The sequence below is a fragment of the Mirounga angustirostris genome, unplaced genomic scaffold (assembly GCF_029215605.1).
Source record: "Mirounga angustirostris isolate CCGP_5_RB_7025 unplaced genomic scaffold, mMirAng1.0.hap1 SCAF_10, whole genome shotgun sequence".
In the NCBI taxonomy this organism is placed as follows: Eukaryota; Metazoa; Chordata; class Mammalia; order Carnivora; family Phocidae; genus Mirounga; species Mirounga angustirostris.
Window position 1 is genome coordinate 15,348,321 of NW_026991718.1, and position 105,753 is coordinate 15,454,073.

Below are 105,753 nucleotides of genomic sequence, written 5' to 3' on the forward strand. Positions count from 1 at the left end.
GATCTGGAGTTCTCTGACTGGCTAAGCCTGAAGCATGTATCTACTTCTCAAGCAGCCCAGCCCCAACCAAACCACCTGGAATAGGTTTCTTAAGGGGAAGAAAGAGGGGTCCTGTTATCAAAAGTGAGGAATGGCTACTAGACAGATAAACCAACGGAAGTCAAATACCCCTCCTTAAATTTCAGTCCCTCCCTCCGTTATAGCATTTTACACTTTTAAACTCTTCCACATAATTTATCCAGTGTGTTTATCAGGAGATAATCTTGAGCCAGGCACGATTATCACCCACATTTTACTCTAGATCAAGAGCACTTCCGGACTTGATTGAACTTGATTTTTCTTTTCTACTATAATAGAGTCAACTTGAAGTCCCTTGAGCCATCTCCTCTATAAGGGCAAGTGAGCTCGGAGCTCCCGGTTAAAGCTTCCCTCAGAAGCAGGAGGTGGGGGATTAGTTCTTGACACTGAGTTTGACGTGCCTTTAGGACATCGGGTAGAACAACCCAGGAAGCAGTTGGGTATATGAGCCTGGAACTTCCCCCACGATGGCCGGACACTCACTCCCAAACTCGAGGCTTCTTTCAGCCTGTACGTTAAAGGGGCCAGTCAAGGGGCACCCATTCAGAGGACAGTGGGGTCAAGGCCCTGAGCACAGGCAGGATGGGTGGCTAGAGCAGGGAGGGGGTTGTATAAAGGAGATCTGTCTGGTCTCGGCTCTTCCATGCCAGAGAGCTGAGATCAGCATGGGGTGGGGGGGAGAGGATCCGTCACAGACATCACAGACCACCCCTCACGTGAGTCCCTCCTTGGTGCCTCAGCTATCACCTCCATGGCTCTGCAGGGCTGTGTAAGCTGGTTTCCAACAAGGGTCCCCAATGACACACACTCAGGCCATGAGGTAGGCCCCCTTCCACGCTGAATCCAGGTTGGCCTGAGACACACACTATTCAACGGAATGTGGCCGAGGTGATTCAGTGCCGGTTCCAGCCTTAGCCTTTAGGAGAAATAGCAACTTCTGCCTGGAGTCACCATGGAAGACATCTGGCTACCCTGTTGAAGGGACCATGTGGAGAGCCCGCATGGAGAGGAAGAGAGGTCCAGCTGTTGAGGCTGCGGATGACTTCGGCCCCAGCCTTGATCTGAATGCACCTGCATGAGACACCCTGAAGCAAGACCAGCAGAAGAACCAGCTGGCTGAACCCAGTCAATCCACAGAACCACGAGAGAGAATTAAATAGTGGTTGTTCTAAAGCCACTGAGTTTTGGAGTGGTCTGTTATGCAGTGACAGATTAACAAGAACATTCTCCCTTTGGGGAGATTGACTGGTATTCCTGAGTCTTGTGCTCCCTTCCTCACTGCTCCCCAACACCTAACAGGTTTAAGTCAGGTCTTGGTTAATGACCAGGTGAATTATCATATTGATAACCATTCCAAGCAAGTCAGCCAATTTTTAGGACAAGTCTAGAAACGGATCCATACATGCTGTCAGACTCTAGGACTGAACTTCCAAAAATCACAAAACACCCAGTTCCCACACAGCTGGAGACCAAGACGGGGGACTGGCTGGCCACCCAGCTCCATTTCTGAGTGCTAGCCCAGAGAAGCAGATGGTGAAGCTCAGGTACCATTCAGATGCCCTTGCATGGCTCTGAGATGGAAGGCCGTAGTGGAGGGATAGGATGGTTGAGCCCCTCCCAGCCTGGCTAACAGAGAGGTGGGCCAACTGAGCAGAGCCCCGCTGGCTTGCTCAGGACTAGGTCCCTCCGATATTGTCCCACCACCTCAGAACCAGTGCTTCTGCTGCAGCCTCCATGTTTCATTGGCCCTGGACCAGCTCTTTGCTGACTCCTGTCTTTGCAGGCCTGAACACCGTCCCTACAACTACAGTCACTTCTCTGCGCTCGGGACTCTTTCCTTCTCTTTCCTCCAGATCTTCAGGCTCACAGGGTCATTGCCATATGCGGCTTGTATTAACTGAAATGTGTCATGTGTGACTCTTCTCCCACCACTGGACCCTGAGCTTCTAGAGGGCAGGGCCTATGGCTTCGTTTTCCCCTCTAATACATTCATTCACTCAACAATCTATCTGCCAGTGTCTCTGTTTGGTACAGAAGGTGAAAAAGTATTGTGCTTGACCTGGAGGCGTGTTTGGTCCAGCTGGATGGACAAGCATGGATATGCGCAGTTATTACACACTAATATAAGGCTAGGATGAAGGTGTATACACAATGCAGTGGGGACACTGAGAAGTACCCGGGTCAGCCTTGGGGGAGGCGGACTAACATATGAAATTCCCTAGGGATTATTGCATGCCAGCCTCTGTTCTAAGCACTTCACTTATTTTTATTTACGTTTTCATTATTTTGAACTGCTTAGAAGAGTCAACTATTATTATTTTAGAATAGGTAAATACAAACAAACTGTACAAAGTTCAAACGATGCTAATGCTACCCGAAGAGGCTCCCCAGAGGAGCACATCCTTGCCCATAGTTAGTGCCTTCCAGACATGCTATATTTTATAAATCTAAGTCTGCATGCACAAGTGTCCACATGCACACACATCGCATCACACGCAGTCTTTGTATAAATGGTTGCACAATATCCTGCATTAGGGTTTTTTTTTTTAATTTATTTAACATATCTTAGAGATTTCATACCAGTGTAGAGATACCTCATTCTCGGCTAATGACAGCACATTATCATAGTATCCCATTGTATGGCTATACTCTAATTTGTTTAACCAATCACCTATTAATGGCAATTAATGCTTTTTTTGAACTGTTCACTACTTCAAATAATGCGACACTGAATAACCCTCTGATTATGTTGTTTCGAACAAGTGTCATATATTTACAGGAGACATTCATAGAAGTGGAATTGTTGGGTCAAGGGTAAGTGCATTTAGAATTCTAATGGTCTTCCATCTGACATTTCGTTCTTAAAGACACACTACTAAGCTTTACGAAGCTTTTCTTCTAATCTCCTACTGCAACTCCCTTCTGCCATGGCCCAGAGACCCAGGCCAGCAGAGGAGGAAGAGAAAGAAAGGGAACAGCATTTCCTTTAAAATTCTCTTTTTTCCTTATCTTATAAATATAAAGTTCACATACAAATGTTCTATGTACATTTCATATTTGTCTATGAAATTCATATTTAGAGTATAAATAAAATTTAATAATATTTAATGATGCAAATATTATATATACATAATATAAACGTAAATATAAAATTTGACAGGGGAGGGTGTGCCCCAGAACAGCTTGCAGCTGCCTTGGGACCACAGGCCTGGGCCGCCTGAGAAGGGGGCCAACATGCAGCATTTTTGCTCACATCAGTTTGGGTTGAGCTTGTTTGTCACTGCCTCCAGGAGAGACTGTGCGAGGCTGCCGGTGGTGGTGGGAGAGCTGGATGGTGGAGGGGCCCCCTGGGGGCGTGGATGTTCATGGGGTGCCACCCGGGCACTCAGGAGGGGTGAAGCAGGCAGATCAGGAGTGGGGAAAGTGCCCAGACAGAGAGCCAGATGTCTGCCGAGGTGAGGAAGTGGGAGGCACTCCGAGCCCCTCTAGCATCCCAGGTGGGGCTTTGTGATTAATCCGATTCATCCTGATCCTTCAGATGAAGCGACCAGACTTTCACCCAAGCAGTGATCACAGGTGTCAACAAAAAATCGGTTTCAGTTTCCCGCACCCCCTGAGCATCCCCGCCCAGGGTTCAGATCTGTGAGACCTGGTTGCCCCAAAGGACAGTCACCTTGGGACACCTGGCATCAGATAGTCCCCGCAGGGCCGCACCTAGGGCACCTGTGACTGCTGAGGGTGAGCCGCCTCACCTCGGCTCTGTGAGGAAGAAGGTAAATGAGGAGACGGGCCATGGGCAGACTAGAACCCCTCCCGGTGTCCGTGTGTGCGTGCGTATGGGTGTGCACATGCTGGGCATACACAGGGGGCCAATAACCGTTTCCCAACTAGACCCTCAGGAACATTCTCCAGCATTTGCTATTCCTTATCTCAAGTGGCCCTTTGGAGCTTTGGCCCCACGGGTGGGCGAGGCAAGGAACGAGAGGATGAGGCAGGAGAGGACTCTGCCCTCTGTGCTGTCTTTCTCTTCTAGGACTGAGGAGGCCCTTGGTAATCCCGGAATACCTCTCCTGTCTCCCTTCTCAGCCAGGCTGGGCTCCAGACACGGTGCTCTCTGAAAGCACCATGGCTCAAACCTGAGCTCCTACGACACAAACCCCCGCAGACATGGTGGCTCAAAACAGCACAGACGGATTATCTTCCAGTTCCAGAAGTTGCAAGTCCAAAAACAGGTTTTAAGGGGCTAAAATCAAGAAGCTCCTTCTGGAGGCTCTAGGAAGGAATCGATTTCCTGATCTTTTCCAGCTTCAAAATGTCACCTCCTCCCTTGGCTCAGAGCCCCTTCCTCCATTTTCAAAGCCAGCTGGGTAACCTCTTCCAGTCTCTCTCTTCCTGACCTCGTTTCTGGGTCACACCTTCTCTCTTTGAGGCTGACACTCCTGTTTCCCTCTTATAAGAACCCTTCTGATTGCCTTTAGGGCTGGCCCAGATAATCGAGGATCATCTCCCCATCTCGAGATCCTTAATTTAATTACATCTGCATAGTCCCCTTGACCATGGGAAGCAGCTCATTCACAGGCTCCGGGGATCAGGACATGGACATCTTCGGGAGTCATTCTGTCAGTCAGAGATCGCTCTGCACAGTGACATGCAGAATAATGGCTGACTGCGAGCTCACTCTGGGGCTCAGATCCAGACCATGCTGTGTGCGCAGGCATGGGGCTGCATCTGCCCCGAGGGGGCACTTTTATCTAATTCACACAAGGTACCATATGGGCCAGCAGAGGCCCTGCCTGGAACACCCACCCCCTTCCATCCCTTCCTCCACCTGACCAAAAACTACGCATTCTTCAAGACTCAGCTCAGCCCAGGACATTTCCCTAACTTTCCCTGGTGGTCACCCCACACTCCCAGCTGGGCCAGTCACACCTTCTCTGGGCTTCCATTCTACCCTAGACTTTTCATATCCTGGCACTGACCACAGGGCATTGGGAGTGTCTGTAAGTCTGCCGGGGCAAGATCTGAGCCGGGGCCCGGCCCAGAAGCTTCCCCCTGGTGCCCTGCTGTTCCCCAGGCCCTGTCATCCTTATTTCCAGGGGGCAGATGCCCCTTCTAGGGTCTTTCAGCTCCTGCCTTCTTCATCTTCCCTGGTACAGGCCTCAGATGGGGCTATCGAGTCCCCATGAAGAAAGTGGAAAGAAAGCAGAGGCCATCCTTATCTCAGCAGTGCTCCCAGACCCAGGGGGAGCCCACCTCCTAAACACAGAACCCCAGAGTGCACTGTGAGCAGCTGAGGTCCTGCTGCCAGAGGAGCCCCGGCTGTAGCTGAAGGGACATTAGCCCTCTCACCAGAGAGGTGAGAAAAATCAGGGAGGCTGCATGGAAGAGGCAATCTCCAGGAAGGGGAGAGGAAGGAGCAGAGAAGGACGGACAGGGATGCAGACTAAATGAAAGAGGAGCTTTCCCAGCCTCCTCTTTTTTTTTTTTTTTAAGATTTTATTTATTTATTTGACAGAGAGAGACACAGCGAGAGAGGGAACACAAGCAGGGACAGTGGGAGAGGGAGAAGCAGGCTTCCCGCAGAGCAGGGAGCCCGATGCGGGGCTCGATCCCAGGACCCTGGGATCGACCTGAGCCGAAGGCAGACGCTTAACGACTGAGCCACCCAGGTGCCCTGAGCCTCCTCTTTCCACAGAGGCACAGAGAGGGGAAGGTCTTGCCCAAGGCCCCCCAATAAGCCTCCAGCAGAGCAGTACTAGAGCCCTGGTGTCCTAGCTCCCAGCCCCATGCTGTGCCAGAGACCACCCTTGTTCCTTCCTCCTCTGACCCTCCTCAGCCCCCGCCAGCATAGCCTGACTCCCCCTACTTACACACAGAGGACAGGTACCTCACTCTTTTCCCAAGGGCTCCACTTGAGCCCCTCTCCTGGGCTCCAAACCGCCCCCATTCCTCTTCCCTCCCCTTATCCCACTTCCCATGTCCCCCTGTCTCTCCATTTTCGTCTTTCCCTTGTCAGTCTGTCTCTCTTCTTGACTGTCCATCATGGACCATCCATCTTCCCTAGGGGCAAAGTTCCAGATGAATCTGAGTAGACTCACTGGACAGGTCTCAAAACTCATGAGCCCCTCCTGGAGCTTGGATCTGTGCCAGAGTGGGGGACAGCAGTCTCTGACAGAGAAGGGGTGGGGAGGGAGCAGACACCCCAGGATTGGAAATAAAAACAACTGCTTCCTCCATGGCCATGCCCCACCCCCCTGCACCCCACACCCCAAGAGCTGTTAGTACTCCAAGCCAACCCCATTCCATGGCTGGACCGTGGGAAGTGTTTGGGGGCAGAAAGACCTTTGCATTATAAAAATCCAGGGTGGTTTTCTACTGTGACAAACCTCCCCAAATCTGGAGGGTTTCACAGAGCCACTTGACCCAGTTGGGGCGGAGAAGCTGAAGGGGACCAGTCAGGAGGATGTGGCTGTCATTCTCAAGAGAAATGAGGAGGATGGCCCAGCCACAGTGGGTAGGGCTGGCCGGAGGGCGCTGGCCAAACTTAGCCCCTGGAGGAACCCCTGGTGAAGGCAAAGGATGGGGGGGCGGGGGGCTCAGGATGTGGATTTGGGAGCTAGGGGAAGGTTCCTAGGAAGAACAGTAACATAAAGGGCTACCTGCCATATCCCCATTCACAGCTCTCTTAGTTTGGGATAGCCCATTAGCAGAGCCTAGGACAAGACTTGGGCTCAACTAGTTTACTGGGACTGTGACTCCAGGAAGAAGCAGGGGTTGCCTGGGAGGGCTAGCTCCTCACATGGGCACCTGGGGCTCCAGGGGGGTTGTGTGGAGGAGGAGAGTCTGGGCATCTCTCCATAAACTCCTCACCAGCCCCCCCGCCCCTGTGTTGAGGGTGGCCCCTGGGTGCATCAGCCACCCTTCACTTGCAGGGGATGCCTAGTTTTTGTAGCGTCAGAGGAAACCTTCAAGGAAAAAAATGCAGAGAGCCGCTGAGGCCAAGGCTGAGGTGGGACCCGAACACAGGCCTGGCAGCGTCCACCACGGCTGTGCCGGACTCAGGCCCACCGAGATGCTGTGGCCCCGCACCCCAGAAGCGTCAGCCCAAGCCCACACCCACGGCTCCTCTGAAGAGGCCACCTGGCCAGGGGCGCCCCGCTGCCTTACACCACGCACCTGCCTGGTGTGTGGGAGGGCTCCGTGGTCTGGGACGGCAGAGCCCACGGATGGCCGCTTTAAGCGGACAACAGGGATCCGGCCTGGATGAAGAGGGGAGGAGAGCGGGAGGGCCAGACGGCTTGGAGTAGGACATTGAAAAGAATCTGGGGTGTGGCCTGGACCTCGTGGTGGGATAAGGGCCTTGGAGGGGGGCTCAGAGGTGTGGGTGGAGAGGGGGACATCCAAACAGCACTGGGGGAGCTGAGGAGGAGGAGGAGAGGGCCAAGGAGTTCCTGCTCTCAAGACGTGCCCAGGGGGCTCCTGTAAGATGAATACTTGAGGGTTTCAGGTTAAAGTTTCAGCTTAAACATACACATCTAGTGTCACTTTTCCCCCAGATCTCACTGAAACAGCAAGAGGGGAAGCATGAGGAAAACCAAAGAGGAAAGAACCACAGGCCAACGTGGGAAACCAGCAGATGAGCAGTAACTGGCCTAACCAAGAGAGAAAGGCTCTTCCAAAGCCAGTGGGGGTGGGCAGAGGGGCGCAAGTCGGATGCTCAAAAGGCTCAGAAACTGGGGTAGTGGGACTCTCTGCAGGTGGAAGGGGGGAAGAGGGAGTTACAAGGGAGGATGGGTTGGAGACTGTTTAAGGAACAGTCAGATGCCTGGACCCTTATCCCCTTCCCCATCCTGCTGGGGATTAGGCACAATTTGGGGGGTGCTGAAGAGAAAGCAGGGAAATTGGGGAATTCTGTGCATATTGTGACCCTATCCCCAGCACTCCCTCAGCTCCAAGCACCCTGAAATGCTAGCAGATACAGCTTTCCCCTCTGGGCAGGAGGTTAGAAGAGTCTTCTCTGGAAAGCCTGGCCTGCTCAAGAGGAAAACCTTAGTACTGATGTTTGGGGCTGTTCCAACAAATGGCACACCCAGATCTCTCCCCAGCAAAGACAATGTTTGGCCAGCCCCACCCTAGAGTGACTTAAGAAAATTAAAGCTCTGAGAACAAAAACAAAACACTGTTGGAAATTAAAAACATGATAGCAGCAGTAGGAGGTTTGGAAGATAAAACTGGAAGAAAAATTGAGGAATTCTCCTAGAAATCAGAAGGAAAAAAAGATGACACAGAAATGGAAAGTAGGAGAGAAAAGCTTTCAGCTATTGGAGGATTGGCCCAGGACATCCGATATTGGCGGGAAATCACAGAGAGAAGAGCCTGGAGGAAAGGTGAAAACAGACCCACCCCAGGCACAGCTGTGCAACATTGCACGCACCCAGGGCCATGACACACTTCTCTGAGCATTAGGGAGTGACGGAAAACAGGTCACATGCCAAGGAATCCGAATGCCTTTGATTGTCTCCTCAGTAGTACTGGGGACACAAGAAGACAACGAAGGAATATCTGAGATGGTAGAGGAAATCTCTCTAATCTAGAACCCTCCATCAGGCCAAATGACCAATAATGTATGAGGATAAAGACAGTTTGAGATGTGTGACATCACAATCCCTCCTGGGCAATATGTTTTCAGGAAACTGCTGGACAATATGTCCCCCAAACTTAAGAGTAAACTGAGGGAAAAAGAAAAGACACAGCAGAGCCCACCCAGATAGGAGGCAGAGAGTCACCCCCAGGGAGTCTGTCCCACCACCAGCAAGCCCACTGGCACTGGGCTGTCTTGCCATCCTGAGGACAGAGGCCTGGGTGAGCCTGGCCCAGATCTGCTCTGCCCTGGACTTGACTTGACCATGTGCTGGTGAAGCTCATGGCTTCCTGTCCTGGTCTGTGGCCACCGGATAGGGCTTTCTGGTTTACCCTGCTCCCGAGAACAGGACGTAGGCTGTAGGGAGCTTATAATGAATGGAAAAGTGTAAAGCAGCTCACTCTTCTGCCAGGTGTCCTGTATGTGGCCCACAGCCCAGCCCTACCAGATGCCCTTGGCTCACTCGTGGCCTTCTCCAGCAATGTCTCCAGAAAGGGCTTTTGTAAACTCTTGGCGATTCAGAAGCCATACAGTGCCCTCAAGGACTCTTTCAGCTTATCTTCTCTATCTTCAACCAACACCAGCAGGCTTTCCCTTAGATGCCAGCTTTGTGTTTGCCACTCTGGTTCTCAATTCTGGCTCTATCTGCCCCCCTCTCCCTCACCTAATCCAGATCCATTCTTTTTTTTTTTTTTTAAAGATTTTATTTATTTATTCATGAGAGACAGAGAGAGAGAAAGAGGCAGAGGGAGAAGCAGACTCCCTGCCGAGCAGGGAGCCTGATGCGGAACTCGATCCCAGGACCCTGGGATCATGACCTGAGCCGAAGGCAGACGCTTAACCATCTGAGCCATCCAGGCGCCCCCCAGATCCATTCTTCACCCTTCTCCACCCCACTCCAAACCCAGGAGCTGACCTTTACAGTCACCTGGTTGGGCTCCTTTGTGAGCTGAGCTCACTGGTGTCCAGTTGGGTCTGGCCAATGGAAGTAGCGGCAGGACGTGGAAGAAGGAGAGGGAGGCCAAGCAGATTGGCCCTGGCCCCTTCTGGTCCCATCACAGAAGGTGGCTCCACCATCTAGTCAAGGCCCCAGCATGGGTTCTCTCCCTCCAGGTTCTGGGAACTGCTTCTTCCTCTTGACTCCTCAGGTCTAAGAGTAGTAATGTTACCAGCCCTGGCTTCCCTTCACTCTGCTCACACCTTGTAGACAGTTTCTTCATTAATCTTTCCCCCGGTTGCCCTGCTTGTGTGCTATTTCCTGCCAGAGTGCTGATGGATACAACCACTAAACACTCCACTATCTGGGAGGACGTATACACACAGAAAATCGAACGAAAGGATTGGGGGTGGGGGGGTGATACGATCGGGGAGTGGCACACAAAAGTATTCTAAGGTACTAGTAACACGACATGTAACACACCCACAAGTGCTCATCTCATGCTTGTTCTTCAGATTGCATCTATCCGTTCAACACGCTCTTCTGAATGTACAATATATTTTACAATACATAGAATACAAGGGACACATGGGAGGCTTCTGGAGGCAATGTCTTATGTCTTGACTTGGGTGATGGTTATACAGGTGTTCACTTTAAAATAACTTGTTGAGGGGCGCCTGGATGGCTCAGTCGTTAAACGTCTGCCTTCGGCTCAGGTCGTGATCCCAGGGTCCTGGGATCGAGCCCCGCATCAGGCTCCCTGCTCATTGGGAAGCCTGCTTCTCCCTCTCCCGCTCCCCCTGCTTGTGTTCCCTCTCTCGCTGTGTCTCTCTCTCTGTCAAATAAATAAATAAATTCTTTAAAAAAGATAAATAAAATAACCTGTTAAAACATATATCGATGTTTTACGTGCTTTTCTATGTGTGTCTACCATGCTGTTATGTGATGTCATCTCCCTTTTCTTATTCCTAAATCTCATTAAATTCTGCTCCACAGCCTGTATTGGTGGTCTCAGCCTTGTTGTGGTGGTCCTTTGGGGAGCAGAGGGAGCCCAGAGGGAGAGGGGAGTCTGGGCAGAGGTGATGCCATGCAGAAAAGGAGGAGAGGAGGACAGTAAGGACTTCAAGCAGAAGCAGAACACTGGAGGCAGACCGGAATAAACCTCATTGTTTCCAAGACTTCCCCAAGACACTGGGCGGGGGGGTGGGGGAGCATCTTGAGGTCTTAACCTTATCTGTGATAGGGACTCAAGCCAATGTATTTAAATATTACAGGAAAGGGTAATCCCATAATCTCTGAGAATTTGGAGGTGCGCTAACCACTCAGAGATGGGTCACACAGGAGCAAGTAAGATGGTGGACGTGGACATGCTTTATGAGCGCCAGCTAATTTAAAGGGTTAATAACTGTTAGTATTGGCTGGGATTCCTTCTCTGTCCCCTTCTGGGGTGAGTTTTCTAAGAGTCCTAGTGGGGAGAAAAGGTAAACCAATCAGGGATCTGAGTTGCAAACAACACAATCTACTCTAGCTAGATTATGCAGAAAAGTAAGTTATTAAAAGATATAATGAGGCTCACGGAACCCTCAGGAGATCAAAGAGTCAGACTTGGATGCCATGAAGCCAAGAACAATACCGCCAAGCCACAGAGCAGGAACTGCCTAGGGAAGACAAAATGGCGCCAGCACACCACACGTAACCCTGCTCTAGGCATGGCCCCAGAAATTGTCACTGCTGCCCAGAAGGGCCAGATGCCCCCACCACCGTGCTTTCCCACAGAGGACCCCTCCCATGTAGGGACGTGTAAGCAGCAGAGCCTGGTCATAGTAACTGCCCCTCGGCAGGCAGAGGAGCAAGTTCTGACTTCTACCGTAACTGGGCGGACTCATAACATGGAAAATTCTCCAGACGTAGGAAGTATATGCAAAAGATACGGGAAGGCCACAGACATGACAAAGGCTACTGGACAGGTAGAGCGGAGCTGCTGGGTGGAGGTGGTTACTTTTGAGCCCAAGGCAAAGCCAGGAAAGCAGAAGTGAAGGGAGCTGGGCCGCCCAGGCTCTGGGCTCCCCATCCTCGGTCCTGCCTGACTTCAAGCTCCTATCCTGGGACCACGCCCCCAAGACCATCCTCGCTGCTCCGTGTGCCTGCTGCCCTGCCTGCCCTTCATTCCGCTGGCCACCCCTTACCCCTGGGAACCAGGACCATGGCCTTGGTCCTACCATCTTCCAACTCACCCTCCTCCGCACACCGCACTACCTATGTCCTCGGGCCCAGAAACCCTCTCCCAGCACCTGACCAAGGGACCAGAGGCTGAGGGCAGTCATGGAGCTGCTGACGGAGGCCGTGGGGCAGGTCAGGAGAAAGGTTTTCTGTAGGCCGCAGAGCATTTCGGGTCTGAGGGCAAGTCTCTGAGACATCCGGCAGAGCTGGTCCCCGAGAGGGCAGCCAGAGCTCCGGGAACATCTGTGGCCTGTTCGGGCAGGGGATGGCCCTAAGTGACAACTGAAAGGCCTTGCTGGACCAAGATGTGCACAAACCTTTCAGGAAGTGGGCACTTCTTCCCCGAAGTCCGTCTGTTCTGTGGCATCACCATCCTTCAGGCTGGGGTCTTTGGTGTAACAACAGGGAGTCAGGGCCCAGAGCAGGAGAGGGAGGTTTGGTGGGGGGGGGGGGGGGAAGGGAAGGCCACCTTCCAGGGTGCACAAGTATTCAAGGACTCCCAGAGGAACATCCCAGAAGCAGGAGAGGTAGGAACCATCCGTGCCGTCTCTAACTCCAGCCCCATCTGTGAAAGAAGTGCCTTGCATGGCCCGAGGTCTGAGACAGGGGCCGGGGGACGTGGCAGAGGGGCCAGCCCTGTCCTGCGCGGCTCTATGTCTGCCGGCCTCTGCAGCCCACTCTAGAACCCTCAAACAGGATGGGAGGCTGGCAGCTTCTCCACATCCGCCGTGCCCCCTGGGCTGAGGGCTGAGGCGGGGCCGGCCTCCTTCCACCTTCCTAGGATGGGGTGCCCGGGGCCAGGCTGCGGGACCCGAGGGGCCGGCGGGGGCCACGCAGAGCCAGCCCTTCAGAGGGGCGGAGGCAGCAGGAATGAACTCATTTTTTCCCCGGCTTAGGCACCCTGATCACAAAACCAGGACGCCGAGCAAATGGCCCGAGGTGTGTGTTCTCCCGGTTTCGCTGGGATAATAGGAGCTGCAAGAGGCTGACCTGGTTTCGAGGGAACGGCTCTTGCTCTGGCACACTGTGGCTCTGCTTCTGCTTCTCTCTGCCCCCCATCTTTCCCCGCTCCACCTGCTTTCTGTGGAGGGGGGGCAGGTCTTCACTGCAGCCCCAGGGAGCCCTGGCAAGAGAGCAAAGGGGGTGTTCTCAGAGGGGCCCTGGAAAAGCTGCTTCCTTAGAGAGGCTCCACCAGGAGATGCCCAGAGTGTCCAGAGAGGGAGGGACAGCACCTTGCACCTCCCTCGAGGGGACTCTCGCTTTCAGTCTCTTTGACTCACTGACGACTCCACAAAGATCTAGAATCAGATGCAGCAGGACCGTTGTCCTCTGTCTCTAAAACTGCTTCCTTTTACAGTTGGGGAAACTGAGGCCCAGAAAGGGGAAGGGAGCAGTCACGGTCAGGTAGTGGCAGAGCCGGAACAGCTCAGCTTTCTGAACTTCCAGCCCCATTCCGGTCCCTCCGGCCCCCACGGAGCAGCATGAAAAGCCAAGCAGAGACCTTCAGGAGGGGCTCCCAGGCCGCTGAGAGTGAACGGAAGCCACTCTGCCCAAGGGAAGCCTCCGGTGAGGCTCTCAGACCCACGTGAAATGTCCTTGCTCCTAAGACTCCCTGGGAACGGCGGGAACCTGGCGGTAGAGCGGGAAGGTCCACACCTGCCCGGGTCTGGGGCAACAGGGACCTTCCCTCCCCGGTCTGTGGTGCTCAGTTCCTCCAAAGCTGCCCCCCACCCCACTTCAGAGCTCACCCGAACACCCCAGGGTGGCAGGGAGAACACTCCCCTGGCCCTCAGGAGACAGGAGAGCTTCCCACCCTCCTCTGCAGGCCCTGGAGGCAGACAGCCTACCTACCACCAGTTACATGGGATTCTGAGAAGGGTCCTTACCAACCTCAGAAGACCTCTACCTGCCTTCCCGACCCTGCTGGTCTCATGGCCTTTTACCTCCCAAACTCCCAGGATAATCCCACCTCCTTCAGGAAGACAACGTGAGGAAGCAGAGGCTTTGGAGGCCCACAGACTAAGGAGGCCTGAATCCTAACTGGCCGCCAATAGCTCGTGATTCCAAGGTGCCTGGCCTTTATGAGTAAGCTTGCTCAAGCTGTCAAGTGGGGCCACAGCCCCCCAGCCCCGCATGGTTTCAATGAGGACTGGAGAGGCTCACAGACAGTGGGCTTTTAGATCCCACTTAGTGGTTGTTATTATTAGGAAGTCCCTTCAACACCCCGACCCTCAGGTTCCTGGGCCCTCCCTTTCCCAGGGTCCCATGGTGCCACGGGGTCAGGCTCTGGCCTCCCTCCCACCCACTCCACTTGGGCAGGGTGAGAGAGAGTGAAGAGGGCCCCTTAGTGTGACAGCCAGACACCCAGCCTTCGGGCCGCCTCAGCCATCATATCCAAAAACAGAAAAAGTAAACATTCATCAGCTGGGGAAGTGACAGTGACTCTCAGTAATAAAAGGAACAAAGCAGTAACGTAGCCCAACCACACAGGTGCATGGCAACAGCTTTAGCCAAAAGTTTCACAGCTAAATGGAGGGAGACTAACACCAAAGGCTACATGTATGGTTCTGCGTACGTGAACTCTAGACAAGGCAACTGGAGCTCCCAAAATGATCTTTGGGTAAAGATCCTCAATATCTTGTTCCGTGGTAGGTATATGGCGATTTCCATCTGGTGGAACGTATCCAACCATATGCTTAAAATGGGTGAATTTTACTATATGTAAGCTATACTTCAGTGAAGCTGGTGGGGAGGAGCTCTTTCAATGTGGAAAATGGGGTCTAGGCCATATACATGAGGAACGGTTTCTCTACCCAGAGAACCCTGAGGAAGTGTCTAGTACTTCCCAGAAATAAGAGATTGGGTGACCAGTAAAGATGAAGGAGGGCTTGAAGAAACACAATAGCAGGGCATCCTAGAACAATTGACCTTACAGAGGCCCTACAGATAAATGGACTCTGGCCTCAGTGCAAGTATGCCCCGCTTTTCTGCCTAAACCCCACCCTTGATCCCTTTTCTGATACCCTCATTCCTCCTTGCTCTGCCTGAGAGAACCTCATCCATCCTTCATGAGTGATAAAGAGCTAGCCTTTCATGAGTGAGATACTATTGTGTCTCCCCAAAGCCAGCATGGTGACATGGGTCACCAGCCTGGGACACAATGGCATCTCTCTCCTCAGCCTGCTCCCGAGGCATCTCCAGGCCAGCAGGGCAACGTGGGCCCTGGTCTCTTCTCTCTGCCTTTCTGGCCCAGAATGACAGCATCTTCTGGCAACTTTCACTTTGGAGTGTTGGCTCCTCGAAACCAAGGTCAACTCTTGAGTGCAGGACCTCCGTCCTAGCTACTGCCCATCCCACGAAGGCCCAGCGTGGGACAGGAGTGGGACACCCTACCGATGCTTGAGAAAAAATGTCCATGATCATCAACACTGTCATTCCTTTGTTTGTTCGCTACTCACCTTGTTCAGGAGAGAAGCCCAGCTCCATCTAACTTAAGCCCAAAGAGTATTTAGTGGGGCACAGAGATGTGAAAAGTCGGCCTTTTAAGCTAGGTTTTGGAATAGCTGAATTCCCTCCCCACTCTTCTTCCTCCCCCTCCTCTCCCTAAAGTCTCTCTGTCTCCAAGTACCCCGTATATATACCTCCCTCCTCCTCCTTCAGCCAGAAAACAAAAGAACAACACATAAGAAAACCCTCATGCAAATTGACACCCTGGACTGAGGGAGTCTAGGACTTCAAAGCACGGCCTATTATTTTGTCTGTTAGTTCCAGCTGGGTGTGTATCTTGCCTGTCTGCTAAACTGGCCTTGTAGGCTCATGGTGCCCAGCTCCAGGCTAGGCACAGGACGACCGCTCGAGGAAGGACGTGACACTGGATCTGGGTGAGGTCAGAGGGGGGAGTGAAAGAGGTCAGGATCAGGGATGGGTCAAGGCCGGGGGGTGCTGCAGAAAGATGATCCTCAGGAGCTGTTAATTCTCACTCTTGGTCTTTCTGCACTTGAGGTCCCAGAGCAGGACCAAACCCCTGTCCTCCTCCCAGACCCCTGCATGGCCAATCAGCATCCGCCATAGCGGCTGGGGCTGAAATGGAGTCTTGGTCAGCATCAGCCGGACTGATGCCAATTAAAACCCAGGCATTCCCTGCCCCTAGCCCTGGGCTCAGATCAAAAGACCTTGGCCCTCAGATGAGGGGCTCCAGACCATAAATCTGAAGGAGCTGGGCCTCCAGCTAACAAGCTGCCCTGGCTCAGACCGGAGCAGGATCCCGGATCCTGTTTCATTCTAGGAGAAGCCAGCCTAGAGTGGGGGTGGGGGGACACAGAGGGCCCCCTCCCCAACCCACCCAGCCCAGAGCGCCCCATCCCCCCACAGCATCAGCTTGCTCAGTCAAACCTGGGGTGAGTGTCCTCGAGGGCACTTGAGAATCACATTCATCCCCTGGGCAGCTCTGCCCCACGGGGCCTCAAGAGCCGTTCTCAGCGCCCATTGTCTGCCCCCACAAGAATTTTAACTGCAAACAGCTAGGTGCAGGAGACTCCGGAAGAGCAAATGTCTTTACCTCCTTTGATTCCCTTCATACAGAGGGCTTTTTAAATTTTAATTTGAGGTGCCCTTTGACCTGAGTTCCCATTCCCATAGATTCCAGATATTTCCTGTGCCCTCAGATAACCTCCCAAGCCAGTCTCCACCTGCCCAGAAGCCCCTGCTAAGGGGGCACTGCCTCCCCCCGCCATGACCCACTTGGAGACACACCCCACCTCGGGTTCCCTCCCAGTACCTCCTTTTCTCTCAAGGGCCCAAGATGCCTGCACACCCCCAAACATCTCCCCGGGGCTCTGGGCCCAGCTCGGCCCAGCCCCAGGAATCCAGAGACGCAAGCCCTCTCCTGCCTGCCGTGGCGATTTGCACTAAACAACAGGACGACTGGCGTAACACACACCCTGCGTCAGGGAACCCGGTCCCTCAAGAGTACCTGCTCCGAACTCACAGAGGAGGAAACCGATGCCAGAAAAGAAAGGGGACCTCAGGAGCACGCGTGTGTGGCAGAGCTGGAGCCGCGAAGAAGGTCGGGCAGCCGTGAGCCAGGTGCCCTCTGGGCAGGAAGCACGAGCCGCAGGCCCCCGGGCTGCCTGGCCTTGGAGCTGCGGGAGCATGGGTGCGTCTCCACCTGGTCTGTGAGCCTGGGAGGCTAAGGCGCTCTCACCTGGGTGCGCCCGCCCCTCTCCACATGGTGGCCAGCACAGCAAAGCACCGGGGGTCTCTGCAAAAGCCACAACGGGCAGAGAAGGGTCAAGGGCAAGAAGGATGGGAGGGAGCAGGGCCCGTCGGACCCTCAGCCTCCAACCCAGTTGCCTTTGGACTGAATCGGACTGTCAGTCCCCACAGTGTGTCCTGCGTTGGGCTGAGCTAAGCCGTGCAGGACAATGCAAAATGGGGGACTCCTGGTCCCTGCCTTTGAGGCACTAAGAGACCAGCAGAGGAACAGGAACCTTTGTGAAGTGACCCCAGGACTGGAGCGTCGAGCAAAGAGGGTCAGGCAGCCCCCTTGCCGGTGAGAATTGCCAGGAGGGCCTGGCCACACAAAGGCCTCCCATAAGTCGCCCACACAGTCCCGGGTCAGGGCTCTGGCACGGCCTTAAAGATCCAGCCCCCTGGGCCAGGGGCTAACCGGCCCCGACACCCAGCCCCACTGCCAGCCCCAGCCTTCAGCCTTCTCACCAGTGGCGTGACCACATGACTCCTCATTAAAGCCTTCCCTGGCTCCCCAGCCCCTCCTTGTCATGACCAGTGACTCACACTGCCTTCCCAGGCCCAGCTCACCACAGCTGACATCACCTTTACCCCACCCCTTGCCAGCAAACCCTCTCTTTTCTCTGATCCATCTTCTCCTGGGAGTCAAGAAATGCTAGAACGGGGATGGGTCTCTGGGAGTACCTGGGGCAGCTTCCCTTTAGCGCCAGGGGCCCTGGGGCCCTGGCAGGGGCAGGAGCTCCTTCCAGCATCACAGGCTGTGATGCGCTTCGAACCTGGCTCTCCCACTGAACGGGTCTGATTTAGGGCTGTAGCGGAATGTCAGGGGAAAGAATCACTGCTCAGCCAGTAACCAAGCTCTTAGTCCTTACACCTGCCAGGAGGGCCCAGAACCGGGGTCCACACTCCCTGGGGTCTGTGGCTGCCCCTTGGGCACAGAGGCGCCAGGAGCAGCAGGAGATCAAAGGACCACCCCAGCTCCGACCACTGCCCAAAGCGGGGAGTGGCCAATCCTTCCTCAGAAAGATCAGCTGTTTCAGAGAAACTCGAGAGTAGAAGGAGGGAACAGGTGTAAAATCCTACCAGGCGGAGGAGATTGAGTGCACCTCACAAAGGCCTGGAGGGGTAGTGTAAGGGGACCCTCCAGGGACCGAGAGCTGACAAGGAGAAGCAGACAGGAACCAGGTGTCTGCCACCTCCCAGGGAATGCCTTGTGCATCAGGAGGTAAGAACAGCTCACGGAGCAGGGCTTTTCAGAGTGTGGTCGCTGGTCGCTGGTCCAACAACGTCAGCAGCATGTGGGAACTTGTTAGAAATACAAAATGCAAATCCTCCAGCTCCACCCCAGACCTAGGGGTGGGCCCAGCAAGTCTTTCAGATGATTCGGACACATGCTCAAGTTTGGCTCTTCTTCCTGCCGTAAAGAATAGCAAAGGCCATCAGTGGGTCTGGTACCTGGTCCGTACCTGCCAGTCCTGGTCCCCAGTGGGGCTCACGGATGCTCCCGCAAGCCCACTCTGCTGGCCCTTGCTGGGATCCCTTCCCTCTAAAGCAGGCAGAACTTCTGCAGGCGGGACATTCCAGAGGGGTCTCATGGCCAGAGATATGTCCTGAAGGCATGGGTAGGCAAACCCTCCAGGCGCACCCTCCAGCCATTTGCCTGTCCTTGCCACTGTCCATACAAATAGGATGCTGCCTCAGTTTCCCTCACTCGAACTCCAGCTCACTGCCGGGCTTAGAACTGGGCTCTGTACCATGCCATACATGGGACTGCTCTCCTCACTTGGGTACCACCTCCTGCTCCTGTATCCCCAGGGCTGGCTGAGGTCATTCGTGGACAGCCATCCGGTACTGTCCTGGGACTGCCCGGGGCCTCCGGATACACATGCACAGGCCGTATACCGAACAAGGGCAGCTGTCTGAAGGAGCCAACGGAGGGATAAAATCCAGCCCACATTACACTTAGCCATGTCCCCTCCTGCAAGGAGGCATCCACCCATTTGGGGCACCTTCTCCGAATTTGCACAAATGCATGATATGGGCCAGTGTTTGAGCTTCACACCTCCCTTCCTCCAGGTCCCTTCGTTCTGAGCTGGACTCCGCTTGCCTCTTCCCTACCTACACCAACTGGACCTGCACTGTCCCCACATGCCCGCACCAGCGAGAGCCCAGCCCCCCAAGCTGCGCACGACTGTTGGTGGCACGCATGCCCTGATTGTCTTCTCTCTTTGGGGCTGGACTAGCTGTCCTACCTCTTCTTTCCTCACTGCCCATCCTCACTGACTCTCCTGTCATGTTTGAGATGATGTAATCAGGTCCGGACAAAACATCTTTGTCAGTTGAAGTTTGAAGTCATTTCATGACAGCATTTCCTAAGACATCCCGTTCACAGATGTGCTGGAAAGGCTTCCGTATACGGCCTGCCTGACACGTCATCCCTTGTAAGTCCTGCGCAGTAGGGACCCTGGCTCCCTCTGCTCCATAGCCGTCCTCAGAGACTTGGAAATCATGCTCCACACCTGGCCCCACCCACATTTTCTGTCTTCCTCCCCTTTAACTAGCCCCCCGTGGCTCGGTCTCCCTCATCGCTGTGGGTCAAGCTCTGCTCTGCTGATTCTGCTAATTGATTTTCTCCAGATAATTGAACACATACGAGTAGGCACCTCACTTCTCTATTTTAACCATTTGTGGTTAAGAAAAATATTTCCATCTCTTCTAATATACCATCTCTTCTTTATCCATTCATCTGTTGTTGGACATCTGGGCTCTTTCTATAGTTTGGCTATTGTGGACATTGCTGCTATAAACATTGGGGTGCATGTGCCCCTTTGGATCACTACATTTGTATCTTTGGGGTGAATATGATCTCACTCATATGTGGAATTTGAGCAACAAAACAGAGGAGCATAGGGGAAGGGAGGGAAAAATAAAACAAGATGAAATCAGAGAGGGAGACAAACCATAAGAGACTCTTAATCTAGGAAACAAACTGAGGGCTGCTGGAGGGGAAGAGGGTGGGGGGATGGGGTCACTGGGTGAAGGACATTAAGGAGGGCACTTGATGGAATGGGCCCTGGGTGTTATATAAGACTGATGAATCACTGCACTCTACCTCTGAAACTAATAATATTAATAAATAATTAATAATAATAATAATTAATATTAAATAAATTTAAATAAATTTTTAAAAAGAAAGAAAAATTTTTCCAGGGGCACTTGGGTGGCTCAGTCGGTTAAGCATCTGCCTTTGGCTCAGGTCATGATCTCAGGGTCTTATCTTCCTCTGCCTCTCCCTGCTGCCCCCCACCTCATGTGCATTCTCTCTCTCAAATAAATAAATAAAATCTTAAAAAAAAGAAAAGAAAAATCTTTCCAAAACACGATGTATTCTTCTCCACCTCCTGGAACAGATAGATGAGAGCAGACATAATGTAGCCTTTCCTTGGGACCTCTAGATAATAATTATTTTTTTGAGCCACTATAAAAGTGTTTTTTAGGAGGCACCTGGGTGACTCAGTCATTAAGCGTCTGCCTTCGGCTCAGGTCATGATCTCAAGGTCCTGGGATTGAGCCCCACATCGGGTTCCCTGCTCTGCAGGAAGCCTGCTTCTCCCTCTCCCCCTGCTTGTGTTCCCTCTCTCGCTGCGTCTCTCTGTCAAATGAATAAATAAAATCTTTAAAAAAATAAATAAATAAATAAAAATTAAAAAAATAAAATAAAAGTTTTTTTAATAACTCAAGTAATTACATGAGTTTGTACTATAGGAAAAAAATGGAAAACACAGATAAATTAAAAGAAAAAAGAATAGTATCACCTGATATCTGACCAGCTAGAGGCAATGACTAATGACTTTTTGTTGTATAACTTTCTGGACTTTTTCCTAAGCAAACACACTGCATTAGTTTGGGGCTTAAATTCAGTCACTTCTATTTATTCAATAATCACTTGAGCTCCATCTACCTGTATTAACAGGAAACCTCATCCCACACCCACTACCCACACCCACTCCCCAAGGAACTTGGGGGCATACTCAGTCCTAGGAGTAATTCTGACTGCAAATGGCAATCGGAGACACACTGGAAAATCAAGAGGTCCTGATTCCCGTTGCTTCTGGAACAGCACTATGGTGTCTCTATGGAGAATTGTCTTGCACTCTGCTGTGATCTGCCCTTCACTGGGCCCTCAGAGGTGCCCAGCGTCAGGCCGAGAGCTCACTCTCTGAACGTAGCCGTGTTCCCACACACAGCGTGACCATGGCAGAGACAGCTGAGCCCAAGGCGGATTCTGCTCTCAGCCACACTTCGGGCCCAGGCACATAGACGCCCTGAAATTAAGCCAGGCCACGAGTTCTGACCCCCCCCCTTTCTTCCTGGTGCCCTCCCCTGCAGGGGCACATGCTCAGAGGAATTCCAGCCTCAACATGGAAGGGGGCTTTGTCTCCATCCCTTTCTTCCCAGATGTTCCTTGGCCCTGAAAGAGTGAACTCCCCGCTCCTTCACACAGGCACATAGAGGGGCCTTGCCTTTGTAGGCAACCCCCCCCGGAACCGGCTCCATCCTTTCCCCAGAGACATCAGGACCCACTAGCCTAACCTGTGGGCAACCACGAGGGGCCACTAGTGGGACAGTTCCCTGAACAAAGAAGTGGCTCTTACACAGTTGTAGAGACAAAGAAGGAGCTGATAGCAACTTGCATTAGAAAGAAGGGAACGTTCTGGCCTGGTAAACTACCTGGAACCAGCAAATTTGCAGTGTGCCCATTCTCCAGATAAGGACATGGAGACCATCCACTTACTTCTTGAGAGACTGAAGTCCCAGCCTCCAGCACTGAAGATTCTATCACAGAGCTGCACACGGACGCATCTGGAATTCCTCTCCTCCTCTCCTGCTGGGAGGAACCGAGCTGCCCTCTGGCCCCAGCCTCCAGGCCACGGAACCCAGGGCTGGCCTATCCGCTGCGCTCCTGGGCTCCAGGTGCAGCTGTGGTCACCCCTTGGGTCCAAGGGCAGGGAGAATGTGGTTTCCAGGCCAGAGGCAGCCACACTTTGTCCCCTGTTGTCTTGCAGGGAGGCATCTTGTTGTCAACTCCCGGACACGCTAGAAGCCGGGCTGGGACTGTCCCTGCTGCCAGTGCCCTCCCTGGCCACCACAAGGGTGAGTGCAAGGCAGGAGCAGTTTGGTATGCATTTATGTGTTGATGTTCTGAGATTATTTGAGATAATTCAACATATTTTCCCCAGGCTGGAAAGGAGGGAAATGAAGAGGTAGAGTGCTTGGAAGCTGGTCATTCTGCTCTCCACTTCCTCTCCCCTTCCCAACCTCCCACCCTGCACTGTGGACCACGCATTCGGCATGAGGGCACCCTTCTGTGCCCCACTGGATTCCGCTAGGGAGCACAGCCTGGTGGTGGGGAGGTAGGGGGTTCTGCGTCTTCCTTCTCCCACTCCAGCTCCTGGGCCACCACTTTCTGCTTTGGGGATTAGGGGACATGGAGGGCAAAGGCCTGACTCAGTGCCACCTGCTGGGGTGCCAGCCTCTGAGAAGGGGAGGCTGTGAACTCTCATGTTCACAGCCAAACACACCCAGTTCTGGGGCCTCGGGCTGTGTGGGGCAGGGGTATATCTCACCTAAAGCTCTACGATGAGGCAGGAGACAAAGGGAGAGAGAAGGATTGATCCGGAAGCTGGAGAAAAGGACTGGGGTCTTCCTAAGGGGCAGAAACTCTCAAGGGAATGGCCTGGACATAGCAGGGCTGGGGCAGGGCGCCAAGGCCGACTTCCTGGAGTTCTCACAGTTCACAAATGAGCAGAGGCAACTGTGCAAAGAGTCCTCAGAGGACCTCCCTACGAGACGCTGCCTCAGGCGCTGGGGGAGCCTGACTGCCCACCCCCCACTTTTTACCTTCGTGTAGAAGAAAGAGACAATGACTCAGCGAATGGACTTGTCTTGAAGCAAGGACTGCCCAGCAAGTGCACCTTTTATTTAAACGGCAGGTGTACTTGGAGTGGTCTTGGGGGTGCACCTCTCATTCCAGCACTCCATCTGCCTTCTCGCTGTCCCAGGTCAATCCTGCCCAGATTCCTCTGCCTTCCTGCCCCTAGCCTCTCTCCTCCAATCTGCCTAAGCCTGCTGTTTCCTTAATCTTCTTAAAGCACAGTTTTATTAGGTGTCAGTATTCTGCTCCAGAACCTCCAACGGCTCCCACTTGTGTTGAGGTGAAGCACAAATCCCACAGCCCACGTTCAGGGTCTTTTGCGGTTAAGGTGACCATGCAGTCCAGTTTGTCTGGGATGGTCTGGTTTATGCCTGCTGCCCTGGCATGATTTTTTTTTTTTTTAAGATTTTATTTATTTATTTGATAGAGAGAGAGCGCAAGCAGGGGGAGCGGCAGGCCAAGGGAGAGGGAGAAGCAGGCTCCCAGCCGAGCAGGGCCTGACATGGGGCTCGATCCCAGGACCCTGGGATCATGACCTGAGCCGAAGGCAGACGCTTAACCGACTGAGCCTGCCCTGGCATGATAATTAACAACACCTCCTCTCATGCAAAAGAAGTGTCCCAGTTTGGACAATAGGTGATGTGACCAACCTGTCTCCAGTCCACTCAACCTAATGCTCCAAGCTAATGTCCAACAGTCTCTCCTCGGATCCAAGTCAGTGGTTCCCGACTCTAGCTGCTCATTAGAATCCCTTGGGGAGGTTTTAATAAAGATGACTGCCTGGGGTCACCCTCAAGCAATTTCATTAAGACAGAATCTTGAGTGGCAGGGCTCTTGGGAGTTTTTTTTAAACGCCCAGGCAACTCTGATGTGCAGCCAGGGTTCACGACCACAGACCTAAGTAAGACAGGTGTCCTGGAACTCTGTCCCTGAGCTCCTGTCAGACATTTCTATGACCTTTCGGTAACTTGCTCTCACTGTCAATCACCCATTTAAGTCCTACCCAAGCTGCCAAGCTCACTTCTAAGGCTACCTCTCCCTTCATTTTTTCCAGTCCCTGAGCTGAAAGGGGCCTCCCCCCTCACCCCCTCTGCCCCACCCTCCATGGATACCCTGTATTATACTAATTTGGGTACATGTTTTGCCTCCTTCATAGTCTGTGAGCTCTGTGGGGTGGATCACATCTGATTCATCTCTGGGACTTCGGGGCCTAGACCCAACCTCCAGTAAAGGCTGAGTGATCCGTCATTGTGGGCCCTGAACGTGGGCAGCATCACCCACCACCTGGCTGGGCACCATGCTGCCTCTCCAAGTAACTTTCTTTTCTGGTGTGTGTGGCCTCTGGTTCATCCGTTCATTCATTCATTCATTCATTCATTCTTGATTCCCTGCACTCTTGGAGAGAACCCATTTCCATCCTCTGGGCAGCCCAACAGACCATCTTGCACATAAATGGTACTTGGCAAATATTGATTAATAATCAATTGATGAATGGATAAAGAAAATGTGATGCATCCACGTAAGGGAATATTACTCAGCAACAGAAAGGAATGAATTCTAACATGCTACAATATAGATAAATCTTGAAAATACTATGCTCAGTGAAAGAAGCTGAACCCCAAAACCATAAGTTATATCGTTTATATGAAATATCCAGGATTTAAAAAAAAAGAAAAGAAAATAAATATCCAGGATAGGCAAATCCATAGAAACAGAAAAGAGATTAGTGGTTGCCAGAGGCTGGGGGAGGGGGAAATTGGGACTAGCTGCTAATACGTACAAGGTTTCTTCAGGGGAGGGGGACCGTTAGAAATGCTCTGAAATCGGAGAGTGATGGTTGCACAACCTTGTGAATACACTAAAAACCGCTGAATTGTACACTTTAAATTGGTGAATTTTATGGCATTTGGATTATATCACAATTAGAAATATTGCTAAAAAAAAAAGAAAAATACTGCTGATGGGTTTTTCTTCCTTTACTCGGTTCTCAAACATTAATGTGTACAAGAATCACCTGCAATGTTTGTAAAAGTGCAGTTTCCTGGGCCTCCCCTTGGAGCTTCGGCTTCAGTGGATGGACACAGAGCCCAAGAATCTGCATTTGATGGTGCTATTGTAAGTGCCATCACCCTGTTCCCAAAGGACTTGGGTCAGAGCATTTCTGAGCCAAGCTCAGAACCTCAGAAGACAAATAGAATTCTTTAACCTATTATTTCAGAAAAAGAGCTGAAGATTTCAAACACAACCAAAACTTTGTTTTTAGTCTGCTTCTTATTAAAAACAGACTGGGACCCAAAGAAACCCCATCAGGGGTAGGTAATGAAGTAATCATGATCATAATAAAAGAACAGAATGGAAAAACTGCCTGGCCTCCAGCAAACCACAAAAAAATTGTCTTCTGCCTCCAGTGCTCAACTGAGCCATTCAGATGAAAATATCCCACTAGCCACATGGAGAGCTTAATTTGGGGAAGGAGAACTAAACATTAGTAAATCTCCACTCACTGCCCCTACACAAATACATCCTTACAGACACCCACTCCTACACAGCCAAAAGTCTCATTTTTGGTATGCGCCCCATGATTAGGGCTTTCTTTGGGGTTACAAGGAAGCAGAGTTGTAAATCGGTATTAGAATGTGATCAAAAGGAATGTCTGTATGCAATTATTTTGTTTTGAGACCAGCGTTCAGAGGCACTAGCTTTAGAGCCCTGACGTGGTCACATGGCTCACTCTCACATACATGCCCGCACATGACTTTGGTCCCCGCGAAAGGGGGAAGACAAAGGCCTGGGTTTGATCCTCGCTGCTTCTTTGTTATGGGATGAAGTCTCACCCTTAGAGCTCGAAGGTGCCCCCTCCACCATCTCTGCCGGCCGGTCCTGCACCACTGCAAGAGGAAGCCTTGCTAAGAACCTCTTGCCCCGGAAAATAGCAGTTAACTGTAATTTGAGAACAGACAGCACTTGCTTCACAGAAATTCACTTAACAAAACTCCAAACTGCATACGGGTAAATGAGAGGCGATAGCTTTAGGGATGCCCGTCTCCCGAGACCTGAGTCCCGGGTACTGTGCCGGGCAGTTCCACACGCATGTCCGCTTTCCCACGTGTCATCCGACACCACAGTGGAGGTATTACTATCTTCCGTAGGACAGCAGAGAATCTGAGGCCCGGGGGATTGTGTAACTCGCTCATGGTCGCAGGTTGGTAAGCAGCATTGTAAAAGCAAGTAAAAGATGTCCTCAAAGGAACCACACACACACACACACACACACACACACACACTCTAGGGAGTGCAGGTGTCCCGCGAGTCCATCTTGTGGTGGCCGGGTGCTGGGGCTGCTGCCATCTGCCTCACACGCACGTGGGAAAGCAAAACCCAGCTGGTCGGATGACGTCTGAAGCAATCAGCCCATTGCCAAGTCCAGCAAGCCACCATCATCAATGGGTATAAAGCCGGTGGGTGGCGCTTGGGAATGGGACCATTAAGGCCGATGTGTTCTGATGGTTGCATTACTGGCATCTGAAGTCCCAAGGCTCTGGTCTGGGCCCCTGTCTACCAGTCCAGCTTCTTTTGTGACTGTCTCCCCCTTTCTGGGCCCCAGCCAAACAGCACACAGCTGTCCCTTGAGAGTGCCATGTTCCTTTCTGCCCCAGGCCCTTGGTTCCTGCTCTCCCTCTGACTGCCCTTCTCATGACCCCAACGTCATTCATGAACTGTGACTAGAGGGAAGCTCCATGAGGACAGGGACTTTGGCTGGCTGGCTCATCACTGCATCCGCATAGCCTAGAATGGTGCCTGGACCACAGTCAGCATTCAATAAATACCTGTAAAGAAAATTACTTAATTATCTATCAGACCTCAGTTCACACCTTACTTCCTCAGTTCAGTTTTCTCTGGGTTATAACCCTCTTATTAAGTGCTCTGATTCCTGACCTTTTTCTTTATTATATGTGTATTTATGTCTGTGTATATATATATAATTATTTGTCTAATGTCTGACTGTCCCACAAGACTATAAGCTCCATAAAGGCAAGGATACCATGATATTCTTAATGACATTTGTGTGGTAGGTATTTAATAAATCTGTGATGGATGTGTAAATAGCCAAGCAATTCTTAGAGAGGTCAAGTCTTTCTGAGCTGCTATTTTCATAATAAAGTTCTCAGAGGAACTGACAGAAAATGCATCAGAAATCAACAGATTAAAAAGGCAATAATCTGATTTAAAAGTGGGCAAAGGACCCGAATAAATATTGTTCCAAAGAAGACATACAAATGGCCAACAGGTATATGAAAAGGTGCTCAACATCACTAACCATCAGGGAAATGCAAATCAAAACAACAAGGAGAATTCATTTCACACCAGTTAGGATGGCTATTGTTAAAAAAAAAAAAAAAAAGAATGTTGGCAAGGATGTGGGAAAAAGGAACCTTGGGAATGTAAATTGGTATAGCTCTTACGGAAAACGGTATGGAAGTTCCTCAAAAAATTAAAAATAGAACTACCATATGATCCAGCAATTCCACTTATGGTCTATATCCAAAGGAAATGAAATCACTGTCTCAAAGAGATATCTGTACTCCCGGCATTATATGTGCATTGCAACAAATATATTTTTATTTTTATTATATGCATAATGGAATATTATTCAGCTACTAAAAAGAGGAACTGTTCACTGAAGCAATATTCACAAGAGCGAAGCTATGGAAACAACCTCAGTGCCTGTTGACAGAGGTGTAGATAAAGAAAATGTGATTGTGTATCATGAAATATCATGCAACCATTAAAAATAGGAAACCCTGTCATTTGCAACAACATGGATAAACGCGGAGTACATTTTGCTAAGTGAAATAAGTGAGACACAGAAAGACAAATACTGTCCCCTTTATATGGGGACTCTAAAGAAAAAACAAACAAACCATAGAACTCACAGACTCAGAAAGTAGAGTAGTGGTGGTCAGGGCTGGGGCTGTGGAGGGAAATGGCGACATTTCGGTCAAAAGCTACAAACTTTCAGTTATAAGATGAGTAAGTTCTGGGGACCTAATGTACAGCTTGGGGACTATAGATAATAATACTGTGGTATATACTTAAAATTTGTTAAGAATAGATCTTAACACACAAACACACACACACAAGTAACCATGAGATGATGAATGTGTTAATTAACTTGATCATGGAAATCATTTCACAATGTATATTTATATCAAATCATCACCTTGTACACTTTAAATATATACAACTTTATGTGTTAATTATACCTCAATAAAGCTGAGAAAAATCATGCCTAAACGACCAATCATTTTTCTCCAGAAGAGCATATTCCTGATTTCAGAATGACAATCAGTGGGAAAATGAGGTTCACTTAAAAGCCCATCGCCTTGTAGCCACTTTGATGGAGTACATGTGTTCCATTAAGCGAGGGGACCTTCCTGAGATTAATCTGATTTATGGCTCATGCATTTCCTAAAGCACATGGTGGCAGGCAGAAGATGTGGGCTGTGGGAGTCTGGAAGGATGTATAAAGTCTGAGGAGCCAAAGGCCATTTCGTTTGCAAGGTTTCGTTTGCAGGGTCTGCTTGGCAGATCCCGATGCAAACCTCAGCTGCACGGAGCAGGCTTAAAACCTGGACATGTGGAGGCCAGAGACTGGGCTGGAATAAGCCATCAGTTTACAAACAAGTTCCCCTCAGATCCTCCTATTTTTTTTTTTTTTTTTTGCCGCTTCCTATTTGCTGGCAGAAGTTCTGTCGGTGGTATCCACACAGGGACTATCTTGGTTGGGGGTGTGTCGACAGGCACGGGAGGCTGGGTCGTCTGTGGACGACCTCGCAGACCTCCTGGAAATGGGCAGGACTCGTTAGAGCACCGAGCGTGCAGGATCAGCATGCGGGTACTAGCTGCTGGTGCTCACGGAGCACGCAGACGTCCATCATCCAACACGGCTACCCATTGCCACCTCTTTGCTAGTGCTGACGGCAGGAGAGGGTATCTCTGGAAACAAGATAGACTTTTTTTAACCTGCCCTAGTAGTCTGGTGGGTCCTGCTGCCAGGAAGAAAGATGAGTAATAAATCCCCTCACTCTTTTTGTAGGTATGAGGGGATAAAATATATACAAAATGTAGCATTTACCGTTTTAACCGTTTTTAGTTTTACAGTTCAGTGGGATTAAGTACATTGTATGATGTGGTGCATCCATCACCATCATCCATTTCCAGCACTTTTGAATCATTCCAAACAGAAACTCGGTCCCCATTAAACAGGAACTTCCCATTCTTCCCTCTCCCCAGCCCCCGGTAAGCTCTGTTCTACTTTCTATGGATTTGCTTATGCTAAGTACCTCATGTAAGTGAAATCATACACTCTTTGTCCTTTTGTGTCTGGCTTATTACACTTGGCAGAATGTTTTCAAAGTTCATTCATCCACATTGTAGCGTGTGTCAGAATTTCCTTCCTTTTTAAGGCCGAATAATATTTCATGAGATGTATATACCACCTTTCTTTTAAACATTCATGTGTTGATATTTAGGTTGTTTCCACCTTTTGGCTGCTGTGAATAATGCTGCTATGAACATGCGCAGGCAAATAACCCTTCAAGATCCTACCGTCAGTTTTTTTGGACATTTACCAAGAAGTGGGATTTCTGAATCATATGGTAATTCTATTTTTAATTTTAATTTTTTTTGGTGGAAGTGTTAAGCAAGGTCACCAGCTGGATGTAAAGTGGGTAGGGGATGTGGGACAGGTGAAGAGGGAGAAGATACAAAATAATAATTTTAGAAAGAGAAAATAAACTTACTAGGGAAACATTTTAGGATTACCAGGCTGTGTGGCATGATCATTTGAGGTTTGTGGTCATCCACTTAAAATGAAAATTACCTCCAGGAACTATGTGTGTGTTTACATGAATGATATCTCCCATTCTCTACGTATTATTCAGCAACTTGCTTTTACTACTTCCAATACACTGTATGGACACTAGTCCATAGTGACTTCTGTCACCAACCCCCCAGTGATGGACCCTGAGGCCATTTCCAGTTTTCACCATGAGAAGGGAAGCTACAAGAGAGCCCTTTACCTGCTGCCTTGGGTACACAGGACAATTGCCCTAAGAATGTACCAGGAAACAGATTTACTGGATCATAAGGTAAGTGCATTTTAAAGTTAAATAGATTCTTTCAATTGCCCTCCAAAGTGATTCTACTAATTTATATTCCCACCAACAAAATATGAGACTAGTCCACATCTTTATCAGCCCTACTTTCTAGTTTGCTTGCCTGTTAGAATAAAAAATGGCTTCTCATTCTTTTCATTTACATTTCCTTTATTATTGAGATATTACACCCTTTCCTGTGTTTCTTGACCATTTGGATTTCTCCTTCTGTGAATTGTCCTTTCATATCCTTTACACTGTTTCCTTGTGTATTGTTTACTTTTTCATATTGATTTATAATATACTTACATTTTTGTATATCAACTGTGTGCATATTATAACTGTTGCAAGTATTTCCCTCAGTCGGTTGCTGGCTTTCAGTTTTCGTGATGGTGTGTTTTGATGCAGTTGAATTTACTGATATCCGTTCCTCAATGGCTTCTGTGTGGAGTATCTTGTCTCACAAGCTTTCCCCGTCACAAATCCATAAAAATAATATGTTTTTCTCTAATTCTTTTGTAGCCATTGTTGTTTTTAAAGATTTTTATTTTTTTCTTAAGTAATCTCTACATCCAACGTGGGGCTCGAACCCACAACCCCGAGATCAAGAATCGCACCCTCCACCAACTGAGCCAGCCAGGGCCCCTCTTTTGTATTTGTTTTAATTCACCCTTTTATCCTGAGATATTGTAGATTCACATGTGGTTGAAAGAAATAATACAGAGGAGCTCAAGCCTCCCTTACCCGCTCTCCCCCAGTGGTAACAGCTTGCAAAACCTAGACATTGACACTGGGGCAGATACAGAACAAGTCCCTCCGCACAAAGAGCCCCCATGTTCCCCCTTTAGAGCCACATGGACTTCTCGCTCTCCTACACCCCACCCCACTGCCGCCCTATCCTTAACTCTGGCAACCACTAATCTGTTCTCCATTTCTACAATCTTGTCATTTCAAGAATGTTCTATGAACGGAATCACACAGTATTCTAATTCCCCTTTGGGAATTGGCTTTCTTCACTCTGCGTAATTCCCCGGAGAATCATTCGAGTTGTTTTGGGTGTCAATAGTTTGCTCCTTCTTATTGCTGGGACATATTTACTCCTTGGTGTGGATGCACCCACTTTACTTACCCTTCATCTGTTGAAGAACATCTGGGCAGGTCATTTCCAGTTTGGGGCTATTCCATATAAAGTTGTTAGGAACATTTGTGTGCAGACTGTTCAAAAATACAAGTGTTAGGTCGAATCAAAGTTACATGTTTAGTTTCTTAAGAAACTACCAAACTGTTTCCCGGTGGCTAGACCATGTTACGTCCCCACCTGCAAAGTACAGGTGATCCAAGTTCTTCTCATCCCAGTCAGAAGTTGAGGTTGTCACTATATTTCCTTTAGCTATTTTGATAGGTGGGTGATGCTTTCTTCTGTGGTTTTTAATTAGCATTTCCCTATGGCTCAGAATGTTGAAGATTTTTTCATATGTTCATTTACCATAAGAATATTCTCTTCAGTAAAATACCAGTTCATGTCTTTTGCCCATTTTCTAATTTAATGGGTTGGTTTTTTTAGTGTTCAGTTTTGAAAGGTCTTTATGTATTCTAGATGATAGTCCTTTGTGAGATACGTGTTTTGCAAATATTTTCCCCTCAGTCTGCAGCTTATCTTTTTTTTTTTAAGATTTTATTTATTTGAGAGAGGCAGTGAGAGAGCATGAGCGGGGGCGGGGAGGGGCGGAGGGAGAAGGAGATGCAGACTCCCTGCTGAACAGGGAGCTAGACGCAGGGCTCAATTCCAGGACCTTGAGATCGTGACCTGAGCTGAAGGCAGCCGCTTAACCGACTGAGCGCCCCCCCTCGGGGGGCGGGGGCTCCTGCAGCTTATCTTTTTATCCTCTTTCCTGGGCCTTTTTCACAAAGCAAAAGTTTTAAATTTTGATTAAGTTCAATTTATCACTATTTCCTTTTATGGAGAGTGCTTTTGGTGTCAAGGCTAAGAACTCTGCTTAGCCCCAAATTCCAAAGATTCTTCTCCTATGTTCGTTTGTTTTTCTAAAAGTTTTATAGTTTTATGTTTCACATTTAAGTTTATGATCCATTTTGAGTTAATTTTTATACAGGCTATGGGGTCTAGATCGAGGTTCACTTTTTTTGCGTTTGGATTGTCCGATTGTTCCACACCCTTCGTTTCAAAGGTTGCCCTTCCTCTATTGTGTTGCTTTTGCTCCTTTATCAAAACTGAGTTGGGCATATTTGTGTGGTCCTTTTTCCACGTTCTCTGCTCTGTCCCACCATCTGTGTCCTTCACACCAACAACACACAGCTGTCATTATAACACCTGGGAAATTGGGTAGACTAACACTCACTTCATTTTTCTTCTGTAAAATTGTTTTAGCTATTCTACTTCCTTTACATTTCCATATAAATTTTAGAATAATTTGTCTCTATCTACAAAAAAAATCAGTCATTTCACAAGCTTTCCTGACCATAGAACCATAAAAATAATCTCTTATACTTTTTCTGTTCTTTTGTAATTTTTAAAAAATGTTTTGTTCTTAAGTACCCTAGAGGGTTTTTTTTGATGAATGGCGTGGAGTAGGGTGCAAACTTGATTTTCATTTTTTTGTACTCATTTCTCTCAACATTTTTAATTGAATAGTTTTTCACTCATTTGCTATACCACTTTATCATATACTAAGTTCCTATATGTTCACGGGTCTGTTTCTGTGCTCACTGTTCTATTCCATCAGTCTAATTATTTATTGTTATGTTGTTTTTAATTCTATAACTTCACAATATGTTTTGATATCTGGCAGGATATCCCCTTCCCTGTTCTTCTTTTTCAAAATAGTCTTTTCTGCATCTTTTCTTCCATGTGAATAATAATAAAACTGTCCGTTTTAACTAGAAATCCCAGGGAGATGGCTATTGGGATTGACTGAATTTATAGATAATTTCTACAGTGGATATTTTCATAATATGGAGATTTCCAGATATAGTATATACCACCTTTTATTTGAGTCTTCTTTTATGTCCGTTATTAAGTTTTATGGATTTCTCCACATAAGTCTCTCACTTTTTCTTAGGACTAGTCCTAAATATGTTGTGAGTTTTCATTATGTTGTAAAGAGGATCTTTTCTCACATATATTTTCAAATTGGGCACTGTCGTGTAGGAACAAAGTCTTTCCATGTAAATGTTCCCATAAGATACACATAGGAACTTTTTTGTGGGAGGCACTGGAGTTCAGAGAGGGAAGCCCAGGGCCAAATGTAGGTCATCTGCCCCTTAAGTGTCTGGAACTGCCTGGAAGACTCCGGAATGGAGGGTGAGGAGGATAGCAGAGCTAAGGGGTCTCTCTTTCACTTGCTGAGTGGGGACCCAGCTCATGGCTTTACTTAACTTGGCCTCTCTCTCAGTGTGGCTCCTAGAAGACTTAACTACAGCACCCAACACCCTGCCTCCCCTCCCCCACCTTTCCCTCCCCGCTGTGTTCCATTTGCTTTACAGCTTGTCTCTCCCAGGCCAGTCCTGTGCTTCTACCTATCTCTGTGACCAAAGCCTACTGTGTGTAGGTCCTAGAGTCCAACCTGGTAAGTGGATCCCATGATCATTAAAAGGTTAAAGGATCATTACACCATGGCATTGATAATGGGGACCAAGCCACTGGCTGACCATTCCTTGAAGACAAGGTGAAAGGCAAGAGGTGAGTATGGAGAAGACTGATTAGAACCGAATCCTTAGGTTGCAAAGGGGCAGCAAAGGGGTCCAGGGATGAAGGAGACCAGCCCTCAAGCACTAGGGTATAGGGTGACACCCTCAATGGGAAGGCAGGCCTACAGCTGGAATTGGGGGGCCTGGTCAATGGCTTCTAAAGTACCCACCATATGAGGCGGAGTGTGGGGAGGGATGGCCTGAGAACCTGGAAAGCAAGAATGCTGTGAGTCTACATCTCTGAATCAGAAGTGCGCTGGAGGAGCTTAATAGTGTGTGTGACACTCGGCTTCTTTGTGTCCATGTTTGTCTCATTCAGGATTCATCATGGTGTTGGGAAGAGCTGCAGCCCATCTTGGCTGAGTCAGGAGTCTGAGGGAAGGAGCATCCAAGGGAGTACAGAATGACTATCCTGGGGGCTGGTGTGGAGGTGTTAGAGGGAAGCAGACAGAGAGTCCCTCAGAGGGAACGAAGAAGACTCAGGGCTAGAATCCGCCCTGCTCTTCCTCTCCTGAAATACTAGTTTCAACTGCACCATGCAAATTCAAGGTTTCTTTAGTAAATGAAGGTTATTCACCTCCTTAGCTTTGTGACCATTGCTATTTTCTCATCCAAAAAATAAAGATAGTAATTCAACAAAGTGCCCCAAGTTGTAGAATGCTTATTTTACGGGAGATATTGGGTGGTTTAATAGGTTATTTTACATAGTATGTGGATATACCCTTAAATAATGATGAATTACATGGTGATAAATGGATTCCTTTTTCATTTTTTTTTTCCTCCAGTTCTTCGGATTACATAAGGAGAAAGTCTCTGGTACTTGTTTAAGTTGGGATTCTTTTGCTGCAATAATCAAACACTCAAATTAAAAGTAAATAAAACAATGAGGAAAATGCATGACCTCATGTAACCTTACAGGGGAAGGCAATTCCAGAGAAGTTCAACAGCCCAATGAAGTCATCAAAGGCCCACGTTCTCCTCATATTTCCTCATCTCCTCATTGGCTTGGTCCTCCGGCATGTTCCTTTGCAGCTACAAAAAGCACCAGGATTAGTATATATCTGTAGAGACATGTACTTTATGTCCTTATACTTTAAGACATACACTTCAATGTTATTTAAAGACATTAAGAGTAGCTCAAGTTGTGATTTGTTTGTTTTTAAAGATTTATTTATTTATTTGAGAGAGAGAAAGAGAGCACGAGCAGGGGGAGGGGCAGAAGGAGAGGAAGAGAGAGAATCTCAAGCAGACTCCGTGCTGATCATGGAGCCTGATGCAGAGCTCTGTCCCACGACTCTGAGATCATGACCTGAGCCAAAACCAAGAGTCAGACGCTAAACCAACTGCACCACCCAGGCGCCCCTTGTTTGTTTATTTTAAGGCACACACACACACAATGTTTTATTGAAGTGAAATTCACATAAAATAACCATTTCAAAACAAACTGTTCAGTGGGCCACAAGATTGTTCAACCACCACCACCATCTAATTCCAAATTTTTTTTTTATCGTGGTAAAAAGATCTATAACAAAATTTATCATCTTAACCATTCTTAGGTGTATAGTACAATAGTGAATGCACATTGTTGTACAACAACTTTCTAGAGCTTTCTTATCTTGCAGAACTGAAACACAATACCGAATTAACGACTCCCAGCCCCTGTTCTACTTTCTGTTTCTAAGAATTTGACTACTTGAGATATTTCATAAAAATATAACTGGAATTGCACAGTATTTGTCTTTTTGTACCTAGCTTATCTCACTTAGCATAATGCCTTTAAGATTCACCCATGTTGTAGCCAATGACAGGATTCCCTTCCTTTTTTAAGACTGCGTAATATTCCATTGTATGCATAGACCACATTTCTTTATCCATTCATTCTTTCATGGGCATTAAAGTTGTTTCTGGGGTGGTTTTTTTTTTATTTTTTTTTTAAAGATTGTATTTATTTTTAAGAGAGAGAGCGAGCACACAAGCAGGAACCAGGGAGGGGCAGAGGGAGAAGAAGACTCCCCACTGAGTAGGGAGCCCAATTTGAGACTCGATCCCAGGACTCTGGGATCATGACCTGAGCCGAAGGCAGACGCTTAACTGACTGAATCACCCAGGCGCCCTGTTTATTTTTTAAACAGAGAAGTAAATCCCTCCCAGAAGCTCCCAGTAGATTTCACTCAGCTTTCAGGGGCCAGAGCTGGGCCATAATCCCATGCTGACTGAAGGGAGGCTGGGAAAAGTATAGCATGTCTAACCCCCCTCGGAGGAGGAGGGCTCTTCCAGCGAGAAAGACGGTGTGAGAAGGGTGTAGATCACCAGTTTCAGTCACAGTGAGCCTGGAACCTCTCAAACAGTAGCGAAAATACCTTGGAATGCCTCTGCCTCCAATCTCTCCGTAGGCAATAGTATCCAGCAGAAAATATAATGATAACATTGCATTTACTTGTGCAGCTATTTATAACAAGTGCTACTGGATATAATTTGCTTTAAAAATAAGTGGATTTAAATTTTTTTTTTTTAAAGGTAATTGAGGGCACCTGGGTGGCTCAGTCAGTTAAGCATCTGCCTTCAGCTCAGGTCATGATCCCAGGGTCCTGGGATCGAGTCCCACATCGGGCTCCCCGCTCAGTGGGGAGCCTGCCTCTCCTTCTCCCACTCCCCCTGCTTGTGCTCTCTCTCTTTCTCCCTATGTGTGTGTCAAATAAATAAGTAAAATCTTTAAAAATAAATAAACATATAAACAAATGAATAAATAAAAATTTAAAAAGGAAACTGATCTAAAGAGAAGAACTAAGTAAAGAATAATACAAGGACTATATGCTGGTTAACTGAACATAATAAAAGAAAAGAAAAGAAAAGAATAACACAAGTGGTATGCAAAAGATATGGCAAGCATCTTAAAGGTGGGAAGTAAATCATTCAAATTTGGGTTGCAGGGAAATGGTGAGGTTTAAATGAAATAATGTATGCAAAGTCTCAGCCCGTTGCCTGGAACACAGAAGGAGCGCTCTCAACAACTTGTGACAAAAACCATGGTTCCCTTCAAGTTCAAATTGCCCCTAGGTTCCACAAATAAAATCAGAGGACAAGGAGTTAAATTTGAATTCCAGATAAACAACGAATAACTTTTTTAAGCAAATCACACGCAGTGTTTGGGACATACTTGTAGTAAAAAAACAGTTACTCATTGTTTAACTGAAATTCAGATTTAACTGAGCAACCTTTGCTTTGTCTGGCAACCCCATTTCACCCATTTTCCCTGGAATGAGGAAGAGCTGGATGTCACCAGGCTCCCTCCACCGGGTAGTTGGGCAGAAGATGAGGGAATGCGGAGCCTCCTTGCGAGGCTGGAGAACCTACACCCAGGAGCAGCCTCTAGCCTGAGCACTGCAGCCCTGGCCCCCATGTCCCCCCAACCCTGGGACAGACTCTCCAGCCCCCTGCGTCCCCACCTCCCAGTGGCTGTGACGAGGGAGGGGACCAGGTGGCCTGGGAGGGAGGTGTTGCTGGGGCAGCATGTTATAGACAGCCGGGATCTGATGAACACACAGGAGTCTCCCTATACGACTTTAAAGGCTTACCGCAGGGACCTGGGCCCATAAACACTCAGACAAAGAGGTTTTATGAGTGTTGGGCTGGACCCATCCTCCCCTCACCTCCTCCCCTTCCCTGTCTGCACTGAGCCAAGCCAGGGAAACTCTTGCGTCCATAGAAGGGCATGGGCTTGGCCCACGTGCTCCCAAAGCACAGGGAACTCTGGATGTGTCACTTGTCCTTTCACCACCCTCCCTGGCCATGCTGAGCAAGATCCGATTCCCCCCACCACACACACACACACACACACACACACACACACACACACACGGAGCACCAACTACAGCAAAACATGCCTCATCACTTCCATTTGCTGCCTCAGCTCTTTGAGGGTGTGGGGGACACTTTAAACCAAGAGTTCCCGGCCATCAGTCTGCAGGACGACAGGCCAGCTCATTGGTCATTCCCACAGCTAAACCCAGCAGCTGGGCGGGAGGACGGTGTGGTAACTACGGTTCCCCCCTCTCCTGCCGCGCTTCGGGTCTCTACCGCAGACCCCGCTTCAACTCTCCCGGTCTCTTGGGGACTGATGCTGCCTGCCACTTACACTGTAGGAAAGATGGATTTCAACTCGATTCACCCCAGACAGCAGGAGAATCTCACGATCTTTAGGGAGAAAGACCTCAAAATTCCATGGATCCTCATGTCTGGAAAATGGTGGCTGTGATTCACACCAGGCCAAGAAGAAAGAGATTCCTGAGCCCAGAGCGCCTTCTGTTTGTCCCATGGAATTGCTTAGCCCCATTACTCACACCACAGACCAGGGTGACACAGCTACCTCTTCGGGCTTACTCATGCACTGCTTATCCCCTGGGTGCCTGGCGTAGGCGTGGGGGTGGGGGGCGGGGGGGTGTCCTTCCCAGACAGATTGAAGCTCCCCAGGGCAGAGAGATCTTCTTCTTCCTTGGTGGCTCCGCGGGGGTACAGTAAGTACACAGTGATGACTGCCGGCCCTGCTCAGGGCTCTGTCTGCAGCACGCCTCATCCCAACAGGGGGTGTGTGTGTGTGTGTGTGTGCACGCACGCACGCACACAGACGTGTATGCCAAGCCCCCAGGTCTAGCCCCGGCATCAGCTGTTAACAGTCTTATTATCGTGTCCATTGGGCGCATCCAGAGAGCCCGGAAGCAAACACAGGCACTCATGTCTGGATGATGTCTACCAGCCCCGGACGAGGCCTGGCTGGAAAGGGAGTCTGCTAGAGCCCTCTGCTCCATTCCACTCACCCCTTCCTTCTCACAACACCCTCCTCTTGCAGATCGCAGGAGAGCAGGCCCCCACCTGCTCGGGCTCCTCTCTTCTGTCCCCTGGCGTGGCCACTCAGGCTCTTTGCTCCTCTCCCTTCTGGCAGGACCCTGACCCCTTGTCCCCGACCACTGGCTTGTGTGGTCAGCTCTTGCAGTCCATCTGGTCTCACTCAAAAGATGCTCTGAGGGCGGAAGTCTGGCTTCAGATCCCACCACTACAGTTCTCCCGGATCAACAGGCCACGCACATTGCCACGCCGGGCCACCTACTGTCATGTAGCTGGTGTGAAATTACGCTCAGGGCCTCCATCTGTCTTCACCGTGAGTCCAATGGCCCATTTACTACCCCAGCCTTGGTGTGCGCCAGGGATAAGGTGTTTGCTGAGTCCCAGCAAGGAGGATGTGGGCAGCGTGGGAAGAAAGAGAAAGCCTACAACTTGGGGACACGGGAGTATAGTGGGCCCCACTGGCCTGCCCAGCTCATGTTGCCTGGCCTCCTGCGTCTGAGCGAGAGTTACCTTTCCAACTGAGGGCAGTAGGCTCTGGGAGCATCTGAGAGCAAGCGGGCAGGCAGGGACCCTGGGACTTGTGACCTGCAAAACCTCCCCAGCTTATAAGGTCCCCCCCAACTCTGCCCCTCCCCCTTCCTGAAAGCTGTGTGGTAGTTCCAGGCAGGAGGTGGGCCAGGAGTGGAAGACCCAGAGGACCCAGGAGAGCCCCCCAGCAGCTGTTCTCCTGAGGTGAGCCCCTCCCCACCGCACTGTCAAGTCCGTGCTCCAGAGAGAGCCAGGGCCCTGGTCCTCACAATCTCTGGGCACACCAGGGTCGGCCCCGCGGCCAGGGGAATGTCATCCTCCTTGCCCCTTGCTTCCTGCTGATTTCAGACCATCAGCTTGCACTTCTGCTGCTCCAGCCTCGGCCCACACTCCACTCCCACAAAGATGCCACCCCTGCCTCAGGAGCACTTCTGGCCTGAGAGCAATCGCTGAGACACGGCCGTGTCACACAGCACAAGGCTGGCCTGCTCTTCCATCAGGGTAGCTCCACGATCTCAGGCCAAGACATCTTGCGGTGGGGGTGGGGGGGATGGAGAGAGATGTGCACGCGGGAGAGTCACAGCCTCCGCATGGAGACCGACCCAGCTGCTCAGTGCTCCTCGGACAGCCCGGTCCTGGGTCGGACGGGCTGCTTTTATGTTGATAGTTAATGTTTATAGCTATTTCTCCGGCAGCAAGTTAAATCGCATCTGCTCGGGCAGACATCCAGGCACAGGGCAGGCAGACAGACGGAGCAGCCAGGGCCCGGGGGTCCAGAAACCTGGCGGACAGTCCTTCCTGCTGTAAAGCTCTGGGTCTACTAGGAAGGGCAGGCTGGCGGAGGGGAGGGGGGCAGCCACTTCAGTGGTTCAGTGCCCCAGACGATTCCGCCTGTTCTGCGGTAGCTCTTCAGGTGGATTCTGAGTTCTGGGTCTGGGCAAACCCCTTTCTGGGAAAACAGCAGTCAGAACTGATATCAGACTGTGGCTTGTGGGATGAGACAGGCAGGGAGACAGCTGTGACCAAGCAGGGGATCCAGAAGACCGGCCCAGCAGGCAACACAGGTCCCAGCAGTGAGTGGGGAGCTGGTGGGGAGCTCGGGCATGGGATCCCCATTCTACAGGACTGGCAGTGCTGGGAAGGTTACTGCCAAGGGATCTGATCGTGGAATGCAGGGCTCAGAGCAGGCAGGAACCTCAAAACTAGGCCTGAGGTCAGAGTGCTGTCCTTCAGGGTCTCCTCTCCCCACTGGGAAAGCAGGGGGTGGGGGGGCTAGAGGGCTCCCACTCTGGTCCTTGTGCCACAAGCCCAGTGAGCTTTGGGGAGCCGTTTCATCTCATAGCCAGCTCGTGCCTTGGTCCCCGGCTACGTGGTAAGATGCCCAGAGCCCTTCAACACACATTTAGTGGACATCACACTCTTGCCAGCTTGTGTACTAAGTTCTTGGGTTATAACATAAATAAAATACAGTGACTTCCTGGTTGTGGTGATTAGGAGCAGCAGATAGATCTGCAGGGGAGCAAGGGTAACGGAATGCAGAGCTGGTCTAGGAGGCACAGAGGGGAGGCCCCAGCCTCAGGGTGAGGGTATAGACCCCAAAGGGCCGAAGGGCAGACTGTGGATCCTGCGGGGACCACCATCCCCCCAGCCCAGCCTCAGCCCACCGCTCCCAGACCTTCCTCACTCTCCCCATCCTTTCCTGGGAAGCCTGCTGTGAGTAACGCCAACAGGACAAAGAACACCCTCCCTCTCCACACTTACCCCACAGGGCCTTTTTCTGGCCTGGGGACACATGCCCCCCTTCAAGGAACCAGCTGATTGGCTGGACTGGAGTGATGGACACTATGCACCTCCGGAAAACCCAGAGTGACTTAGCTAAACAGAACTCCCAGCAGGAGTGACCAGGTTATCCTGTCACGTGACCAACAGTTGCTCACACCCACCCCAGTTTCCAGATCACATGTATTGAGCTTCATTGAGTGCCTACCATGTGGAAGGTATTGTGCTAAGTGGTGCTTACAACGTTCCTCAAAGATAGGCAGGGTGTTGGGTTATCATCTAATGCTGCCTAACTAACCACCCAAACACATTGACTTCCTTGTGAATAGGGCTCAGTGCGGCCAGCTTGTCTGTGCTCCACTTGGCATCAGCTGGAAGGCTGCGTGCACTCATCATCTGAGGCCACTCACATGCTGGGTCTGGCCTGGGAAGAGCCAACAGCTGGGGGCAGGAACAGCTGGGACTCCTCACACCCACCTCTCTCGGGGGCAGCTGCTGGGTAGCCAGGCTTTTTCCATGCACTCGGGGCTCCTGGGTAAGAGAAAGCTGGGCAGACACCATATCCCCTTTTCTAACTTAGAATCTGGGGCCGCACAGTATCATTTCTGCCTCTCATCAAAGCCGCCCGATATTGAAGGGAGGACAATTAGATTCAGCCTTTGGATGGGAAGCATGTCAAAAAATGTGTGGACATGACTGTGAACATGTTTTTAACTCACCACACAAGACAAGGGCTATTGTCCTGTTTTAGAGAGAAGCTTAGCATAAAGTGGCTTGTCCAGTTCACACAGTAATTTGGAATCAGGTGAGAACTCTAAGCCATGGCTCCCAAAGCAAACCTTCCTTCTATCCACCACCTGGCTCAGTGACAAAGGACTCAGAGTTATTGGAGCGTCTGATGAAACCTATAGATAATTTTCTCAGGGGGAAAATGTCCATATATAAAAATGCGTGTCTATAAACTTGTGAGGGCACTTCCTCTTTCCTGCATGTACAAAGCTACAAGTCGCTACTCCTAACAACAAGTAAAAAAACGGACAAACTGAAAACTCAACACCTCTTCTTAGATCCTTCAGAGAGGTGGGCCACCGAGCAAACCACTGCCCCCAGAACCAGGAGAGTGATGGGGCAATGCGCTGCAGGTGGCAGGGACAGAAACTTCCATGGGAGCCTGCTGGTCAGGGAAACGGAACGGTGATGGACAGATGGCTGGAGGCTCAGTGAGGACAAGGCTGAGAGAGAAGAACTGCAGGGGACCCAGTCCTGGGGAGAGGGGTACTTTTGTGAGTTTTATCTCCAAGGGCTCCCAGGTTACCACAGTGAAAAGCAGAGAAAAATCCCCTTGCTTCCGGCAGGGAGAGGGGAAAACAACCATTTTGAAAGTTCTTCTTGACAAGCCCTACCCTGGGGGAAACTAGCTCAGCAGAGCCTAACCTGCTGGGGTTTTGTCAGAGCCTTATTGACCTAAGGGAAGGGAAATACCCAACTCAACCCAGTCTAGTCATCTTGTCCCACCTAAGCAGGGAGGAAAGATGGAGAAACACTTGTGAAGTTCACAGCGCAGAGGCATAGGCTCACTGAAAGACCAAGACTTAATCACAGGACCATAGAACGTTCCCTTCACTCCATACCTCACAACCACATCACTAGATAAAAGCAATTGCTTTTATCCAATACATCATGTACAGCCAGCAAGAAAAAGTTACAAGGCGTACTAAAAGGCAAACAAAACAAAACAGTTTGAAGAGACAGAGCAAGCATCAGAACAGACATGGCTAGAATGTTGGAATTAGCAGACCAGCAATTTAAAACAACTATAATTAAGATGCTAATGACGCTAATAAATAAAGTAGACACGATGCAAGAACAGATGGGCAATGTACAGAGATATGGGAATTCTAAGAACCAAAAGAAATGCTAAAGATCAAAACCACAAGCAGAAATGAGGAATGCCTTTGATGGGCTTCTTGGGAGACTGGACACAGCCCGGAGTCTCTGTAAGCACAGGGAACGTAGCCAATGGTATTACAGCAGCGCTGGATGGTGATGGATGCGGGCTACACTAATTGTGAGCACAGCTTCACGCACAGAGGTGTCAGATCACTGTGTTGTACGCCTGAAACTAATGGCATGTCGTGCATCAACTGTACTTCAATTTAAAACATTAAAAAAAAAAAGGGAATCTCTGAGCTTGAGAATATCTCAGTAAATTCTGGGGTGCAGAACAGTCTGACCCCAAATCAAGCTAATCGATTCTGAACTCCACATGCCTCCAGCACAGAGCCAGAGCCAGGAGCAGATTCCTGTCCCCGCACCCGCCCAGCAGCCTGGAGGCCTCTGCTGGGACCCACCCTGGGGGCCCGGGGAAGGCCTCGCTTGTGGTCACCCTCGCTCTGGGGTTGGCTCTGCGGGTGCGCTATGGTTCTGTGTCAACCAGGACGTCCCGTGGAGGAAGAGGAGGAATCCCCTTCCTGCTCCTCATGTGGATGGCCTCTGGGGGCCCGAGAGGAGAGAACCAGAACCCAGACACCCCTCAAAGCAGCCACCAGTCTCCTCATACCTGGGAACAGCCTGGCCAGGGTCCCAGGGCAGCCACACCATTGAACAAGGGTCCTCTTGGCCTTGATACAGCGAGGGGTGGTATGGTGGGTCCCGGAACTCCTTTCTTGCCGATCACGCCTGAAGGAGGAATGTGTACATCCCATCCTGCAGGGGTAGGGGGTGTCGAAAAGTCCTTTGGGGGATTGTAATAAATAACCCCCACTCATCCTTGCCGTCAAGAATCATGTGAGTAGTAGAAGACATAGAGGCTTGATACATGGAAAACTGTGGTACTGCCCCTGGCACTGACCACATGACCTTCAACAGGTCCCACTCTGGCCATGTTCCGGGATCTGTACTTAGGGTTGAAGTGAAGTGGGACCCCACATATGCAGGATGAATGGGAAGGGCCCCCCTAAACAGACCCTCTGGACGAGACTGACAGTTTCTTTGGCAGTCCTATGGGTATCCTTTTCAGCGAGTAGGTTTGCCCAAAGGTTTTCTTTTCCCCTTTCATTTATTTGGGGAGGCGATGGTGCCGAAGAAGGGAAGTCACCGGGGCAAGAGGTATTTGGCTAAGGGGTGGGGAGAACACAGCGCCATGGAGGGATGTGACCTCATCTGGTCCCCTGGGCTAGTTTTTGAGGCTGTGTGGACATAAGGATTAGAGACAAAAACTGAAAAGAGATTTGTTTCATTTTCTTTTTCTTTTTTTTAAGATTTTATTTATTTATTTGACAGAGACAGCGAGAGCAGGAACACAAGCAGGGGGAGTGGGAGAGGGAGAAGCAGGCTTCCTGCCGAGCAGGGAGCCCGACGTGGGACTCGATCCCAGGACCCTGGGATCATGACCTGAGCCGAAGGCAGTCGCTTAACCAACTGAGCCACCCAGGCGCCCTCATTTTATTTTTCTGAATAAAGAACTTAATGACAGCCCGACATCAGCAGCTAACTACCTTAAGGCCCAGGTGACAAAACGTGATGCAGACTGGAAAGAGAGAGGACCTGCCTGGGTGGCCCAGCCCCGAGGTGGTGCTTCGAGGGTTCTGCCAATTTGGGATGCATGGGCCGCAGAAGTGGAAGGAGCAGGTGACAAAGGTGCGAGCAGGCGGGACAGACGCCCCCTGGGCCTGCGGGGAGAGAACACAGCACTGCCCAGCAGATGCTGCTTATTCCTGAGCACGGCTCACCCAGTGGGGGCAGGGAGGCTCTGTGCTGCCCGGAAGTCCTGCCGTGCTGTGGAGTGGTGGAAGACCTCATTTGTGCCCCTAGGGTGGCAGGAGCGGAGAACTTTCATCCCACAGGGGACACCGACAGAAGTTTTAAGAAAGGGATATGCAGCAGGCAAGTGAAGTTGGAAAGAGCAAGAGAGTAAAACCTCACATTTGTTTGGGAAAGCGACACTGAACTTGGCCTTGAATGACCACCAGAAGGGCTGAGACACACAGATGCACAGAAGTCAGCTCATTCCAGGTGGTGTATCCAGGGATTCATGAAAATGCTCCATTCCGAGTATGGCCCTTGCAGAGTTCCTAGAGAAATATTACAGGTCTCTGACAGGGTGTTTTGCAGGGCTTCTGTGGGGTCCCTGTGGCACCACAATGGGGTGGAGATGCTGGATACCTGCTGGCTTTCTGCTGAGGGTAGGAAATGTCTCCAAAGCCTGGCGTGGACATGCTCCGAAATGTGACTTTATTCCTGGTATCAGAGGTGGGGAAGTTGGTCCTCAGACCCAACAGTAGCCCAGAGAGGCTCAGGAGGGCAGAACGGGAGTCAGCCTTGGCCTGGTTGAGGGGCTATCATAGGCCCGTGGAAGACACTGTGAGAAGGAGAACGGCAATGGACCCAACAAGGCCCTGCCCACCAGCTGCACTGTCCATGTGGGGGGCGCCTGGGTGGCTCAGTCCACTGGGTGTGGGACTCTTGGTTTTGGCTCAAGTCATGATCTCATGGGTCGTGGGATGGAGCCCTACTTTGGGCTCTGTGATTGGCAGGGAGTCAGCTTGAGGACTCTCTCCGTCTGCCCCTTCCCCCACTGGTGCATGCATGCATGCTCTCTCTCAAATAAATAAATCTTTAAAAAGCTGGGGGGCACCTGGGTGGCTCAGTCGTTAGGCGTCTGCCTTCGGCTCAGGACATGGTCCCAGGGTCCTGGGATCGAGCCCCGCTTGGGGCTCCCTGCTCTGCGGGAAGCCTGCTTCTCCCTCTCCCACTCCCCCTGCTTGTGTTCCCTCTCTCGCTGTGTCTCTCTCTCTGTCTAAATAAATAAATAAATAAAATCTTTTAAAAAAAGGGGGGGAGGACTGCACTCTCCATTCAGTTGCCCACTAGCCACACTTGACAATTTGTATTTACACTAATTAAAATCAAGCAAAACATAAAATTCCATTCCTTAGGCACAAAAGCCACATTGCAAGCGCTCAACGGCCACCTTTGGTCAGGGGTTATGTGCTGGATGGTGCAGACTCAGAACATTTCCATCATCCCAGAAAACTCTGCTCCAGCACTGGCCCTGGAAAGAAGTCAGATGAAATGAAAAGCAGTGCTCAAACCCGCTGGAATTGAGCCACATGCGGAGGAGTGGGTCTTGGAGGAGGCCATGAAGGACCAGCGACCCAGAGCAGGGCCCACCCCCAGGCCCAGGTCCTCCCTCCTTCTCCTCCTGCCCCTCACGCCCCAGCCCCAGCCCCAGCCCCAGGCCTGACCTGGCCCTAGGCCCATCTGTAGCAGTCCCCATCACCCAGGGGCACAGAATGGGGCTTGTAGGGACGTGTCAGCATGCGGCAGCTGGTGACCATGGCCCAGCTGGGGTGGTGCCGGCAGAAGCACCCCCGCCTGCCCTCATCCCACAGAGCTTCGAGGGACACAAACCTAACGCTGGGGACGGGAGCTGGCTGGGGGCTGCAGGCACTTGGATTCTGTCTGCCATCCAGAAGACGCTGGCCACCAGTCCCCCACCCCCTCACCTCCCCCCCACACCCCCATCCCCGACCGGCCCCCCCGGGGGGAGGGCACTGTGTGCTTGTTTCAAAACATCTTCAATGGTCTCGGAGCCTTTGATGTCAGAGGATGTCCTTGGCTGAGCTCCCCATGTGCTGTTTGCTCTGGGGTTTTCCTTTTATTCGTTTTGAAATTCATCTCGTTAAATTGGTTGTGTAAAGAGCAAAAGAGGGAACCCAGCGGAGAAGAAAAATGCTACAGTTTATAGGGGAAGGGGAGGTGAAAGCCCATTGGTGGCGAGTGGGGCAGCTGAGAGCAAAGGCCTGCTCATCCACCTTGTCCTTCAAGGCGTCAGCACTTTGACACATTAAAATCTCTTAGAGTCTTTATAGAAGCCACATAGACTTCTCCTGGATGAACATAAAACCCTTAGGAGATCCTAATGGAACCCATGTAGAAGCTTCATAGAACCCTTTCAGAAGCCATATAAAATCCTCATAGAATTCACCAGACTGCTCCTGGAAGCCTAAATCCCCCCTGCCACACACGCACGCACGCACACACATGCACACACACACAAGCATGCGCACGCACTCCCGTCCCCACCATAGAAAGAGCAAGTCACCTTGGACGGGCCTCCTTTCCTCAGACAAAAGCCACAGGGCAGATCTCTCTCTTGTGTCATCATAGGGGCTGCAGACAGCCTCTGCCCAGGGTAAGGGGTTAACACAACCTACTGTGGCCCGACCAGGGCAGGCATCTGTCTTCAAGCCCTTTGTTCTGTAAACCTGGTCCCTTGGGAAGAGGGGAATCGTGTTCATGAGAATCCCAGGGCTTCTGAGAAGAGAAAAAGTCCCAACACCTGTATGAAAACTCGTCTTGGTGGCCTGGGTGCAGTGCTCTCCTGAATGTGAGCCCACGAGCCAGGGAGGTTGGTCTATATTGCTTACCCATGTCCCAGCACCTGCTCCTGGGCCCGGCACAGAGTGGGTCCTCAATAAATCTTTGTTTAGGGAATAAATGAACAAAGGTGTGTTTGCAGGAAAGGACTCCAAGGGCTCAGAAGGGCGCCCACCAGGAGGACAAGGCAAACGTGACCTGGGCCACGGGTCAACACAAGGCCTGGGCCAGGCACTGGCTGGGGATCGGGACAGAGAGGTAGACAGAGAGAGACTTTCTAGTCAGGGTGAAGCCAAGAAACGGGATTCTGGAAGCACCAGGGCCAGGTCTATCTTGAAGGCATCTTGGTGATGTGTGGCCAGGACCCACAGGGCTGGTCTCCGGCCTGTCCTGGGCATGTGGGGTGAGCCAGAGCTGAGGATCAAGTCCTTGAAGGATGTGGAAGACTTTTCTGGTTATGTTTTCATTTCCTCTCAAGCAGTAAGGCTTGCTGTCATTCTTCGGAGTTGCATTCTGCCAGAAGCCCCCAAACTCCACCTTCAGGAGATTTGTAGAGGCACGTGGAGATGGGGTCACACTCCACCAGTCTGGCTCAGGAGCTCGCTTTGCCAGAGAGGAAAGAGATTCTGCCAGAGAGGACAAGACTCCGTCACTGGGAGCCCCTCCCAGGAAGCAGCAGGGCTGACTCTGGTCAAACAAAGCGAACTCTGCATGTCTGTCTGTCCATCTGCATTGCAGGGACGGCACCACCTGTCTCAGCAGCTCTCTGCACGCCCGGCAGGGCCACAGCCCCTTCACTGGGCCTGGCTGGGCACGGACAGGAGCCCTGGCATCCAGGAGGGAGTCCTTTTAGCCCCACGAGAGCAAAGCAGCCCCTGGATATGTATGTTTTTAAAAAGAAAGGAAAAAAAGAGACAAAAAAAGCAATTCAGGCACCTCTAGCCCAGCACTTTTTTACAGAAAACATCAAACGTCCTACTTCTGCCCACATTCAAATTCAGACGCCTGGAAGGGACAGCTAGAACTTAAGTGCGCAAAGAAACCACACCCCAGTCAGTCCTGGTGGCTGCCTGCATGCACAGCCCCCTGTCCCGTGTGCCAGCAAGGCCTTTGGGCAGTGGGGAGCAGGGCTTGGCCTTCGCAGGAGGTTCGGTCAGCAGCTAGAACCTCGGCAGCCGCCGCAGACAAGCTATGGGAGGGTAAGGCAGAGCACGTGGGACCATATCACGGGGGTCTTGGACTTTGTGCTTCAGCACTGGGGAGCCTTTGGAGGGTTTTGAATAAGAGAGTGACTTTTTTTTTTTAAGATTTTATTTATTTATTTGACACACACATAGGGAGAAAGAGAGCACAAGCAGGGGGAGCGGGAGAGGGAGAAGCAGGCTTCCCGCAGAGCAGGGAGTCCGATGTGGGGCTCGATCCCAGGACCCTGGGATCATGACCTGAGCTGAAGGCAGATGATTAACGACTGAGCCACCCAAGCACCCCGGAGAGTGACTTTTTAGACATGTGCATTGGAAGTGTTCTATTTAGGGAAACCGAATGTTCCAGTGTGCCTGGCTCCGTCCTGATTTTCCGGGACAGTCCCAATTTATGCCTGTTATCCCCATTAACTCCCTGTTAAACTCTCAAAAGTACCCTGGTTTTGTTTACTGGATATTTTATGATATTATGGAATTATTTTTAATTTTTTAAGATAGGAGCTTTGCGGTTATGTTAAAAAAGAGATAGAGAGCTCTTATCTTTTAAAGATATGCACTTCAATATTTATAGATGATTGTCTGAGATTTGCTTCCACATAATCTGAGGGGTGGGATGGCAGCAGGGAGTAGGCAGGAGTAGAGATGACACGAGATTGGCTGAGTTAATAATTGTCCACATCAAAGGTCTGGTGTGGATACACGGGGGTTCATCAAGCCACTCTCTCTATTTCAGTATTTGTTTGAGATTGTCTGTTATAAAAAGTTTAAAAAGAGGGACGCCTGGGTGGCTCAGTCGGTTAAGCATCTGCCTTCAGCTCAGGTCCTGATCCCAGGGTCCTGGGTTTGAGCCCCAACTCAACTCCTTGAGTCTTTGGGCTTCCTGCTCAGCGGGGAGTCTGCTTCTCCCTCTCCCTCTGCCCCTACTCCCATACACCCCCCCATGCTCTTTCTCTCTCTATCTCTCTCTCAAACAAATAAAATTCTTAAAAAAAAAAAAAAAGTTTAAAAAGAAAGCATCCCACTGGACAATAAATACGGTCACTCTAGTTCAATTGCCAGGAGGGATTTTGCCCTCAAGGAACAGCTGGCAACATCTAGAGGCATCTTGAGTTGTCACGACGTGGGGTGGGGGTGCATGCTGCTGCATCTCGTGGGTACCAGCCAAGGAAGCTGCTGAGTGTTACCATGCACAGCACGGCCCCCACAACAAAGCATTATTCAGCCCGAAGTGTCAGTGGTTCTGAGGCTGGAGGACCTGGGCTAGTGCTGTCGTCTGTAATTTACTTTAAAGCACCAATCCATGAACAGGAGGGATGGTATGTTTGTGGAGGAGTTCACTGTAATTTACGCTCTAGGGATGATCAGTTAACACTTAAAGGAATTCATACTATGGGAGTGGCTAGCAAGAGCTTCAAACACAATTACCTAAATCCGCTCCCCAAAAGTCATTAGTTAGCATGAAAGGTATTCTAGATAATTTCTCATTGGTGAAGTAAGTGATATTCAAAAACTGTGTTTGGCTAGAAAATGGTACAGACACCCATGCCTTCATTGAGCAAGCCCCATGGACCAGTGCTCTGGGTCTGCTCCCGTTTGGTTCTGGGTCTCTCTCTGAGCCCCAACCGCCCCCCAACTCCAATAGAAGTTTCTGTCTCCTGATCCAACTGGAAGGTGGGCTGGTCCCGCTGCCAGCACATAGGCTTATCTTTGGGGCACTGAACTTTTCGTGCGCGTGCTTGCCGGCCTGCCTAAGGACAAAGAAGGGGGGAGGCCCCCAGGCTTAGTGGAGAGGGTCAATGATGGTTTTGTACCTCCTAGCTATTAAAAATAGGTCACTGTGGCAGAATCTGGTCTGAAATTTGCTTTCATTGTAACATCCCATCACCTGAAGACTCAGAACCCCCACCTAGTCCTCGGGGACACCAACGTTTACCTAAGAGCCTGAGAATCAGGGAATGGCCACGGTGACTGAGATCAGTAGGATAATGCTGGTGGTGTGTGAAGGGGTTAGATGGCAGAGGAGACTGGACCTTTTCCTTCCTTCTGCATCTTTCTAATAGCTTTCTAATATCCCTTACCTCCCTGGTGCTAGTACTATGTCTCACACTTCTTCCCGTCCACCGGGGTCTCACCCATGTCTCCCAACACCCACATCTGTGGCCTCAACCACGGCCAGGAATGGTCTTTTTGTGCCCAGGGCTTCCAAGGCAAGGCAGTAAACACCCAGGACCCCTCTGGGGCCTGAGTCTGGCCTCTGTGGCTAGAATTCGTCATGGTGGCCAAGATTGGCTTTCGGCTTCCTTTCATCAATTTCCAGTCCTTTCTTCTAGGACACGGAGGCACGAACAGGCTGCCTCCGTGTCCTAGAAAGCCAGGGGGCCTGGCTGCTCAGCACCACACTTTCTGCCCCCGGCTGAGCTGCCTGGTCGTAAGTGGTGGCCATGCATCTAGGGGGCAGGGGGACCATCAGTGAGAGCGGCTGGGAGGGCCACTCAGGAAACCTTTTTTTCAGCCCTCAACAGCTCAGGGAAAGTGCGCTTATCAGAGCATATTCTGAAAGCCTATTTGTCTGGAGAGAAGTGGAGAAGGCGCAGAGCACTGAGTGTTCGAGTGGGAAAAGGGGTGGGCACCGCAGGGGAAGAATGCCAGTGTTAAGGGAGGTGGGAGGATGTAGAGAGAACCTTCTAGAGCTGTCACGAGATGAACTCTGCTAACGTCACCATTCTGAGGAGAAGCACTGCTGCCCTAGCCAGCCCCCAACACACGTGTGCACACACACACACACACACACACGCACGCACACACACACGCACCCCAAGAGGTCCCCGAGCTGCATTAGTTGGCCTCATGGCCCTTTCTTCCCCAAGGTCTCAGATTACATGTCTGACACGGAGTTTTCCTAGCTGCTAATCCCACGGGTTGCCGGCTCCCACGGGGCCTCCCAAATGCTCCCACTGGCCCAAAGACAAGCTCCCTCGAGGGGCACCTCTGAAACAGACAGAAGAGTCTCTGCAGGAGGCCGAGACACCCCTGGAGGCGTGTGTTCTTCTATTTATCAGCGATCTCTGGCACAAGGCCATCATGGCCAAGAGTTGCGCCACGGGGAAGCTTCCGGTGGGAGGAGAAGGCGTTCTAGGCCTCCCATCATCCCCATAGTCCCCTTCCCCAAACCATGACAAATAAACATATACTGTAACAAAACAAAACAAAACAAACCCCAAACGAGCGTGCTGCTTCCGGCCCTTTTCCCACCAGCCGAGTGGAAAAGGTCCGAGTTCCGCCAGATCCCAGCCCACGGTAGCGCTGGGACTCTACAGGGCAGGTGCACTGGGACTCTACAGGGCAGGTGCATGGTGCTTGCTCTGGCCTCGTGCGTCTGGGGTTCTCTGAGCACGGGGACAGGGCCGGGGCTGGTTGTTGTTGACCTCTGTCTTTCCCACAGCAGAGCTCAGTCCCGAACCCCCTCGCCCCGTCCCCACCCCCGCCCCCACGCGCAGAGGACGTCAATGAGTGTGGGCAGAAGTTAATCGCCTGGCAAGTTTGGATTCGCATCTTTGATCTGCAAACCTGGCAGTGCGGGTAGAGGAGAGAACTCAGGATCTGGGGGCAGACAGACCGGGGCTTGCATCCCGGCTCTGTCACTTATACCGAGTGACCTTGGGCAGTCGCTTCACTCCCCTAAGCGTGGCTGTCCTCGTCTGGGAAGTGGGGACAGTTGTACGTAACTCACAAGGGCCCGCGTGAGGGGCGATTACACAACGTGCACAAATAGCCCAGCCCAGCGCCTGGTGGCCTCTTGGCCTCCTCTTGGGCATTAGCCGTGCCCAGTGATGAGTGTTTTAGTCTCGGTTTGGGCGCTGGGCTTTCTGCGTTACTGGCGTAGTAAGCGCTTTATGTAGATCCTAATCCTCACAACTGTCCTTTGAGGAAAGCATCATCATCAACAACAACACCATCTTTTCAGAGCCCAGGAAACAGGCCCAAAGACCTGATGATGCTTGGCCTAGTCACAGAGCTGGTAACTGGCATTGCTGTGGTTCGAACCAAGGCATTCGGTGTTGGCACCTGCCCTCCTAGCTCAGCGACCAAACTGCTCCAAGGCCACTCGGACTCAAAAAGGAGATCGACAAAGGGACGTCCTTTGCTGCGATCAGACATGATTGCTGAGTTCCTACTGGAGAACTAGGGGAGGTGGTCTCAGGCCCACCTTTGGATGCTCACTGTGGGGTCCTGGGGAACGGCTCCAGCCCAGGCCTGCGGGAGGAGCTTTGCTGAGACCTGGCGGGGGTGGCCCTGCCCATCACGTCTTCCTCTGCAGCCTGTTTGCCTGCCAGGGCCTTTGAACAATGATTAACTGCAATGGGCAGGCCAGCGCAGGCCGGGACGGGCTCCGTGGGTGAGCTCACCCCTTGCACAACGGCCGCCGCACCCGCCTGCCGGGCTCAGGGGCGACCCAGGGGGCAGGGCCAGGCAGGATCCAAGAAGCTGGGGAGACGGCCCCAGGAAGGACAAGGGACAGCCTGGCTGCCGGTGATCACCACCATATTCTGCGCCCCTGGTCCCCAGCTTGTGGGGCCGCTTCTGGGGGCTCCCGTGTGTTCCAGGAGCAGACTCCGGCCCCAGGGCTTGGTGGGATCAGCCTTGCTGGAGATGTTTTTCAAACCCTATCACCTGAGCCTGTCCCCTGTCTTCCAGCCACAGATCAGCATACCCAGATGGGACTGGAGGAGGTAGGAGCTCACCCTGAGGGTCCCCCCACGCCCACTCAGAGCCTTTGGCTAATGGAGCCACACATAGCCCCTCAGCACCTCCTGCCCTGTCCTGGCTACACCAGGAAGCATAGGCACACGCAGGTTCCAGGTCTGGTGTACCCGCCCACGCGTCACCCCCAGGGCCCCTTCCCTAGGAGCACCCCGGTTCCTGGAGCGGTGGTGGTAGTGAAGTCCGTTTAGACTGGGCCAAAGCCATCTCCAGACGTGCTGCTGGGCCCACACCCCCGTGCCCAGCCTCACCGGAGGCTCTGCGCCGCTTCGTTAGCTGAATGGACTAGGCATGTCCTCGGTCCTGCATAAAGGCTGCGCCCATTTCAGGTCTGGCTCCACCGTTTCAGAAGTCCAGGGAGGGTTGAGCTGTGTGGGTGGGAGATGGGGTGAGGGAGGGAAAGATAATTTCTCTGAAGCTCAGAGGGGGTGCCACAGACAGGACTGATCCTCTCCCCTTCCTCAATATTCCAGGAAGGCCAGGTCTGCTGGGCCAATGAGGTGTCTTAGCTGACCTGTGGGTGCCCCCCACCTCCCTACAGTCCCCAGTGGTGGGGGCACTAAGGAAGGCTTGGGCCTGGCTGGGCTGCCTGGCCTCTCCTCACAATCTGGGGACACCGTGACCTGAGGCTTTCCAAAAACTTTTCAGCAATAAACAAAGGGTGGGCTCCTCCTGAATACTTTTGTCCCAGAGTCACCTGCCCAGCCTCAGGGAGCTCAAGTTTTGAGCCATCCTGTTTATTCTCTCATAATGCCATCCCACACCCGAACCTGGATCTCATCCTCTCAGGGCCACGTGAGACCCCTGCCTGCACCCCTCCCGTCGACCTTCTTACAGTAAATCCTTTCCTTTACTCGACACCCACTCCTGACGTGAAGAGAACAGAATGTGCTCACTGCGCCTCAGGAGCACGTGACCTTGTGGGGGAGACAGGTCAGAATTTCCATGAAGGAGGCCTGTCCCAGCTGCTCTGCCTTCTACACAGCACCTTCTGGATACCGGGCCCTGTTCTAGGCGGGTCCCCTGTAGTTCCTGGTTTTTATCCCACGAGCTTCACAGCAGGGTATGCCCCCCACTGTAGCTCATGAGGGAAAAGCAAAGAAATTGAGCAACTTGCCCAAGCAGGTAAGTCGCAGGGCCAGGATTCGAACCTGGGCAGCTGTGCTCTTAGCCGCCACGGTAGGCCGCCTCGGAAGCAGCAGAGGAGAGAAAGGGGTGGCCGGGTGGTGCCTGAACCGGACGGCGGCAGAGCTGGGCCTGAGGTGTGAATGGGAGTCTGTCAGAGAAGCGGCATGGGGCGATCGGGATGGAAGAAATAGTACCAGCAACCCCAGGGAGGAGACGGGGACAGGGGCCCATGGACCCCCATCCCCCTGTCTGCTCGGGGTCTCCCAGAATGAGCACATATTTTCGTGTTACAGGTAAAACCGAAACACACACAGACACGATAAAGACTGAGTAGCATGTCAAAAAGCAACACCCCAGAGCAAGAGTTGGCAACCGTCTCTTGTAAAGGCCAGATGGTAAATATTTGAGGCTTTGTAGGCCATACTTTTTCTGTCACAACGACTCCGTTCTGCCATGAGAGCTCCAAAGCAGCCACAGACGGGATGTGAACAAATGGGCATGGCTGTGTGCCAATAAAACTTTATTTATGGACATGGAAATGTCACACGGTTTTCACATGTCGCAAAATAGGATTCTTTTAAGTGTTTCGCTCCTTTAAAAGGTAAAAAGTGATTTTAGCTCACAGGCTGTACAAAAACAGGCAGGTGGGGAGCCATGGGCCACAGTTTGCCAACCTCTGCCCCAAAGGCTCACAGAGCTGAGAGCAAATGGAAGCTTCAGAGAACTAGTTACGCAGATTGGCTAGAGCCCTGGAGCCTCAGGAGTGAGGAATGGACCAAGACTGGGGGGATCCGGAACCACCCCTGGGGTGCCTTGAGCCCTGAGAGGAGGTGTTGTCACAGCAGGGTCAGCCCCAGGCTCCGGTTCCGATGTCACCAGGCCCTGACTGTGAGAACCCGGTGTTTGCTTCTCTGAGATTCAGTCGCTTCAGCTGTAAGATGGAACATGCCGTTGACCTTGAAAGTCCTATGAATGGGACCAGCTGGGGTGGGGTGTGGGTGAGTGGCCCTTATTAATTCATACCATTGTTTTGGTTATTCTCAAGATTTTAGGCGGGAACTTAATTCAGATACAGCTTTCGGAAACATCTCCCCGGTGGCCATGTGAAGAATGGGTCAGCCTAGGTGTGAATACCTTCCATTTCGCCCTCCAGATCCCCCCTCCACCTGCTGCCCTGGGCTGGGGAAGCCCAACCTTTGTGGACAGCGTCAGCTGACTCCTCCATCCCCCCTCACCCCCCACCAGACTCAGCCAACAGGGAGCCCCAGCAGGGAGTGGGGGGGTGAGAAAGAGACTAAGGTTCTCAGCATTAACTCCCTGCAAGGTGTCTGCAAGCTGGCTGAGCCCATGAGGGAAAGCCAAAGTACTAGGCCTGGCGGACCTCACTAGTTCTCAATGTTTTCCTACCCCTTGCTCACGTGTTCGCAAATTCTTCTGTTTATCTGAATGTGAGTGCAACCTGGTTGATTGACTCAAAGAGAGTGAGACAGGAGAGAGATAGCAGTTAGGAGACCATCGTCATTTTGATGAAGGAAGGTGAAGCAATGGGACTGTGAGGGCCAGGAAGAGCTGGAACTGGGAAGATGGAGATGCTCAGGACCCCCAGGAGGTACCCAGGGGCAGAGGCAGGCATTCGGAATGGAAACGATGAGTTTGCAGTAGTACCCACAGGACACCCAGGTGGCTGGATGCACAGGTGTACCCCAACCCTCCTGCAGTCCTGATTTTCTGCCCAACCGTTAACCACCACCCACTCCATTGTCCCAGGCAAGCCACCCTGTTGGGAAGAGCCTGGGAGCCTTGGAGAGGGGTCAATGCATAAATGGTTGCCGGCCCTTTAGATGCAGGGAGAAGGCTCTCAGATCCATGAACTTAGCAGGGAGGAGTGACAGGGCATGCTGGGGCCCTCAGGAGAGGCCCAGGGGGCCTGCATCCCCCAGGGGCCATGGGTGAATTAAAGCTGGAGCCACCAGCCAGTGATATTGACAGGGGATCCTTCTGCCCATCAGCCAAGGATGTTGAACACGATGAGGCACCTCAATTTGAGATATATTTGGTTTTAAATCTTCCTTTTAACCACCCATCCTTGTGGCTTGTAGGAGGCAGGAAGTTAGATCCAGGCTTCCCTCCAGAGGGGGTCCTGGTATTGGCACATGTGGGGGGCAAGGGGAGGGGTACCGCCTTCAGACCTCTCCAGGGCTCCATCTCCTTCGTAACTGCACTGCCTTCTGATTACATTGTCCTTCCCCAAACAAACACTTGATTGAATATTTTTCAGCTGAGTCACTGCTCAGTTTTCCTTCTCTCAGGAAATCAAACATACTCTGGCTTTGCCTCTTCATCATTCTGACCACAGTCATGCCTGACCTTCTGCTGGGATGGGCATTTAGGCTTCTCTGCTCTCTCTCACCCACAGAGCACTGGGCAGTTAAGAGTCTTACCTCAGATTCACTGCCTTTGAGAGCTCAGCAGTTTGCCCAACACCTCTCTCCATGTGCCCACGACGAATTACCACATCTCCTTCTCCTGAGAGGCTGGCCTGCCTTCAAGCCCCCCACCCCCACCACCTAAGCCCCAGGTCTGGTATTCATTAGTGTCTAGTCGAGGCCTGATTCAGACACATTGCTCCACAGGCAGCCCAGCGGGCACACAGCTAATGCCTTAGGCAACCCAGGTCTGACCAACTGGTTGGTCAAGTCGGATGGTCATGGAGCTAACAGGAACAGCTATGTGGACCTCAGCCTTAGGAGGCTGAGACAGGACCCATGGAACAGCCCCTTGCTCTGACTCACCAGGTGATACTGAAACCTTGAAACATGCAGGAAGGCCTTTTTCCCAGAGAGCCTTCCTGGCTCTGCCATCAGGCCTGGGACCTCTCCTTAGGGCAGACACCCAGCAATCACTCCTGCCTGGTCCGTGCAGACCATAGGGTGTTCGTTGGCTGAGCACTGCTTTCTGGATCATTCTTCTGTGACATGCTAGAGACTGCGGAGGACTTGAGCTTTCCAGAAGATCCATTAGGTGCTCAGCTACCGAACCTACAACTTAGTGGGCATGAAGTAATTACCCTGCAGTTCAGTTGCGGGGGTCAGGGTGGAGGATGGAATGAAAAGACGTTATACAAGTTCGTTCATCTTTGTTTCGGCCAAAGCATTTTTGGCTCAGACTTCATGCAAGAAGCAGGTTTCCCACCACAAAATTCCCCAGGAACACCGAGGTGTGCCCCACAGACTGCAGCCCCTGGGCTCAGATTACAACTAGGGGCTCCACATCCCATCGCAGAATAGGCCGACTATCGCAGAGTTGGCGGGATGCAAGTCTCCATAGAAATCAGTTGCTAGAGACTTTTTCTTAACAAAAGCATGGACATCCCAGCTCACACAAGATGGTGTTGAACAAGGACGTTTCTGATGAGAATCAGCCACCCTGATTAAGGCTTCTCAAAGACTCCTTGGTGTGAAGAGGGTAAACATCCCTCATGGTCCAGTTCACGTAAGGAAGGGTGACATAGGGGTCCCTACAGAGTGTGGGCTTGATCAGGCATTCTCGGGAAACCCACTGGAAATCAGGAAATCTGACGAGCCCTGTGGAGCAGCCCAGGGCATCTTCACACTTGGGAGCCTTGAGGGCCTGGGGGTTTGGTACCGGCTCCCAAGGCTCTGTTTGGGATCCATTTTCCTAAGTGCCCCGAGGAAGGGGGGAGGGGTGTGGGAAACACCTTCCTGATGGGAAGATCTGCTTCCTGTTGAGATTCCCCTGTTGATCTCCTGAGCCTCAAGGTCACCAAGCAGCCTCTGTGGCAAAAAGTCAGATGAGCCTGGATTCTGGTGCCCAGGGTCCGCGCGGCCTGCAGACAGCTCTTAGGAAACTGTGACCCCCGGGGGCTCATTCCAACTGCACGCACGGGACACTTCCAGAGGTCAGGAGCCCCGGGGGTCATTTGAACAGGAAGTTCTCAGGTTACATCAAATGTTCCATGTCACAAATCCCCCACTGAACCCCTTTTCAGGAAGTCATCAGTCTCGGTGGCCTGGTGGGGGAGGGGCAGGGTATCGTAACGGTCACGAGTAGGTAGCGTCTAGCTGTCCCCCCGGTCTGCCCTGGCTACCTGGCTACAGCACCAGCTCTCCGCACACCGCCCACGACAGCACAGCGCAGGGACACGGCCCGAACTGACATCACCAGGAGCTCCAGCAAGAAGCTGAAAAGAGGGCATCTGGCAAAGGCACCCCGAGACACTGGTGTGAGCGCCAGGGATGCTCCTGCGTTCGGGATGGTGGAGGCGGCGAGGAGAGATGGCCTCACCCTCTTCTCTCTCTGTGCCCATTCCTGTCTCTCCCTCCCTCTGGCTTCTAAGTCCTCCTGCTGTGTCCCCAGGCAGCTGCCCCGGACCTGCAGATCCCACGAGGCAGACACAATTCTTTGTCCCACAGACTGCGAACTCCTCAAACCCGCACCCCGTTCCCACTGTGCTTGAGGAGAATCTGTGGGTCAGTGTAAGGGTGGGTGATGAAGAGCAGAGCTGCTTCCACTCCGCCTCAGCCCTGCCCTGGAAGGCTCCCAGAAACTGCTGGAAGTTTCTAGCGTTACACAAGGGTCCTCCTAGCACTCCAGGATCCGGCCGAGTGACACCTCCTCCTGGAAGCCCGCCCGTGAGTGCGGGCAGTTTTAGAATCAGTGAGCAGCTGCTGAGAAAGTAATGAGGGGAAGCAGAGGACAGGAGAGTATGTGGGATGAGGAGAAGCCACAGGGTCCATCGTGGGCTCTTGTTCCCTAGGAGGCTGGCTCCACTGGTGTGTGGCCCCAGCTCCCACGGGTCCTTCTTCCAGGTGGCCGCCCATGGTACAGGTGGCACTGTGGGGACAGGCAGCAGGTAAGAGGGACGGCTTTCCTGGACAGGACAAAGGGAGCATCCAGAAGGCCACAGGGAAGCTGCCCCCGCACAGGAGGTGGTGCTGGGGGGGGGGGCGGGGAGGACACCCTCACTAACTGTGGAGTCTGAGCTCCCCGCCTGGGGGCACCCACAGAGCTGACCACTTCTTCCTGAACCTTCTTCCTGAACCCTCACAGGACGTCTTCCCCGAACAAGGAGGGAGTGCTGGGAATCAGGGGCCACTCCTGGCCCCTGACGCACTAGAGCTCATGACATCACAGTCCCCTGCACCAGCATGCCCATGGGATGGCCTGCTTTGGTCACTGCGGCACCTGCTACAGGGAAACTGCTCTTGGGGAACCAGCACCCACTTCGGCGATGCCCAGAAAGCCTGGAGCCCCCCACCAACTCACTTCCCCTGCCAGACTAGGTTTCTTAGTTCCTTGTCTTTTCTTATCTCTAGACCTCTCCCAATCAGAAATCCTACCCATCCTTCTAGACCAGCCTTGAGAGCCTCCCCTGCCCCCTACCCCCCGACACCCACAGCCCTCAGCAGGCGTCTCCCTCCTTCCCTTGCTCCTACAGGGCCTGGAGTCAACTCATGGCGCCAAGTGCTTGAGTCTGATGGGTGTCTCCCCAGCAGGACCGTGGGGTCCCTAATGGTCTATTCCACTGGGGAGCCGAGGGCCGGGCATCCTGTAGGTGCTCAGGGGGAACTTGGTGATGGACCGAATCCTCAGCTGCAGCCCCTCTGCCCCCTCCCCCTCCGCAGTCCCCACGCCTGCTGGCCTCAGGAATTGCTGCCTGTGGGTGCAGCCCTGCCCCAGGCTTTGCAGGCTGGAGCCCAGCTGCACGAACTTGGGGCCTGGTCTTAGCAGATGATCTGCCCAGGGAACTCTCAACCACTTCCCACCGGTCCCTGGCCACGGCTCCTTTCTCTTCGAGGAACTAACTGCTATTCTGTGAGTCAGTAACTGGGGATGAAGGGAAAGGGTGGCCTCATGTGACAGCTACAGTCATGGGGGAAGGCGCATCTGCTTCCGCTTCTCCAGAGAGACCGTCCCCTCCGTCCCCTCCGGCGGGAAGGAGGCCCCAGTCACGACACAGGTGCCACGTGCATGCAGTCTAACCAGACGGGGTCCTAGACAACCACCCGAATAGTGGAAAGAAACTGTGCTGGGAGCAAGGGGACCCAGGAACTCTTGGTTCCCCCTCTGAGTAGTCAGTTCCCTTCTCTGAACCTCCGTTGCAAGGGTATGGCCTTGAGAGCCCTAAGAATCCTCCGTGTTGTGATTTCCAGAAATTCACATATGTGGAGAAGCGCTGAGGGGCAGCCACGTCCTAAAGGATCCACGAGGGCCGTGTCCCAGGTAGCACTGCCTGCCCCTCTGCCTTCAAGGAAGCCTGCAGCCGTGGCCGTGGGTTCCACCCTAGCGCCACCTGTCACTTGTCCACGACCCAGCTCTCTGAGCCTGTTTCACAGATGAGGAGACCTGAATCCCAGGAGGGCAGGAATGTCCCCAAGATCTAGAGCGTGTCCCTGAGCCTGCTGGTCTGCAGCTCTGGGCTCCTCGCCCCTCTTCCCCAGAGGATGCACCCTGAAGGGTCAGTGTCCTAAAGAGGGCCAGGATGTGGAGGGGCTTCTGGCTTTCAAGGGCTGGGATGAAGGCACCGCCTCTCACAGCCCAGCTGGTAAGGCCAGTTCCTCTGCCCAGGAGCGTTTATGGCTACGCTGGTGACTCCATGTGTCTGGGGTGGGGTGGGGGCTGGATGGGACCACATGGCACCAGAGGGAAACCCTGGAGGGGCGGCTGGGGCCGCAGCCGGCCCTATGCCTTTCATCTCCAGATGCCGGGGCCTCCCTCCCCACATGGTGCCCAGAAGGAGCGCAGGCCTTCCCTCCTGGAAGGCGGCCTGAGGCAGAACCGTCAGTGGGGGGTGGATGGTTAGAATGGGGTTTCCAGTGGGCTACACCTCCCACAGCCCTTGAAGTGTGTGAGGATTTCTGCATTCAAGGCCCTCCCCTCCGCCCTGCAGCCCCCTCCCAGCCTTTCCAGGGTCATTTCTTAGGGAGGCCGGGGGTGGCCGGAGGATGGCGGAAGGGCAGAGAGGGCGGAGTTGCGTGTGTGCAAGGGAAGCCCTCTCCTCTGGGTTGGAGGGTCGCCCCGAGGCTGACAGTGCATCTGTGCCCACTGGTCACACCTTGAAGGAAGTGTCTTCCTTTCTAACGACAAAACCAAGGCATGTCCCCTCACCACGCCCTCTGCCCGCAGAGCTGGATCTGTCCAGAGGGGGCGCTGTTTCTAATGCGTGTGGAGATGTTCTGTATGCCCCTGATGCCCTGAGGCTGGGCTGGGGCTCACCCATCCCTGGGTGGGAATTTGGGTAAGGAGGAAGGTTTGGAAGGCACACAACAGGTGGGAACTCAGTTCACAAAGTGGTATCCTCTCGGAGCCAGAACATCTTTTTCCCAATTTCTGACACACCTGGTTGTTGACCCCCAGCACTCCCAGCCAGGAGACCAAGGGTTCAGCCAGTCAGCACAGGGCCTGCGAGCCCCATGGCTGCCGCCCGGCCAGTGCTCACCTATCTTGGGAAGCCAAAGAGAAATGCATGGTTCGATGTGCCTTCCCACCCAAGGCAAGTCCTGCCCTGTGAGCACCTCCCTCAAGGGAAGGAGGGTGGACGGCCTGGAGCCCAGCCCCCTTCCCACAACCACATCTCCAGGCACTGAAGCCCTCGGGTCAGTTCTGATCTGAAGGCCAGGCCAGGCAAGACCAAGCCCCAGTGGTCTCTGGGATCAGCCAAGTCTCCCATTTTGGGTCTCAGGTATTCCCTCCCCCAGGCATCCCAGGGCTGGGGTTGGGGGGCACAGATAGGGAGGGCCTCAGCCTTCTCCTCCCTGCACTCTCTCCAGTCAAGTCCACCCCCACCCACCCCCAAGCCTCTGTGGGGAAGCCAGGGGAGAGCCAGGACCTAGGCTGCTTGTGACTCTGACACATGGGACCTTCCCTAGAAGCCTAGAATAAGCACCCACACAACAGCGCTTTGGCTCAGGTGATCCCTAGGGGCCCATGCCCCGTGACCCCTCCCACGCCTCCTTCCCCACCTCACTATGCTCACCAGCCCAGGCCCAGGGAGTCCAGCTGAACACTTGCAAGAGCTGGAGCACAAGCAAAAGAAGGGATGGGGAGCCAGGTCCTCCATGTTCACCCTCCATCCCTCACCCTCCCGTCCCCGGCTCTCAGCCCGCCAGCAGAGCCCAGGTGTTTCCCATTAAGGCTTTTATTGTGGAGTCTCGGGCTCTGGCTGAAGAAGGCCCAAGGAGCTACCCTATCCTCCACGCCCCCCACCCCAGGCTGCGCCGACACGGCGGGGCCTGTCCTCTCCCACCACCTAGCCCTTTGTGGGCAGCCTCTCGCCCTCGCTGGGAGGTCACCCAGGGCCTGGCTCCAGGCTCCAAGCCCATTCCTTCCACCCGTCCTTCACACTGCAATAGCCAGAGCATCCTTCTGTGGAACAAAGCTAATTATCCCATGCCCTTACGATTAAATCCACCAAAGGCTGCCCTTTGTGTTTGTGTGTGTTTGCGTGGGTGTTTTTGTTTTTTAACTGCTGGCTCTGTTTTGTAGCACTGACCAGGTGCCATGATGTAAATATTCCCACCCCAGCTGATTTCAGAGTAACAGCGTGAGGTCACTGAACTCGTGCCCCATCAGCACTCACAGGCCAGGAGTTGTTAACCTCAGCACACAGCCATCTCTACCCCTTTCCCCTTGACCTAGGATGCAAAGTCCTCCTCTACTGGCCCCCGTTGTCCCTCCAGCCCCATCTCTCACTGCCTTCCCACCCCCGACGCAGATACCGCACGCGGGGGGGCACCTGCAGGTCCCTGAGTGCACCCAGCACTTGCCAGAAACACCACCTCCTGTGTGGCCTGGCCAGCTCCTTTGGTAATACCCAATTCACATGTTTCCTCCTCTAGGCTGTCTTCACTAACTCCTCAATCCCGATTAGTGCCCGTCCCCTGTGACCCTAGAACACTGCCCTTGGACATCTATATTATTTAGTAATGCATGTCTGTCCTTGCCGCAAAACTGACAGCTCTGCAGAGGCCAGTGCTATGTTCTGGGGTCTCTGGGTCTCAGCCCCTGATCCAGAAGAGGCCTCAAGATTGAGCTGAGGGAGTGAGATGCATGAAGTAGCAAGCTTGGGGCCCAGGGTTTCATGCGAGGAGCTACCTGGGGACTCAAGGCACTCCCTTGGATCTTTCCCAGCAGAGCCCAGTGCCACCTTCTTGGCCAGCTTTCTAGGAGAGCTGCAGGACAGGGACAGGGGACCTGGCCCATACTGCGGGAAGGGGCATCCTCCCCGCTCCTGGGTCTGAGATTCACCAGGTGCCAGCCCCAGCCTGCCCCCTGGCACAGAGGGGCACAGAGCTGGCGGGTGCTGGGGCCGAAGTGACCTGCCGCCCCTCCCAGTTGTTTGTATCCTGGTGACCATGGTTTCCTGTAGGGCGGGCTATCATTATTGACTTTGGCACCAGCACCCAGGCATTTTGGGGAGGCCACCCTTTCCCATGCCTGGGAAAAGCCTCAGGGGTGGCTGGGGCAGCCCCGGCCTAGAAGAGCCCCCCACCCCCAGGTCCTGCCCAGGTGGTCCTTCGTGACCAGAATGGGAGAGACAGGAAGCAGTGGTGGTACAGAGAGGGCCCTGGGCTTCCGAGGGAAAAAGACTGGGTTTGCACGTCAGCTTGGCCACTCAGCAGCTGTACAAAGTAACGGCGTGGGGCCTTGATTTCCTCATCTGTGAAATGGAGGTAGTTATGCCTGCCTTTCAGGGCTTTTGTGAATGTAAGAGTAACATCCACTGTTCATGGAGTGCTTTGTCCACAGCAAAACGTACTTTACTCACATTATCTATGTAATGCCCCCCGGAGCCCTATGAGATCAGACCTATTAGCCCCATTTCACAGATGAGAAAACAGCAAGTGAGGTATAACTCCAAAGCTCCTTCTCCTACCACTATGCTACCCAGTGTCCCTAAAATTAGAGGGCAGGTGTGTGGGGGGCCTGGCACATTCTAGGCACAGCATAGATGATAGCTCTTAATAACTATCCAAAATCCTGCTGTCCGGCATATATCAGGAGATGGAATTTTTTAAAAATCTCTTTCAAAGTTTTATCTGAACCAGAAGGTAGGCAGTTGTGCTCCTGATTCTCAGATGAGGAAAACGGAGGCCCGAGGTGGTGAGGGCTTCTCCACAGCCCCGCAGCTAGTTCCCACAGACCCTGGCTGAGCACCAGGCCCGGGCTCTGGGCCTGCCCTCTGCAGTGGGAGGGCCGGCGTCTGGCTCCTGGGAGAAACCTAGTGTGTCTGCGGGTGCAGGCCAGGAAGAAGGCTGGAAAGACAGGGCCGAGAAGGGCTGATCGTGGGGCCTGGACCGAGAGGGGGCAGAGAGGCCAGCTCCCCACGTCCTCCCCCACCACCCTCTCTTCTGCCCCTACCTTGGGCCACATAACTGAGTTGGGATGGGGGGCAGGGGAGCACGGGGCATGTGAAGTTCCAGCCCCGGGGCCTTGCGCATGTCTCTCTTCTCTCCAGACCTGCGTCCTCACCTGGAGAATGGGAATGCTAATAACACCAGCACCAGCCCCAGTCCCAGGACATCATGAGAATGTGAGGGGCTCGTGGCTGTGACTCCCCCAGCTCCGCAGGTGGGAGCGCAGCTGGGGAGGGCCCCGCCAGGCTGCACTGAGCCACAGCTGGAGGGCACATCTCGGGGACAGCCCGGCCCACCTTGCACACAGCGAAGCCCTGCTCTGCGTCTGCACTCCGAGGCCCGACAGCTTCTTGTCTGTCACACCAGGAGATGAGACTTCTCTCATAGGTTCCAGTGGTAGCACATCTCATACGCGTGGCAAAACATCCTAATTTAAAAAGAGAAAAATATATAAACATTTCATATAGCTTTGATAACCCGTCGTACAGGGAAAAGCGTTTGATAAAATTCTTCCTCCTTCTGTGGACTATGGACAGCCAGCCACTAGCGGATCTGGAACAAACCCACGTCCTCAGGTTCTGTTGTGGCTTAGGAGTAGCCAGGCTGGACCCACCCGGGAGGCTCAGCTACTTCTGCACTGGGGGCCCCTGGGGCCTGGTGTAGACCTTCTTCCCCTGACCCTCAGGCTGCAGGGACCCCGTCCCAGGAGGGTGAGCACCAGGGTCTGCATCATCAAAGCCCCTGGGCCTGGTTAGCAGCAGGTCTGGTCACCCTGCCCTGGCAGGATTCTGGAAGGTGTGAGGGGTGATCTCACCTCTGGCTACATCCTAGGAGATGGGGAGACTGGGTTTGGAGGGAGAGAACACTAGCTGGTGATGTGCACGCTGGGGTCCCCGACGCCTTGCTAGCCTGTGGTGCTGTCCCTGGTTTAACCACAGTGTCTGTTACCGCAAGGCAGCAACAGACCAAATGCTGTCCACCTAGTACCTTACTGAGTCCTCAGGACGCCCTGTGAGGGAGATCACACGACTGGTAGATGGAACCACCAGGATTCTGAGCCCAAGCATCTGGTTCCAGTCTTTGTCGCAACCACCATGCTATTCTGCCTTCTCCATGAGCTGTGAAGGGGTGACCACATCTGCTCCTCCCCACACCACCTTCACTTTGGGGGTTAACAGGAGCACTAACAGCTCCCATCCTGAGAAGCCCTTACACCTGGGGCTGCGGGGGCAGGTGTGCCAGCCAGTGTGGGTCCTGGCCGCTCAGGGCGTCTGGCCCAGGAAGGGCTCTATAGATCCAGGATTGAAGATGCTCCCCTGCCAAGGTCTCTGGGGTCCAGATCGCCCGGTGGACAGCAGGGCGGGGGGGCGGTTCTGAGGCAGCCCAGGGATGCCACGCAGGCTTCCTCTGAGGCTCACACAGGGCCTCATGCTTGCTTGCCTCCCAGGTCTGCAGAGTTAGCATTTTGCAGCTTGTGAGCGTGAGAGGCCCCAATCTGGCCTGCCCCTGTGGTTGCGCAAGCGTTGCCTGGGTCAAGGAGCCAGCAGGGGCCAATATCCTGTTTTCCAAGTTCGAGGTTCACGGCCTGGAGGAAAAGGTCCTTGTTCTTACTGGACAAAGGTATAATCCGCTAACTGAGCCAAATGGGGAGTCTTTTTTAATTCACCAGAGGTGTTGCATGGGCTGCCTCAAAGGAGGAGGGACAGTCAGCCCAAGAGCCCCTGGAGCAGGGGTCCCGTCCTAGCCTCTGGCCCGGGTCTCTCTCCTCCCTGGGGGCCTGCGAATCTCGGCAGGTTCTCACGGGTAACCTCTCCCTCAGGCTACAGGGATCATGCCTTCTGGATCTGAAATCAGGATCTGAAGTTGGACCAAGGCAGTATTGATGTGTGAATCTAGAAATAAGGAAATCCTCACAGCTGAAGAGCACTTGGGTTGTTCTAGTTTGGGGGATTATGAGTAAAGTCACCACATCGCTACCGTGGAATACGATTCAGCAATAAAAAGCAACAAAACTCCTGATACACCAACAGCTTGGACGGAGCTCAAAGGCAGTCTCCTCCTAAATGAAAGGAACCAGACTCAAAAGGCTTCATGCTATATGATTCCATTTATAGGACATCTGGAAAAGGCAAAATTCCCAGGACAGAAAACAGATCAGTGGTCGCTAGGGGGTTGGGCGGGGAGGGTCTTGACGACAGAGGGGCGCCGGGGAGTTTTCAGGGTGCTGAAACTGTTCTATGCTGTACTTGTGAGGGCAGTTACATGGCTGTTTGCATTTGCAGAAGAATTAATTGTAGGACAAGAAGATTGGGTTTTCCTGTATGTAAAACAGATCTCAATTTTTAAAAAAACAGAAAATTACATTTCCTTTTCTGTCCCTTTTTCCACTCATTTTGACCTCAACATAAACTTGAATATCAACAAATCTGACTTAATGGATATTTCCAGCATGTCTCCCATATGCCAGGCCCTCTGTTCTGCCCGGAGAGGGGAGTGGCACCCAGAGGCCTGCGCTCACTCGGGGACACCCCCCACCCCTGCCCCTCCTCAGCTTGTGTCATCAGCTCCTACCTCCTCCCACACCTCCCAACGTGCGTGCCGAGGCCCAGTGCACCCCTATTTCCCTCTTAGGGGCCTCTGGATTGCTTCGGCCTCATGCTGACTGATGAAGGTCAGTCGGTAACTCTGTGCTGAAATACTGGAATTTCTGAGACGTTTCCGTGGTTTATGGGACCATAATATTTGAAGTGGGAACCTGCGAACCATCTTTGACCCCTCCCTCCTCCTTGTCACCCCACCCCTCCCACGCCCCACACAGTCAGGGAAGGGGGGAGGCACAAACTAGCAGGCAGTTGTCCTGGGGGGGCTCAGGCCTACGTGGTGGTTTATCGATATGAATCCTATGTCACAACTTTTGAGGAAGGCAATTGGCAATGTTGTGTTGTTTGTTTGTTTGTTTGTTTTTCACTGACCCCAAAGTGCCCCGACTGTTGCGCAAAAAAAAAAAAAATCAATCCACTGGCGCGTCCTGTTGGTCTTCCTTTCTGAATGTCTTCACACCTTTTCCCAAGACCACCGCTCGTTCCAGGCCATGTACCTCTCACAGGGACCCCTGCACCGGCCTCCCAGCTGGCCAGCCCCCCATTCCCCTCACCCTGCAGCCAGAGGGATATTTTGTTCCTTCAAAATCACGGGCACACCAGGAGCCCGCGCCAATCCATTAGGAAAACGCAAAAGGCCCGTTCGACAAACAGACCAAAACATATGAAGAAGCAATTGCCCTATGAAAAAAGAAATACAAATAGCAAAAACCCATACAAAGATCCCTAAGTTCATTTACAGTTAAATAAATGAAAACCAAAACAACTGTGTGATACCGTCTGCATCCCCCACCCCCGTGGAAGAGGAAAATGGAACTCGCGGCCAGTATGCGTGGTGACCTGTGAGGGGGTGTCTGTGCGTCTGTCACACGCAGCCTGGACGGGCGACAGCTGTGGCAAAGTGGTGAAACCCTTGGAGGGTCATCGGGAGGGACACCCCCTTCCACCCAGAACCCAGTGCTAGGAAGGGGCCCGTGGTGCGTACTCGGAACAGCGCCCTACATCTGCATCCCGAGCTGCCTGCAGAGGCGGCTTCCAGCAGTGGATGCAAGAGCGAAAGCCTGCAGACAAGATGCCCCCCAGGAGGGGAGAGGCGAGCCAGTAATGCTCTGCCCGGACCAAATGCTCCGCAGACATTAAGAAGAACGGAGTAGGGCCGAGATGACCCGGCTCAGGGAAAGGAGCTGCAGATCTCCCCCCGTGAGAGCCATTCCCTCGCTTGCAACTCTTGAAAGCACAGGCTTATCCTCACAAGTGTATGCATGGAAACATTTCTGGAAGCACGCACCAAAAACCTGTTAAATGAAATCGCCTTTGGCGAGGGAGACGGGTGGGGAGGAGGCTTTCTCTTTTCATGGTGGACTTTGCTGTTCTGCTTGGATTTCTAATCACGGACACAGAGGATTTTAAGTTTTAAAATGTCATCGGGAAATATCTGGGTGGTGGGATGTGAGGCCAATTTGGTTTTCTTCTTTGTACTTTTCTGTATCAAAAAGAATCAAAATCAATGTGTTTAAATGTTGCAAAACAAACAAAAACTTTCGCTGCCCTGGGGATAAAGTCCACGCTCCTGAGCTCGCCCTGGGAGGTCCTTTGGCGCCGGCGGCAGCTTCCCCTCCAGTCTCCTGACTCCTGGGTCCCCGCCACAGCCAACCCCACCCGCCTTCCCCACGCCAGAGCCCCTTGCTCACTCTCTTACCTCCGGGCCTTTGGCAGTGCTGTTCCATCTACCTGGAATACTCGGCCCCTCCTCCGCCTGCCTCTTCCTTCCGCCTTCCTGCTCCTCCAGCCTGGCGCCAGGAGCCTGCCCACCCTCCCCCCCGCCGGCAGTCCCGCCCCGCCTGGCTGGCTCCCCAGCACCCCGGCCTCACCTCGGCCCAGCCGGTGCTCCTGTTATGCGCGGAGGGCCTCTCTGCCGGCCAGCATCCCCCCCCCACCCCCGCACTACCTCACAAGGGCCTGGAAGGTAGGGCCAGGGCGCGCGTGCCCGGCATCCAGGGCCCAGCACTGTGCCTGGCACACAGGACGCTCCAGGAACGGCTGCCGGCCCAACTGGCGGATGAGCCCCCGAGGGGAACGAACACACAACACAGCTGGCGCGCGGGCGCATCCCCGCGGCGGGCCTGGTTGCGGGCTGGGGTCCCGGGGCCTCGGGCCGCTGCCGCAGGCGGGGGGGGGCGGTCGGAGCAACCCGCAGCCGCGCCGCCCGCTCGCTCCACGCTGGCTTCTATTTCCTCGGCGGCGGGCGCCAAGGCCCTGAGCAAATATTTTCCTGGAGTGGAGGAGCGGCTTAGCTCCCAGCCCTAAGTGCTGGAAACACCGCCGGGTCGGGCAGGTTCCAGGAACCAGAGGAGGAGCGGGGTCCGGCTGCAGCCAGGGGAGGGGGGCCCTCGGGGCGGCCCTCGGGGCACGGTGCCCACCCTCCGGGCCGCTGCGGTCCGGCCACCCCACCAGCCCGTCACCCTCCGCAGGAAGCAGCCCACTTGCTCTGTGCAGCTCACGGCTGGGAAAGGCTTTTGCCCTGGGCCTCTCTGCCCATAAATTAGAATCCTCTGGGATCCTGAAGAAAACGTAGGCCATGTGGGCCTCCCTCGTTTTTTGCTGAAAAAGCTACAGTGGGGTTTAAAGGAACTAATTAGAATCTCAGAAGCCCTTTTAAAAGCTCCCCCCCAACCCCCACCACCCGCTTTAACTTTCTTCTTGCAGAATAACATACACGGAGTACACTCATCTGAAGCGTATAGCTTGATGATTTCTTTACATACACAGACACCCTTGTAATCACCAGCTACATCAAGCCAGAGAAACTTCCAGAGAAGGTTCCTTTCATGTCCCTGCCTTGCAGACCCCACACCCCCAGCAGAGGCACCACTGGCTTCTATTAACATCGATTAGCTTTGCCTGTTCCGGAGCTTTGTGTAAGTGGAATCATGCAGTAGGGGCTCTTTGGCGTCTGGTTTCTTGAGCTTTATACGTTGCCTGTGATGTGTGTGAAGCCGGTTTGTCCTTTTTGACGGCTGAGTAGCATTCCACGGTATGAATGCTATCAGTTTATTCATCCGTTGTCCTGTTTGGGGGTTGTTTCCACGCTTGGGCTATGGTGAATGAAGCTTCCAGCACACACACACGTGCTGGATTATATGCAAGGCATATGTTTCTCTTCAATAGACCCTGCTCCAAAGGGCTCAGACCCATCGGCTCACTCTCCAACCACATGGCTCCCCATGCCCCCCCCCCCACTATCGTCCATCTCTAATGTCAGCCTTTGTGGTGGGTGTGGTGGTGTCTTGCACTGTGAATAAGCTCCTAAAGACGACTTGACTTTCAGAGCAAGACAGCAGCACCAGGTGGCTACAATGAGCGCCCCAAAGGCAAAGACTCCCTCTTTGCAGTGAGCGCATGCATCATGCTGGATCATAAGAAAGCGCCTGCCCTCAGGAGGCACCCAGGGGAGCGGGACGCCACGGGGGAACCAAATCCCTCGGTGACATGGTGAGCGGTGCCCGAAGCTAAGGGGCACGGAGGACACAGGACTCTCCCTAGAGCTGTAGCCCAGGCTGGACGTGAAGCACGGCCGAGGACCCACTTGGGGGTGCGTTTGCCCTCACACCCACATTCGGAGTGGGTGTAGAGCTGGCAAGGCTCAAGGATGGCCCTGGGTGACAGGGTGCAATGGTGTTGGGGAGTGGGAGGAGGCCAGGAGGCCAAGTAAGGGTGGTGCCCACGGCCAGGCAGGGCTGGCAGGATCCCAAGCCCCTCGAGGGTCCCTTGGCTCAGGACCCTCTCCTCCAGCTCCTGCCCCCGTAACTCCAGGAACCAGCGCCCCACTCTTCCAAGGCGGCCCGCCCTCCTTGCTCCTCTGCCTTGCTCTCCAGGCTGGAGAGGGGCAGGACGGGGTAGGGTTGATGGGGAGAGAGGAGGACACGGTGCCTTGGAGGTGGGAGCACGGCCCCGCACTCCTCTCTGCACGGGGGCCCCCTGCGGACCCATTTCCCCAGATGCTGCTTGGGGTCCACCTACCAACAATGCCTAGCCTGTCCCTTCTGCCGCCCGTTACCCTGCCCCCACCCTGTGACGGGCCGGCCCAGAGGACCACCTCAGACTCCACTGGAGAAGCACACCTGGGGGAGGGCAAGGTGACGCCCAGCGAAGTGGGGACAGGCCTCTACAGGTTCTGCCAGTTCTCCCTCCGAACCAGCTCTCAAAGCCAGCCCGTCCTCCCCATCTCTCTACTGTCCCCGGCCTTGGCCCCAAATCCCTCTGCAATTCCCAGAGCTGCTCCTCAGAGACCCTCAGAGAAGTTGCACGTGACTTTCACCACATCCCATCGTCACCTCTCCCCACACCTGATTTCATCCAACGGCAGCACCAAGTCTCCCGAGGTCTCCCGAGTCCCTACTTTTAGCCAAAGCCGTGCCTTCCACCTGGAATGCCTCCCCCTGACCCTCCCCGGCCCCGTTTGAGAGGCCTCTGTCCTTCAAGACCCAGTTCCAGTGCCACCTCCAGGCACCTCCCCTGACCCTGGCGCCACGCTGGGTTGGGTGCCCACCTCTCCCCAGCAGCCCACACCGAGCCCCTGGACCGCGACACCCCTGAGAGCAACACTGCGCATCTTTGTTCTGGAAGTGCAAGCACAGGGTGAGACTGTGAGCCGGAGAAAAACCTGAGACCAAACAAGGCAGAAAGTGCCATTTATCTTTTTTTTTTTAAGATTTTATTTATTTATTTGACAGAGAGAGACACAGCGAGAGAGGGAACACAAGGAGGGGGAGTGGGAGAGGGAGAAGCAGGCTTCCCACGGAACAGGGAGCCCGACGCGGGGCTCGATCCCAAGACCCTGGTATCATGACCTGAGCCAAAGGCAGACGCTTAACGACTGAGCCACCCAGACGCCCCTAGAAAGTGTCATTTAAAGCAGAAACCGGCTTAAAGGAAGAAGGCAACACCATCAATGTAAGAGAAGATGGCTCATTAGTTTAGAAAATAGCTCGAAAGCACTCTTGGTAGAAAATTCCCCGAGTGCCCCATCCCCACACAATGCAAGGACACATGGCCAAGCGACACATGGCCAGGCGCATAGGAGCGCGATGGGAAGGTGAGGAGAAAAGGAAATAGCGCTCAATTGCTCCATCCCCAGGAGTGGGGAGGGAGAGTCTTGGGAAAGCAGAAAAGAGGGGAGAAGCAGGTCAAGGTCATGGGGAGTAGGGCAGCAAGCTGAGGCCTGAGAAGGAAGAGGTAGAGAAATTCCTTGAGGCTGGGGTGCCCGAGGAACTTGGAGACGCTGTGTAACCCCTTCACATTGCAGCTTTCTCCCTCTTAGGCTCCCTGTAAAGCCGGCTTTATGGCACCACCCTGTACCATCCCGTACTGGTGGTGCCCTCAGGTCGGGGTGACCCCGGCAGGGGCTCAGAGCGGGGAGAGCAAGAGAAGCTCTGGGCAGTGGCACAGCTTTGCCCTTTGGAGAGGACAGGAGCGGGCGGCCCGGGACAGTGGGTCCTGGAACTTTGCAGGTCCACGTGGAAGGGCCATCAGCCCTCCTGGGTCCTAGTGTCACCTCAGTGGGTGCACAGCCGGCTGCGGGCTCAGGGGCCAGGCTGCCTGCTTCCGGAGCCCAGCTCCCCTGCTCACGGGCATGCAATTGTGAGAAGCTGCTTCCTTCCTGGGCCAGTTTTTGTCTGCGAAGTGGGCATGACAACAGTAGCGTGGTCTCAGAGACGGGTTAGGAGACGTGGGTAGCGGAGGAGATAATCCAGGGGTGGTGTCCAGCAGCATCTGGCCCATAGTGAGCTCAGTCAGAGTAGGAAGTTGCCTATTCTACAACCGAACCTTCACTGTCCAGACCAGGGCTGGCAGAAAACAGGCATTAGGGGTTTTTGATGTTGAACAAATGAGCAAGCTAAGGACTTTTGTCTCAGCCTCCAAACCCAGGGCCGGAGGGGCGGCTGCCAAGGGCCCCAGGCAGGGAGACCTGCCACGGAGGGGCGGCTGAGGGGCCGGGTGGGCGTCAGCAGCCTGGACGGGACTCTGAGTAAGGGGAGGGCAGCCAGACGCCCTTAGAACACTAGGCCTCCTACAGTGCATTACACGTTTTCAACCTCCAAAATTTTCAATGTCGTTTTTCCTTAATATGTAGACATTTTTAGGCTTTTAGCACTTGAGACCGGCTGCTGGTGGACTTTCAGGAGTTGCAGGATGATGAGCGCACAGAGTAGCTAGCAAACTTTGAGTTGGTAGGGAGCCCTCACACGGTAGGGAATGATCTAGAAGGAGAGCAAGAAGGATGGGCTGGGCAGGAGACAGACCGAGAGCCCTGGGAGGAGGTGAGATGACAAAGGCCAGACCCAGGGCAGAGGGGGACACAGCCCACCCTTACAGCACAGGGCCCAGCCCTAATCCTGCTGCTCTTCACCAACCAATAGCACAGCCCAGAGCCAGGCTCCCTCCAAGAAGAGGACAGGGGAGGGCACGGCCAGGCCAAGAAGAGACCCAAGCACCACCACAGCCCAAAATGACAAGTGCCGTTTATTACAATTACACAAATGGGCCCAGCCACAGGCTCGGCGCCATCCCAGGGATGAGCAGAGATGAGCAGTCACGGACCCCTTCCCCACCCTTCTCCCCACACCCTCCCCCCGCAGTCACATCCAGTCACACGCTCCGGGCAGAAAGTCCCAGTATGGAACACAGAGCACAGCTTCCCTTCGCTTGGCGGTGCATCGCTCTGCGTCACGACGGCCCCCCTCCTGGAACAGCCAACAGAGCGGCTGGAAAGGTCAAATTAAATAGGCAAGCACAGGGGCTCCCAGGAGGGCTGGGCTGGGGGCCTCGGGTCCTTGCAAAGGTGTGAGGGGAGGTCCGTCCAAGGTGTCTGAGAGGCAGGCCTTGGCTCTGGGCCGCTGGGGGGCCAGTGGGGTCCGCCGAGGCTGGGCTGCAGCCGCCACAGCCTCTCCAGCCAATGAGGAGACAGTGCTTCGAGCTTGGCAACACAGCAATTTCTATCAGGCCTTCTATAACCTTGGCTGAACCTGCTGACCTTCGGAAGAATTTTAGCAAAGACAAAAAAAAACGAAAAGCAAACCAACCAGAGGGACTCTGACCCCAGAATCCCTCCTCTTGGGAAAGATAAAGGCACAGAGTTTTTGGCCAAGTTTCCCAACTTCATCTGTGTTTAGAGAAAGGGCTGGTCACGTCCACACGACCAGCACAGACAGAAGAAGCAAAGGGCAGGAGAGTTTGCGTGACTACTTTATATTAAAGTTTATTACATTTGGAAAATCTACTGTACAGGGAAAAACCCATTGGATTAAGTAGAGTTTTGCCAAAAGCAAAAGACTATCCCTCTTTGGAACATTCCTGATTCCAGCCCAGGGCAGGGCCACCGGAGCGAATCGAAGGTGAACCTGGTCCTGCGTGGAACAGCTCCACGCCGGGTGTGTGCCAAAGCCCCTCACGTCACCTTCTGGAAGAAAATGACCCCCAGAGGCATTTTCTGGGGCACCCAAGGCAGGGCTCAGTCTACGGGAGACTCTCTCTGGGCCCACTGTCCATCTCCCGCCCCACAGTCCTCTCTCCTTGGTCCCTGGCCAGAGGTGCCAGGATTCCATTCTCCCATAGCTCCTCTGCTTTACAGCAGCCTGGCCACGGCGGCGGCCCACGGCCACAGCCACGGCCACGGGCACCGCTGCTCCAGCGGCGACTGCCCATGGGCAGCCCAGCCCCCGGGCCACCCGGCAGACATTCCATACCCTGTTGCACATGTGAGTGACAAACACAGAGACAACACACATACTAGGCCTGTATGTTGGCTTCCAGATTTGGTTCTCCTAGTTTAAAAACGAAAAAAAAACAAAAACAAAAAAACAAGTCTGAACCCTGATGCTGTCTCCTCGCTGTAGATTAGGGGAAGCAAGACGGGGGTAACCGAATCAACTTACTTACCTCAGGAGTAACAAAGTCTACTGGGCTACGAACAGAGAAAGTAGAGGAAACATGTGCAAAAACAAGTTGTATCTAAAGGAGACCCCCCCCCACCCCACCCCCGCAAAACAATGTGAATCCGATGGAGCTCTCAACTCCTCTCCCCGCCCCTCGGGGATGGAAACGCCCCCAGATCGGGGGTCTCCGCCAGCAAGTGCGACAGACGTGCCAGCCCCCAGCCAGCGGGCCCATCCAGGGCCAAAGCGGCAGGGTCCCCTTCCCCTCCAGAGTTGGGCCTGGGGCGGGGCTGCTCCAGGTTGGGGAAACGGGAGTCAGGAGATGCCAGGCGCTGGCTGTGGTGGAAGGGTCACACGCGAGAAAGCCCCTGCGCCCAAGTGTCCAGGCAGAAGTCAGAGAAGCAGCGTCGAGAGCCCCCAGCGCACCCCGGGGGTCCGCGGGCAGGGCGCTGGGGGGCTGCCATGGCGGCAGGGCCTGCAGTTCTTCATGGAAGAGACAAGCGGGGGCCTAGCGAGTGGCAGGGGGAGGAGGGGCGCGGTCCCCGTCAAGCGTAGAACTCCTCCTGCTTGCTGGGCTTCTGGTAGGCTCCACCATTGGCTTGTTTTGGCTCCTCCAAGGAGTAGCTGCCCTCGTCCTTCTTCTTCATCCGGTACAGCATGAAACCCACCAGGCACACGGCGAAGATGAGCCCCATGAGGCCTCCAGCGATGACCCCTGTGGGGGGCAGGGAGGCCGGGGTTAAGCAGCAGTCTCCCCCCACACCAGGCGGGGCCCCCAAGGCGGCCGTGGTCAGCCCCGCTCCAGGGACAAATACAGCCCCCCTCCTGCCCACTCGAGAGAAACTCACCTCCCAGCACTTCCTTCCTGTCCAGGAGGCCCTGTGAGGCCTCGTGGTCCACTGGGGGCTGATTCCGCTGGTCAGGCTCCACCGCCGTCCCGGCCATGTTCTCCCCAGACAGGTCGAAGGTGAAGTCCTACGGGGGGGCAGGGACGGTCTCAGGCTGGGGTGGGCAGCAGCATCCAGTTTTATTTCCAAACCCAGAAGCAGCTCGGGCCTCCCTGGTCACCACCGCCACCAGCTCAGACACACCTAACGCAGACCTCCTGGACCCCCAAAGCCAGGCACCTCTCATCCTGTCACACCAGACCCTGGACTGTGGCAGAGATATCACATCAAGTGATACAAGACACATGTATTTATATAAAGACAGATAGGGGGACACCTGGGTGGCTCAGTCGTTAAGCGTCTGCCTTCGGCTCAGGTCATGATCTCAGGGTCCTGGGATGGAGCCCCGCATGGGGCTCCCTGCTCCGCGGGGAGTCTGCTTCTCCCTCTCTCTGCCCCTGCTCCCCCACTTGTATGTGCATACGCAAACTCTCTTTCTGACAAATAAATAAAAACCTTTAAAAGAAAAGAAATACATTCATTTTAATGTAAAGTGTAAAATTACCATGACTATAAGATAGAAAGTTAGACCGGGTAGAACTTTTATACTTGCTTGCTTAAGTTTGGGAAGCCCTCTTGCAGGCGATCTTGAAGGACTTTTTTTTTTTTTTCCAAGATTTTATTTATTCGACAGAGGGAGAGCACAAGCAGGGGGAGCGGCAGGCAGAGGGAGAAGCAGACTCCCCGCTGAGCAAGGAGCCCGATGAGGGACTCAATCCCAGGACCCTGGGATCGTGACCTGAGCAGAAGATGAGCAGAACGCAGACACTCAACCGACTGAGCCACCCAGGCACCTTGAAGGACTCTTTTGCTCTGGTCTCCTACTTAGTCTGCCCTGCTCTGGGCTCGGCCCTGGAGGCAGGGGGAAGGTGGGACCTCGTGGCCCTGTGTTCACGGTGGGGGATGCGGCATGCTTACAGGACACGGGCTTGGGTGTGCCCGATGACCGAGCCAGTGCCGCTCAGCGCCACGCACTGTGCTTTCCCAGGCAGCGGCGGCCACCCCGAGTGGAAAGAAACACAGACGACGGCAGCGGGGGGCCCTCACCTGCTCCCCAGAGCCCTCCCCTACTGGGAGCTGAGTGGAGACTCCATCCTCCGTGGCCCTCTCGGTGGCAGAAGGACCTCTGTCCTCCACACTGGGAGTGTGAGGGTCCAGCTGGCTGGGTCCCGCCGAAGCCGAGGGCTCCTGGTGCTCAGGCTGCATGTCCCTGTGGGGATGGGAGGTGGCCGGGCCCTGGGCCGTGGTGGCTCTTGCTGTCGATGGCTGGTGAGTGGCTGGGTGCGGCGTGATCTCACTGGGTGGGCGGGTGGCCTCCTTCTCCTGGTCGGTGAAGCCAGGCTCCACCTCGGCCACGAGCACCGCCTCTCCCTCCCCAGGCGCCTCTCCCGTGGGCAGGTCGGAGGTGGAGGTGGTGGTGTGGCCTCTGCCGGTGGGCTCTGGAGCTGTGGGCACGGCCGTCAGAAGCGCCACCTCCTTCCAGGTGGATGGGGTCTGCTGTGACAAGGTGATATCTTGCAGAGCACCTGGAGGCCCAGAAGCAGAGCTTGTTGGAGCGGGGAAGGCCTAGAACATCTAGACCGGCCAAGCTCATGCGGTGAGGAAGGCCTGGACGAGGACCTGCACTCTGCTCCCAGGCCAGCACCGCAAACCCTTTTGTGCAAAGCTGTTTCCCCAGGGGACAACTAGAGGAGGCGAAACTCCGCTTTGGAAGACCGACGAGGAAAGCTGCCCTTCGCTGCTGCACGTGACTGGGGAGAGTGCGGTCTCGGGAGCCATGACACAGCAAGGCCGTCTGGGAAGGAACATCCCCAGTAGCTGCTGAAGCCCGCTCCCTGGGTGGGGGCAGTCTCAGGAGCCCGAATGCCTCGTCCCTGGTACACACACCTCTCCGGTCCCCTCCCTGTTCACCTGCCCTCCCCCCAGAAAGGCCCAGCGCCCCCAAGGACAGAGGCCTGTGTCCTACCTTCCAGCTCCCAGGCCCCTATCTCGGCCACTTTCCCCACAGATGGTCTTGACCCTCTTCCAAAATCCTGCTCAAGAGCACCTCCTCTGGGAGGCTTCCCTGATCACCTCCCACTCAAGGACTTCACTCCCCCAGGGAAGGGGGAAACAGGAGAAGATAAGGGAATATTTATGGAAGAGCTACACCCCACCAGGCTCTGTGTTACCTTACAGCTCCCAACAATCTTATGACGTCAAGATATATTCCCATTTTACAGATGAAGAAATAGAGGCCCGGAGAAGTCCACCTTTCCAAAGTTTGCCCAGGGAGTTAGGAGAATACGAGCCCAAGTCTTTCTGCAGCGGACAGCCCCTGGGTCCTCCTGGAACCCCAACATTCACTCCCTCAACCCATACAGGTCTTCTTGCAGCATGGACCCATTCTCTTTCCTAGCATCACCCTCCAGACCCAGCCCTGGGGGCTGCCTGACCGCCATCTTGGGGGAGGCCCTCATGTCAGCTCACCTGCACCGGAGCCAGAGAAGTTGTCAGAGTCATCCCCAGAGGCATCCTGATCTTCAGGGGGCACATTGGTGGCCACAATTTGCTGGAAAAGGATCAGAAAAGGGTATGAGTGGAGGCTTGGTCAAGGCCCTGCTACTCTGGGGTCCCTGTCCTAGACGGCTGAGTGAGCTCCCCACCACACATACACAGCACAGGGAATAAAACTTTGTGGCTGGCTCCGGGACCCTCAGCTCAGGGCAGCCCTCTGGTCCCCCACACGCCCCCGAATGCTAGGACGACACAGCCCTACACCAGGTGGTGGGGGTGCAAAAACACACCAGAGAGGGCAGGGCTCTTGCCCCAAGAAACGCAGTCTGGTAAGGGAGCCCCAGACCTCTTAGAAGAGCAGCAGAAGACGCCATTACTGGGAAGAGAGAGACTGTGGCCCCAATGGGACCCTGTCAGCTCACCCTACACTGAAAATCAGGTCCTGGGGCCATTGGCCAGGGAGCTTCAGCATCCAAGACTGGGGTTTTCTAGAGCCCCAGGAACAATCCCCCAGTGACCTGACTCCCAAGAGGTGCTCTCCAGGCATGCTGGGCACCAGGGTACGGACATCGAGGGCCTCACAGAGGGAGAGGTCAGGGATGGGTGCGGGACATGCCCACACAGGACAGCCCAGGCCTGACCACCGTGTTCCTTCCCATACCTGGCCTGTTTTCTCATCCACAGGAAGGACTGGGTCCAGGCCCCCTTGGGGAAGGAAGGACAGAGTGCCCATTAGGCCGGGGACAAATGAGACTGATCTCAAAGAGGCCCTGCACTCGGGAGGCACCGACAAACGGGCTAGGGGCCTGGTGGGGACCTGTGTGCAAACGGCTGTCCCAGAACCCTGCCTGCGCGGCCCAGCTCGAGAGGCCGCTGGGGCCAGAGGCAGGAGCTGCACCTGCCGAACTAGTGAGCGGGCCCGGGAGGAGGCAAGTGACGGCACACACAGCCGAGCAGCCTGCACAGAAGCCTGCAGCAGGGCGATGTGGGGGTGTGGAGGGCTCCCCAACGCTAGTTCCAGAACGTCAGTTGGAGGAGGGAAGACCCAAGAGCCAAGTGGCAGAAAGGGTAGCGATGAGTGTTCTGTTCAGCAGCAAGTGAGTTCGTGACACGCCCACCTCTAGAGGGCCCCGATGTCAGAGGCCCGAACAAAACGTGAACAAAGAGGTTCAGAGCACACGGGGTTAGAGACCCCCTGACCTGGGCCACTTACTAGCTGAGTGGCCCTGGGGACATCACTTAACCTCTTAGGGCCTCAGTCTCTCCATCTGTAAAATGGGGACAGTAGTTAATATCTACGTGCCAGGCCCGTTGCAAAAACTCCCTGGGCACTCCCGCAGCAGCCACTGCGGTAACTCGGGGAGTGAGAGCTGCTCAGCATGGGTAAGAGGGTTCTGGTGCCTGCTGGGAAGAGGTGGGATGGAGGTGCTGGAGTTTCAAGGAGAGGCAGGACGGAGCCAGGTCAAAGGAGACCCAAGGCTGGGCTCCAGGGTGTGAGGCCTCCTCAACCCAAGAGGCCTCGCTGGGTCCTGGCCACAGGCCACGGAGTTTCACTCTTGAGTGGAGCAGAGCAGGGAGGGGACAGACAAGACCTCTGGGCTCCTGAGGATGCCTGTGGCAGAGCTGGACCAGGTGGAGGCTCCGCATCCAGGGGTTCAGGTCAGAGGGAAGCTTCTGACACATATAGAAACCACCAGGCTAGAAATACCACTGAGCTTCCTCTGAAAGTACAAAACCCAAACTCTACCTCTCCCCCTACCCCCAAGAAAAAGGTTCTGGCCCCAGAAGGGCCCGTCTGGGCTCTCGTGGCCCATGTACATGAACTGGCTTAGTCCCTGCCCTCCACCTGCGCCTCAGGCCACATCCTGCCTACACTGTCCCCAGGTGGTGCTTCCAACACCTGTCCTGTCTCCACAGAGCTTCGAAGCTGCCCCTCACCTCCCCTAAGTCTCTGTACCCTTCAGGAGCAAAGAATACTACTCACCAGGCAGGCACAGAGTGGGGACCCCCACCCCAACACGCTGCCATCCCAGGCCCACAGGGCAGCTTGGCAGGGGGCTGGGGGGGGAGACACAAGCATTCAGGGGACCCCCACCCACCCACACTCCCTGAGACCCCACTTCCCCTCACCCAATGCTTCTGCCCACCCTCACCGTTCCCAAGGAGGCCCTAGGAGATGAGCAGAGCACCTCCCCCAATGCACTGCCTCCGTTCCTTGGTCCCTTGGAGAGGATGCTCAACACGGAGCAGGTCAGGGCTCCAGCCAGAGCAGCCTCCGAGGCACCGTCCTGAGAGCCCAATCTTCCAGAAGCAGCCAGAGTCTGGGGCCCAGGCCCTGTTTCACAGGTGAGTGGAGGCAGACACCGAGGAGGCTCAGCCTCTCACCTACCCCGAGAAGCCCCAACAGGTTAGCAGTTTCCCAAGAAGGGGGACTCTTTCATCACCAGATAAGACTGTGAATCTGCCCAGTCCCTAAAAACAATTTGTTCCCTCACCTCTGCTCAGCTTATCCCTCTGCGATCTTGTTTACACAACAAGCTCTTAAGCAAACGCTTTCTCTGCTGAAACCAGCTCCCTGGCCTCAGGGCAGCCCCTCCCCTCTCAGGGCTGGGTCTCCAGCTGGGGAAGGGCTGCAGTGACCTCCAGATCCCCTCCGGCCTGAACCTTAGTGAGGGCCTCAACTCCCTGGAGAGGAAATCAGCAGAAACTGCTGAGTCTGAACTTGGATCACTAGTGCCAGATGACTCTGGCATTGTGGGGTGAGACTTCCGGTTTCACTTAGGCAGCTGTGCTAAGAGCCTGTGGTCAGCTGCCCCCATGGCCTCCTGCGGGGCTCTCCGCAGCTGTGCCTCTGCCCTAGGTCCCTCGGAGACCACCGCGTGGCCACAGCTCAGGGCTGCTCGGGGACAGGTTGGCCCAGCGTGGAACCCACTTCAAGCAGCCTGGGAAGGTAAAGGAAGGCCATTTCACACCTTGAATGGGGCTCTTTAACCTCTGCAGAGTCCCAGGAAGCTCAGCTTTTCATCTAACACCCCAAAACCCTTGTAGTAAGATCTAAACATTTGCACATTCGGTTTGCTCAAAGTAAGGGCCAGTCTGCTGCGGAGCCTTTAGAAGCCCACCGGCCTAAAGGGCCAAAGCCAGGTTTGGCTCCAGTGGAGGGCGGGGGTCGTGGGGCAGACACATGGAGGCTGGGGGACAGGGCGTACGAGAGGAGCTTAGCCCATCTCCATCTCGGCCACCCTGGGCTGCTGGCCACACTCGAGCTGCGTGGCAAGGACTGAGCGAGGGGACCTGGGGCCAGGGCTCCAGCAGAGCAGGGAAGAGGCTATGAGAAACTGAGGCATTCTCCAGCGCTGGAAACACTTTCTATCCCTTCCACCTTTACCCTTCTATTTGAGGCAGGCAGGCCTGAGATTAGCATCTGGCAGATAAGGAACTGAAACAGACAAGTTGAGGGACTTGCCCAAGGCCACGGGGTGTGGGTGCACATGCTCCCTTCACCTACCCAGCTCCCCACCCCCAGCCCCGAAAGACCCCCTGGCTGACCCATCTGGTTTAAGGTGCCTGTCTGTGCTTCTGCAGCACATGCGTGAAGATGCCAATCTCGTCGACGCAGCCACCGGCCCCGGAGCCCCGGGATGAGAGTGTCACAGAGTAAGAATTCCTGACCCCTACCCCAGCAGCCGAGGGGACCAAGGTGCCAGCCCCCACCTCACAGCTGCCGAGGGCTGGGAGTCTGCATCGGGCTGCTGCCGGCCAATCCCAAGAACAGATTGGGAGCCTGTGGGCAGAGGGCCGGCGGAGGAGCCTCAAGGAGGCAGAGCCTCGAGCCAAGCCTGGCAGGCTCCCACCCTGCACTGGCCATAGACAGGGCCACTCTCCTGGGCAACGTCCATCCGAGCAGCCGCCTCGTGCTGGCTGGCCGAGAGGCCTGAGGCCGTGTGGCAGCATCCCTCCAAGCAAGGCACCTCAGGGACAAGAGCTCCATGGTAGGGTCACAAGTCAGGATAGCGAGGGGACATTTCAGAGAGCTTTGATTGAGGATGGCGGACCCAGGGGCTTCTAACTCCGGACTAATGGAAGAGGCTGCCTATCCACCTGCTTCCTGGACTCCCGCCACCCCATCAGCTGCAGCCAACAGGTCCAAAGACCTGTGGTTTCTAACCTACACCCTGAGTCACTAACCATGCGTCACCTGCTGCCTGACTTAAGTGATGGATAAAGCACGGATCCTTTAGAAAGCATTACTGAGTTCACAGGACTGTGTTATTCTCTCAACCAACACACTGCTAAAAGTACAATATCGTGTAAGGAGGTCACAGACTGACAACAAACAGGGTCCTTGACATCAAAACTCAGGGGATCACCATCTAGGGGCTTTGGAGGGAAAAGACGTGGTCTGGTCTGGTCCTGGCAAGCTCCCAGGGCACACAGCCAGGAACCCCACTTCAGACTTCCAAAAGGGTGGCTGGGGCACAGAGGGTGACTCTCCAGGGGACACTGGGGCTGGGCCTTGAAACCCCCCAGGCAGACCTGGAGAGAATAAGACAATGCTTAGCCCCAAGTCACTAATCTCGGCAACGGTGGGAACCTCAGGAGTGTGGCAGGCTTACACATCCAGCAGGGAAGAAAGTTTAGGTATCTGGTGATCGTTATTTGTCCCAGTGGGACGACAAAGCCTGGGCTGCTGTGGTAGGAGACAAGTTACTGAATCCACAGCCCTCCTAGTCTCGAGGAAAGCCAAAGATAAAGGGGCTGGCCACAGCTTTTCCTAAGCAGCCAGCCTTGGTGCTGGCTCTAGGGCTATTGACCGGAGGGGCCCTCAACTTGCTCCAGGAGCCCAGCTGTGGGGTCAAAAGGCAGGTGGGCCCCACAGACATGCCAGGACAAACACCTATCATTCCCACCCACTGAGATCCCACGAGGTGGCAGACATTCTCAGGAGGGTGAAGAGATTCATATTTTCTTTAGAAATTTTTACCCCCTCAGTTTCTTGGTCAGATCTATGGAACTAAGGGAACTAGGTTGATTCCCTGCCCCAACACACACACACCCCCCTAGAGTTCATAACTCTTGGGGCCTGAGGGCTCAGAGCTACAGAACCCAGCCTTTACCCCCCACCTATGCATCAAGATGCCAAACTGACCAAAGGGGACATTCAAACCATTGCCTTTGTCCAGGCCAGGGGCTCTCTTTCTCAGGGTCCCTGTAATCTCCAGGAGACAATCAGATATGAAGTCTTCTGAGCTCCATCCCTGAGGCTGATTGAGTGGGTCTGGGGCAAAGGCCCAGGGCTCTGATGTTGAACAAAGCCCCCGCTCCTGTAGGTGGGATGCAGACTATACTTGGAGAACACTCATCTGGACAGGAAAACGTCTAGCCCGGAGTTGCCCCGGACCTGGGCACTGGGGCAGGCAAACCCCTACAAAGGTCCCAAGACCCTCACTCAGGTCGTGTTCAAGGAAGAGTTACCAAATAGCAACAGAGCCCCATAAACAAGCCCTAGTGGCAAAGGGATCCAAGATGGCTCTGGAACATTCTCTGCATTTCTGATGCATCCACTCTCTGCAAACAATACACCACAGCACCTGCCTGTTCTGCAAAAGAGCCTCACCGGGGAGCCGAGGAAACCCTGACCTTCCAGAGGCATGGGCCCTCCGACTGCTAGCAACAAGCAGCAGGGGACAAAGCTGAGCCTCCATCCAGCCTGCCCTGCCTGCCCGGGGCTGCAGGATCTCCACGGTATCTTAGGCCTGAGGCACTGACCTGGCAGGAGGAGCGGGGTCTCTCAGCCCACGAGGTAGGGGAGCAGGGGCTGCAGAGCCTCACTGCAGTCTCTCCAGGGCACCTGCCTGCCCGAGGTGGGGGGATGGAGTGGGTGACAGCTGGGGGGGGCGGGGCAGGGAAGAGAATGTTGCAGAACACGCAGCCCCACTCCTGTGGCTCACCGAACACCCTGGCACCCTAAGGCAGTGGGGTTTGTGACTGTTTTCCTCGTCTAGGGCATCATTTGTCCCCCCTCCCTTAGCCCTGGCTAACATGGCCTAAGCACAGACCCGAGGGGCCAGGCAGGTCAAACCCAAAGCATCCTGGATCCAGGGTCTCAGGGAAAGGACCGGAGCCAGGGCTGGCGGGGCAAAGAGCCTGAGCAGGGTGGCTGCCCCGGGGCACGTCTAGTTCTGCTCCCTTGCTGGGGGACCTGCGCAGCTCTCTGCCTCTCTGACAACAGAAGGGGCTTGGCCAGAGTGCCCGAAACTCCCTTAGTGCTCTGACAGGCTAGGCTAGCCGGTGGGAGCAGCAGCCCCAACTCCTTGTCAGGGGGGCCACAGCGGCACAGGGGTGACACGGTGGCCGCAGACAGCCACGCGGGGTAGAGGGAGGGGCAGGACTACGGGCCAGGGCCTAGGAAGTCTCGGGGCTCCCTCCTGCCCCAGGCTATCCGAGTGGTGGCAGATAAATCCCTTTCTCTCCGGAGGCTTCTTTCCTCACTTGGGAGCTGCCAGGGAGACGTGCTTACGATGCCGAGAGGCACCGATCTCCCAGCTTTGGCCTCAAGACCCTGAAACCTCTCCCACTGAAGACACTCCCAGGAGGTGGGGGCCCCACCAGTGCCTCAGAGCTGCCTCAGCATTTCCGGCCTGACAGGCACAGTGATTTATCAGCTCGGTGTCTCTCTACCAGAACCCAGTCAAGCTGGGACTTGCAGAGGGCGTGATGGGCCTGGCCCAGGGCGGCAGGGGCCCGGGGCACGGCAGCTGGGTGACAGGGGACTTATCCTGCCTTCACCCTGAGCAGCCATGAGGGCCCCAGGGCCCCAGCCCCCATCAGCACTTCCACCGGGAGGAGCATCTTTCAGGGTACCACCCTCCCCCACCTTCCACACACACAACCCACCCGAGCTGTCCCCACCCGGCCACTCGGACACGGGCCTCACCGTGTGGGGGACTCCAGGGCAGGGCTGGGGTGCAGGGCGGCATCCACACCGGGCTCGAAAGCCCCTCCGCAGTAGCATCTCCCACTGCACTAAGTGTTGGCCTTTCCAGATGGGAAACCTGAGGTCAAGGTCGCAGAGCCCTTCGCCCTGGCCCATTCGGCCTATGTCAAGTACCCGGAGGGGACAAGGCTGCCTTGAGGGAGAGAGGATCCTGGCAGCCAGGGCCAGACCCGATGCCCAAGCCAGGTCAGGGCTGCCACAGCACCCCCATACCCACCCCTCCCCAGAGCTGGCACCCGCCTCACAGCCCACGTGCTGAGACTCGTCTCAGAACGGGCCCAGCTGAGGGCTGGGTGTGGGGCCGCAGAGCTGGAAGACCAGTTCCTCGGCTTCCACCCCCCGTGCCCTCGCCTGCGAGCGCCCTGGGCTGGGCATTGAGCAAGGCTGCGCAGCCTGGCCCAGCCAGCCTTTGTGGCCGGGGCTGCCCTGGGAACCAGATGAGGGCTGGCCAGGGGAAAGTCACCAAACCCAACACCAGGAAAACCTGGTTGTAGCCTGGGCTCCGTTCCCAACTTACTGGATGACCTTGGACAAGACACCATTTCCAGTTCCCCATCTGTCCAATGAGCGACGGCAAGGGGGCTCCTAGTTCCCAGTCTACGGCTGGGAAGTCAAGGCCGGGCCTTGAGGGGCAGCCAGGTGCAGCGGCCACAGCAGACCCCCACCCCCAAGGGGTGCACCACAAACACGGCGCTCGGTGCAGGGAGGACCCACCGTGGCTAGTGGGGGGAAGGGCTCTTGATCACAGGGACTGGGGGTCATTGCTCTCAGCTTCCCAAGAAGGGTTATGGCCTAGGCAGGATGCTGGAGATGTTCCAAATCAAGGGGACTCTGGGATAGCAACTGGCAACCCAAGAGGACAGAGGGAGCAGCTGAGGCCTCCAGAGCCTTGTGCCTCCCCAGCCCTGGCTAACCCAAGACCGCTAAGACCAGAAGCTCAGTGTAGGGTTCCCCAACCAGCCCTCCCAGGGGCCCCTTGCACTGCTCTTTAGCTGGCCTATCTCCAGATTCCACCAGGCCTGGGGGCCTGACACCTCTGGCAAATGGGCTTCTAGAGATACCCTCCCCCTGCTCTGTCTAAATAAAGTATCCTCAGGTTTCAGAGAGGCAGAAACTTATAGCTTTGGACACACCTGCAAACCAGTCAGGGCTCCAGCTGTGTATGCAGGGAAGGGAGCCCTTCATCAACCAAATTTACCCAATCGATGTCCCTGCAGTTGCAGAGCATCCCCATTAAAATGCCTCTGGGAAGGCTAGCCAGTGCTAGTCACTCTCTAGTACTAGAGTATAAAGCAGCTCTATACGGGGGAGGGGCTCACTCTGGAAGTGGGGCACTGTGGGTGGGTAGGAGCTATGGAGGATGGGAAAGGATTACAAAAGAGAGGCTGGGCGATGCCAAGACCAAATTTTTTAACCTGTGTCAGAATACGGTTGCCAGCCAACCCCATACCCAAGAAAGACTAACTTGCCTTTGTTCCCACTTTGGGGCTACGGATGTACATGGCTTCTCCTCCCACATGCAGAAGAATGGGCTAGCCTGGGAACCTGCCTCTGGGATAAAGTACGATTCAGACTGACTAGGCATTGAGGCTGCTAGAAGCCCAGACAAAGACACAGGAAGGGCAGAGTGTCCTTGAAGGAGTCCCCTGGGGGTACCATGGCAGAGTGGAACTGGGAGTTTGGGGCCTAAGGCAGCTAAAGGGAGACTGTGGATGCAGCCCCAGTCTTAGGAGCTCGGAGGCACCAGGAGAGGGAGAGTAGCCCTAACTCCATGCCCAGGGCTCAGGGACAGTCAGGGGTGCAGGAAGAACGTCAGGCTTTAACGTGGGCTGGGGCTTACTCGAAAAACAGAAATCCCCAAATTAGGCCTTCAGGAAAAAAAAATAGTTACCACAGCGAATATTTATTGTGCACAGCGTGCCAGGCACTAATTTAAGCACTTTAGCTGAATTAATTAATCTTCACAATAATCTTAGATTCTAGGACCATATCCATCCTCCAGATAAAGAAACTGAGGCAAAGGGGACAAGTTGTTAGTCCCAGGGCACACAGTCAATAAAGTGCCAGGGAGAGGGTTTGCGACCCGGCAATCCAGCAGGCATGCCGTCAGCCACCCTTCGGTGAGGGCCAAGTGGCTCTCTTACCCTCAGGAAGAGCCCTCATTTCCGTGGGAGGTGGCAAAAGGGAAAGTGCAGAAGGAAGGACCACAGAAGTGGGGCCTTCCCTCCGCCCCAACATCCTGCAGCCCAGCCCAGCGCCTTCTCCTGGGCGACCTTCAGTCTGCAGTTCTGGGGACAAGCCACTGTCACCCCCGCCCCAGTCTGCTCAGCTGGCCTGAGCCCCTGCCCAGGGGCCCTGGTGTCCGGCCTCCTCCCACTGCCCATCGGCCCAGCCCACACCGCCTCGCGGTCAGGAGCTGGCCCCTGGCAGAGGCTCAGGCAGAGGCGAGCGGAGTCTGGCCTGCCAGTGAAGGTTCCAATTTCTGAGAAGCGGCAAAAGCCCTGTTTTCAGACCCTATGATATCAGCACACTGGAGTAAGACCAGCCGGCCACTCACATGAAGTGACGACATGCCCAGGCCAGGTCAGACTGTACTCCCTCCCCCAGTCACAGCCACCAGGGGCTCTCCCCAGGGGACCCCCTACACAGAGTCAGCCCCCAAACTCCCCCAGACGTGCTCCTCTGAGCCCAGGCAAGGAAGAGGCTCTCACTCATGCCACATACATTACTTCCTGGGATCTTGTCCAAAGCCCTCTGAGGCAGACGAAAACCCCCAACTTACAGAAGAGGAAACTGAGGCTTAGGGGCAGGTGAAGAAACATGCCTGAGGTACTCCCTGGGTAACTCCATGTCCGGTGCTCTTCCCAGCCTCCACCTGCCCCAGTCCCCAGGGACACTCACCTATAGATCCCACCTGGCCTGCCCGGTCCCACAGCTTCAGGACCCCAGGACCTATCCCAAAAATAGGCAGACCCAAGCAATCAGGCTCAGGCTGTTGCCATCACACTGGGAGGAAAGGTGGACCAGGGTATCCCCTGGATGCCCAGCCCCTGGGTAGGGGTCTCGAAGAATGGCCCTGTTCTGCAGCGAGTTGGAGCAAGGGGGTTCGTGAGGTCACAGGTTCTCTGTTCCTCACACAATTGCCAAGACCAGGACCCAGACCTCAGCTCAGGGCCTTCCCAGGACCTTACAACAACCAGGATGACCCCAGGAAAACGTGGCAACTATGCTCCTCCTCCAGACCCCCAGAGTGCCTGTGGGGGGCGGGTAGAGGATGCAGGGGCAGAGTCTGAGGAGCTCCCTTTGCCGAGGTGTGCCCATTCTCCTAGCCTGGCCCACTGCCAGCTGGGAGGTCCTGCTGCCCCGACGGTCCCCGCACGGCACCTGGAGGAGGTGCGGTCCCCACACACGGCAGCGCGGCGCCCCAGCAGTTCTCTCTGGGAGAAGGCGGAGTGACGTCAGCCTCTGCCACAGTCTCGGAGGCTCCCAAAACACCCGCAGCCTGGGGCCCTGTGAGCCCAAACCTGATCACATATCCGTTGGGGACACTCCCCAGAGATGGGACTCCAAGGCCCCAGACAGTCTCCCGGGCAGCAGGGATGCCGACACAGTCCAGGCCCCGAGCAGGCAAGCGAGGCCCCGGGCATCAGTGGCCACCGTGGTGCAGGTGGCCTGGAAACAGCAGTCCTCAAGGCCCCCAGGGCCGTGCCGGGTCTGGGGCGGATGAGCGCACCTTGGCCCTGCAGAAGGTCCCTCCTCGCCTCCCCACATTCCACCCACCCAGGGCCAGGGGACCCCCAACGAGGGCCGGCATGGCCACAGAAAGTGCCAGGCAGCCCTAAGTGGGAAAGACAGTGAATTCAACATCGTTGTGGTGGGACAGGTCTCTTAACACCGCTGGAGATCCGCGGTGCCCGTGGACGCTCCCAGAGCAGGACTGGCCACTCCCACTGGCCCCATCAGGGCACCACCTCCCCAGATACTTCCCACGGCCAGAAAATGACCTGCAAGCTGAGGTCTGAGCTCCTGATTAGAAACTGCTGAGGGATTCTGGGATGAACCCTGTCTCAGTGAATGACCTTTACTGTCCCGGCCCCTCTGGCCTGTCTGCACAGACCAACCCTCCCGTCTGGTCCCAGTCACAGCCACTCTCCCTTGCATGTGCCCCCGGACCAGGCGTGGACTGCTCCCCACCTGCACAGGGCTACGTACACGGCAGGTGCCCAGGCTCTGGGCTTTAGATCTGGTCAAGCCAGGGAGGGCTCAGGCCCCTCAGGGAGTGAGGCAGCCGAAGCGGAGGGAGGCCCTGCCCAGACGCTCACCAGTCCTGTGACACAGTAGAACATCACGAACACCCCAAGGCAGGACAGTCACCTTGGTTTCTTTGCCCCCTCCCCCCATTTCACAGATGGGCTCACTGAGGCCAAGACAGGCCCTGACACAAAGCCACTCAGCAGCAAAGAGGAGGGGCCGGGGCTGGAGACCAGGCAGCAGAGCCTTAGTCAGCCCCGCTGGGCTGCTCCCCACCCCAGGCCTGGCACTAGTGGGGTCACGGTCAAGACTGGTTGTGCCAGTCACCACGACTGTGGGCCTGGCACCGTGACTCAGCTGACAAGCGGAGCGATGAACACGCCCGCCCGCCCCACTGCCCCAACCTGCCCGACGTGGCTTCCGTTCCTGCTGCTGAGCACACCCGGGGCACATGGCCAGGATGCCTGGGTGTGGGCAGAGAACCAAGCGTGACCTTGCCCAGGGTCCTCTGTCCACTTCTGGTTCCCACACTGAGCTCTAAGTCCACCTCCTCCAAGCAGCCCGCCCTGCCCTCTGCCCCCACAGGTGACTCCTCAGGCAGTGAGTGTCCCTTCAAGGCCCCAGAAGAATAACAGCAGAGGCCTAAGCCCCTGCCAAGTCCCCCACTGCCACCTTCACCCTCCCCGAGACAAGGTCACTCTGCAACCACGTGGCCATCAGAGTTGAAGAAGGGGACGGAGACACCTTGAGCAGATGGGAGAACTGAGGCGCAGAGAGCCAAAGACCTGCACAGGCCAGTCAGGGGCTAAGCCGGGACTCAGGAAGGACAGGTGTCCCAGCCGCCCTGCTCTGTAGGAAGAACTCCCCAAGACTTCTAACACCAGCGACGGAGGAGCATCAGAGCTGCAGCTGAAGAGGGAAAAGTCCACGGGAAAGGGAGAGAGAGAGGAAGAGCGCTTGCTGGCTTCTGAAGAGGAAGCTGCAGACAGGTGGAAACCAGGTGCCCCCCGGAACAGACCAGCAGGAAGGCCCAATAGGGAAACAGAGTCAGGACCCCCAAGCAAGGCTCAGGTGTAGCTGCAACCCACGCTACGGGTCCACCACCCCCCACCTGAGCGTGCACGCACACACACACACGCGCGTGCACACACAGCCTCTGGCGGGGCTGCACCCCCCAGGTGAGTCACAAGGCCAGAGGAGAAGTAGCCTCCACATATGAGCAGGCAGCCCTCGGAGCCACAAACAAACGCCAGGAGGACAGAGACCCCCAAGGAGCTCCAGAGGCAGAAAGGGGTGCATCTGGAAGCCTCCAAACTCATGAGTCACAGGAAAGATCACTGGGCAGACAACGGAGTCGAGGAGCAGGTCCAGCCACCAGCCTTCCACTTTTCTGGCCCGTGGTCCCAAGCCCCAAGGTTGCCCACTGCACTCCCTGCCCCCATAAGCCTGCCTCCACGCACTTGCGCCCCTCCAGACCCCCTGGCTCCCCAAACCTGCACAGCAGGACAGGAAGCAGGACACTTTCCAGAGGAAGCGTAGCACACCTTCCCTCAGGCCACCCCCATCACCGGCTCACTCCTCTGGGCCCCAGAGCACTGAGCTGACTAGGTTCCCCTGTCTCAGGCCCAGAAATACAGAGGACCTTCTAGAGCCTCCTCCCCACCCAGTGTAAGCTTCATGAGGACAGGCCGAAGCAGTGCCATCACGCGGACAGAGCTGGCCCTCCCAGAGGCTGTACGGGACGCTCCCGTGTCTCCTGGATTGGAAGTCACACAGTTGCCGAGGTGACCTGGGCGCAGGGTCTTGCCTTTGGGGCCTCAAACGGGCCTCCTTGTCTTGCGGGATACGTGCCTGCCCTCCCTCGGCACCATCAGGGCACTCCCAGCCGGCTCAGAGGGAGGTTCCAGAAGGCACACTCCCATCTAAAGCCCCACGTCTGCTGGAGCAGCTGAGAGGGAAATGACACCGTGCTGAGTCTGTTCCAGGAGCAGGATCTTGGCGCCAAAAGCCTTCTTTCCACAGACTCCCTTAATCCCATTCCTTCTCTCTAGACACATTTAGGCAGGCCCTCGGGGTGGGGTTGGGGGTGGGGCGGCTTTCAACCCAAGCCTCCAAAATGGGTTGCTGAAAAGAAGGAAGAAATCAGGAAATCGTTTGTTCTGTAAAACTAGCAGGGTTCCAGGACTAGAAATCATTGAATGCCCAGTTCTCACAGGGTTGCTCCTATGGCAAGAGTGAGAGCGGGAGGGGGCCAGCAGGGGAACCCAGCACGGGAGCCAGGAGTCCTGGGTATCTGGTCACCTGGCTGGTACCACGGTGCCTGCCTCCCAAGCTTTAAAACGGTTCTACCAATTCCGAAGATGTCTCCCCCGTGCCTAAGATGAAAGTCAAGGGAGACTGCTGCCCTGGGGACAGTCACCCCATCAGGCCACTTTGCACCAAGCCAAGGACATATGGCCCCTGCATGGGCATCAGACCTGGGAGCATGTCCTACCCTGCTCTCATGGGTCCCACTGTTTCCTGACCTAGGCTCTGTCCCTGAGCCATCAGGTGAACCCAACCCAAGCCGAGGATGTTGGCCAATGCTCAGGCCAGCTCAGCCCAGCCCACTGCCCCCTCCATCCAAAACATGCACACCCACGGTTCTCTGGGATGGAACAGCAAAGACCCACAGGGCCTCGCAAGTTTCAGGCAGCCTCCTACACCAGGCTTCACTGCGGAGACTTGAGAGTCCATCAATTCATTCATGCCATACACATATGCCCTGCATAGGTACAAATCCTGGTTCTTCCACATCGGCCCCTTGGCGGGGCTCACTGCTATAGGTCTCATCCACAAAAGGAGGGCAATGACATATCTCGTAAAGGTTTGGGGTAAAGATGAAATAAGAATGTAAGGAAAGCCCCGAGCGCTCGACAGCAGGCACTCAATCAAAGGGACCTGTAATTCTATCGTTAGCTCCCTTTTCCTCTGGCACTTTCACTTCCGAACACTTTCAAGCGCTCATTATGAAAGGAATATGCAAATGACAGAAAGAGGACAGGGAGAACAGGTATGGTATCCGCTTTTCAGAGGACATTAAGACTTGGCAGTGAAGTGACTCACCCAAGATTACACGGTAAATCAGTGGCAGGGTTGAGACTTGGTCCTGGGGCTCTACTTAATCCAAAGCTGTTTCTGGCCTGCCCAACAGCATGCGTGCACTAAGAAAGATGCCCTTCGATCCAAATAAAACATGGTGAAGAGATGGAGACAGGACCCACGCTGAGAACAAGGGCCCTTCCAGTTAAGATTTACAGCGACTTAGCCTCACCAGGTCCAGGCTACCTGTGACTAGCGAGTCGCTTACAACTCAAGCCAGATGGAGGAACTCAGAACATGGGGGTCATCAGGTGCCTCCTCCCAGAGGTCCTTTACACCTGTTCCCCGAGGGAGCCTGTACGCACTTCCCTTGACAGCCTGTTATCCTAGGTACTATCGGGGATACTGCAGAGGTCCCAGCTGGGTCCACGAACGCACAAACCACACTTGTCACAGATCATGAACATTCCTCACAAGCGAAACTCTCACTCAGCACCGAAAACTCATGTCTTAGCAATCGTTCGCACAAATCTGATTAGTGTCTTAGTACTGCTGGAGGAAAGTGCAAGTTAGAACTGAGCAGAAAAGCTGCTTGCTACACTTCGGCCCACAGCTATCAGAGCTGGAGGGAAAAAAAGAGCAAGCCAGAATTCAAACGTACCAACCCGGGGGCACCATGCACAAGGGGCAAAGTGGTCTTTGGAGTTCAACAAACCCAGGAGATTAAATGCCTAACGTAACACAGCGACAACAGTGAGGACCCCGGCATCCCCAGATTAGATTATGCTTCATATTCTTCTGTTAATAAAGGAGGGAAAAGAAATACTGCAGAGTCCTGCCCAAAGTGAGAATAATTTGAGGTTAATACGGATTCTTAGCTCACTAAGAAAACCTGGATACCAAGGATACCTCATTCCCAAGGGATTTCAGAATCCAAAATTCTGCAGTAGGGAACAGTCCTCTATAAAATACGACAGAACTCAAGCTTTTCACTAATTCTTTCCAGGCCCCTCTTCTTTCTCATCCCTCTCCCCACCAGCCTCGGTTAATAAGGTTTTATTGGAACCCACCATGAGCCACAGGTAGAGACTTAAACCAGCTCCACCCTCCTGGTGGAGCTGAAGCCAGGAGTGACATCACCTCGAGAAGGCTCCGAGCCCAGGAGGAGGCAGTTAGCGCCTCCCCCAGCCCCCACCCATTCTGCCAGGCCTTTGGGAAATGTCTCTACTAGCCCCCGTAATTAGGGCAAAAAGGGATTTTATGCCTTTCAAGAAAGAGAAAAGGGAAAGAGAGGAAAACAGCAAATAAGTATTCCAGAACAAGCAATTTTTCTGGCATGGAAGAAACAAAAGGCCACGGGAAACACACACAGAAACCTTTTTAGACAAACCTGTTCTTGTCTCCTGGGAGTTGTTTCAAGCAACCTTCTGCCCTAGCAGCCTTCCCTTGCCCAAAGTCAGGTGCCCAGGATCACGCCCTACCTCACTGGTCCCCAGGGGGGTTCTGACCTGCTTCCCACTGGGACCAAAGTGAACCCTGAGAGAGGACCAGATTTCTGCAACCTGTAGACACCTCCTATTTCAGGCAAACCCCACTGCCTTATTTCTTTTAGGAAGGGGGGAGGGGAGGGTACTTTATGCCACTTTATGTCCCCACTTTTAACCCAACATGGACACCCACTGTAAGAGGGAAAAGGCAGGGCCAGGAAAGAGAAACTTACCTTTATACTTTATAAAAGAAACTACACTTTATAAAAGAAAAAGGAAAACCTGAGCTCCAAGCCAAGGTCTGACTCCAAAGCTTAGTGCTTTCAGGCTCCACTCAGCCACCCCCTCCAGGAAGCCCTCTCACCACCATATTCTAATGAGACTCCCTCCTTCCTCCCCTCCCCCTTGAGACTCAACTGCCTCCCAGTCCTGTCTCCCTCTGTAATGTGTCAAAGTTCCTAGACAAGATATAATGCCTCCTAGTGCAGCATCTGCCCTTACCCAGTACACAGGAAACCCTGGGAAACACGGGCCACAGAGAACCTCGCATCCCATCTGCCTCGGCCATGGCAACAGGCACGCTGGGATGCCAGCTCACGAGAATGCCAGCCTCCACCAAGGTTGGCAAAAGAACCACCACCCCCACTCCTCCTGATTCTGCTGCAACTAGGTGGAGAGCCCCACCTCAGCAGTCTCTGCTGAGGCCCAATCTTGGGCCTGGAGAGTGCGCAGCAGTCAGGTAAGGCCACATAGGCCACGGCAGTAAGGCACACACCTCCACTCTCTTCTCCGGGGTATTAACTACAATTCAAGGCACAATCTGAGTCCCACAGAAGCTGCAACCCTAAAGAGAGAAGCCAGACCGGCACCTGGGTGGCTCGGTCATTAAGCGTCTGCCTTCCCTTAAGGTCATGGTCCCAGGGTCCTGGGATCAAGCCCCCATAAGGCTCCCTGCTCCGCGGGAAGCCTGCTTCTCCCTCTCCCTCTCCCTCTGCTTGTGTTCTCTTTCTCACTGTGTCTCTCTCTGTCAAATAAAATCTTTAAAAAAAAAAGAGAGAGAGAGAGAGAGAGAGAAGCCAGATGCCAACTTCTTGGACCTGAAAGCCAGGAATGCACTAGAGATGGAGCTCAGAAATCCTACCAGTCCCCATGGCTCCCCCAGATTTGCACCCTCCGCCCCCCACCTCCAACTCATCAGCAATTCAAGAGGCATCAGGGACCCTGTTCTGGACTTCAAAATACTTCCAGACACAACAGTCGCCTGGAAAGCAGGGAGGGCACTTCACAGATGAGCCTGGAAAATACCTCACCTGAGCCAGACCCTATAAAATACCCCACAGCTCTCAATAGCTGGTAGCTTCTATTACTGTACACGGACCTGATTCCAGACGGTCGGCATTGCTCAGACTTGTGCAGATGCCACATTATCAGGGATAGACCCGGCACCTCCCCCCGTCCCCGGCCCCCATCCGTCTCTGCCCACGTGCCTCCCTAACCAAGAGCTAGGGAAGTCGAGCGGTCCAGATGTGGTGGCGAGAGACCGCCACTTCCGGAAGGGGAAGAGCCCCCCCCCCGCTCCGTCCGCACCTCCCCTCTCCATCCCCGGGGATAGCCGACCCAGCCCGCGGGGAGGGCCCCGGGGCTCCGGCAGCGGGCGTGGGGGCTGGGGGTGGACGTGGACACGCTGCGGCCAGCGCTGACACCTGGCGGCCGCCCAGGTCCCGGCCCACGGCAGGGCCGGCGCTGCGGGGCGGTTCCCAGGAAAGGGTTACAGGGGCCGAGAACAAAGCGCCCCCATTGGGGAAGGCGGGCTAGCGGACGGCGGCGGGGGCGGGAGATCACTTTCTGGGGGCCCTCGGGATGCTCTTTGTCGGCCAGGTCCCTCTTTAAAGGGGGACCCACCCCTCGCCAAAGGTGGACGCTGGAGTCCTACCCAAAGGCCTCCTCCCCCAGCCACGGGCTCCACATTTGTCCCTCTTTCCCCCCGGCTTCACTGGGCGGGCCAAGGGACCCGCCTTCCCTCCGCGCGGCTCCAGCACAAAGCCAGGCCGGGGGAGGGGAAAAGCCATTCCGGGGTCCGCTCGCGTGGAAGCCACAGCCCGCGCCGGCCGTGCCCCGCACCGCACGCGCCCCTCCGCGGGCAGCACAACTTCAGCAGCCCCAAACTTGGGTTCCTACGGGGCTCCGGTGTTCGGGGGCCAACTTCCCGGAACCTCCCGCTGCCAGCTCGGCCCGGCTCCCTTAGGGCAGCCGACGCGAAGCCGAGGGCCCCACCTCCGCCGCCACCGCGACCCCCGCGCAGCCCTGGCCCGAGCTCCTCTGCCAACGCGCCGGCCCCGCTGCGCCCAAACTTGCCTCCGCCGAAGGGGCCGGGCGCCCGGGCTCGGCGAGTCTGCTTTAAATTAGGGTCAGCGGGCGGGGCGTTGTGGCCGCGATCACTGCATCTTCCCGGGTCTCCGGCGGGGACCCCGGCCGCTGCGGTGCCTGGGCTGGCCGGGGGGCAGCCGGCGACCCCGGGCGCCGCCGCAGGCTGGCGGGCTCCGACGCACGTGGAGCCGGTTCACATAACTGAGCGCGGGGCCCCGGCGCAGGCTCCTCTCCGCGGGGCGCCCGAACCCCCGGCCCTCAGCGGCGGAACCCGCGCGGCGCCCACCGACGGCGGAAGCAATTGAGGCGGGAGCCCTGGTTTCGCGGTCACAGTCCCCGGCCCGCCGGGCTAGCGCGGGAAGGCAAGTCCCCGCTTCCCCTCCCCCTCCACGTGCCGCCCGCGGCATCGGCGGGTCTGCGAGCACCGGCTTCCCGCCGCTCCCTGCCCGGCCCCGGGCCGCACTCACCGGGAGAGCCGGCTGCAGGCGCAGCGCCAGCGCGCAGAGCCAGAGCCAGAGCGCCGCGCGCCTCATGCTGCCCGGACCGGCGGCGGGAGCGCGGCAGGCTGCGGGGATCGGGGCGGCGCCGCGCGGCACGGACTGCGCGGGGCTCCTGGCCGGCTCCGCCGGGTCGTTGCGCTCCGCACCCTCGGGCGATGCCCCGCGCGCAGCTGTCCACGGCGAGGGCTGCGAGACCCGCCGGCTACAGTCCGCTCTCCACCGCTGGATTCCTCTCCGCTCGGCTCCGCTCGGCTCCCGGCCGCACCTCTCCCGCCGAGCTCCGCCTTATAATAAACCCACAGGCCCTTAGCCGTTGCAAAAACTAGCCCCCCACCCCCAGCTCGCCAGGTCTCCCGGCCAGCCCCAGTCCCCACCCCCTAGGACCCCGCCTCCTGAGCCACCCAGCCCGGCCCCCTTGGAACGCCCCACCCCCGGTATCCTGGCCCCGCCCCCAGCCCCGCCCCCTCTCGCCCCGCTGGGCAGAACCAAGCCTTCCTCCGGAGCAGTGGTCCCCACAGGCCGTTGTGCCCGGCGTTTCAGCTCTGCTGCTCCTGGGTGGCGGGGTCCCGGGCGCACCCCCTTCCGCCCCGGCCCAGTATAGGGGGGCGCTGTCCGGGAGAGGGGCGGGAGGGGCGGGCATCGCTCTTCGACTGTGGGCGCCAGTCTGCAGCGCCCTCTGGGCGTGGGCACCGAGCGTCCTCCAGGTGCGTTAGACTCCCCAGATCCTGGCGGCGGGAACACTTTCCAGGCTGTGCGGGGCCTCGAGGTGATGGGGCCTTAAACCGATGGAGCCCTCCCCCCACTCCTCTCCTCCGGCTTCGGAAGGGGCCCCTGCGTCCCCACTTCCCCAAGGACAGGTTCCCACATGCCCTCGCCTTCTGCCAGCACTCCAGAAAGTGCTGAAAACTTGGCGCCTTACTTTGAACGGCAGGACATGCTCAGGACTGGCCGTAAAAGAAAAAACAACAACAAAAACCCCAAAACGTTTCTGTGTCTTTATATAGAAGATTGCCCTCTCTCTTCATCCTCTGAGCTAAATGGAAAAATAAAGGTCTTTCTTCCCAGGTCGGACCTCCTCTGGCCTGCAGATCGGAGGAGCACCACTGCTCCTTCGTGATTCCCTAAGAGGCCCTGAACCCTAGCGTGTCCAACACCCATCAGGCACCTCTGTGCAAAAAGGCTATGGAAGGCCTGTGGGTGTAGCACAGATTGCCGTGAGAGAAAAGGGGAAGAACTGCCAGCCCTGCCTGCAATCTGGTAGGCGGTAGAGATGGTGCCAAGTGACCTTTGTACCTGGACCTGGAGACCCAAGATGGCGTCTTCCTCACCCATCTTCTCCGGGCCAGTGGGCAAGGACAGCCTCAGTTGGCCTGAACTGGGAACCAAGAAGGTCTCCTGAAGTGTCTTGGCCTCTCAGCAGTCCCCCGAGTTTCTCTTTATATGATTTAAACATTCCTGGGTCTCAGTTATACAGGCAGGCCTGAACAATCTGCTGTGGGCCCCTGGGTTCTCCACCCACCCAGCAGGTTTGTCCAGAGCTATGCAGCCTCCTGCCTCCCCATCTCAGCCACACTCCCCCGATCAGAGCACTAAAACATGATGCCCCCCAACAGCACTCAGCCCTATTTTTGTCCCTGCTCTGAATACCTGTGTGACCTTGGGCAGCTCCCCATTTTGGGGTCTGTTTCCCAAGATCTGTCTTTGGAGGATGATAGATCCTCATCAGGGTCTTGGGGGCCTAATGTGGGGTCCCTGAGTGCCTTGGTATCATGGATCATCCAATAGCATGGCACCAGGCCGGGTCTCTCTGGGAACTCAGGGAGTCCTGGTGAGTTAAAAAGCCCTTTTAGTAGAAAGGCCGTGTCTCCAGGGGGGGTCTGGCTCCATGGGTCTGAAGTTCATTCTTTAGTCCTTTCAACCCAATGTGGAGGAAAAATAGGTCAGTTTGGAATCTTGCTTTTCCCTACTGCACAAAATAGAGAAAGTTGGGGTGGGGCAGGGTGGGGGGCGGGGTTGATGGAGTCTTTTCAAAAATCAGCAGTTTAGTGTTTCTTTCCAACAGGGCATTTGCCCCAGGTCAATGTGGATTTCTTTGGACAGACCAGCAAGAGGAGGGACCCAACAGAGGGGCCCCAAGGAGGCATGGACAGAAAGAAGGGAAGTAGAGGGTCAGGGCTCACCTTTGGCCCAGCTGCCCCCTGGCCTGCTTGCTTCTCCTCCAGCCCAAAGTCAGCAAACTAGCCTTTTCCTCGAAAGCTATCTCAGAGCTACAGGCCTTTGGAACGCCCCAGTGACATCAGCCCTTATGCACAGGTATGGCCGTCCATCCCTGCTCTGAGTACAGCAGCCCCCTGCCTTGGGACCCACCCCCACCTCCTCCAAGACCTTCATAAATCACGCAACTGAAGCGTTAATATCTGTCTGAGCAGGGGGCCTCTAGCCTCCCATCTGGAGGTACCAAGGCAGGGTCCTCATCCTGATTTGTGTTCCCAACACGGGTTATTAAATATGTTCAGGATCATCCCTGGTGAATCCCTAACTACCTTAAATGTTTCTTCCTTTTCCCACTAAAAGAAAGAAAGTTCCAGAAAGGCAGGGCCAGTGTCTCCCCCACCCTATTTCTCTCATTCTTCCCCTGGGCACCCAGGGCTTCATTATGGGAGAAACGCACACTGCTGTGGCTGCGGTGTGTGGGGCCCTGGGCGCAGGGCTGCCCTTCGCTGCGGTAGGCGCGTCAGACCCGGCACAGGTACCCTCAGGCAAGTGCACCTCTATCAACCCTGAAAATGCACTTAGCCTTCCGCTCGGCGACCTTACTCTTCCCAGGTGTTTTCACTAGTGTCCAAACAGACATGTCTGAATGTTCACCGGTCAAGGAAAAGTGAAATAAATGTGAGTATTCCCACCCTGTGGAAAACTATACAACACTTTTTATTTTTTAAAAAAAGATTTTATTTATTTATTTGAGAGAGTGAGAGAGCGCACGAGCAGGGGGAGGGGCAGAGGGAGAAGCAGACTCCCTGCTGAGCAGGGATGGGGTGCGGGGGATCTGGGATGGGGACCTGAGCCCAAGGCACAGGCTTAACGCTTAACTGAGCCACGGAGGCGTCCCCTATACAACAGTTTTTAAAATAAAGCAGGTGTTTAAGTCCTGACAAGCAACATTTTTCAAAGCCTATTTTTAGGTGAAAAAAAGCAAGTTAAAGAGTGATCTTTAGGGGCGCCTGGGTGGCTCAGTCATTAAGCGTCTGCCTTCAGCTGAGGTCATGGTCCCAGGGTCCTGGGATCGAGCTCCGCATCAGGCTCCCTGCTCTGTGGGAAGCCTGCTTCTGCCTCTCCCTCTGCCCCTGCTTGTGTTCCCTTTCTCGCTGTGTTTCTTTCTCTGTCAAATAAATGGATAAAATCTTAAAAAAAAAAAAAAAAGGGTGCTCTTTATATGGTATGGCCACAATTTTTTTAAAACAAAAACGTGTGTAATGTACATTGACTATGTATGTAAAAAAAATTTCCTCTAGGGGAGGAAAATGGGATGGGGACAGTGTAGGAGAATTTTTAAGTTTACTCTGTATTAATCAGTTTTTTAATTTTAGATATATAGATCTATATATAGATCTATAGAGAGAGAGAGCCTGGGTGGCTCAGTCCGTTGAGTGTCTGCCTTGGGCTCGGGTCATGATCCCAGGGCCCTGGGATCGAGTCCTGCATTAGGCTCCCTGCTCAGCAAGAAGTTTGCTTCTCCCTCTGCCTGCCGCTCCCCCTGCTTGTGCTCGCTGTCTCTCTATCAAATAAATAAAATCTTTTTTTAATGGTAAATTTTACATTTTGTATATTTTACAATAAAAAGGAATGCAAAAAAACTCCACCTCACTTGCAATACCTACCCCCCAAGATAATGATAAACACCTACGCAACTACTACTGTTTATCAAGTCTTAACATGATCTTTTTTCTTTTATTATTTTTGTATGAAATGAAACATTATAGATTCCATTGAGTCTTCTCAATTTGTTTTGAGATTTATCCATGTTGATACATGTGGCTCTGGGTCACTTACCTTAATGGCTGTGTTATCATTTATTGTATGTATATATCACAGTTTGTTTATCCATGGACATTTGGTTGTTTCCAGTTTTTCAATATTATATACAGTGTTGCAATCGATTCTTGTATCTTTCTCCTCCAGTGCATGGGAGACTTTCTCTAAAAGTAGATACAGCTGGGTTTTAGGTACAACTATATTCAGCTTCTTAGGAATTGCTCTAAATTCTCTAATTGCTCAAATTGCTCTCCAAAAGGGTCCATAGCAATTTATACTCTCAGCAGGAGTTATGAGAGTTCCCATTTTTCTACATCTTCTATGTAACTTGGCATTTATTGGACATTTTATATTTTGCCAATCTGAAGCAAGTAAAAAATCTCATTGTCATTTGATTTTGAATGGCTTTACTGTTACGACACGTCTTACTGAAGCCTTTTATTGCTGGCTGCTTGGGCAGATACTCCTGGTTACTCCCCATATTTGTTTTCTTCGCCTTTTTTCAGGAAAACCACCCCTACATTTCAAATGGCCTCTTGGCCATTCGAAATAAAGACTACCCTTTGCACCATCACTTACAGCTATATGTCGCTGCCTGATGAGGATTTTGCCCGTGGGACAGGAGCAGAGATGGTGTACATACATTGAGGGAAGTATCAAAGGGAGGAACAGGTTCTTTTCCTTTCCTGTTTTCATTCCTCCTGGCTGGGATGAAGATATGATGGATGCAGCTGGAGCAGTCATCTTGGACATGAAGTGAACTTGAGAACAGAGACCGTGCATGGCAGAGGACCAGGTTAGAAGGAGCGTGGGTCCCCGGCCAGTGATGCAGCATGCCAGCCTGGGACTGCCCATGCAGCTCTGTGCGTGATGGAGAGCTAGACTTCTGCGTTTCTTCAGACACCGTCGTCCCAGATTTTCTACCCCTCGCCGGGGAATCTAACTCTGACAATACACTGGTCAATCCGGCCTTCTGCACGTGACCCAAGAGAGTGTGGGGAGGACAGTTGTGTGTGGGGAGGTGGGAGAGGGACGGTTCTGAAGGTGCTGCCAGTAAGTGCCCAGGGTGGGGGGGCGGTGTGACCCCACTAGCTCCCCAGTCCTGGACTGTATTACATTCTGGATATGACTCATGTCACCTAACAACCTCTGTCCCCAAAAGAAGTCTTTTTTTTTTTTAATATTTTATTTATTTGACAGAGAGAGACAGAGAGGGAACATAAGCAGGGGGAGTGGGAGAGAGAGAAGCAGGCTTCCCACTGAGCAGGGAGCCCGATGTGGGGCTCGATCCCAGGACCCTGGGATCATGACCTAAGGCAGACACTTAACCACTGAGCCACCCAGCTGCCCCCCCAAAAGAAGTCTTGATGAGAGGTTGTTGGAGTGATGGGGTGTTTTCAGAGGCTGAAGCCCATGCGGTCCCTCTGCTCTGCTCATGCGGCTGGGACCACTCTCACGGGGTGGCAGGCATGCCAAGGGGGCTCCACAGGAAGCCCTCACCCCAGTCGGCAGCGCAGCTCTGCTTGAGTCCGTGGGGACCCTTGAAGAGTGAAAGGCCAGGGGAAGGTTTCGTTACTTCCAAGCACTTGCATGTTTGTTTTCTTGGCTAGCGAGAACTCCGTAACTTACTTGGGATCTGTTTGCACTTCTGGGCTCAGGGAGCCTGAAGCAGGGGTTGCGGGGGGTACGGTGAGTGTACTCAACTTCTCCGTGCTGCTTCTCTGTTGCCATCCCCACCCCCTGCTGTAGCCCCACACCACCTGTCCATTTCTGTTGTATAGTTTCCCTGCCCATCTAAATTGCCTCTGATATTTGCTAGAATGTTAGCAGGAGAAAAAGAGAATAAATCCGTCCTTTGTAAATATCATCGGCATTTACACATCCACATCAGAGTTACTTCCCTAAAGCCTTCCCCTTGGGGGATGATTGTGTTTATCACCTGATGCTGCCCATCCCACCACCCTAAGGAGACCCAAGGACTTTGTTTATGAGCTTTTTTTTTTTTTTTTGGAGGAAGGTGGACTGATGCTCCTTCATTTGATAAAACATGTCCAGAGCTGCCCTGCTGCCCGGCCACCTCCGGAGTAGCCTTTGCTGGAGGCTCGGACCGGAAGCTCTCAAACAGGTGAGCCAACGCCAGCCTCGCCCTCCCAGGTGCCGTCAGACTGATTCACACGGAGTCACTTCCTGGGGTGGGGCTGCTTGTCTCTGGCCCACAGCCGCCTGTCCCTACTTCCCGGCGACCTGGCCTTTCCCTGACTCCGCACTGTCGGCAAGAGGCTCAGGTGCTGATGTTCCTAGCGCAGAGAAGCTGCACACCATGTCTGTCCCACCCACCCCCACCGTCTCAGCTAGCGATGAGACGCATTCTTAGCATTGCCTTAGCTGTGTGACCTCGAGCCAGTAAGTGAGCCTCTCTGTGCTTTGATTTGCTCCCCTACTACTAGTACCTACTCAAAGAGTTGTGGTGAGGATTAAAAGAGAGAAGCACCGTGAAGGGTTTAGCACGGGCCTGGCACACGGGGCCTGCATGTGAGTGATGCTGAGGATGCGACAGTGGGCCTGGGAGAGGTAGGTAGAACCTCAGCTTCGCAGCCCTCTCCCCTGTGACCTGGGCCGAGGTGCTTAAGCCTCCTGAACTCAGATTGTAGTGACGGCTACAGGAGAGAATGAGCACACAACACCTGGCACTTCACTTGGCCCCAGGCCTGGTAAACAGAGCTAGCAGAGAAGTGAGGCATTCTAAGGCTTCAGGGGAGCCTGTGGGGTGGGCTCTGAAGGGGAAGGAGCTCACGGCAGCCAGGCTGTGAAAGGCACGTTGGGATGTGGATGCAGGTACGCGTGTGGTGCACGTACGCATGGCAAATTCAGCCCACAGATGTGAAGGCGCCTTTGCATTCCACTACGGGGACTGTATTAGGCAGAGGTGGCAAACAGCCCCCAGGGCTGCATTGGCTCCTAGAAATGTTTTGCCCTCACCGTGTTTTTTAAAAAGGAGAGATTTCCATAAGGAAATTGCATATGAGAATCCCGACTTCTGATTTTCTAGCAGGATCAGAAGAGCTAGTAACCCTGGACCCCCATCCCATCAGGGCTGCGACCAGCTAAAGCCACGACTCGTGAAGTGCATGCATTTCCAGCACATCTGCCACCTCGTGGGCCCTGCAGGAGGCTGACGTCCAAGAGCCTCTGCACAGCATCGAAGCGTGTTGGCTCTGGCCTGAGACCGCAGGTGCGCTCTGGCCCTGCCTCCCTGGACAAGTCAGACAAGCCCTCGAAGCCTCAGCTTTGTCATCTGTAAAAGGCAGGTAAGACTAGTCCCTTCCTGGGGCACCTGGGTGACTCAGTTGAGCGTCTGCCTGCCTTCGGCTCAGGTCATGATCTCCAGGTCCTGGGATCGGGCTCCCTGCTCAGTGGGGAGTCTGGTTGTCCCTCTCCCTCTGCTCCCCCTCCCCCCGCGCCTGCTGGTGAGTGCACAAGCACACACTCTTCTTTCTCTAGCTCTCGCTCTCAAATAAAATCTTAAAAAAAAAAAGGGGGGGTCACCTGGATGGCTCAGTGGGTTAAGTGTCTGCCTTCAGTTCAGGTCATGATCCCAGGGAACCCGCTTCTCGCTCTGTCTCTCCCTCCCCTCCGAGTTTGTGCTCTCTCGCTCACTCTCTCTCAAATAAATAAATCAAATCTTTAAAGATGTGTGTGTGTGTGTGTGTGTGTGTGTACACAGAGAGAGAGAGAGAGAGAGGGAGAGACTAGTCCCATCCTAATACAGTTGTTCTGGGAGGAATGTGATAATATATGCAAATCACTTAACACCTTGCTGTTACTGCTTCTGGTACCAGTTCATGATTTCAGGATCAAAACTGACCTCGGTAGAGACTGGAAAGGGCCTTCCTTGATTTGGACAGTTTGTTTTCTCCCCGGGTCATAACCACACTGTGGGGAAATTTTTAAAAATCCCCTCCGCCCCAGGTACTGATCCCTTCCTACCTCCCCACAACTCTTGGCAACCCCTGATCTTTTTACTGTCTCCATAGTTTTGCCTTTTCCAGAATGTCATGTAGTTGGAATCATACGGTATGGAGACTTTTCAGATTGACTTCTTTCACTGAGCAATATGCATTTAAGCTTCTTCCATGTC

At 54.0% G+C, this 105,753-nt stretch overlaps 1 protein-coding gene and 1 long non-coding RNA gene across 2 annotated transcripts; both read right to left on the reverse strand.

Moving 5' to 3' along the window:
- Positions 1 to 53,528: 53,528 nt before the first annotated feature.
- LOC123850855 (uncharacterized) lies at positions 53,529 to 69,685 on the reverse strand. Its single transcript, XR_010405446.1, has 5 exons — positions 69,220 to 69,685; positions 65,217 to 65,347; positions 64,925 to 65,035; positions 54,568 to 64,818; positions 53,529 to 53,784 (listed from the first exon to the last, which is right to left on the reverse strand). It is a non-coding gene; the product is annotated as an uncharacterized LOC123850855 (long non-coding RNA).
- Positions 69,686 to 74,023: 4,338 nt separating this feature from the next.
- SDC1 (syndecan 1) lies at positions 74,024 to 97,913 on the reverse strand. Its single transcript, XM_045884151.3, has 5 exons — positions 97,548 to 97,913; positions 78,871 to 78,952; positions 77,449 to 77,927; positions 76,303 to 76,429; positions 74,024 to 76,169 (listed from the first exon to the last, which is right to left on the reverse strand). The coding sequence occupies exons 1-5, from the start codon at positions 97,611 to 97,613 to the stop codon at positions 76,000 to 76,002; spliced, it is 924 nt and encodes a 307-aa protein (XP_045740107.2). The 5' UTR covers positions 97,614 to 97,913; the 3' UTR covers positions 74,024 to 75,999.
- Positions 97,914 to 105,753: the final 7,840 nt, after the last annotated feature.

Coding starts and splice junctions, on each gene's coding strand:
- SDC1 (XM_045884151.3), bottom strand. CDS start 97,613: ATGAGGCGCGCGGCGCTCTGGCTCTGGCTCTGCGCGCTGGCGCTGCGC. Junction 78,953..97,547: donor GCCTGCAGCCGGCTCTCCCG/GTGAGTGCGGCC, acceptor ATCCTTTTCCAG/CAAATTGTGGCCACCAATGT. Junction 77,928..78,870: donor CTTCTCTGGCTCCGGTGCAG/GTGAGCTGACAT, acceptor CTGGGCCTCCAG/GTGCTCTGCAAGATATCACC.